Below are 144179 nucleotides of genomic sequence, written 5' to 3'. Positions count from 1 at the left end.
GTTGGCAGTTTATTTTCTCAAAATTTGAAATACCCATACCCTTTAACTTGGATAGTTCTTTTCTTTCTTTCTTTCTTTCTTTCTTTCTTTCTTTCTTTCTTTCTTTCTTTTTTTAAAGAGAGAGAGGGAGGGACACACAGCATCCAAAGCAGGCTCTGTGCTGACAGCATAGAGCCCCATATGGGGCTCAAACTCACTAACCATGAGATCATGACCTGAGTCAAAGTCGGACACTTAACCAACTAAGCCACCCAGGAGTGGCTAAAGACAAATTAATACAAGGTGTGAGAAGTGAGATGATTCATTTTCAAAAATTCCAAATAAAAGCTGTGCTGTCTAGTTAACAATAGGTTTACAATCTATTGGAAATACGTACAACTCCCCATCCCCACCCCCTTCCACACACACACACACACACACACACACACACACACACACAAATGGAGTCCCAAACCCTTAGACATTTCACTTCATGGTTCTTCTTCCCCTCACCATTTCACAGGCTTATTTTTTCATGGGCTTGGCAATGAGTATGCACCAAAAAACTGAAGTATCTGAGTCACCTCAAGGAATGTACATTTGTTCCAATCAAAATACTTTTTACTTTACATGGGCATTGGCGGCTTCCAGGTAAGACTAACCTCAGTAGTCCTCAGCCAATGAGGAATTGGGGGAGGGACTTGCACACTAGGAGATAAATTGTCTGCCGTGACTGCCCTGAGTGTGCCTGTCCGTCAGTCACCCACTTTTTTTTTTTTTAATGTTTATTTATTTTTGAGAGACAGAGAGACAAAGCATGAGCGCCGAGGGACAGAGAGAGAGGGAGACACAGAATCTGAAGCAGGCTACAGACTGTGAGCTGTCAGCACAGAGCCTGACAAGGGACTTAAACTCATGAACCACAAGATCATGACCTGAGCTGAAGTCAGATGCTTAACCGACAGAGCCACCCAGGTGGCCCCAGACACCTACTCTTGCAGCAAGAACATTGATTAAAGCCTTGCTTCTCCGAGCTCCGTGTCTCCTCATCCCTCCTTTGATTGGGTCAATGGGCTTATTTCTCACACAAAGACACATAGAAACACATACATAGTTATTAATAGCAACATTGTTTATATTGGCCAAAAAACAGAAATAACTTCAATCAATGGGAAAGTAAGTTGCAACTCATTTATCTTTTTTAAAATTTTTATTTATTTGAGAGAGAGAGAGAGACAGAGAGAGACAGAGAGAGAGAGAGAGAGAGATAGCAGGGGAGGGACAGAGAGAGGGAGACAGAGGATCCGTCTCACGAACCACAAGATCATGACCTGAGCCAAAGTCTGACCTTAACAGACTGAGGCACCCAGGTGCTCCAAGCAACCCATTTATATGGGATTGAGCCATATTGTGTGAACCAAACTAAGGCCATCTTGGACAAATCCACCTTGATGACTGTGTTGTGACCAGAAACCTTCTTGTGCATCCCTGCCCTTCCCACATTCTTTCCTTTTGTTTAACCACTCTTAAGTACATCCCAGGGGCATAACATCCTTAATCTGCCCTGGAGCTATAACTGTGACACACAACTACCCTTAAACATTTCCCCTTGGGTGGTCCCCCAACAAGTACTCTCAACTTCTAGGGCTATAGGAGTAGGTTTTTTGTTTTTGTTTTTGTTTTAATGTTTATTCATTTTTGAGAGACAGAATGGGAGCAGGGGAGGGGCAGAGAGAGAGGGGGAGACACAGAATCTCAAATAGGCTCCAGGCTCTGAGCTGTCAGCACAGAGCCCGATGCAGGGCTTGAACCCAAGAACGGTGAGCTCATGACCTGAGCCAAAGTAGGATGCTCAACGACTGAGCCACCCAGTCACCTTAGATGAGGGTAGGTTTTAAGGGAGGTGGGGTCCAGGAGATCTACTGGTTTTGCGGAGCCCAAGACATGCTTCTGTCTGTAAGTCCCCTTAATGAGCCACTTCTTGTCAAGCTAGCTTTTTTCTTCCCTTTTATGGCTCCTTCAGCCTTTGGAAGTCATTTTGCATATTCTTCCCTTTCACAGAATACATGTGGACCTGTTACTTGACCATTCTGACCTACAGAAAAATGTCAATTTTATGTGGTTCAACTTAATACAATACAATGTGGCTATTTAAAAAATGAAAGATCTAACTGGGTGGCTCAGTGGGTTAAGCTTCTGACTCTTGATTTCAGCTCAGGTCATGATCTCATGGTTCATGGGATCGAGCCTGCATCAGGTTCTGCATCAGGGTCCTCACAGGTGTGGAGCCTGCTTGGTATTCTCCCTCTCTCCCTCCTCTGCCCCTCCCTCGCTCTCTCTCTGTCTCAAAATAAAATTTAAAGAAATATCTCGGGGCATTCACTTTTGAATGTCCCCTGTCTGTAAAGACAGCTTTCCTACTATTCTTCATTTCTAATCTTACCCTGGGGTAAGGTGGCGAGGGGAGGGGAGAGGATGTCAGAATACCACTTAATGATTATTAGTGAAAAAACTTCTTGGAAGAATTCAAGGAGACCATGTGACAAATACTTACTCCCAAGCTTGAAGTTCAGCCCTCATGGTCATTTTCTTCTTAGCAAGGCGGGATAGTTTTATTCTGAACATTTGGGTCCTCCATTTGGAACATATAGCTGCATATTACATTAAAACAATAAGTTGTTGGTCCTTACAACCTAAACACCTATGACTCCAAATGCTAAACAAAACAAAATCTATCTAAAAGAAATCAAAGTTGGGGCTCCTGGCTAAGATGGAAAAGCATGTGACTCTTGATCCTGGGATTGTGAGTTTGATCCACACGTTGGGTGTAGAGATTACTTAAAAAAAAAAAACCTTAAAAAATTAAAAAAAAAAAAAAAGAAATCAAAGTTAAATCCAAATTCTTCAAATAAGAGTATTGATTTTACTTTATTTTATTAACTCTATGAGTTATATACTGTGGCAGATGTATATGTGAGTATATAACTAATATAATTACTTATATTATCCTGCCTCCTAGTATTCACACCCCTGTGTAATCCCTTCTCCTTGAGTGTAGGCAGGACCAGGTAGCTTGCTTCTAACCTCAAAGGAATGCAACGAAGGAGATGAAATGTCACTTCATTAAAAAAAATTTTTTTTTTAATGTTCTTTGTTTGGGGGGGGGGGGGCTGCAGAGAGAGAGGCAGACACAGAATCTGAAGCAGCACAGAGCTCCACACGGGGCTTGAACACATGAACTTCGAGATCATGAGCTGAGCTGAAGTCAGACGCTTAACCGACTGAGCCCCTCAGGCCCTCCAGATAAAGTCTTATACATGGAGTTTGTGGCTTAAAGGGTATATGCACTTAGGACTTTAAAAGGTATTGATATACATCTTCATTAAAATTTCCTAAAACAAGTAAAATGTGAAAACCTCTATTCAGCTTCTTTCTCATCTCCTTCCTCTTCACAGAAGTAACCACTGACTGTTGGAATTTGGTGGGAACCATTAGGGTTTCGTTTTTCCCTCTGGATGTGATAGATACTTAGACCACTGAGAAGTGGCCTGAGGTTCTCAAATTTGGATATATGTAACGTTTCAGACTTTTTCAATACAAAGTGCACATGTGTATTTAATATATATGTTGTTTCTTTCATACATAAATGGAATCATGCTATACATATTAAGCTACAATTTACTTTTCACGTAATATATTTTCAAGATCCTTCTAAATTAGCATGTGAATATAAATATACCTGAGGCTTTTTCATCGATACATAGTACACAGTATGAATATAAAATAAGTAAAGTTTTGTTTAACTACTTCTCCCATTTTTCACTGAAGTATAGTTGACATACAATGTCACATTAATTTCAGATATACAACATAGTGAGTCAACAACTCTATAACGTTATGCTATGCTCACTACAAGTGTAACTACCATCTGTCACCATACAATGTTATTACAATACCACCGACTATATTCCCTATGCTGGACTTTTTATTCCTGTGACTTACTCATTCCATAACTGGAAACCTGTGTCTCCCATGCTCTTTTGCCCATTTTGCCCTTCCCACAACCCCTTCCCTCTGGCAACCACCAGTTTGTTCTCTATTTGTATGGTCTGGCTCTACTTTGTTTATTTTGCTTTTTTGATTCTACATATAAATGAAATCTTATGGTATTTGTCTTTGTCTGACTTACTCACCTAGCATCATACCCTCTAGGTCCATCCATGTTGTCACAAATGTCAAGATCTCATTCTTTTTTGGTGGCTTAGTCGGTCGAGTGTCCCACTCTTGATTTCAGCTCAGGTCATGATCCCAGAGTCGTGGGATGAAACCCCATGTTGGGCTCTGCACTGAGCGTGGAGCCTGCTTAAGATTCTCTCTCTCTTAGGTACCTGGGTGGCTCAGTCATTAAGCATCTGACTTTGGCTCAGATCATGATCTCAAAGTTTGTGAGCTCAAGCCCCGCTTCGGGTGGGCACGGGCCCTGTTTTGGGTAAAACACAAGCCCTGGGTAAGCCCCACTTCTCTCTCTGTCTCTCTTTCTCTCTCTCTCTCTGCTTCTTGTGGGATTCTTTCTCTCTGCCCTTCACTCACTTGTGTCCTCTTATAATCAGCATGTCTTTATCCACTCATCTATCGATAACTTAGGTTGCTTTCATATCTTGGCTCTTGTAAATAATGCTGCAACAAACAATGAGGTGCATTTATCTTTTTAAATTAGTGTTTTTGTCTTCTTTGGGTAAATATCTGGTGGTGGAATTACTGGACTGTATAGTATTTCTATTTTTAATTTTTGAGGCAACTCCACACCGTTTTCCACAGTAACCACTTCCCACTTGATGAACAAAAGCTAAATCTGTTGGGGCACCTCGCTGGCTCAGTCAGTGGAGTGTGCTACTCTTAATCTCGAGGATGTAGGGTCGAGCTCTACCTTGGGTGTAGAGATTACTTAAAAGAAAAATAAAATCTTTTTTTTTTATTGAGAAAGGGGGGGATGCAAGTGAGCAAAGAGCAGAAAGAGAGAGAATCCCATGAGGGACAAAGGGGGGGGGGGAAGAGAGAGAGAGACAGACAGACAAAGAAGTGGGGCTCACCTGAAGTAGGGCTCCAGGTCACCCATGCAGGACTCGAACTCATCTGACCATGAGATCATGACCTAAGCCAAAGTCAGATGCTTAACCAACTGAGCCACCCACGTGCCCAAGGAAAAATAAAATCTTAAAAAATTATTATTTAAACAAACAAACACTAAATCTCTTTAGTTGCATAGGAAATGATTACAAAGTTGATATCACCTGAGTATTTCCATAAAGTTTTATTCTCTGCTTAGATCTTTAAATAACTGTGCTAGTTTGCTAAGGCTGCTGTAACAGAATACCACAAACTGGGTGGCTTAAACAATAGAAATTTATTGTCTCATAATTCTGGAGTCTAGAAGTCCAGACTAAGGTATCAGCAAGGTTGGTTCCTTCTGAAGGCTATGAGACATGATCTGTTCCATCTCTCTGTCCAGACTTCTGGTAGTTTGTTGGCATAATATTTGACACTCCTTGGTTTTTAGAGTTCTGCCTTCTTCATATGGCATTTCCCTTGTGTGTGTCTGACTCCAAACATCCCATTCTGATAAAGATACCAGACATTACAAAAGGGCACCAGATAAGAGGCCCACCCTCCTCTAGGAGGACCTCATTTGAATGGCATCTGCTATGACTCTATTTCCAAATAAGGTCACATTCTGAGGCACTGGGGATTAGGACTTTAACTGAATTTTACGGGGGATACAATTCAACGCATTATAGTAATAAACCTCTCTGACCCCCTCAACTGCCACACACACACAAAAAAACAGTCCTTTGTTGTTATACACAAACATATTCCCTTTTCCTATGGATATTGTTTTCATTTATTTTCTCTCTCTCTCAATTTTATTTAACTACAAAGAGATATCTAAGAGACTAGTTCAATTTGACTATAAATTTGCTTGGCACTCATGGGAACTGGCTAGTCACAATATGCTTGGCATGCTGTCAGTCTGCCCTGCATTTTCAATCCAGAAAGCAAATATGTACAAGAATATTAGTAGGCTCATAAATGCCAACTTTCTACCATATCTCATTGCCTGGGCAGATTGTCACTGAAAAACGTGTCTTAATTTTCTGCATTCTGATGACTCAAAGACAATTCTAGGGGTAAACCTCAACAGGACAACGTTCAAGGCCAAAACAAGATTCCTTAAAAAGGTCAAACTAGAAGCAACGGGCAGTCAGGCCCACCTGAGAGAAAATCCACAATGGAGAATCCATTTCCTGCCCTTTCCAGTTTCTGGAGGCTGCCCACATTCCTCGGGTCATGGACGCCTTCCATCTTCAAAGACAGCAATCACCTCACTCTGACCTCTGCTTTCATTACGGCAACGCCTCTCTCCCTCTCTAGCCTCTGTCTTTTACATAAAAGGAGTCTTGTGACTATGTTGGACCCACCCAAATAATCCCGGATAGTCTCTTCATCTCAAGGTCAGTTGATTAGCAACCTCAACTCCATCTGCAGCCTTAGTTCCCAAAAGCTATCCAACATAATTTATGCGCAAATTCTGGGGATTAAGACATGGGCATCTTTGGGGGACCATTATTCTGCCTACCACAAGGGACTATGCTAATATCCAACAAAGTAAATTCCAACACAATGAAAAATGATAAAGAGTGACATTACAGGGGCGCCTGGCTGGCGCAGTTGGTAGCACGTGCTACTCTTGATCTCGGGGTTGTAAGTTTGAGCCCCATGTTGGGGAGCACCTCTGAGTCCTATGCAGGGAGAGCGGTAGGAAAGAGGATTGGATAGGAAAAGGCTTAGGTCTTGCAGCTCTGAGGAGCCCTCAGCCAGGCCGGTGGGGAGCCCCAACACTGAGGTTGGAGGAGTCCCACAGAGGACAGGAATGGCCTGGTTCTAGCACTCCGGTAGGCACAGTCATTGGCTGGGAGTGGCCTGGGAAGAACATGTTCTGGGTGTGGACGCTGTGATGGATTCTGAAGGTGTTGCAGCTGGACACGTCCCCTAACTACATTGCTCACAACAGGCTCTCGCTAGGGCAGATCCAAGCAGCGCACTGCCACTGTTATAAAATGATATTTCAGTTTGGTTGAGGCATAATTTAGGTCTCTTTTTCTTCCACTACCACAAAAAGATATTACCGCTTAAAGCTACCAACACTTTAGGTGACAGAGACCAATACTCCTGGGTTCAAACTTTGCGGTTGCTACTAACCAGCTGTGTGACCTTGGAACAACGTATTCATCTCTCTGAGCCTCAGTCTTCTCCTATGTAAAATAGGAAGGAAAAGGATGGTAATTTCCCATAGGGCTCTTGGTGGGATTCAATGAGATGCTTATGGTAAAGCACAGTTCCTGGCACATCTCAAACAAGCATTAAGTATATCCTCAGTGCTCACACATTCCTTCAGTGTGGCCACAAAAGCATCCAAAGGGAACCTACCATCTTAAAGGGCACTTACACAAAATGGTGATCAGCAATGCTGCATCTTAGCTAAGAACAGTGTGAAAAAAAAAAAAATATGCAAGAAATGTGTGGTTGTGGAAGAGAGAATGATCTGATAATGTGTACGATACACAGTGATGGCGCCCGTAATGTGGAAGCAGGGGGTACATGACACCTCCTTGGACGGGGGTGACTTGAACAGAGACAAGGATGTTTGTGGTCTCAGAAGGCTTGGGGACCACAACTGACCTCCCAGCTTCCCGGCTTTGTCACAACTTCAAAGGGCAGCTCTCCTTACTTTTCGACCAGTGCTTACAGCCGCAGGGCTTTGATGAACTTACCCTAAGTTTGTCCCTCCTGTGACCTCTAGCTCACCACATTCAAACTCTTCCCTGTTTCAGTGTTTAAAAGCAGGCCAAAGCCCTTCTCTCCCTTTTAAAGTAAGAAGGCCATTTCGGCAATATTCTTCGGTGGTCATCATATCCAGACAACAGCAGTTAGAAAAGACGATGGAAAGTGCCGTTAGTAACAGCAACACAAGGTAAAGTGTCTAAGAATACACTCAAGAAGTTTGCAAGAGCTATGTGAGGAACACAGAAATACTTCTGAGGCCAGAAAAGGAAGGCCTGAATAAATGAAAACATATATGCGCTTAATGCCATAATTAAACAAAGGTCCTAACGTTTAAAACAATGTCCGTCTGTAAATAATCTACTCATTTAAGACAATATTTACATTTACGTCACACAAAATATTTAATCATGTAGCAATGGCTACAATAAAAAACTACCAACAGGATTTTAGAGTGTGAGGCAACTGCTTCTCGAGCACTCAGGGAAAACCAAAATGAATTTGGGGGCTGGAGGGATGCAGGACTGTATGTTTCAGAAGGACAAAAAAAAAAAAAAAAAGAGAGAGAGAGAGAGAGAAAGGATGCTTTCATTAAGCAGACAACTTGAAATGGCTAAATACAGAATCTCCAAAGGATTATTAGCAGCACAGTGCAAAACAATGTCAATGACGTGAGGGGACTGTTTCTAGGTAACCATAGGGACTTTCCATGAAAGGCCAGAAGCTTCCGACCAGCACTTCAGTTGACAGTTGCCTCCTTTGAGCTGGGTGGTCATGTGATCGTGGTGGGGCTGAAGACCCTAAACCTTTGATCCATATGTTCTTTTGTTCCCACGCACAATGGTTACAATGAGAACAATTCTTCTCCAAATCGAGACAGGGATAGGGCCCTTGTGCATTGATTTGAAGACGTGGGGAGAGGGGTGAAGGGAAGATGGCTAGTGTGGGATCCCCCAGGAGGGTGAGATGTCACAGCTGATGTTTAACTGTGAACAAGTATTCCTTCACAGTGCCCCAGGGTGAAATATTTACCGGCATTCAGAGGAGTTATTTACCTTTCTCTCTTCTTATCCCTTCCAATGACTGCCCAAGTCTCTCTGGAATGCTCTCAATTAAAAAAAAAAAAAAAAAAAAAAAAAAAAAAAAGGCAAGGCAAAACAACACACAACAGCACACATACACAAGCACACACAGGATTGGAGTATTTTGAAAACGTACCAGCAGCAAGCGCCTAGCGGAAAGACATTTAGGACAGCCCTATCTTGAATTCCTTAGTTCACACCAACAGCCTCAACCTGTGGCTATGCAACCAGTTCTTAAAATGTGTTAATGTTTATTTACTTTTGAGAGAGAGAGACAGTGTGCAAGCAGGGGAGTGGCAGAGAGAGAGGGAGACACAGCATCTGAAGCTGTCTTCAGGCTCTGAGCTGTCAGCACAAACTCAGGAACCCAGGAACGGCGAGATCGTGACCCGAGCTGAAGCTGGCCGCTTAACCACCTGAGCCACCCTGGCATCCATGCACCAGTCAGTTCCTTAGATGTGTTTAGATGTTCTGCAAATCCATGTTAAACTTTGCAACATAAACCCTCCGGAAAATCTGGAGGGTGAAACCACTTTGAGTAACTGTGAATGGCTGGAGCCTACAAGTGTTCTCCAAACTCTGAGTGAGTCGCCCAGAAGGAAGGAGGACCTCACTGCAAGCATGTGTGCCTGAAAGCAAGTAGGTGCCTTAAAAAGGCTGGGGGCAGATTGAAGGCTGAGCGCTGAAGTTATTTGCCAGCAGGATAATCAGCCTTGTGGAACCAGCTGGTGGGATGTAAGAGGGGAGGGGCAAGAAGTGGCTAGTGGGGGCATTTGGCTGCAGCCTTAAGTTACCAGCAGCCTCAAATTTGACAACTGCTTAGCGGTTAATTTGTTTAAAATAGCAGAAGAGGTCGTGTCTTGTAATAGCCACCCAGTTCCATTTGCCATTAAAAAAGTAACAACTACTGTTTAATATCTAAAGTATCTTCTTTGGATTTTGAAAAGCATTTGGAAGACAATTTAGGCATGACTGGTATGTCATTTTGGTAGTGCAGTTTTACAAAATTCAATACTGATAACATGAAAGTTCCTTTGTTTGTCATTTTACTGTTTATCTCAAAGTTTGCCATGAGATCCGAATTGAAATTCATAGACTTCCCAGCACTTGCTAAATATTGAAAGAGAGCGCTCAGATCTAAGCGTGGGAGGGTACTTAATGAGCTCTGTGAGTTTGTGGATGGGCCCCGGTGGCCTGTTCTCCAGGCCTGAACCCTGCCTGTGGTTGGGGAACAATCGCTGCCTATTAACCTCCCAGGTGTAAGAGCTGGTGGGGATCAAAGGCACCCTATGCTGTGTGGTATTACTCAGATGACTGGGGTCCAACCCCCAGTAAATTGTGCCAGGTCCCCAGGGAGGGACGGGCCACACTAAACTGACAGGCACATGTCAAAGAAGCTCTGTCCCATTAGTGTTATCTTTGGAAACCCAAGAGGGAGAGGGCAAGACACCAGGAGAGTTCTTGGAAGTGAGGGTCTGAGAGCTGTGGAAATAGGGGTGGGCAATACTGAGATTATTTAGGCAGAAACCTCACACCAAATAGCAGTTGCCTCTCTAGGTCTCCCTCCGACATTTGCAGGACCTTTGGCACAAGTTCCAATGGAGGGAAATTCACTCATATGTCTAAATATTAATCTAAATATCACATAATCATAACAAGATCTTATATATTCCATCCTATCTTGACTATACCTTCAAACAACAAAATTTTAAATATTTACATACGAAAATTATGATTTTACATGGATGAAAGTTGGCAAAATGTCCAAGACAACGAAATTTAATGATTATGGTGCATGTCTGGTGTTCTGTTGATAGGGCAGTGAACATAAGATGAATAATAGCAACATATAATTCACAAATTATTATGTATTTATTTTTAATCCTCATTTCAGCAAAATGGCTAATTATGTTGTCGGGATTATAACAGCATAACCCGTGGTCTATTGCCAGAAACGCCAAATTGGAGAATAATTTTTGAGTCATTATGGTTCTTAGATGGTTTTTATTCAATTCAATTTTGAGATACTTTATTCTGCTGAGGCAGTAGCAATTTATCTGTCAATAGATTTCTTCAATTCAGAAATGAACCCGCAGTTTTACAAATTACATTCATTGTATTGGAATTGTGCATGATAAACTGACATCCCGGAAAATGTTATTAAATAATTTAATTTCATCATGTAAATTGCTGTCACTTATATTGCAATGTTTCCTTTCTTGGAATAATATCTAGAGCCATACAATATTTCTTCCTTTAAAAGTTTTTTTAAATTGAAAACTATTTCTTTTAGTAATCTCTATACCAACGTGGGGCTCAAACTCACAACTTGGGGATTAAGAGTCACATGCTCTTCCGACAGAGCCAGCCAGGTGCCTCCATACAATAGTTCTTAAGTTCTTCTTTCAAAGTTTCCTGTTTCTTCAAATGTCTTTTCAGTTGAGATTATACCATTCTATAATGACCAGAAAATAGGCTGTATGAAATTAGTGTAGGGGTGCCTGGGTGGCTCAGTCAGTTGAGCGTCCGACTTTGGCTCAGGTCATGATCTCACGGTTTGTGAGTTCGGGCCTGGCGTCGGGCTCTGTGCTGACCGCTCAGAGCCTGGAGCCTGTTTCAGATTCTGTCTCTGCCTCTCTCTGCCCATCCCATGCTCATGCTCTGTCTGTCTCTGTCTCTCAATAATAAATAAATGTTAAAAAAAAAAAAAAAGAAATTAGTATAGGGTGTTTATCAATAAATCTTTCTTTAGAGTCATGCAAACATTTTCTCCTCCTTGTTTTGAATTCCTTGTTTTATCGGAATGTTACTTTTATTTACATATCACATTGCAATTTCATGTAATTAAAAAAAACGATTTTCAGGGTCCCTGGGTGTTTTGCTCAGCCAGTTAAACTTCGACTTTGGCTCAGGTCACAAGTCCTGCATCAGGCTCTCTGCTGTCAGCACAGACCCCACTTCAGATCCTCTGTCCCCTCTTTCTCTGCCCCTCTCCCACTCCTGCTTGCTCTCTCTCTCTCTCAAAAATAAGCATTTAAATAAATAAATAACCGATTTTCTGAAAAATTAAAAAAGCATTTTTATTCCTTTTAAAAATGAAATATGCTTAGCATAATACTTTCTAGTTCCATCCACGTTGTTGCAAACGGCAAGATTTCAATCTTTTTGATTGCTGAGTAATACTCCATTGTGTGTGTGTGTGTGTGTGTGTGTATACATACATACACACACACACACACCACATCTTCTTTATCCATTCATCTGTCAATGGACATTTGGGCTCTTTCCATACTTTGGCTGTTGTCGATAGCGCTGCTATAAACATTGGGGTGCATGTGCCCCTATGATCAGCACTCCCGTATCCCTTGGATAAATTCCTAGTAGTGCTATTTTTGGGTCATAGGGTAGTCCTATTTTTAATTTTTTGAGGAACCTCCACACTGTTTTCCAGAGTGGCTGCACCAGCTTGCATTCCCACCAAAAATGCAAAAGAGATCCTCTTTCTCTGCATCCTCACCAACATCTATTGTTGCCTGAGTTGTTAATGTTAGCCATTCTGACTGGTGTGAGATGGTATCTCAATGTGGTTTTGCTTTGTATTTCCCTGATGATGAGTGATGTTGAGCGTTTTTTCATGTGTAGGTTGGCCATCTGGATGTCTTCTTTGGAGAAGTGTCTATTCATGTCTGTTACCCATTTCTTCATTGGATTATTAATTTTTGAGGTGTTGAGTTTGATAAGTTCTTTAAAGATTTTGGATACTAACCCTTTATCTGATATGTCATTTGCAAATATCTTCTCTCATTCCATCGGTTGCCTTTTAGTTTTGCTGATTGTTTCCTTTACTGTGCAGAAGTTTTTATTTTGATGAGGTCCCACTAGTTCATTTTTGCTTTGGTTTCCCTTGCCTCCAGAGACATGTTGAGTAAGAAGTTGCTGCGGTCGAGATCAAAGAGGTTTTTGCCTGCTTTCTCCTCGAGGAGTCTGATGGCTTCCTGTCTTGTGTTTAGGTCTTTTATCTATTTTGAGTTTCTTTTTGTGTCTGGTGTAAGAAAGTGGTCCAGGTTCATTTTTCTGCATGTCACAGTCCAGTTTTCCCAGCACCATTTGCTGAAGAGACTATCTTTATTCCATTGGTTATTCTTTCCTGCTTTGTCAAAGATTAGTTGGCCATATGTTTGTGGGTCCATTTCTGGGTTCCCTATTCTGTTTCATTGATCTGAGTGTCTGTTTTTGTGCCAGTACCATACTATCTTGATGATTACAGCTTTGTAATACAGCTTGAAGTCCAGGATCGTGATGCCTCTAGCTTTGGTTTTCTTTTTCAGGATTGCTTTGGCTATTCGTCGTCTTTTCTGGTTCCATACAAATTTTAGGATTGTTTGTTCTAGCTCTGTGAAGAATGCTGGTGTTATTTTGATAGGTATTGCATTGAATATGTAGATTGCTTTGAGTAGTATCAACATTTTAACAATATTTGTTCTTCCAATCCATGAGCATGGAATATTTTTCCTTTTTTTATGTGTCTTCAATTTTTTTCATAAGCTTTCTATAGTTTCCAGTGTATAGATTTTTCACCTCTTTGGTTAGGTTTATTCCTAGGTATTTTTTTTTTTTTTTATTTATTTTTTTTTTTTCAACGTTTATTTATTTTTGGGACAGAGAGAGACAGAGCATGAATGGGGGAGGGGCAGAGAGAGAGGGAGACACAGAATCGGAAACAGGCTCCAGGCTCTGAGCCATCAGCCCAGAGCCTGACGCGGGGCTCGAACTCACGGACCGCGAGATCGTGACCTGGCTGAAGTCGGACGCTTAACCGACTGCGCCACCCAGGCGCCCCTATTCCTAGGTATTTTGACAGTCATGTTCTTTTCACAGAGAATCTAAATATGTCCTTCATTGGCCAAAGCTAATCATGAAGATGGCTGTGAAAAATGTGAGGGGAGCAACAGAATACTTTGTCTTTGTTGCCTGGAATATAAAAGTTAGTTTCATAGGTTCTCCATTGGCAGCAATTTTTATGTAAAATGAAATACTAAACTTTCTGCCAATACAATGGAAAATTGGATAATCATTTATTTGAAAAAAATTTTTTTTTTTTGCTAGAAACATTCTCATGCTGGCACAAGAATGTGATGGCCATTTTTCCAGTATTCTTACCCCCAAAAGATGGTTAAGTTCTAGAGGTCCTCTCCTTGTTACCTAGCTTGCTGATTTTGTGGATGTAATTTTCTTCATCTCCTAATAGTCCAGAGTAGTATTTGAGCTTTTGAATTGTGATTTAAAAGTAATAATTCTCTTTTATACTTTATGCTTTTTTTTAAAAGATTTTATTATTTTTTTAAGTAATCTCTACACCCAATATGGGGCTTAAACTTACAACCCTGAGATCAAGAGTTGCGTGCTCTACTGACTGAGCTAGCCAGACACCCCAGAATAATTCTCTTTTAAAATTCTCATTGCTTTGATCAGTCATTATTTCTCCCTTTAGTGAAGAATTTGGAGATGCAGAGATTTTCATCTACTTATTTAAGCTGTAGATTTGATGAGAGTAATTTTCTAACTAGATATAATTTTTTTTCAAGATCTTATTTATAAGTAATCTGTACATCCAACATGGGATTCAAACTTACAGCCCTGCAATCAAAAGTGACACGTGCCAGGGCACCCTGGTGGTTCAGTCAGTTGAGCATCTGACTCTTAGTTTCGGCTCAGGTCATGATCTCACAGTTTGTGAGATCAAGCCTCAAGTCAGGCTCTGTGCTGTCAGCACAGGGATTCTCTCTCTCCCTTTCTCTCTCTCTCTGCCCCTCCCCTGTGCACATGGGCATGTTCTTTCTCTCTCAAAATAAATAAACATTAAAAAAAAAAAGCTAACTTAAAAACAAAGTCACACATGCCACCAACTAAGCCAGTCAGGCACCCCCAGATTTCATTGTTTTGATAAGTTCTATACAGATAGATTGGATATGTCCTCTTTGCACATTTTATGTGGTTATGTCCTAAGTTAGGGTTTAATTTATAAATAAATTTTTATCTTTATTTTCTTTACAAATTTATTTGTTTGTTTGTTTATTTATTTATTATTTTTTAATGTTTTATTTGATTTTGAGACACAGAGAGAGAGAGAGAGAGAGAGCATGAACGGGGGAGGGGCAGAGAAAGAGGGAGACACAGAATCTGAAACAGGCTCCAGGCTCTGAGCTGTCAGCACAGAGCCTGACACGGGGCTCGAACCCACAGACCGCGAGTTCATGACCTGAGCCGAAGTCGGACGCTGAACCGACTGAGCCACCCAGGCACCCCTAAATTTATTTATTTTGACAGAGCACGCGAGCGAGTGGGGGAGGGGCAGAAAGAGAGAAAGGAATCCCAAGCAGGCTCCAAGCTGTCAACGCAGAGCCTTACTTGGGGCTCTATCCCATGAAACATGAGATCATAACCTGAGCTGAGATCAAGAGTTCGATGCTTAACCAACTAAATCACCCAGGCACCCCAGAGTTTAAAATTTTAAACAGATCACTCTGAAAAAAAATTTTTTTCTTTTCAGTTTTTCTTTTTCTTTCTTTCTTTCTTTCTTTCTTTCTTTCTTTCTTTCTTTCTTTTTTTTTTGCCTGCTCTGATTGCATTTCATGTTTTCTATCACAATCTTGGCTACTATTCAGTCTCAATGATCTAAGGGATTAAAATATAAAATGTAGAGGTGCCTGGCTGGCTCAGATGGTGGAGAATGAAACTTTTGATCTCCTGTTTGTGAGTTCAAGACCCATGTTGGGTGTAGAGATTACTTAAAAATAAAATCTTAAAGGAGCGCCTGGGTGACTCAGTTGGTTAAGCGTCTGACATCTGACATCTGCTCAGGTCATGATCTCACGGTTAGTGGGTTCGGCCCCGCATCAGGCTCTGTGTTGACAGCTCAGGGCTTGAAGCCTGCTTCAGATTCTGTGTCTCCCTCTCTCTCTGTCCCTCTCCTGCTCACACTCTGTCTCTGTTTCTCTCAAAAATAAATAAACATTAAAAAACAATAACTATTGTTTAAAAAATAAAATAAAATCTTAAAAATAAATAAATAAGTGTAATAATATTATTCAGTGGCTACAAAATGATATATACTTGTTTAAAACATGTACATTTTAGGAGCACTTGGGTGGCTCAGTCCTTTAAGCATCAGACTCTTGATCTTGGCTCAGATCATGGATCTCACAGTTCTTGAGTTCACATCCCTAGTGGGGCTCTGCCCTGACAGGACATCCCTCTCTCTCTGCTCCTCCACCATGCTCTGTCTCTCCCAAAACAAACAAACTTTAAAAAATATTTCTTTTGAACTGCGAAAATGGAAGTGTGGTCTAAATTTTAAGAGAAATTATTTAATTAGGGTTAATTTTCTTAAGTGTGATAGTTGTGGTTATGAAGGAAAACATCCTTATTCCTAGTTGCTTCATGTAAAAAAGACGTCCTGAGATCAGCAATTTACTTTCAAGTAATGCAGGAGACAGAAACCTCTCTACACAGATAGACGATAAAGCTAAGAAGGCAAAATACTGCCAACAGGTGAATCTAGATGAAAGAGGAATGTTCACTTCTTTTATGGCACCACAGTGGCAACTTTTCTGTAAGTTGACCATTTCCTAAATAAAAAGTCTGAAGAAAAACTAACTGGGGAAAAAAAAAACCCCAAACCCAAAACTAACTGGAAACTGACCATGCCTCTGTTTAGTAAGATAATTTACAGAGAAGGGGAGAAAAGTAAGAGACAGGGCTTCTGCCTCAGGGCTCCCACGTGTAAAGTGTGGAGGAGGCGCGGTTTTAAGAGCCTGCATGGTTGCTGGCTCCCCTCAGACGGGCGCTTGTGCCGGGACTTCCAGTAAGACAAGCCACCAACGTTGCATTGGCTTCCTGGGGCCCACAATGACCTTAAAATGTTTTCTAAACCATCTGAGCTGTAGTGAGACTCTAGGGTTCCGGGAGACGCGATCACAGCGATTACATGACGAGATTAAAACAAAACCAAAAAGACAACAGTGACAGAGCCACGCGTCCCCGCGGAGACAACGAAACTCGGCGGGCGCGGGCTCGGCGGGCGGGGCTCCGCCTGGGGCGCGCACAGGGTTAACGGCAGGCCGAGGGGCCCGCGCCCCCCGCCCGCCCACATTCTGCCTTTGAATGGAGGCGATGGCCTGATGCCGGTGGGGTGATGTCGCTGCTCCGCGTCCGACCTTCCCACTGGCCAGGCCCGCGCCCCTCCCGGGGCGACCCCGCGCGGCGCGGTCACGTTACCTTCGCCGCCTTTCACGCGGCCCGGCGGGGTTACAAAGCGGGACATTAGCGAGTCTGCCGGCGTCGCCGAAGCTGGAGATGCGGGGCCGAGAACGTGGAGACAATTACGGCGGTTCTGAAGGCCCCCGTCGCCCGGCTGTGTAATCTGACCCCTTCGGTGATGTTACAGGGGGCCTGTGTTTGTAGATCTGTTTCTTTGTCTGATTTTGGAAATAAAGCGTGGTTCAACTTCAGAAATGTGCGCGCGTGCGCGCGCGTGTGTACGCGCGTGCGCGCGCCCTTTCATTAAATCCGTGTGGCCTGGGCGAAATGTACGTTTTTACTGATTTGCCTTTAATTTTGTAAAGCATAGCCTGTAAACTTTTTTTTTTTTAATAAAAGGGAAAAACCAGGTTTCGAGTCTACAGAAACCCAAGTGAAGATAAAGATGTTTCACTCATAACGCTCCTGAACCAAGTCTAATCATTTAACCCCCTCTTGTGAAAAAAACAAAAACAAAAACCAAAAACCACATTTTGGGATCTTTTGATAGCTTCAGCTGGCAGTAGTTCCTAAAATATTTAATGAGATACAGAAAAGATAAAATACTGCAAATGCTTTTTATTACATGATCCAATGACCACGAACAGTGGAAGAAGGTGTGATTAAGTGGGCAATTCACAAATTTATTGTCACCAGAGAAAGTAAATCGGCATGGTCAGGATGAGTGAAATGAACTGTTCGAATAGAAAATTAATTCACTTCCTTCAACTAGAACTTAGCTCAGGATGGGCCTTGCTGTGGGGATTTGCTCAGTCCTGCGCTCAGGAAATCTCTCAGTGGGGCACTCGCTGCATATTTCAGCTCAGGTCAGGATCTCACCTTTCGTGAGCCAGTCTGGTTGCTGGCATCACAGAACCTGCTTGGGATCCTCTCCCTCTCTCTCTGCCCCTCCCCTGCTCTCACAAGCTCTCTCTCCTCTCTCTCAAAATAAATAAACTTAAAAAAAAAAAAAAAAAGAATTTCCCAGTATTCCTGAGGAAGAGTGTTGGGTAAAGTGACCAGTATTAGGAAAGGCTAAGTACCAGGTGCCGCAGGAGCCCATGGGAGGGCCACCCCACAGGGTCAGGGTCAGGTGTATGGAGATGATAAGAGAGGCAGGGAAATCAGGGAAGTCTTCCTGAAGGAAGAAATAGAAGTTAGAGTGGTGGTTCCCATTAGAATCACCTGGGGGGCTTTTAAAAATCCTGGTGGTTTATGTCACATCCCAATTAAATCAAAATGGGGGTGAGAATGTGGTGTCAGTATATATATATTTTTTTAAGTAGTGTCTAGGTATGGGGCACCTGTGTGACAGTCGGTAAAGCATCCTACTTCGTGAGTTCGAGCCCTGCATGGGGCTCTCTGCTGTCAGCACAGAGCCTGCTTCAGATCCTGTCTCCTTCTTTTTTATTTAAAAAAAATTTTTTTCAACGTTTATTTATTTTTGGGACAGAGAGAGACACGGAGCATGAACGGGGGAGGGGCAGAGAGAGAGGGAGACACAGAATCAGAAACAGGCTCCAGGCTCTGAGCCATCAGCCCAGAGCCCGACGCGGGGCTCGAACTCCCGGACCGCGAGATCGTGACCTGGCTGAAGTCGGACGCTTAACCGACTGCGCCACCCAGGCGCCCCATGTCTCCTTCTTACTCTCTGCCCCCTTCTCCGCTCTTGCATGCACTCTCTCTCTCAAAAATAAACATTAACAATTTGATTTAAAAATAAACATAAATAAAAAATAAAATAAAAATGAATAAACGAGCACCCAGGTAATTAATTCCAACATACAGCAAAATTTGGACAATTACTAAGGCAAAGGGAGGGAAGATGATGGTTTGTAATTTTCTGTAGGAAAACATTCACTGGCAGGAGCTTAATAGGTGCTACTAATTGTTCTTTGCTTCCTCCTCCTCCTCCTCCTCCTCAGCCTCCTTTACACCGTCAGGTCTCTAAAAAGCTTTCACGGGGCGCCTGGGTGGCGCAGTCGGTTAAGCGTCCGACTTCAGCCAGGTCACGATCTCGCGGTCCGGGAGTTCGAGCCCCGCGTCAGGCTCTGGGCTGATGGCTCAGAGCCTGGAGCCTGTTTCCGATTCTGTGTCTCCCTCTCTCTCTGCCCCTCCCCCGTTCATGCTCTGTCTCTCTCTGTCCCAAAAATAAATAAACGTTGAAAAACAAAAAAAAAAATTAAAAAAAAATAAAAATAAAAAGCATTCAGGAAATGTTTCCTGAAGTTGGAACAAAAGTAAATCAAAATCTAGATGTATAAGAAAACCAGGTCTTCTTGAGCTGCCTGGGTGGCTCAGTCAGTTAAGCTTCTGACTCTTGATTTGGGCTCCAGTCATGATCCCAGAGCCGTGGGATCCAGCCCTGAGTCGGGCTGGGCTCCGAGTTGAGCATGAAGCCTGCTTAAAATTCTCTCTCTCCCTTCCCCTCTCTCCTTCTCTCTCTCTCAGGAAGGAAACTGGGTCTTCTTAAAGAATGCCCTTCTTTTCACACTCACCGTGCACTAATTAGGGCAACAGAGACAACTGGGGAAAATGTACTCTTCTCTTGATGTTCCTGCTTCACCTTCAGCTGTGTGCTATAATTGTTGCTTCATAGGCAACAGTTGACTACTGTTCCTATCTTCAAATGGCTTCCCCCCCCCTTTTTAAGGTTTATTTTTGAGAGAGAGAGAGAGAGAGAGAGAGAGACAGAGCTCGAGTGGGGTAGAGGCAGAGAGAGAGGGAGGCACAGAATCCGAAGCAGGCTCCAGGCTCCGAGCTGTCATCACAGAGCCCAATGCAGTGCTCGAGCCCATGAACTGTGAAATCCTGAACTGAGCCGAAGTAGGATGCCCAGCTGACTGAGCCACCCAGGCGCCTCTGGCTTCCCCTTCTTTATTAAAAGATCGCCAGGCCTGCCAAAATGATGAATACATTAGTCAAGAAAGGTCAAGAACAGCCAGCCTGAGAAGGAGGCCACACGAAGGAAGAGTCCTTCGTGTCAGTTAAGGGAAGCTACGTAGGCTGGAATCTAGTGCTCTCCCTGCCCAGGGCCACTCTCCTTGCCCATCCCTCTCTCGTCGCTAACTAACATTCTTTGAGATTCGATACCACCTTGGCATGAAATGCCCTCTTGCAATGGATCTCTGGTTTTAATGGTAGTTCCAAGTCTCCAGGCACTTTAAAAGGGAGCGAGAAAAGAAAATCTTTTAATCCAAGCTGAGGCAGGCTGCATTTTCATTCGATGGGAGACCACAGAGTCCAAACTTCTTTCCTGGGAGGAGGGTGTGCTATTACCTGACATCCTAAGAGACCCACTGAAGGCCTGACTAAACTACCTCTGACTCAACATCACACCCCTGAGACAGAGCCCCAGGGAGCAAACCTCACTCTGACTCCATTTCATTAACCTTTAGGTACTTGTGCGGCTCTCTGTAGGAAAGGGGGAGAAGCAAATGTAAGGCGTTTATTCCGTTTCATTGGTCCTCCTCTGAAGCTCTGGGCACAACTGTGACCCCATGGGATTAACAAAGGCAATTGTGTGACCTAGATTCAAGCCAGAAAGGCACCCCTAAGTCCAGGAGGTATGGAAGGGCAGGGCCACCTACAGTCTGCAGGGAGAGGACCCTTCATTGTCCCATACCTGATGCCAGAAGAAGTCTGAGCCTCTGACATCGACCAATTAGCACAAAGTCCTGAAAACGGGAAGCTGACCCAAAACGAAGTCACAGGCAAAGCCCACCGACAAAGGAAGGAGAGGAATGTTTAGTAGGAAGATAGTGTGGATTCTGAAGCAGACTTCCCAAGGGTAGCTGGGAGCTGTTGCTGAGCTCTGAAAATAAATCAGGCTCTTCCAGATATCTTCCTCTTGGGCACAGTGAGGTAACGCCTCCTCACATTTATATGCAGCTTACACTCTGTCAAATATTTTCACAGACGTTACCTCATCTGAACCTCAGAGCTCCCCTGTGAGGCATGATCTTTCTCCACACTTACCATTGTGAGAAACGGAGGCTCAGAGCAGGTGTCTTGAGGGAAAGAGCTGTCTCGGAACCTGTATCTGACTCTAGAATGCTCCTCCCATTCACTGGTATTTTCTTCAAATCTGGGCTGAGCATTAGCTCTATTTGAACCACTCAGGAAGCTTGTGAACACAGTTTTCTGCACCCCCACTCTGATCTTCCCAAAGTGACCCTGTGGGGCAGCACCTGGGAAACTACTTTTAACCTGCAAATTGCCCGGATGCTTCTGATAAGAAAACCGTGATCGGGGGCACCTGGGTGGCTCACTCGGTTAAGTGACCTTGGTTTTGGCTTAGGTCATGCTTCCCGGTTCCCGGGATTGAGCCCCATAGGGATTCTCTCTCCCACTTTCTCTCTGCCCCTCCCTTATGCACGCTCATCTCTCTCAAAATAAATAAGCGAACATAAAAAAATTTTTTTAAAAGGATACCATGATCAGTAACTACCGGTGCAATTCATCTGGACGAGACCCAGAAGTGTTTCATTTTGATTCATGGATCTGGTATGATTAGACTCGTAAGCTACAGGGGAGACCGGAAGTCTACCTACGGTCTTCTTCTCCTAATGTTCTCCCAGAGGTTCTGCTAGGATGCCCCGAATGTCCACTGTTCAAGCAGGTCTTTGGGCTCAAGTGGTGTCGGCAATAACACGCACACATGCCATCTGGAGGATACTGATTAATCTTTTTTTTTAATGTTTATTTTTTGAGCGAGGGGAGGGGCAGAGAGAGGGAGACACAGAATCTGAAGCAGGCTCTGAGCTGTCAGCACAGAGCCCCATACGGGCCTCAAACTCATGGATCAGGAGACCATGACCTGAGCCGGAGTCGGACGACCCAGGTGCCCCTGGAGGGAACTGGTTAAATGCTCTGCTGCCATCTTAGGACACAAGCTGTCCTGAGAAGGTAAAGATGGTGGCATGAGGAGAGAAGAAAGATGTAGGCATTACTTGGGAGACCCGGGTTCTGGTCCTTCTTATACCAGTGGGGTGGCCTTGAATAAGGTCTCTTGTCTTCACTCCCCTCTTCTGAAATCCAAGGGGGTATGTCAGACACAAATCCTTATTTCTAACAAGATCTTATGCTAAACACCAATGCATAAAGTAGGTGAAGGCTGAATGCAGCTTGAAGTGATGGGTTCCAGGAGTCCCCAGCTCCTGGCAAGTCAGAGAGTACAGAACATTTGTGAGGCTTCATTTCAGGTTTTACCTCCTGAGTCCTTCTTCCTCTCACATTATGGTTCAGAGATGGACATGCAAACAGGACATTTAAATAATAAGACAAATCCCCCAAATCCCACACATCTTAAAAACCTGTAAGAGTTTTTTCTAACTCTATGAGAATCTCGGGCTTGAGCTAAATTGCTTTCTGGCCGGATGAGAAAAGAAATTAAAAAGAATGATTACAACTGTACCACACTGAGTATGGCTAGAAAATTCCCCTTTAGACTGAGGCAACATTATACTGACACGGAAATATCTTGGAGATTTATTGTAGACAGAGAGAGAGAGAGAGAGAGAGAGAGAGAGAGAGAGAGAAAGCAAGGTGTCTTGTGTACTACTATTTGGGATGAAAAATAAGAATAAAAGAAAGAAGATATATATATATATATGTATATATATATGTATATGTATATGTATATGTATATGTATATGTGTATGTATATATTTGATTATGCACATAATCTCTGGGGAAATACACAGGAAACAAATAATGCTGGCTGTTTCTATGAAGGAAGCTGAGTGGCAGGGATGGTGTGGAAGGGAGGCTTGCTTTTCACTCTATACCCTTTTATACCTTTTGCATTTTGCACTAAATCCATTTGGTTCCCCCCAGCACTCCCTCTGACCCTTTGGCCAGCAATTCCACTTCTGGAAATTGATCCTAAAGATGTACTCACACAGGTAAAATGTGACCATATAGTTGTTCTGAAGCGTACTGTTGTTGTTTGTTTTTTGTTTTTTTGTTTTTTTTTTTGTAATGGCAAATATTTGAAACATTGTCCATGCCTATCAGTACGAGTCTGCTAACGTGGATTGTAGCACATCCACAAAATGGAATCCCATGCATTTGTCAAGAAGCTGGGGAAGCTGTCTGTATACTAATATGGAAAGATCCACAAGATAGTCATTGAGAGAAAACAGGAAAAATCAGACTAGCGTGTACAGGGGCACCTGGGGGGCTCAGTTGGTTAAGCGTCCGACTCTTGATTTCGTCTCAGGTCATGATCTCAGGGTTTGTGCTTGAACTCTGTGCTGACAGAGTGGAGCCTGCTTGAAATTCTCTCTCTCCCTCTCAAAATAAATAAACATTAAAAAAAAGAATAGTGTGTATAATACAAATTTTAAAAGGGGGTTAAAGTATATTTGTACATATACATTCATATTTGCTTGCGTAGGTAAAAAAATCTCCAGTAGGGTTACACTAGAACCATGATAGCATTAATCAACTGTGGGAGAGCTGGGTGACTGAGGAATGAGGGAGGATAGGAGAGAGGCTTTATTGAGTATCTTTCTGTACTTTAATGATTTTGAATCATGGTAAATATAATACCTATCCAAAATTAAACAATGAATATTTCAAAACAAGCCAATATATATAAAAATCACGCCTTGGTGTCCCCCTCCCTTACACCAAGCACCGCCATTATGATTTTGCTTCAGGGCCGGAAACAAAACAAAATAGCTCTTAAAGAAGCCAAGCCTTGGGCCTCCCTTCATCCTTTCAAACAGGGACTTGCAGAGAAAATCCAAAGCAGCATCTCTTCTAGTCTTTGGAACTGTTCTATGCCAGCGTTTTATCCTTCTTCCCCCACCCATCCCCCTTACTCGAGTCTCATCAATCTTCCCTGGGTGTCTACTCTGACACTGCCATAGGCTCTACAGCTCTGATTTACAGCACAACTTCGTGCTTGGAATTACAGGAAAGCAGAAGCAGACCTCTGCACACGGGCGTCTCCACAGCTCCCTAGGTTTGGCCAACTCCTGTCTCTACTGCAGGCTCTTAGCTGGCCCCACATTTCACTTTTCTCATGCAGTTGATATCCCAGGGTCCTTCAAGGAGCAAGTAAATTCAGCCTTTCACACCGAGTCAGTTTTCCCGCACTCAAGGCCGGCTGAGCCTGCCCCCAACCCTTGCTAAAACCCCCACATACCCTGGTCAGCCATGATGTACTCATCTTCACTTGCTTCCTCCAGGTACCTCCACACTTTGCTCAAACTGGTTCTTATAGCCTACGGTCCCTCCACCTCCTCCCGCCCCTCCCCCAAAGCCAGCGCTGGATCTAAACACGCTGCCAATCAGGCTTTAAAAAAATCAGTGAACTCCAAAGGGCATCATTATATTCATTTAATACCAATGTCCCTGCCATTGGGCTGGGTGCTGGGAAGATAGTCATGAACAAGACTGATGTGGCCCCTGTCTACAGGGAGCCGCAGCCCAGTTGGAAAGGCAATTTGAACAAGGAATGAAATACTGCAGCTTTCAACTCTGGCTACACATTAGAACTGTTTGGGATTTAAAAACATACACCAATAGTCTAAGTCCATCCTTTTTTTTTTTTTTTTAGATTAAAAAACATTTTTTTAACGTTCATTTATTTTTGAGAGACTGAGAGAGACAGAGTGTGAGCAGGGAAGGGGTAGAGAGAGAGAGGGAGACACAAATCTGAAGCTGGCTCCAGGCTTTGAGCTGTCAGCACTGAGCCTGATGCGGGGGTTCCAACCCACAACCGTGAGATCATGATGTGAGCCGAAGTCAGATGCTTAACTGACTGAGCCACCCAGACACCCCTAGATTTTTTTTTAAAGTGTATTTCTTAATTTTGAAAGAGAGAGAACTGAAGGGGCAGAGAGAGGCAGAGAGAGTGAATACCAAGCAGGCTCCACATCATCAGGAATTGACCTCGCAAACCGTGAGATCATGACATGAGCCAAAATCAAGAGTCAGATGCTCAACTGACTGAGACACCCAGGGGTGCTTCGTGTCCATTCTTGACCAACTGAATCAGAATCTCTGGAGGTGAGGCCCAGGCCCAAACAGCATTCTTTTCAAACTTTCCAGGCGATTCGAATGGCAGTTAGCATTGGGAACCCCTCTCTAGCACAATGGATTTACACAACCTCCCATTTAATCATACAGTCTACATGACTCCTAGATGATAGTCCTTATTTGACTAATAAAATTCGGGTTTATTTTCCATGGACACAAAGCTAGGAACTAGGGTAGTATTCTGAAAACCCATTTCATACCACAGACAGCAATTTAATCCTGAAAATAAAAGACAAGAAGCCCAAACACGTGCTTTAAAAAATATCCAATGGCAGACATACAATCTTCTAACATGCCATAGAGTGATCGGGGCTTATGCATGAGACAGGATGGACTACCTTGGTGGTAATAATGGGAGAAAAAGAAACAAAGGCCAGACTTGGCTGCAGTTCACAGTCTCCAGGGAGATTTCCTGAGGCTTACAGATTGTAACCCTCCCACAGCTCTCTCAAGGACTTCCCTGATTGCTTTACCGCTACGGCTTTGCTCTTGTTAGTGTCCCTTTCTCTGATAGCCATAAACACTCCCCAAGATATATGTTAGCGATCATCTCAAACACATGGCCCACAGAAGGATCTCAAGGCTGATGTTTTTCTAGGCAAGAGTAAATAACATTATCTTAGCAGCAGCTAGCCCCTCATGGTCCTGAAAACTTTATTTCCAAATTCCTTCAAGACTTATGCTGTCCTTAGCCCCCATTAACTAAAACATATTTAATCAGTCACTTGTCACAAGACAAGTGAAGCTCTTTCTGAGCACGGGTCCTGCCCCCAGGCTATAGTAAAGGCACCTTTTGCACAAACACGGCTCAATAATTCTTTCTTGATCGTTTGCTCCCAGCCCGTGTTACATCATTTTGGCACACGAACGAATGTGGGCTCTGAACCTTCTTAACTGGACCCAGAGCCTCGTTGCAAAGTCGGTGAGTACATTCTCTTCTTTTCCTTTCCTTTCATTTCAGGACCTTTTCAAGGAGTACGGTCCTAGTGGGAACACGTTCACGTCTGGTTGCTCAGGCTGCAATCCTCTAACTCTAAGGGGAGGAATAAAAGCTTGCCTTTGGGCTGGAAGTTAGGACCCTGGCCTGAATGGTAATGAGACCGGGAAACTTGATGCCCTCTCTTTATTCCTATTCTTACGCAAATTGTCTTTCTGGGCTCGGGACAGCCACCTGTCACTAGGATGGCTGCCAATCTTAAGACTCCCGCGTAAGTTTTCCTCCTCGTTGGTCTAATGTGATCTTCCTATCCACATCTACGGAGGCCAAGAGACCTCCCCTGGGAGCCGGCCGAAACAGTACCCGATTAAATTAAAACCCAACCAGGGACTGTTCTCTAGGAAAGTTGGCTGAAAAGGCTACATGACTTGGAATGTCGCTTACAGCATGATGGATTTCCATCTTTCCTGTTTTTCATCGATGTCCCCTACTGACTAACTTGCAATATTGGGTCATTTCCCCTTCTAAAGTTTTTCTTGTGTTTTCCATGGATTAAAACAGCAGGTTCTTCTTCAGTCCATTCACTGGCACCCATTTGGAGCCTAGGATGCAATGGGGAAGCCAGGGGTGGTGGGGCGGGGGGCATCCCTCCTACAGGACAAGGCGGTATTCATAGTGATTTTCTTTTTTTTTTTTTTTAATTTTTTTTTTTAACGTTTATTTATTTTTGAGACAGAGAGAAACAGAGCATGAACAGGGGAGGAGCAGAGAGAGAAGGAGACACAGAATCTGAAACAGGCTCCAGACTCTGAGCAGTCAGCACAGAGCCCAACGCGGGGCTCAAACTCACGGACCGCGAGATCATGACCTGAGCCGAAGTCAGACGCTTAACCGACCGAGCCACCCAGGCGCCCCCATCGTGATTTTCACTTGAGGGACGCCTCTGGTCTCTTTGACACCAGGAACCTCTGACGTATCCTGCATGGGACACCTCCCCGGAGTTGGGAGGGACTATCTTGGTAATGGACCTTCTCTGCTTTTCTAGGATCACGGATCGTCTTCCTCAGTTCTCAAGGACCCTCCCTTGGGGTGCCTTTTAGCCCACTGGAAACAATTTGGATTGCAAGATTTAAGAAAGAAAAAAATTGGGGACGCCTGGGTGGCTTAGTCAGTTGAGCAACCAACTTGGGCTCAGGTCATCATCTCATGGTTCGTGAGTTTGCATGAACCCCTGTGTTGGGCTCTGTGCTGACAGCTCAGAGCCTGGAGCCTGATTCAAATTCTGTCTCCCTCTCTCTCTGCCTCTCCCTCACTCACGTACTCTCTGTCTCTCAAGAATGAATAAGTGTTAAAAAAAATTTTTAATAAAAAAAAAAAAAAGAAAAACTGATCTTCTGTAACAGTGCATGGCCTCCCTACTCCTTAGGAGAGAAGAAAAAATGGCCCCGCTAATGGGACATTAAACTTCAATACTATTTGTCAGTTAGATCTCTTCTGCAGGAGACAAGGCATATGGACTGAGGCACCCTATGTCCAGGCCTTCATGGACCTAAATCAGGACCCCGATATAATGGCCTCTTGCAGAATGTTAGCTGATAGCTAGGCTAACAAGCTCTCTCCTGATATATTGGATGATGATTGTCTCAACAGGCCTCTTCCTTCTCCTGACAAGCCCAGATTGCCGGAGGAATCACAGGCCATCCCTAATGAAGGGGATGCTGACTCTCTCACTGTTCCTCCTCCTAATGAACTCAGGTTACCAGAGGAATCTCAGGACCCTCCAAATAAAGGGGACGTTGATTCTGTCACTTCTCCTCCTCCTTACGAGCCCCCCCCCCCCACTCCTCTGCACCTGGCCCTACTGGACACACTAGGAGTGGGACTCCTTATTTCCCTGGAATTCCCCCTAAATCAGGATTTTATCCTTGCAGGGAGGTTGCTAATGGAGAAATGGGCGGTATCAGAGTCCGTGTCCTGTTCTCCAGAGCAGACTTCGTTCAAATAAAACAATTAGGATAATATTCCAAAAATCCTTCTCAATTTATTTTTATTTTATTTTATGTTATTTTTTATTTTTTAAAATTTACATCCAAATTAGTTAGCCTATGGTGCAACAATGATTTCAGGAGTAGATTCCTTAGTGCCCCTTACCCATTTAGCCCATCCCCCCTCCTACAACCCCTCCAGTAACCTTCCGTTTGTTCTCCATATTTATGAGTCTTCTCTGTTTGGTCCCCCTCCCTGTTTTTATATGATTTTTGTTTCCCTTCCCTTATGTTCATCTGTTTCGTCTCTTAAAGTCCATATGAGTGAAGTCATATGATATTTGTCTTTCTCCGACTAATTTCACTTAGCATAATACCCTCCAGTTCCATCCACGTAGTTGCAATCTTTCTCAATTTATTGAGGTTTATCAACAAAGTATCCATTATGTTTGATTTGACCTAGCAAGATATCATATATATATATATCATATATATATGATATATATATATATATCTTACTAACTCATTTCTGCATCCCTGAGGAAAGAGCGGGGTCTGGCAGGGGCTCAAGAATTTGCTGATGGCCTGGCAATGGCGATAGGGGACGCTTTCCAGTAGGGGGCACTGCTGTCCCAATTACCCAACCACACTGGACCTAGCAGGAGGATAGTCAGGGAAGAAATCAGATGATCACCTGCCTGATGGAAGGAATGAAAAAAGGACTTACTAAACTTGTAAACTTTGACAAAATTTGAGAAGTTATGCCAAGAGCTGATGAAAATCCCGCTCTATTTCATGGTCGCCTAATAGAGGCTATCTGTAAATACATAAACCTGGACCCAACTACATCTGAAAGAATAACTATCTAATTATTAATTATTATTTTTTTTTAAGAGGGAGAGGGAATCTTAAGCAGGCTCCATGCCCACCGTGAAGCCCTATGTGGGGCTCGATCTCACAACCCTGAGATCACGACCTGAGCTAAAACCAAGAGTGTCGGACGTTTAACTGGCTGAGCTGCCCAGGTGCCCCTATTGTATTTACTTTTATTTTTAAGAGTTATTTATTTTAAGTAATTGCTACACCCAACGTGGGGCTTGACCTCACAACTCTGAGATCAAGAATTTCACGTTCCTCCAACTGAGCCCGCTAGGCACCCCAGGAGTAACTATTTTAAACATGCATTTTATGACTCAGTCGGCACCTGACATCTGCTGAAAGTTAACTAAAATGGCTTTAGGCCCTCAAATCCCCCACTCAACGCCTCCTAGAGGTAGCTACAGTTTTTAATAATAGAGACGTGGTATTAAGACAGGAAAAGGACCAGCGTGTGAAGTTACAGGGCAAGATACAGGCTTGAGCATTGACTGACACCCTTGCAGACTCCCTTCCCACCACATCAGAATCACCAGGGGCAAGGGCCAACTCCAGACCAGAAGTCAGGTAAGACCCCATGTTTCAGATGCGGCCAGATTGGACATTGGAGCAGAAAATGTCCTAACAGAGGCTTTGTTCCTGGGCCATGTCCTGCTTGTAAAAAAAAAGAAGGGCATCAGAAGAGAGACTGTCCTTGTCTTCAGGGAGAGGAAATTAGGCACTCACTTCCCCGTCTGGGTCAAAACCGGAGGGTCTGGCATGATGGGACCCTAAGGCTGGTCCAGCTCCTTTTACATCAAAGTGACTGAGCCCTGGGTTACCCTGGATGTGGGAGGTAAGCTCATTGATTTTCTTATTGCTACAGGAGCCACTTACTCTGTCCTTATTCAGAACTCTGGCCCTACTTGTCCTTCTAATCATAAAATTGTTGACACAGAATGGAAAACTAAAATGTGCCCACCAGACAACGCCTGTAACTTGTACATCCAAAACACCATCGGTTACTCATGTTTTTCTGGTCCTTCCGTCTTGTTCCACTCCATCACTTGGATGAGACTTGATGTAAAAACTAGGGAGCGAGTCTGCTCTTATTAAAGAAGAGGATGGCTTGTTCTCTTTAACACTTGCAGAACCAAGACCTTGTACTGATCTCCCTTCTAATATCTGGAAGGAAGTAAACCCACAGGATGGGATTGTGACGTCCCAGGCTGGGCTCTTAACGCTCAACCAGTTAAAGGGACTTTAAAGAACCCAACCATTATACCTCACAAAAGACAATACCTTTAAAACCCTGAGGAGAAGCCTGAGTTACAATCACTTATTGATAGCCTTCTTAAACATGGTATTTTAAGGCTTTGTCAATCTCCTATTAACACTCCGATTTTACTGGTAAACTGGAGCCAAATGGAGAATATTGGGTGGTACAAGATTTGAGAGCTGTGAATGAGACAGTGGTGCCTGTCCCATAGATCCAAATCCGTATACTCTTCTCACCCAGGTCCCTGGTGATGCGAATTGGTTTACGGCACTGGATTTAAAAGACCCCTTCTCTTGCATCCCTCTAAGTGAAGAGATGCGGCCACTATCTGCCTTTGAATGGGCCTCACATTCAAGTCCACAGGCTGCTCAATTAACCTGGACGGTCTCTCCGCAGGGATTTGGAGACAGTACTCATTTACTGGGGGCTGTACTTAGTAAAGACCTTCGTGATATATCCCTGCCTCCGGGGACTGTAATTCAATATGTGGATGTTTTCATCTGCAGTCCCACAAAGGAAATGTCTGACAGTGATTCTGTAACCTCACTTCATTTCCTGGCAGACAGAGGGTGTTGCGTCTCCCCTAAAAAGGCACAAATATCTAAATGGAAAGAACAGCATTTAGGATATGAGCTAATAACACCAGGTCACCATACTCTAGTTACTGGCAGAAAAAAGGCTATATTAGACCTTGAGCCCCCAACTACAAAGAAACAACCCTGCACCGTCCTAGGCATGGCAGGCTTTTTGCCCTCTGTGGGTTCCTGGATTCAGGCTCTAGGCCAAACCACTATATGATTCAGTTAAAGGCCCTGATGAAGAGCCTTTACTCTGGACTAAAGGCCAGCACACGGCCTTCAAGACATTAAAAGCTAAGTTTTGATCAGCCCCAGCCTTGGCTCTACCAAATTAAGAAAAAAAACCTTTCACTTTACATGTAGCAGAGAAACAGGGTCAGGCTTTGGGAGTTCTTACCCAGAAATTAGGAAATGAAACAAGAGCATTGGGTTATTTGTCAAAGCCACTTGACAATGTAGCACAAGGGTGGCTGGCTTGTCTCTGAGTGGTGGCTGCCACAGCCCTCCCGGTAGAGGAAGCCTGAAAACTTACTATGGGACAGTCCCTGACTGATGGCTTCACATCAGGTCCCAAGTATTTCAGCAACTAAAGGCCATTCATCAATAGATGATGGAGTCTATTCATCAATAGACTTAATACCAGTCTATACTTGTAGATACACCTGAAGTCGTCTTTAAGACCTGTCAGACTTTGAACCCAGCTGCCCTTACACCTGGATCTGACCATTGTACTTCTGCAGAACATAACTGGGTAGAAGTTATTGATCTTGTTTATTCTAGCAGATCAGACTTAAAAGATTCTCCTCTTGGTAATGCAGATGACCACTGGTTGACCGATGGCAGGAGTTTCATAGAAAAGGGGATACGAAAAGCTGGGCATGCTTTAGTCAGTCTAACCCCAGACTATTGAGGCCAAAGCCCTTCCAGCAAATACGTCCGCCCAGAAACTGGAGGTAATGGCACTCACTCGTGCTTTACAATTGGCAGAAGGGCCCAAGATTAACATCTATATTGCCTCTCACTATGCCGTCCTAGTCCCACACGAGCATGCGGCAATTTGGAAAGAGAGTCCTTAACAAGTCATAACTCTCCCATCAAACGTGGACCTAAAATAATAGCCCTTTTAGACTCTGTACACAACCCCAGCCCTAAAGAGGTGGCTGTAAGTCACCTCAGGGGACATCAAAAGGACATGTCTATGGAATCTAAAGGATATAACATGGCAGAGCACACAGCCACCCAAATTGCACAAAGCCTGAGTCTCATACCAGTCCTAACACCAGTAAAAGATATATCCCCTGTCTGTTCAGATCATGAAATCCGAGTATCCCAGGAACAGGGATTTTCAAAAAATGCACAAGGCTGGGTTTATAAATAAATGATAGAGGAAAAGTCTTCAGACCCAAAAGCAGTTAGCGGAAACTAATGCAGGGTATACATCAGGCTACTCACCTGGGTAAAAAGGCCCTGGGACAAATGGTTAAGAACACCTTTAATGGAATTAATGTAACCACTACCAGGGCACCTGGGTGGCTCTGTTGGTTGAGCATCTGACTCTTGACTTCAGCTCAGGTCATGATCTCGTGGTTCGTGAGTTCAAGCCCCACACCCAGCTCTGCACTGATAGCACAGAGCCTGCTTAAGAGTCTCTCTCTCTTCCCTTCTTTCTGTAGCTCCCCTGCTCTCTCTCTCAAAATAAATAAATAAACTTAAAAAAAAAAAACCACTAATCACTACCATAAAACAGGTCTGTCAATCATGATCAATTCTTACCACCCCCCTTTCCAAAGGCAGGGGACATATCCTGGGGAGCAATTAGATTTTACACAAATGCCATCTTGTAAAGAATATAAATACTTACTGTATATTTATATACGGTATATACTTACTGTATATTTATATAATGTAGACACCTTTATAGGATGGATAGAGGCCTTCCCTTGCAAAACAGAAAAGGCCACTGAAGTGACAAAAACTCTATTAAGGGAGATAGTCCTTAGGTTTGGACCTAGTTCTTACAAAGTGACAAAGAACTGTCTTTTATTGCAGAAATAACTCAGCAAATAGCTCAGGCCCTAAAAATCAACACCTATTGGCGTTTGGCCTGGCATCCACGATCTTCCGGAAAGGTGGAAAAGGCTAACCACGCCTTAAAAAGACACCTTACTAAACTAAGCATTGAGACTCAAGAAAATTGGATCGCTCTGTTACTCATAGGGCTTCTCAGAATGAGAATTGCCCCCAAACAATCAATAGGGCTAAGCCACTTTGAATTATTATACGGAAAGCCTTTTCTCACTCTAGACCTATCAATAGATGCAGACTATAATGCTCCGTTAAATTATTCGAGGCTGGGTTAATTCATACTAAACAAATACTAGACCATACCCTCCCCAACCCTGATTTAACTGTTACTAACAACCCACTTCATGTAAATCCAGGAGACATGGTTTATTGAAAGGATTGGCAGTCTAGAGGCACCTGGGTGTCTCGGTCAGTTGAGCATCTGACTTGTGATTTTGGCTCAGGTCATGAACCTAGGGTCGTGGGATAGAGCCCTGAGTTGGGCTCCGTGCGGACCATGGAACTTGCTTAAGATTCCCTCTGCCCCTCTCCCCTACTCGCACTCTCTCTCTGAAGTGAATGAATGAATGAATGAATGAATAAATAAAAAATAAATGATTGGAAGTCTAATACAGTAGGGGATTTAACTCCAAAATGGAAGGGCCCCTACGAGGTCATTTTATGTACTCTCCCGGCCATAAAATGAGAAGGACATTCCTCATGGACTCCTATATCAAGAACTAAATCTGTTATCTTTCTCACAGGGATCCAGTGTGCCAGCTAATGTGTCTTCTTACTCCTGTGAACCTGTGGAAGCTCTCATACTTCTCTTCAAAGGACAATGAAGGTTGTACCTGTCTTTCTCATTCTCTTTGCCCCGGTTTATACTGGTAATTCCTTCTTGCAATGGGCTATGCATTATGCTTCAAAATCAAACAGCTTGCTGGATAGGTGGAATTCCGCTGGTATCGAGTACGTCCAGTCTGCCTTGTTGGGTCTCCCCATTTCATGGCGCAGATTGGCATTCCTTTTGTAACTGTGTCTTAGATGTCATCTATGACTCAGACACTTTGTGATAGCTCTATAACAAAGGGCAATGTCACTCTCTGGCCTATAGTCAGTACCGCCTGGAATCTCCCAGGCCACAAATCGGACCTTTTCATACTCTCGAACCATTAAGGTTCTGACTGGGTTCACTCACGCACAAATGCACAGAGCAATATTACGAAATAGGATGGCATCAGACGTTTTAACTCCTTTACACGGTAGAATGCGTGTTATCATAAAAATGGAATGCCGTGTATACATCCTGGCTTACCACAAAAATATTTCTGGGTTTCTAACTGTCACGAACACTCGAGTGGGTGCTCTAAAAGACCCCTCCCTTTCTCTTACTGACTGGTGAAGCTCCTGGACAGGAGGGGGATTTTGGTCAACTATCAAAGGACTCTTGTTTGGGCTTCTTTTTCTTCTTGTTACTCTAATCATGTTTTGCTGTTTCTCGGATGCCTCTTCACCTGGTGCCGAGACTCCTCCACTGACATAATTTCAAGCTGACAGATGATCCTCTCTGTTTAAGGAGACTCCTATATGTTATCAACTCTAGTTACAGGTGCGTCAGCCTTCCATAACTCCTATTATTTTTTTTAAATGTTTATTTATTGAGACAGAGAGAGAGAGAGAGAGAGAGAGTGGGGGTGGGGGGCATAGAGAGAGGGAGAGAGAGAGAACCCCAAGCAGGCTCCCTGCAGTCAGCACAGAGCCTGATGTGGGGCTTAAACTCACGAATGGTGAGATCATGACTTGAGCTGAAATCGAGAGTCAGACGCTAAACTGACTGAGCCACCCAGGTGCCTCTCCATAACTCCTATTAAATTCCCAACTGACCAATGTTGACCATTAGGTAGGGACATTTCTATGCCCCTATTCAGTAGGAGGAAGTCACAGAAGACAGGACCTTCCATTGTCAACAACCTTAAGGGTCAAAGTTGTTCAGGGGGGAAAAAGGATGGGAGAAAAGGAAACAAAGGCCAGACTTGGCTGCAGTTCACAGTCTCCAGGGAGATTTCCTGAGGCTTACAGATTGTAACCCTCCCACAGCTCTCTCAAGGACTTCCCTGATTGCTTTACCGCTACGGCTTTGCTCTTGTTAGTGTCCCTTTCTCTGATAGCCATAAACTATATATTAGCAATCATCTTTCAAACATGCGGCCCATTAAGGGGCACCTGGCTGGCTTAGTTGGAGGAACATGCAACTCTTGACTTCGGGGTTGTGAGTTCGAGCCCCATGTTGGATGTAGAGTTTACTTAAAAAAAAAAAAAAATTAAAAATCTTAAACAACAACAACAACAAGAAACACCATCTGGCCCACTGATATACATCTGAAGGGTCTCAAGTCTGATGTTTTTCTAGGCAGTAGTAAATATAGCCTTATCTCAGTAGCAGCTAGGCCCTCATGGGCCTGAAAGCTTTAGAGACTTATGCTATCCTTAGCCCACACTAAAAGGTATTTAATCAGTCACTTCTCACAGGCACAAGTGCAGCTCTTTCTGCCCATGGGTCCTGTCCCTGTGATATAATAATAATAACAAAAATAAAATAGTAATTTAAAAAACCCCACCTTTTTTTGCACTGAAAACGTTTCAAGAATTCTTTCTTGACCGTTCATTCCTGGCCCACTATATCACTAAGAGTCCTGGGGAATCAGGAAGGTATTTTCCAATCCTCTTTACTCAAAGTTTTGGATTTCTTGGCTCCCCTCCATTCCTTAGAGGGTTCCAATGGAATTTAAACTACATAAATAACCTACCACCCAAATCATCCCTTGCCTCTATGATGGGGACCCACATATATAGTGATGTCATGATGTAACTCTTCAGTTGGGGGGGCCTCACAGTATAGAAAGTGGGTACTCTTATATGTAGGTGCGAGTATAAATTGGTGTAACCTCTCTGGAGGTTAATCTGTAAATCATAAAACAGCATTTCCCAGACTTCCTTTTTAGATATTAAAAGAAGTAATAACAATTATCATCTACTGTGTGGTGTTATATATCAGACTCTTTACCTAAATGACAACCATTATTATTATTATTTTTTTTTTAATTTGAGAGAGAAAGAGAGGGGCAGAGGGAGAAAGAGAATTGTAAGCGGGCCTCGCGGTCAGTGTGGAGCCTGATGAGGGGCTCAATCCCATGACCCTGGGATCATGACCTGAGCTGAAATTAAGAGTCAGGTACACAACCAACTGAGCCACCCAGATGCTCCGATTTTGTTAATTCTAAAGTTGAACTTTTTGGTCATATTTCTGGTCTATTTTGAATTTCTTTTTTTGTATTTATGTATTTTTTTTACATATCAAATTCAATTTAAAAATGTAACCATATTGCTCAATCTTTTGATTTTTAACTTATTTTTTTTAAGCTTATTTATTTTGAGAGAGAGTGTAAGCAGGGGAGGGGCAGAGAGAGAAGAGAGAAAAATCCCAAGCTCTCATCTCAGAGCCTACCGCGGGGCTTGAACCCGTGAACCATGAGATCATGACCTGAGCCGAAACCAGGAGTCGGTGCTTAACTGGCTGAGCCACGCAGGGGCCCCTTGATTTATAACCTCTTAAAGAATGCTTTTATGCTTCCTCATCTTGAGATCATATATTCACCCTTATTATTTAGTTCTATTTGAAACATTTTTTATTTTAGAAAGAGAGAAAGAGAGCACGAGCAGGGGATGGGGGCAGAGGGAGAGAGAGAGAGAGAGAGAGAGAGAGAGAGAAAGAATCCCAAGCAGGCTCTTCACTGTCAGTGCAGAGCCCGAATTGGGGCTCCGTCTCACGAATGGTACGATTATGACCCGAGCAGAAATCAAGAATATAGGTTGCTTAACCAACTGAGCCATCCAGGTGCCCCAAAGTTACCCATTTCTAAGAAACAGGATAATGGGTGATTTTCACTTTGCTGTAATTTTCAGCCTTTCCCAAAGTTTTACAATGAATGTGCTTTACAGTCAGAACAATCGGTAATTAGTATTATGTAAATGCATGTTTTTAAGGCTCAAACTCTCACACCCTCCGGGCTTGTTTGGGCAATTGGGAGGAGTCAATCCCACCCCAGAGAGGAGAGATCTCTCTCTCTCTCTCTCTCTCTCTCCCTGGGGAGTCATGCACAGTAGCTAGCCCTGAAAGGGGATGCATTTACCACTTCAGCTCAGTCCTTTTGATTGGGAGATGCTGCCATTAAAAGATGTTAAATACCAAATAACATCATCTGGAATCTCACTGTGACCCTTTGTGTTGCCAGCTTGGAGAGGGGACTGTGGTGTCACCTCCTACTCGCCCTCTCCACACCCCACCCAGAAGGGCTGGGAAGGCACAAAGACTTGCGCGCTGTATCTGGGTGGTATGCAAATGCAGGCTTGTCTCCGACTGCCTAATCCTATCAGGAATGCTTAGGGTGTTAATTTGACCATCTTTCACAGCTCATAAATCTACTTGGGGGCAAAACCAAGCTGCCAGACGCCATCAAGCAAAACTCCTCCTGAGGCTGGCAGTTTCGGTAAAGCAGTCGGGATCATGCCTCAGTAAAGTCCAATAAAGAGCTTTGTATGTGGGGGACTGGAAAGCAGCTTCTCACATTTGGATACAATAGAACAAAACAGTGGGAAATGTGAATGTCTGATTATCCGGACTGGTGGCCTCCTCTATGCTCTGCCTGCCCACTGAGCCACGGATCCTCATTCATTCGCAATTCTTTGCACGCAGATGGATCTGTCTTGCTCCCGAACAACTGCCTGCAAAGAGTCCTGTCGGATTAGTTTATTTAATCCCTGTCTATAAATACAAATTGACTATATTTGCTTCCACTGCAATCTGCTAGCCTTTTTATATTAAAATCTATTAAACTTCAGCCAGCTCATTTCTGCCTAGATTCATTCTCCCTTTATTTAGTGGTCAGAACAGAAGAAATCTTTTCTTTCTGAGACAGAACACTCCCCAGGAGAGTTCCCACTCGCTCCTGACAGATAGGGTTGAAAGTGCCAACAGAAATCAGTTTCAACCTCTGGATTACAGCTTCATCCAGAATCCATCTGTTCTGACGATTGGTCAGTTTAAAATTCAGCTGATTAGAGATCCTCAGTAAAAATATCCTTTCCAGGGGCACCTGGGTGGCTCAGTCGGTTAAGTGTCCGACTTCAGCTCAGATCATGATCTCGTGGTTCGTGAGTTCAAGCCCTGCATCAGGTTCCGTGCTGACAGCTCAGAGCCTGGAGCCTGCTTCGGATTCTGTGTCTCCCTCTCTCTCTGCCCCCCCCCCCCCCCCCCCCCGCTTGTGCTCTGTCTCTCTCAAAAATAAATAAACAAAACAAAACCCCCAAAACATCCTTTCCAGCCTCTGTGAGGGAGGCACTGAGGGCACACTGGGCTGGTGTTCTGCCTGTAGGGACATGAAGCTCCTCTGGCTGAACCTGCACAGAGATGGGAGGAAGTGTTGGCTCCGGGAGAGGAACACAGCAATAACTCCGCATGACCGCAGATTGGAAGTACCAGAAAAGTCAGAGATTTATCCATCCGGCATCTCCGCACGGTTCAGGCAACAAATAGCATTCCCCCAGAGTCTCGAGGAAAGACTCCATACAGCTTGCCAAGGGCGCTCACAAGGTCGAGGAACACGGAGGGAAGGGAATCTGAAAAGATTTATCAGCTTTGGCTCTGGGCTCTAGTTCCCTTATCTGAAAGATAATCTATGTGGGATTATCTGGCTCCTAGTGTAAGGACTTAATACATGGTAACTGGGATTACTGATATTACGTTCCTGGTGGTGAACTTTAAAAATAATTATTGATATTATATTATTGCTACAGTGAGTTGGATACATAATTATGACAATTGATATTATCATTATTGCTGGAAGTGGATTTGATAAATAACCATGTTGTTACAATTGTTACTACTGGCAATGCCACTATTAGCTATATGATGGTAAGTAGACTTTAAAAGAATCGAGTGAAGAACACACAAGACCACTCATTAACCACATGTTTATTATCTCTGTCAGTCACTGTTCTAGGCATTGGGCTACATCATTGCAATCCATCCTTGTGAAGCTTCTCTTTCAGTGGGGGAGATGGGCAATAAATATAATAAATACACTATGTTGAATTTATAAACTGTTTAATTGGAAAAACAGAGCAGGGTAAGGAGGATTGGAGCGAGTTGGGGAAGAGGGAGGTTGCAATACATTTAAAATAAGGTGGTTGCGGAAGGCTTCCCTGAGAAGGTGACATTTGAACAATAAGGAAGGAAGGAGGGGAGTAAGTCACGGGGAATGCTGGGCATTTTGGGCAGCAGAAATAGCACCTGCAAAGGCCAGGGCTGGGGGAAGCATGTTCAGAGAGAGAAGCATGTCAGCCTGTTCAGAGGCTGACATGGCCAGGGGGTAGAGTGGGACATGGTGACACAGGGGTGGCAGAGGCAGGTCATATACGTCAAGCTGTGCATTTAAAGGACTTCACCCCCCCCCCCCTTTTTTTTAAGATTTATTTTTAAGTAATCTCTACACCCAATGTGTGGCTTGAACTCACAGCCTCAAGAGTCACATGCTCCACTGACTGAGCCAGACAGGTGCCCCAGGACATCATCTTTTTAAGTGACGTGGGGCGTCACTGCAGAATTTAGAACAAGAGGCATGACATGGTTTGACTTATGCTTCAACAGGATTACTCTGGTTCCTGAGTTGAAAATAGACTAGAGTTTAATAAAAAGAAAGAAAGGAAGAAGGAAAGAAGAAAGAGAAAGAAAGAGAAAAAAAGAAAGAATAAAGAAAAAGAAAGAGAGAAAGAAAGAAAGGAAGAAAGAAAGAAAAAGAGAAAGAAAGAAAGAAAAAGAAAGAGAAAGAAAGGAAAAGAAAGAAAGAAAATAGACTATGGGATGTGCAACGGGGGTGGTGGACAAGGGTGAAAGCAGGGAGTCTAAGTGGGATGACGCGGGCTGTGAGGGAAACATGAAGGCCCAGGGTTCCTGTTTTGAACAACGGGAAGAATGGAGGCTATGAACCAGGAAGAGGCAGATGGCAAATGAAGCAGGTTTGGGCGAATTCTCAGTTCAGTTTTGGTCACACTTTAGCAGACTTGGGGCTTAAAAGAACCCTTTGATATTACCTAACTTAAGCCTCATCTTTAAACAAATACTACCTAGATCTTTATTTTTATGATATTATTAAGTAATCTCTACATCCAACGTGGGGCTTGAGCTTAGAACGCCGAGATCAAGAGTCTCATGCTCCACCGACTGAGCCTGTCAGGCGGCCCTAAACAAATTGTTTAAATGAGCCCCTGTAGTACAAAATTCTAAGTCCAACGAATACAGCATGGAAAATTAGCTTTCATTTCCATCTGTAGGTATCTTGCCACCCAGATCTCTCAGATTACTGTTACCATGTATTTGCCATTTATTCCCCCCAACTCCTGAGAGACAGCCTGTGGACAAAGAAGTCTGCATGTTGATATTTGCCCTCTATTTTTTTACAATGGTAAGTTACCATGCACACTGCTCTGAACCTTGCTTCCCTCCCCACTCCCTTCCTCAATAATTTGCCTTCATCAGTACACATAGGACTGACCCATTCTTTTCATGACTGCAGACTTTCTGGTGTATGCATGCACTGTAATTTACTTAACCAGTTCCCTACTGATACATGTGTTACTTATGACTCTGTCATTTCAAATAAGGCTGCGATGTATTTCCTTACCATGGGTCATCTCACGAAAGGGTATGTCCATTTACAATTTGGGCAAACACTGTTTTCCGAGGTTGTTTCTCAACAATGCAAGAGAGGTACTCTCCACCAGGTCTGATAGGTAGCTGTGCTGCACCAGTGGGGTTGTACTGGTTAGGTACCATCATACTTCCATACCCACTGGCAACAAGCTCTGTCCCAAGCCCCCTAAACGATTCGTTCTCTCAGGTAGCTCAGCAGCTCCGTTCCCCCCCGCTCCCTCCCACAATCCACCATCTAAAGGACTGGCGCCAGGCAGAAGAGGGAGTCTTGAATCTGTCCTGATTGACAAGTGTTCAGGGTGTTTATTACTTTGAGTGTCACTCCTTGATCTTTGCTAATAGAGGTGCTGTTGTAGTGTATGAGTAAGCTGAATTTCTCTCCCTTAAATGGCATTATCCTTGCCTTTTCTGTATATTCATTTTCTGTTGGGTTATCGTTTTGCTTCTTGATTTTCAGGAGCTTTTTATGTAAAAGAGAACCGATCCTTGTCTACTGTGCACACTGCAAATATTTGTCAGTTTGGCATTTATCTTTTTGTTTGCAGACGTAACATTTTTCTGAAGTTGGATTTATCAATCCTCTTGTTCATAGCTTCTGGGTTTTGTGTTACATCAGAAAGATCTTCCCTACACCTAGATTAACAATATTGTGTTTCTCTTGTAACTTTGCAGTTTCATTTCTACCATGCCACATTTGACTTACCTGAAATATTCTGACGTAAGGAGTAAGGCTTGGGTCCAACTTTGTTTTTTCCAGATGGCTCCTCAGTTGTTGCAAGACCATTACCTTTCCCACAATTTCATAATATACTACCTTTATCGCATACAGTGGATTTGAGCCTTCTGGGCTCTCTTCCATTCCACTGTGATTATCCTATGTGTCAGGATTACTGTTTTAATAATAGTTTAAGAATATTCTTAAGATGTGATACGGCCAGTAGCCCTTCACTCTTTCCTTAAATATTTAATAAGAATCCTCGTACATTCATTTTTCCATGGGAGCTTTAGAATCAATTTGTATGGGTTTCTACTCCTTCCCTCAATAAGGTTGACCTGTAGACAGAGACAAAAACCATATGATTTCACTTATATGTGAAATCTAAAAAGCAAGCGAATAAACAAACCAGAAGCAGAAACAGACCATTAATAGAGGACAAATTGGTGGTTGCGGGAGGAGGTGGGGGATGGGCGAAATGGGTGAAGGAGCGTGGGAGACACAGGCTTCCAGTTACGGAATGAGTAAGTCAGCAGGATTAAAGGTCCACCATGCAGTTGTACCTCATGGTGACGCGGCGGCCACGGGGGTGGCGCACACGGCGAGGCAGACTTGTGGAATCGCTGTGTCCTACACCTGAAACTGTTAGTGGTTCATTTCATTAAAAAAGAAAAGGTTTGATATGTTATTAGGTCATGGGAAACTTACATGTTAATTAAGGGAGAAACGAAATCTTTGGAATAGTGAATCTTTCCGTCCGAGAACAGCATATGGTACTCTATTTGTGCCAACTTATTTTGTCTCTAAGTAGCATTAAATATGTTTTACGTATTATATATATATATATATATATATATATATATTCATTATAAATGGGATTGTCCTTCCATTTCATCTTAAAACTGCTTTTTGTGTATAAATAGGAAACCTTCTACTTATTAATTTTGTACCTACTCATCTTATTGAATTTTCTTATTCTAGCAGTTTTTCAGGTGATCTTGAGTTTTTCAGTGTATCAACTGTAAGTAAAAAGAGCTTGACTGTCCCCTTTATCATTTTCCAGAAGAGTGCTAAATAGCGACGATGGACAGCCCTCGTCTGATTCTTGACTTCTGTTTCTCTCATAAGCAGGAGGCTGGCTTTTGGCTTATATAGAAAATTGATTTATATATGCAGTTTTTAATACAGTCTGAGTTTCTCTGCCCTTTACATGTGCTGCACATATTTTCTCCCACTTTGTGACTTGCCTTTTTACTTTCTTCACAGAGGTTATTAAATGAACAGATGTTCTTAATTTTAATATGATTTTATCAATCTTTTCTTTTAGGGCTAGCATTCATTAAAGCTCAGTTAAAAGTTCTCTTTTGTCTCCAAATCAGAAAGTCTTCCAGAGTTTCTTCTCGACATTTAACATACTGTACTTTTCCTACAGAAGCCCTATAGAAAATACATTTAGAATTTTTGTTTATGCATCCAAATACATGTGTTTTTTCATATGGTTATCCATAACAATTTGTTGAAAAGGCCCTTCTTTCTGCATTATTACGCTGTCATGCTATCTCTGGTATGTATAAAAATCCTATATATACTCCATTCAATTGGTCAAATGAGCCTATCCCTGCACCAGTATCATGCTTAGTTGCTAGAGCAATAATTCTGTTCTCTACCTCTGGCCCTCTCCCCCAACCCCCTTCAGGCATGTCTAGCCTATTCTTAGCCCTTTATAGGTATTTCCTACCGATCCTGGATTCTTGTACACCTCTGGGGACAAAAAGGACATGCGTTGCCTGTTATTTCCATTTCTACTGGAGTATTCAATTTTTTCTACCCTTTTTTCACCTTTACAATTCTATTTCCACTCTGATTATCCTTAAAAATGTAATATGCACACTGAAGTTCATCAACATTTTAAGGTTTCTCTTATCTTCCTATATCATTGTCAAGTAGTACTTTAAATTCCACCTTGTTTTTGTTTTTTAGTGTTTATTTATTTTTGAGAGAGACAGAGACAGAGCGTGAGGGGGCGAGGGGCAGAGAGAGGGAGACACTGAATCTGGAACAGGCTCCAGGCTCTGAGCTGGCAGCACAGAGCCCGACGCGGGGATCATGGTGTGAGCTGGTTTGACGCCGAACCGACTGAGCCACCCAAGTGCCCCTAATTCCTTGTTTTTAAAACCTCAAATCTATTCTTTACTTCTGTAGTATTTTTATAGACAACACTTATTTTAAACAGATATATAGTGAAGTCTTTAACACCTTTGGTGTCCTCCCAAATTTATGTGTATCCTGGAGGCATTTTATGCATAAAGAATCAATGTATATTGTATTTTTTCCTTTTATAGAAATAGCAGTAAAAAACAGGAAATCATATATACTGGTCAACCTCTTTTGTTTTTCATTTGTTATTTCTTGAAGATTATTTTCTATCAGTTAATAAAACAGTCTGTTTTTACATGAGTATTTCAGTCTGTTTACCAATTTTCCCCCCAACGTTTATTTTTTAAATGTCTATTTTTGAGAGAGAGCAGTGGGGGGACACAGAGAGACACGGAATCCAAAGCAGGCTCCAGGCTCTGAGCTGTCAGCACAGAGTTGGGCGTGGGGCTCAAACCCAAACTGTGAGATCATGACCTGAGCTGAAGTTAGAGGCTCAACCAACTGAACCACCCAGGCGGCTCTACCAATTTCTTTGTTCACTCTGCGTCTTGCATTTAACTCCTTCCTTCTGGACTCAATTGCCTTTTTTCCTAAAAAACGAACCTATGAGTTCTTTCAGCAAAACCTGAAAATGTGTTTTTATCCTCCCTGCCCCCCCCCCCTTTAAATGTCTACTCTTCCTCCTGCAGCTCATTTTAATTTCTTTTTTAATGTTTATTTTTTAGAGAAAGAGAGTGTGTGTGTGTGTGTGTGGGGGGGGGGGGGGGGCGGGGCACAGAGACAGGGAGACACAGAATCTGAAACAGGCTCCAGGCTCTGAGCTGCCAGCACAGAGCCTGATGCAGGGCTTGAACCCATGAACTGTGAGATCATGACCTGAGCCAAAGTCGGATGCCCAACCAACTTGAGCCACCCAGGCGCCCCTGTTAGTTTTTTTTTAGAAGTTTTTATTTAATTTTGAGAGAAACAGATGGCACACATGGGGGAGGGGTCGGATCCCAAGCAGGCTCCATGCTGTCAGCACAGAGCCCTATGAGGGGCTTGATCTCACAAAACCATGAGATCATGATCTGAGCCAAAACCAAGAGTCTTAACTGACCGAGCCACCCAGGCACCCCATATCCTCCCTTTTAAATACTCCTTTACGTGTAGAATTCATAGCTAACACATTTTTTCCCCCTCAGCGCTTATTTTATTGTCCCCTGGCCTATATTGCTGTCACTGAAAAGCCTGCTGTTAATGTCATTATTCCTTTGCAGGTAATGTCTTTTCTCTTTGGTTGCTTTTATATATATATTTTTAAACATTAAAAAAAATTTTTTTATGTTTATTTTTGAGACAGAGAAGAGACAGAATCCAAAGCAGGCTCCAGGCTGAACTGTCAGCACAGAGCCCGATGTGGGGCTTGAACCCATGAACTGTGAGATCGTGACTTGAGCTGAAGTCGGACACCCAACCCACTGAGCCACCCAGGTGCCGCTGACTTTTCTCGCCTTTCATGATTCCATTACATGTCTAGAAGTAGATTTGTTTCCATGCGCTCTCCTGGTATGTCATGCTTCAACTTTATGTCTTTAATAAACTGCACAAAAATCTTCAAATCTCTTCCCTCCTATATTCTTTTAAGTTGGATCTTCTATACTCCATCTCTCTCAGCCCTCTTCTATTTCTCATCTCTTTCTTTTATGCGGGTATTTTCCTGATTTATCTTGTAGTTCTCTCCACTCCTCTGTGGCACTGCTCTACCGGCAGACCATGTGGGGGGCTCTATGCCTCTGTGTGACGGGGAGGGCAACTGTGGGTGGATGATGAACTAGGAAGACAGTTCTGACAGTGGTGGCTTGTGAGGAGCAAGAACCACCAAAAAGGGTGTAATTAAGTATTTTAGGTCACTGTCTGCCAAAGCTAGTAAGCATGAAAAGGAGGGGCGGGGAGGAGATTGAGCAGACAGTGAAAAGGCCACATTATAGTCTAACTTTATAAGAATATGACAGGTCTCCTGCCCTCCAAAGGAAGAAGGGGAGGCAGAGGATGGGTGGGGAGCTCGAGTACAAGCAACCTGGGTCTCTGAGACACCTCCACTCTGCACCCCAAGCCAGGATGCCTCCAGTGCACGGTTTTAGAAGTTTGATAATCCATAAAGCAAGTCAAATATTAAAAACTAAACCGAACTGGGGAAAAAAGAGTCTGACTGTTCCCCTGGTGAAGAATCAGTATTCCTACTTGCTTTCTTCGTCACTTTTGTTCTCCGAGAGAACAAAAGGTAAAGGGCCAGTCAGGAATACTAATTACAAAAGCTTATGGGAATTTATTTACATGTTTTCTTTCCTCACCACCATGAAAAGAACTGGATCGTATCATATAGTAGGATGTTTAGGAACTAGCAAGCAAACATATTGTCCTAACTAAAGGAGTAAGACTAAGCTGCTGAAAAATCTTCCAAAGCCAAATGACTCATAGGTTATTTGCACCATTATTCTATTATTATGGAAAGCAAAGAATTGATCACACACACACACACACACACACACACACACGTGAACACTTATACTGTAATCTAAAATACATACATTACTATAATTTTTTTTAAATGTTTTAATATTTTTGAGAGAGAGAGAAAGAGAGTGCGTGTGCAGGCAGGGAAAGGGCAGAGAGAGAGTGAGACAGAGGATCCCAAGCAGGCTCTATGCTGGCGGCAGAGAGCCTGATGTGGGGCTCGAACTCATGAACCATGAAATCATGACCTGAGCTGAGGTCAGACGCTTAATGGACTGAACCACCCAGATGTCCCTATAGTTTAAGAGTAATAAATACCACTAACTTTAAGATTTTAAAACTTATAAAAATTGTTTTTAGGGGCACCTGGCTGGCTCTGTGAGTACAGCATGCAACTCTTGATCTTAGGGTTGTGAGTACAAACCCCATGTTGGGCCTACAGTAGCTTACTTAAAAAAAAAAAAATGTAGATATATATTCCTCTTTAGAAGAAGATAGATTTCCTGGGAATGACCTTTAAGGTTTGTTGAAAGTTGTATTGGATGGAGTAAATGTCTAAAAGCATCACATATCAAAGCATCTGAGAGATTATGGTCACAAAACTCAATATTTAAATTTTAAACTGCATTCTATCACTGTTAGACTCAGAACTGCATTGTTTTCCTGCAATTGTGGTTTATTGCGATCTTAATCCATTTTCTCAAGACCATTCAAAACATTTATACTATTCCAGTAATTACCATGCTACCCAGAAAAACAAATGAACACTTTATTAAGAATTAAACGAAGGTATGGAATGTGATACAGTACAAGTAAGACACCCAAGATGGATATAATCGTACTACCCACACAAAAAGTTAATTCTCACTCCCCCCCCCCCCAAAAAAAATCACAAGACAAAAGAAAAAGCAATTCCATCATTATAAAGTAAGATATTTCATGCAAAAACTCCAAAAAAAAAATCCCCCCAACCACCCCCCAAAACCCCGCAAACTGTCAACAAACCAAAAGCTATTTGAAAATATTGCCATGCTAACATATTAACCACAATATAATCATTCATAGAAAAATAACACACTAATTAAGCAATGGATTAGATGAAACAATACAGGCTGCAATAAAATAAACTCATAGATCTCGATGATTTTCCATGAAAAGTAATTCCAGATTCACCTACAGGGTGAGTAACGGGCTCAATGCTGAGAGATAAGGTAGGTAAATATAAATTCCATTAACTCATCTCATTAGCTTCTAATTATAAAATCTGGAAGCTTCCAGAATCTGAAAAATTATATAAAATTTGGCATACTCCATTTGTGTTCCAAGAAATTACTTTAGGATCATAACTGCAATTTTTAGAGAACTGTATAAAAGCACTTCCAGGTCAGGAACTGACCTCTTAAATAATGATCACAATTTACATCATAGAAACAACTCCAGATATGCATTTACTCTGATTAACTCTCACTCAGGACAAGAAACATGATTTTCTAGCACTTTATGTACAAGTTAATGCAAAGGGCCAGATAATTTAGAGACGGAATAAAATGTAAAACAAAAGTGAACTGGCACAGAGACTGAAGGGGAACATTCCCACTTACAGAGACGTAAGTCGGTAAAAATCTTGCCTTGCTTTCTGAGGGAGCTAGAGTCAACGACCAGACTGACAAGCTATAATTCATGTCTCTGTACCAAGATGCTTTCGCCTATTTCATGGAAAAGACAGTTTTACATTAGAAAACAGGAATGGCATTTTATGGGATAGCATTCCCCTCCACAGCTGCCAAACAAGCCTGGTCACCATGTGGTGCACACACAACGTGTATTTCCAACTGACTGTTAGTGTCATGATGAGGCAACCGAGGACCAGGAAGCAATGGCTCAGAGCACCTGCCCATTCAGGCGGCCTGGAGAGAACTGGGACACCTATATTTCATGGTTCTGGGTTCAGTTTACCTATGGTGTAAAGATCGGCTCTAACAGTAAGGCCAAGGAGAAAAAACAAGAAAAAGTTACTTAGGATAAAAAACGACCCACTCTCATTCGCTTCTCCTTCCATCCCCCCACTTTAGATTTCGGGTAATTAGAATACATTGGAAAATTAGTCAGAATTACCGTTCCTACCTCTGAAATGTAACTTCCTATTTACACTCCATGAAAAGAACACCATAATTGTTCACTGGCAGGATTTAGCCTCTAAAACACAGAAGCACTTGCTCTAATTTTTACAAAATGAAATGACAGAATTTTCCAATGTGAAACCCGGGAGTTTGAAGCCAGTAAAGAAGTGTCTTTAATTATCAGGACGTTCATAATTAGAGCTCTTTGGAATGTGTCTTATACATACAAAGGTACCAGAAATTAAATCCCCAGAGTATTTATGAAGTAAGTTCTAAAATGGGAAAGATTTCTAATGAGAGATAAATGCTTCCATCAGCAAATTAAATCTGATATATCAATCTTTCCTAACTGACAAAGTCTTTGCTAATAATAGCTCAACATAGCCTCTGGAATCAAATGTAAAGATCACTCAATCATGATGATGCACGATGAAGTACAGATGGGCAGTACATATGAAAAACGATTTGTAAACCGCTGCAGTTCTAAAACAGATTTATATTACAAAGCAATGTAAATAAATATTGGGCTAGTACAAAAGCTCTTATTTACAGTTTTACAAATGAAATTGTATTCAGTGTAAATGCTGTGTTTTAAAGAACACAGTACTGTATTAGTAAAATGAGTTCTGTTGAGGGGATTACACTTTCTGTTAGAATCAATGCATAACATATAAAAGATTCAAGTTAACTTTGTTTATAATTTAGTACAGACAAACCCAGTTTAACCTGGAATGGCATCTGTTAAAGTGCTGAAAAACAGGAAATACTTAGAAAACACTGTACATTATTAAAGCTTTATCAAGTCAGAATGTTAAACTTCTTTCACATTTTTTTATCCTTTGGCCACAGGCTTGTGGACAAGATGATACTTCTCAGCAAAGGAGTAAAACTTAATAGGCCACCAGCTGCTTAGATGACTTTAGGTTCAGCGGATTTAGTTTCCTAAAACAACTATTTATCCATCAACCATACCTTCGGGCCTCACAATCTGGTAAGTAATTAAATATTCAGGATAAGCCTGAAAGAGAAAGATCAATTTAAACACTGGTAAACAAACTGTTTTAAACATTTTACTATAAGGATTTCCAAACTTTAGAAAAGAGGTTCTAAATTAGTGCTGTGGATCGGAATCATCTAAGGACATTTTCTCAAAACATCCTTACCTTGATTCCAATCACTTAGGTTCTGAATCAGAAGGTCTAGGATGAATACTAAGTATGTGTTTGTTTTTAATAACTGAGGTGATTCTGCTACATTTCCTCAGTTAAGAACACTGCTCTAGAACACAAGCATCTAGAGATGCTTTTGACTGGATCTGTGTCACTAAGAGCAAGAGGGAATTGTTTGCTTCTTTGCTACAGATAGGTTAACTACTAAATACAGGATTCTGATTAAATATATTTTACAGAAGGCAAGAAACAGAAAAAAGATCCACTGTAGTTGGCAAAATCTGAATAAAGTCTGTAAGTTAGATAGAATATTGTAACAATGGTATTTTCCCGATTTTGATAATTTTAAGACAATGTCCTTGTTTTGGGGAAATACACACTAAAGTATGTAAGGGTAAAGCAACAAGCCTACAACTTCCCCTCAAGCAGTTCAGGAAAAACAAAACTGTATTCACACACACGCGGGAGAGAACGATAAAATGTTGACAATGGGAAAATAAGGGACTTCTCGATTATTTTTGCAACTTTTCTGTAAATGAGAAATTATTTCCAAATAAAAGTTAAAAAAAAAAAACAACAACCCAGTTCTCAGGGCAATATGCCGTGTCAGTTTAAGAGATTAGTAAGAAAAGGTTAAAGTATGGCTCTAAATAATTTCTGAAGATGAGCAAATAAAACTGAATTACCTGTTCTCCTCTGTAAATAACATATTCAGCTAAAGCTAGTCCATTTACACTGGGTCGACCAGTGACTGAGTGATGTCCTGGAGGAGAATGTGCCATTTTCATTGCACTGAACTGCAGGAAAGACTTTCCCAGGGTTACCCGGCAAAAGAGCAGCTGCCTATAACATGGAAGGGAAAAGATCTCTCTGAAGACAAGGCAGTAGAAGACATTGTCTGTGTAGACTGCATAAGCTTTTTAATATATTTATACATAAACACAAGTTGTTTTGTCATTTCACCCTTAAAAGAACTTTGTGAGAATGTCTTCTACTCTCATTAATGAATCTGCCACTTTAATTAATCCTTATTTTAACTATAACAACTGAGAATGGAATGACCTTATAGAGACGGAGACTCCACTTGTTTGTATCCTAGCAAAAGCACAAACCACAGCCCAAGTGAGAAGGAGAAGCAAACTTAAGGAACCCCCATGAAGTAGCTTGCAAAGTTGGACATTGATTCAACTAAGTCTAGTTGATTCCACCTTCAAATTATATCTGAAACTCATTCTCTTAATTCTATGGCTACCATTAAATTCAAATCACCAAAATTTTCAGTTGGATTGGGAACAATGGCCTCTGAACTACTCTATTTCTACTCTAATTCCTAAACTATTTTCCATCCAAGCAACAAGTTATTTAGGAAAAAAAAAAAAAATCCAACACATAAAACATTAATCAAATCACATCACTTTTCTGCTTAAAACCCTGTAGAGGTTACTCAGTATGCTTGGAAGAAAATCCAAATTCCTTACAATGGCTCCAAATTCTCTAATCTTACCTTGTGTTGTGTACCAGGAGCATTAATTTTGTTTCTTCACACAAACCAACTCTCTTACCTAGTGACCATCATACACAGTTTCCTTTACTATAGAGAATGGCATCTATTCTACCACTCTTCAAACTGGCTAACACTTGGTTTTTTTAGGTTTCGGCTGCAATGTTAGTTCCTCAAATAGGTCTTCCCTTACCAGAAGTTTAAGTGGATTACTCTCCCAATCCCCAGGCATATATATGATTGACTTGCCTTATTTCCAATAAGCTTTTTTTTTTTTATTACTTCATGGCTTTTCTTCTTTTCCAAGGACAGAAAGAGATTTTGGTGAATGAGTTAATTCTATTCTCCAAAGAGAGGCTATCTATACTTTTTATTCTAAATAAGCCTGTTGGAAACCTTAGCATTGCTAATCAATTTGTATTATAGTCCCAATCAGCCCTGTGATAATCCAAAGACAAAAGTCTTTTTAATGTTTATCTATTTTTGAGAGAGAGTGAGCATGAGCAGGAGAGGGGCAGAGAGAGGGAGACACAGAATCTGAAACGGGCTCCAGGCTCTGAGCTGTCAGCACAGAGCCCGACACGGGGCTCGAACGCATGAACCATGAGATCATGACCTGAGCCAAAGTCGGACACCCAACCAACTGAGCCACCCAGGCGCCCCCCAAATTTTTTCTTTAATGTTTATTTATTTTTGAGAGAGAGAGAGAGAGAGAGAGAAAGAGGGAGGGAGGGAGGGAGGGAGACACACAGAATCTGAAGCAGGCTCCAGGCTCTGAGCTGTCAGCAGAGCCTGATGTGGGGCTCAAACCCACGAACTGTGAGATAATGACCTGAGCTGAAGTCGGATGCTTAACTGACTGAGCCACCCAGGTGCCCCTAAAAATTTTAATAAACTTATTTCCAGACAGCCAATCACTCTGTTCTAAAAAGTAATGAGAGGTGGTACTAGAACATTATTATAATCTGAACTATTTTACCTCCAGATAATATGACAGCAGAGTTGAATTTACAGAATCTCAAGAGATTACAAGCTTTCTAAACTGTCCAATTTATGATCTAAAACAGAAGTGGATGGGAGTTCATATCCAAAAGGGCTGACTTCAGGCACCTACATAAGTCTAAACTTAGGGGGAAAACAAGAGTAATACAAAAACAAATCTTGTTTCTCTCCAGGACCAGAGTTCTTTACCTCGGCAACCTTTCAAAATCAGCTGGAAAGCCTTTACAAATCCTAATGCCAGACCAATTATATGAGAACCTCTGAGGGTGGGACACATGCATCAGTAGTTTTTAAAGCTGCCCAGGTGATTCCAATGTGTCACCAAGGCTGAGAACTACTGCTCTAGGGTTTTCTTCAAGATCAGTGATCAGAAACATTAGCATCACCTGACAACTTGGTAGAAATTCATATTCTAGGGCCTCCTCTCAGGCCTACTAAGTCAGCAACTCAGTAGGTAGGGCTCAGGAATCTGTGTTTTAGCGAGCTCTTTAGGTGATTCTCCTGCTTGCTAGTATCTGATGAAGATTGCTTCAGATCTGTATAAGCAGTACCCTAACTGTTGAGTGAATTTCAGTAATTAACCTTACTCAATTTTTCAAATGACAAAAGATAATTTATATTTACCTATGAGGATTAATTAGGGGCAAGTTATTTGAATGATTTTAACAACTGAGTTAGGCCAGAGTAAAACCGGGGGGAAAAAGTGCAAAGTAGTTATTTGATAATAATGTGCTTTTTAAAAGGAATGTGTTTCATGATAAGTTTTTCAAGTAGTAATATCACAAATTCAGGATTAGGATCATATCACAGTGGAAGAGAGACTCCTACAGGCATTCCTATGAAATACTAGACTTGGCAAAGGAATGCCATTTTCGCATTTGAATACACATTTTTAAAGAATCCACAGTCCTATAATATTTAAGGGCCACAATAAAATCTCTCATGCCCAATGATATTTTCTGCTTCATACTGTTCAAAGCACTAGGTGTTCTAATGATTAAATGAGTTAAATAGGTCAAGTGGTTTGAACTGTGCTTGGCTCACACAGATCATTTAATAAACACTGGCTCCTGTTACAACTGGTGAGAAAGCCAAAAGCAACCGGAAAAATACCTATCTTGGAGTCCTAAAGTTGTCCAAGATGATGCCTTGCTCCCCTAATTTCTCAAATATGAAACTAGTTCTTATTAAATTCTTATCAAACTAAATGAGAACAAGTGATCTCTTACCTGTGGCAAATGTAACAAGATCTGTCTTTGTGAACTGGACACCCAGTACCTCCTCCAATTCCATATACATACTGATTGCTTTTGGAAGAGTTTTCAGCAAAATAAATCCCAGCTCCAAACATGCCACCTATGTAGGCATGCCTTTCATCAAAGCCTTTATGGATAATCGCATTCACAAAGGGAGATCCTAAAACAGATGTAGATGGATAAGAATTTAAAATTATCTTAGAAGAATAAAATGAAATCTTCATTGAAGTTAAATTCCTAAACATACATACTGACCACCGATATAAAGAATATTAAAAAAACAAGGATAACAAGTTACCTGTCACCTAGTTTATTCCTTTAGAATAACTACATTATTTTATTTTATTAAAAAAATTTTTTTAACGTTTATTCATTTTTGAGAGAGAGAGAGACAGAGTGTGAGTGGGGAAGGAGCCGAGAGAGAGGGAGACAAAGAATCTGAAGCAGGCTGCAGGCTCCGAGCTGTCAGCACAGAGCCCAACATGGGGCTTGAACTCACAAATTGTGAGATCATGTCCTGAACCGAAGTCGGACACTTAACCCACTGAGCCACCCAGGCGCCCCAATAATTAACTACTTTAAAAGAAATGCTAACGTTGATTGACGTTTCTAATAAGGGGGTGGATCAAATGCCAAAAAATAGGACACACAAAGATTCAATTAGAAAAAAAGATCACTTAAAATATCAATGCTAAAGTTACCAAATTCCACACCTCAAATCCAGAACCAAGAGTCTCATAATTCATCTCCTATAGCAAGGCTGTATGCAGTTAAGCCTTACAGTGACATCCCATGTCTGTGTGCTTTTTCTAGATATCAAGTGGCCAAAGCGGTCTTTTCATGTTTATTCTCTTCTTTATACTTCCTTCTCATCTCTCCACTTCGCTGCCTTTCATCCTGTCACACCAGATTCTATCTGCAAATGTGTGTTCCTTCACTCTCTGCATACTGACTACTCTCACCCTCTTCCGTGCATGGGTGCCAAGAAGGAGAGCTTAGTCAAAGGAAAGGAGGTAGTCATGGGATCAAGGCCAGAGAGTAGGGTGAGGGGTGGGTGTTAGGAAAAGCCAATGTAACAGTTAACTGATTAAGATTAGTGTCCCTGTTCATAAAGGAATAGGAAAATATACTGAATTCCACTACAGAACTACAGAAGACCAGAATCACTTATTTCAATTAATTTGGAAAAACCAAAATCATTTATTATAAAACAGAAAAATCATTCATTATAACCATCAAGTCAGTACCTAAATGAATATTACACTCTTTGACAAGAGAGCATCATGATGATTTTTAGGGTTTTAGAATGAGAAATACCATTTAGATATTATCTACCAATTCAGTCTGCTATAGCCATTCTTCCAGGGGACTGTAAAATTTAAATGTGTTTCATAGAACTTTACAGGTCTCTAAAAATTTTCTGCAATCAAGGCCAAATGAAGAAACATACTGGAGTTACTATGTGCTTGAAGACTTGATAAACACTACGTTAACATTTACATTTATCTTTGCTATAAATCTCAAAGACCAATCAACACCTGTCAATTTGCAGCATAAAAGAAAACAGGAAATTTCAAGACAAATAGTGCTTTCAATCCAACAGAAGTTCTTAGAAAATTCCCTAAGTTCAATGACAACAGCTCTTTATTTTAAAGATTTCATTTAAAAAAAATTTTTAAGTAATCTCCACCCTAAATTGGGGCTTGAATTCATGACGCTGAGATCAAGAGTCACATGCTCTACCTACTGAGCCTGCCAGCGCTGCCCCCTGCCCTGAGGAATCTTACCATGAAATAACATTCTTTCATTTGCATGGTTGTGGTTTTCTTCAGAAACTTCTTTTCTTCTGTGGGTGTATCTTTCCCATAGTTTCTTGTTACAAACTTTCTGAATCTATAAAAAAAAAACCAGAGGAATCAAAATCTTTACGTCATAATTACTTACCTACTTTACTTGTTCATCTTAACCTAAATAGGCCACATAGTCAGAAGAGAGGCAAAACTTCTCTGAAATATAAACTATGTTTTATTTTAGTCAGCTAAAAACACTTGGTCTCAAACATAAAGATAGAAATATAGCTACATTTTGGAAATGAAAAACTTCAAAGGGAAAAAAGCTATATATGGACTTATGGGAAGGTCAAGAATACCATAAACTAAAATACTTCCATTCTCATTAATTTAGAATTATTACTAAAACAGCTCCAAATCAGGTATACTGAATTCTGTATGTAAGTATTAAAAAGAGAACGGCTATCTTTCACCTCATCCTATTTTATTTGGCTCAAAGTATCATCTGTATCTGCTTTTAATGAAAAATATTTGAAATAACCCCCAGCAAAAAACATTCTTAAAACACACACACACAGACACGCCTCTACTACTCTCTCTACCTTTCCCTATCCCTCCAATTCCTAAAATTTTTGTCTTGAGAAGAGTTAAAGATGGATGCTGGTCTCACTGGGAGTATTTCTAGGATCAAAATTCACAACCCTAGAGCTGTTTCTTGGCTGTGCTTAAAGGTGTTACAGCCCCCTGCTGGTCCTAGAGCACATCTGGGAGCTGGTGGATTTAGTCTTGGCTTAAAAAAACTCAAATATGGCTACAGATGTAATCAAGGAACACAACTGACACAGCGATCTCACTTATATTAAGAAAATAAAAGGCATGATTATTTGCCTTATTAAAAATATTACATATGTTCATGAATGGAAATATCAAGATGTCACTCTTGTCACACTATGATATAAACTAATAAAGAGGAGCTCCCAGGATTTCTTTACCTTAAATCATCTAATAGGATGAACAAAGTAATCTCCTATAGTTTTAGTATTCACTAACTCTAAAATACAACATCTAATATAACACTTATAATAGTATATATATGACAATAATATAAAACAGCTGAAATATTTGATACTGTTCACTTTTGAGTTTAAAATTTAGGTATTAAAAAGATACTTGCCACATTTTATTTGTCTTATTTCATAATTATTAAGAATATATCAATGTAGTTAATAAAAAGATTTATTCATCTCAAGTAGAGCGTGCATTTTTGTTTGCTGTAGTTCAAGAAAAACACAGCAAAGTTGGAAAAGGCCCTGAGAAGAGTACCTGGTATCAAGCAAAGACAGGACTCTCCTTTGAATGACTTAAAACCTCAGACTATTTTTGGAAAAGATGAAGGTACAGAGGGAGTACTATTAGAATTATAAAAAAGTTGTATAGATGGGGGACTCATGGACACACGGAGTAGTCACAGGACAAATAAGTATAAAGATGGAGTCCTTTCTTGAGCCACAAAGAAAATTCAGCTTTGCTACAAAGGAGTACTTGAATAATTTATACATTTAAGGTCCTAAACCTAATGGATTTATCATGATCTCAAGATAATTCAACAAATGCTGAATTATTTGTTACGAAAACAGCACAAAAAAAGGAATAAAGAAAGAAAGAAAAAATGAAAAACAGTACAGGGATTTTGAGAATCTTAACCTTTAAGGATCTACCCTTTCCCCAAATATCCCTTGATGCTATGTCAAAGACTTACTAGGCTAGACAGATTATATTCTTATGAAAGTTAATTACTGTTTCAGGCTTTGAAAACTACGGTCACAGAAAACTTTATTTTCACTAACTTATTACCTTGAGAATATTGTATCTGTTGAAGATTCCACCTGCATGACCTCCATCTCTGTGCTCTCGGACTGTACTTTGCATCTGATGGAAAAATATGTCAAATATATGTGTATTAACTTTTGTTTTTCCTTCAAAAATTTGTTTTAATGTTTATTTTTGAGAGAGAGCAAACAGGGGAGTGGCAGAGAAAGACACACAGAATCTGACGCAGGCTCCAGGCTCTGAGCTGTCCGCACAGAGCCCCATATGGGGCTCAAACTCAGGAACCCAAGAACTGTGAGATCATGACCTGAACCGAAGTCGGATGCTCAACTGACTGAGCCACCCAGGCACCCCCTACTTTTGCTTTTTTTGATTTGGGGAAAATGGTTCTTGACGCCTATGATTCTGTTTTTGAGAATACAAAATGAGATTTTAATATTTTTCTTGTTTATATAAGAATTCTTCTATAACTTCACAAGTACTACTTTCTAGAGATAGCTGTTAGCTAGTCAATCTGGAAACAATACTTTTAGGCGAAAATTATATAATGCAAACTAAAGGAAGAAAAAGGAGCAGATGCATGGGTGAGTTAAACATACAAAGCTAACCACCTCACATGCTAAAAAATAAAACAATCTGGGAGTGCAAGCTGGTGCAGCCATTCTGGAAAACAGTATGGAGGTTCCTCAAAAAACTAAAAATAGAACTATCCTACAACCCAGCAATTGCACTACTAGGTATTTATCCAAGGGATACAGGTGTGCTGTTTCAAAGGGACACATGAACCCCAATGTTTATAGCAGCACTATCAATAATAGCCAAAGTATGGAAGGAGCCCAAATGTCCATTGATTGGATGAAGGGATAAAGATGTGGTATATATACACAATGGAGTATTACTTGGCAATCAAAAAGAATGAATTCTTGCCATTTGCAACTACATGGATGGAACTAGAGGGTATTATGTTAAGTGAAATGAGTCAGTCAGAGAAAGACAAATATCATATGACTTCATTCATATGAGGACTTTAAGAGACAAAACAGATGAACATAAGGGAAGGGAAACAAAAATAATATAAAAACAGGGAAGGGGACAAAACAGAGAAGACTCATAAATATGGAGAACAAACGGAAGGTTACTGGAGGGGCTGTAGGAGGGGGGGATGGGCTAAATGGGTAAGAGGCACTAAGGAATCTACTCCTGAAATCATTGTTGCACTACATGCTAACTAATTTGGATGTAAATTAAAAAAAAAAAAAAAAAAAATTAAAAGAAAATAAAAAAATAAAACAATCATTTATTTGCTCCCATTCATTTTGCCCTAGTAAAGCACAATATGTACTCCATTGAGAGCTGGAGTTTCTGGAGTATTAGAACTCAGTTTCACTCAAGTTTCTATCCCTGTGTTCCTCACACATACAGGATACGTGTTCTTCAAACTGTAAAGCACTATTCAAAGATTTCAGTGGATCCAAGAGTTCCGTGAAAAGAAAGCTGGAAGAAAAACTTCCTGGAAAAGTAGCATCCACATATTCTGGGTCTTGTATGAGATACTGGGGTTTGCAATTGCCTTCATGAAGGGAGGGAATATTTGCATCTCCCCCGCACCCCCCCCCCCCCCCAAATGACAGTAAACTCTTCTCCAACAGAATTCTGTGTCAGTATTAATTGTAGTATTGAACCAAGTTACTGGATTCAAGGTTTATTGAGGGAGTGTACCTTGAACGCCGATTTTGAACATTCATCCAGGTGGTAAAGAGTTAGGGACAATTAAAATCCTATTACATTTTCAAGATCTGGAAACCTCTAGGAAGTTCAGCTATTGAACCAACATTTATTTAAGGTATAATGAACATACCTCTTCCTCCACAGACTGAAACTCTTTATCATCAGGAGATAGATCTATGAGAATTGTTCCACTTCCAGAGGTGTTCAGAGTTAAGTACGGGTTAAGACCTAGTAAATAAAATTTGAAGGTAAAAAAAAAATTACGCCAAGTCCCCATCCCCTCCAATTAACATCAACCCAAAATGGCCACCTGATTTATCTGATGCTTACTACTTTTTTTTTCTTGCTTACTACCTATTTTTAAAAACTTTTAATTTTGGACTAATTTACATTTTCAGAAAGACTGACATCACGTAGAGAGTCACTGTGTACCTTTTACTCAACTTCCTAATGTCACCATTAGGAATATTAATGCTCCTCCAATGTTACCATTCTATATAGCCACAGTACAACACTGGTCACACTTGTTAAGTAAATTACAGAATTTATTTGGATTTCATTAGATTTTCCCATTAATGTTCTTTTTCTGTTTTAGGATCCAAACCAGAACACCACACTGCATTTAGGTTGCTAATTTTGACACAACAAGTTGTAAGGGTTTTGTGGGAATAATGCAGAAAAACCTTTCTATTCTTTACCCCTTATCCTTAAGGAGGTTGTCACAAAATTTCTTCTTCAGATTATTTCCTTTACTAACTACTCAGCACTTTCAACATTTAGTCTCTTTAATTTCTGTAAATATGAGGAAGAATTATGACAGAAATTTATACAGCTCCAGGTAATTTTAAATCATCCTAGAATGACACTCCATAGTTTACCGACTACTGAATGCTTATTCTGTTTTTCATTTTTCATTTTTTCAATTTATTTATTTACTTAGAAGTTTGTGTGAGAGAGAATGTGTGCACGCTCAAGAGGGGGGAGGGAGGGGGAGAGAGAGAGAATCCTGAGCAGGCTCTGCACTGTCAGCACAGAACCCGATGCGAGGCCTGAACCCACAAACCAGGAGATCATGACCTGAGCCAAAACCAAGAGTTGGACGCTTAACCAACTGAACCACCCAGGCGTTCCCTGAATGCTTATTCTAACCCCTCACAGTCTCTAATTCAGCAATGAATGCTGTGTTTTCTGAATGTCAATGGTCAAGACAACTATGTATTTTGTACCTTTACTCTCACAAAAACTTTTCAAGAGGAATTTTAAACAGAATTTTCTAATTTCTTCCATGTATTTGTAACAAACCTTTCCTTCAGTCTCTACAAGATCTCTAAAGCTCTGCTGTTTTCCCAGGTAGGGCTCAAATCCATTACTGCTGGGTCAATGCATGACAGTGTGAGTGTAGAGACTAAGAGCACTGTTCTAGTTCTGGGTCTGGTCTGAATAACAAGACCACCACCAGCATGCTAAACTCTGATAAAGACTTATCAGGTATGTAATGTGAATTACATTGTCTGAAGTACATTATCTACAGGAAGTATGGAGACTTTACAAAGAAGAATATTTCAGAGACTAAAGACTTACCAGAATAAAGACCATGACACACGCTTGACCAAACCATCTCTGGACCACCCCAAGATGTCTTATAAACACTAAAAGATCAGGACAAGTAATGTATTGACTTGATGCACTGAATGAGAGCTAAGGCTAAGCCAGCAAAATGAGAGACTGTCAGAAGACTGCCACGGGTTCCACTTTGCAAATGAGGTAGAATGTAGGTATAGAATCCTGGCTTCAAATGAAGACAAGGAAGGTGATAACTTTATGTAGGCAAGAGACCCTGACGTGCTAGAGCAGACACAGTCATTCTGCGTCGTGACATTTCTCCTCCACGTGGGAGTGAATGATCCTTTGCGATTGCAGCTGTATGTATCAGAATGACCACAGACCAGAAGTGGCACAGAGTTACACACCTCTGCCACTTGGAGGCGGTGTGCCTGTTTCTGTCATTGTTTCCTGAGCCTTTCAATGCAGTCTTAATAACTGTGTCCCAGACACTATATGTTTAATGAACAAACACTGTCCGATTTCCTTTTTAACCTGCCTCTTTCATAAGTGACCCTTGTTATTCCAGTACTCCACCGTAATTTCTATCCTACCGGATTGGTATTATTCTAGTAGAGTCATGACGGCTGTCTACAACTGCAGGTTCTAGTTTCTCTTCATTTTTGATACTTTTTATATTGTATACTAACATTCCAGGGAGTCACGGGTTTTCTGTCTTCTTTATCTCATACAATTTTGTCATCTATACTAGACATATCCTAGACTACCTCATATTTTAAACATTTTGCCCTAGTCCCTACCAGGAAAGTAAAGTGCATCCACTTTCAATCGATTCTATTTCAGAATTCCAGTGTAAAGTATTGCTTAGCTTCAGTCACCTACTTTTTAGAGGTAGTTTTTCCTTTTCAAGAGATGGCCCCTACCCTGCCTACCATACATCCTTCCCTGAAAAGCTCTTCATTTTTGCTAGTCTGGGTTTTTCTTCAACTCCAGTTGTACAGCCAGGACTTCAATGACAGGATGTGTCTGACCGCAGACAGGGTAAATCACACCCTTAGTTTAACAAGTTAAAAATGCGGCCTTGATATTTAGAACAATTCACCTTTTCATACCTGGGACTTGGTACATGGGAAATGTTAACATCTGTTGAACAAATGCAATTTTCATTTTAAGTAATGTTCAGAAGAAATAAAGATATTATTCAATGCTGTTCTGTCAAGTGTTCTCAGTTACAACACTGTTTCCCAGTACTTTCACAGCAAGTGCTAAAGAATTTAGCCATTTACATAGAACAAAAAGAGATTTACAACATTATTTTATGGGCAGACCTCAATGCCTAGGCATTGCCTATTATATTATCATAAGACAGAAAGATATTCAAGCTTCTGATCTTTTAGACTCATAATTTTAGGGCTAGAATAACTTCAGAAGTAACTGAATACTTAAGAGAAATACTTCAGAGCTAAAGCAATTCCCAAACTTCTGAATAGCCCAGAAATTTTACTTAAGTTCACCTACTAACAGCAGAAGCTCAGTAAACTTAACAGTAGCAGCATTAAGACCTGATACCAGGTTTCACAAATTCTAATCACTGCTCTTCCTATTAAATGGACTCTCTCTCATAGATTTTAAATGATCATTTAGTAAGTTGAGGGCTGCCTTTATACCAACCATTAAATTGTTAGCACTGATTTAAAATAAATACCTTGTTGTCCAGAGAGAAGTCTTTCAACTCCTTTGATTAGTTTGTGTCTATGTCCATAAGCATTGATTCCAATCTCCTTCAGCTCCTTGTGCCCCATCTCAACTAACACATCCAAGGTGATCTTACAAAAGAGGATGAAACTGTTTAGAAGACTTCTATTTGGTAGACATTCACATACTGGTGTTCTCACAATGTATTAGATTCAAACATTTACTTTAGATTTTTTTGAACAGCTTAGAAATGAAAGCAAACCAGTTGTTAAATAGCGTTATTGTCATTTAACATAAGAACCTGAACCGAATTAAGCTGTGAAACAAAAATGTACTTTCAAGTTAATCACATTCAGGTATTCTATTTTGTCTTTTCCACCATCACTCCACAACCCACCCATTTATACATGGCCTTCACTGGTTCCTCCAGACTCCAGACTATGCTAACTGGTACTTGTGCCTCAGGGTTCAAACTATTTCTTTACCCTCAAATATTTTATTTCCACTTTGTGAAACTGAAGACATTCTAAAGATCCTGTATTATTTATACATCTCCCATGAAACTTTTCCTGAGTAGTCCAGCTTGCAATAACCTTTTTTTTCCCTTTGAATTTCTAAAATCTATGCCCAAAACTTATTTCTTCATATGTTGTTAGATCATAAGTAGATCAAAAATTCCTCAGGAGTACAAGTCTATACTAACTATATTTTCTGAACCAAAAAAAAGAAAAAAAGAAAAAGAAAAAACACCAGTATTCTGATGGCATAAATTGGGACTACTCTGGAAAAGCCCAGATACATACTTAGCATATCTATATACCTTCCCATAGTGGCTAGTGAAGTGTCAGACTCAGGGCAGGCAATGAGTGACACAACTGAACTAAACAAACCAAGCTCAAGGATAACTTATTTTAAGGGCTAAATAAGCTAAGCTTTCCATTTGGGAAAGCTATTTTACTATTACTACACCACAGTCCATTTTTCCATATATTTTTAAATTTCTTCTTTGATTTCCTGGTTGACCCATTCATTGTTTAATACATGTTGTCTAATCTCCATGTATTTATGGTCTTTCCAAAAATTTTCTTATGGTTGACCTGGTTTCAAAGCGCTGTGGTCAGAAAATACGCATGGTATGATTTCAATCTTTCTGCATTTGTTGAGGCCTGATGTTGTGACTTAATATGTGACCTATTCTGGCGCATGTCCCATGTGCACTTAAAAGAATGTGTATTTTCATTTGTTTCAATGTACTTCTTATTTCATGAGAGTCCATTTTTATGTGCTAATAAACTAAGCAGAAATTCCAAGATCAAGCCCAATTAGAAGAGTTAACTGATTTCCAGTCCCTTAAAAAAACATTCTCCTCTCCCCACAAACAGTTGAATGGTTTAAGGCACTTCAAGGATGTCCTAATTTTTTCTTGAGGTCTCACAGAACACCAAACCAAGCAAATCAATTCATTTACTCACCTGTTCTCTCTCAAATATATCCATCAGGTGCTCAAGCCCAAGATTCCTTACAAATTGAGTTATGCTAAAATCTACTGCTGGAACTGGAAAATAAAAAATCCAGAACAAACAAACAGAATAAGGTATATCAACATTTTAGCAACAAGGTTATGTGGTATTACTATACACATCAAGAATGCAAAGACGAAGCAAAACATTGCATCAAAAATTGCAAAAAGAGAAAGCTACAAAATCTCAACATCATAGAAGAAACAGCCAATGGGGCACTTTCAGGTTAAAAAAAACATTTCATTAAAAAAAATTTATTTTTAACTGTATCTTTAAAATAAGTGCCCATACTGAAACTAGTGTGTCAATTATATTTCCACTCAAAAAGATATAAGCTACTTCACAAAAAAGTTTATGAAAACAAGTTCCACAATGTTACATAAGGTGAGATGAATTTTGACAGGTAAAAGGTAAAGAGAACAGCTTTATAGAGACCGCAAGTATGCTGTCTTTTTCTTTCCTTTAAAAAAAAAAGATCTTCACAACTGGGTATTCTGATATGGAGTAAAGATATTTCCTAACTCTGTAATAATATACTGGACTAGGTAAAGGCATAACTACTCAAGCGCAAGCCATCTAAACCTTTTGAAAGCATAATGTAAAGAAAACAATGAAAGACTAAAATTTTAAGGCTATGCTAATGAATCTGATACTAACAGTTGTATTTAAAACATGACTTGTTTGCATTCTAAATGACAACTAGGCGGCTACAATACAAGTTAGAAAGTTATTCTCACCCTCCTTTTTCTCCAAGCTAGAGGCACCCTCTGTTCCACTTGAACTAACTACTGAAGACAGTTCAGAAAAACTCCCAGATAAGTTGTCAAGACTGCTGGCTGCAGAAAGACTTGATGGGCTGGATGGACCTGAAGACAGAGCATCTCCGGTAGCTCCTGGGCTTCTCACACCATTGAGCACTTGAGGTTTATAACATGAAGGCAGAGCAGAAGGGGGCATGGCTGCTGTCAGGAGAGCGCTAACATCATCTGCCTAGTGTGTGTGTCAGAGAGAGATTAAATCTGTGATAAGCAAGTTTTAAAATTCTCCTGTACCCAACAGAATACATTAAAAAATATGACAAAAACTCAGATTTGCACTAGAACTGCATATAACATAAAAATGATTATTTTAAAAAGTAAAGCAAATAAGTGACATCCAGCTAAGCTGTTATTAAATATAAAACATAATTCAGAACATCTCTTCCAAGACACAGAGAATAAGAACAAACCTGTTAAATGTGGCTAAGCATAAAAAACCCTAACTTTCATACTATGATTTTCTGCAAAGCACTGAAATGAATTATAGTAACAGCAATTTTAATTTTTTTAAATGTTTATTTATTTTTGAGACAGACAAAGTGTGAACAGGGAGGGGCAGAGAGAGAGAGGGAGACATAGAATCTGAGCTGTCAGCAGAGCCCGACGTGGGGCTAGAACCCATGAACCATGAGATCGTGACCTGAGCCGAAGTCACACACTTAACCGACTGAACCACCCAGGCGCCCCTATAGTAACAGCAATTTTAAAAGGTAAGAATTTTTTAACACTATCGCAATTACTCTGAAAGAAGCAGTAAAACCCTGGATTGCGAGTAACTTGTTCTGTGAGCGTTCCTCAAGATGAGCAGTACGTGACACTGAACATCACATGATCAAAACGGAGCCAACGGTTCTTGAAATCCGCTTTAATATACAAGTGCTCTGGATTATAAGCATGTTTCTGGAACGAATTATGCTCCCAAACCAAGGTTTTACTCTTATTCAATCTACATGGAACTTGAATCTACATGGTGTGTTTATATTTCCTGGAAAATATTCAGTGATACATCCTTAAAATTGAGTTATTTTTGGGGGGGAGAAAACAAAGATAATCATTTTAATCAAATCTACTAGTATGGGAAAAAAATCCTCAAATTTACTAGTTTTAATTTGCTTAATTGGTGATATATATTGTTTTTTTTCACAATGCTCAAGACACTAATAGCAAGAAGTAAATCAGTACTTGTTTTCATGGTTAGTCACATTTATATTGCCTATTTTAATCCTTATCTTTTTTCTTCCCAAGTCTGAGGACTTCCATGGCACCCGCATTTTAAAATAATATTAGCATCATCTATGGGGTGCTTTTTATGTATCTGCTATCATGCCTGGAACTTTAAGTACATTACCTTAATTCTCGTATTAACCAGACACACACACACACACACACACACACACACACACTCTCTCTCTCTCTCTCTTTTTAAAAATTTTATTTTTAAGTAATTGCTACACGCAATGTGGGGCTCGAACTCACAACCTTCAGATTAAGAGCTGCATGCTCTTCTGACTGAGCTGGCCAGGCACCCCTTAACCAGACATTTCACCCCCATTATAGATGACATGACTGAGGCTTAGAGATTAGGCAAGGTGAAAGACTGTACAACTACACGTGGTAGCCAGAATTCTAAGGCAAGTCTGTTAGGCTCTAAAGCCCACACCTGTTCTCTAGAGCACTTTGTTTCATGTCAATTATGTCTGGTGGACTAACAGATGGGTGGAATGAATTAGAAAAGTGCGTTCCCAAGGTAGTTTGGGATTGGAAAGACACTTCCCTGAAGAAATGTTGCAAATATGGTTGGGCTGTCAGCCTGCTGAGAAAAATCTACTTAACCCCCAATGAAGCTGAACTGAATCAGCTTCTCAGTGTAACTTGTGACAGTGGAATCTCTCTCAGTAGAAAGCAATCTGTAGAAGAGAATGCTTTCCCTTTGTATCTCAACAAGAATTTCTTCTCTCTTTCCCTCCACTGCCCTGGCCAATTTCCTCAGTGGTTGAGGTGAGAGAGGAGCCTGTGTCACACTGGCCAAAGAGGAAGTGGAGGCTACAACAGAGACTCCTACGTGAGTTCCCTTGGGGGGGGGGGGGACCTACAACCCAAAAAACTTAAGGAACAAGCTTGTTTTATGAACACTTTTGGGGAGGTAAGCACGGAACCGGAACTCTGGGAACAGGCAGTGTGGGAAGAAATGCAATCCTGACAAGAAGCAGGCTTTGTGGCTGCAGCACCCTGAGGGCAATGAGGGGAAATTCATCAAGACCAGTGTCCTATGTGACCTTGCACAGTATGACCCTTAACAGCCTTCACTGAGGGCCTGTATTTGGAAATTTTATTTCCAAATTAACGTAAGCAGCTATATCTCGTACTTCTTTTTCCTATTTCCAAAAGCACTCAGGATACAATAGCTCATTGATAGTCCTATTATTTACATATTACATTTTAACGCCAAAGAAATCCTATACTTAAACTGAGCTAAAAAAAAGATTTTGCCACATTCACCATAAAGATATTTTATATGTACCAAGCAAACATTAAAAAGTTAAGAAAAGCACTGAGATTTTTCAAAGAGTCCATCACTTACTGAAACTAAATCTAAAGGCGTTTGTCCTTCCTGATTTTTAAGAGTAGGGTCAGCTCCGTGGGCCAACAACAAAGCACAAAGCTGTGTTCGTCCCTTTTGGGCTGCTTCATGCAAAGGTGTGAAAGCCCACTTGTCCGTAGCATTGACACACGCATTATACTTTATTAGTAAAGCTGCTACATCTACATGCTGTAAAAGAAAATACTCCTGTTACAGTCTGAAATCTTATCACAGTTTAGTTCCTAAGAAGAAACTAGCTACATACTTATTTTTCCATATTTTCAAACCTACTCTGGAAATGAAAAAAAAAAATCGTGTTTCTCCCCAACATCATAATTTACGGGGAAGCTGATTAAAAATTACAGTAGACATTTTAATAATTTGAGAAATCAGAAAACATTTAAGAATTCTACACAGGATAGGAACTAAATAAATGAATGCGACTTAAACAACTTCTCATTTATCCAAGTGTTATAACTGCTGAACATCAGTTTAGAAACCAGCAACCTTCCCCAATTATTCAAACTACACCTACTGAAAATGTTCAATACTAATTGTAATATTTAGGGCTGTTATAAACTCAGGAACAATGCACCTGAATCTCTATGGACTCTTAGGAGTCCCAGTGGTTTTCCTGGTACCAACAAATAAACAAAATCATTAACATCTCACTGAAAATAAGAGGTGCTAAGGAAGATAATAAAATGACAAATGTGCTGCATGTCACACAGCAAGCTTACAACAGATTCAGAATTGAAACCTGGACATTATTTAATCTCTTTAGCCCTCATATTTATTCCTCTATAAAATGAAAAAGTCAAACTAAATGCCCTTTGAGAACTGCAATATTGATTTCCACTTTGAAAATTTTAGAGATTAAAAAAAAATTTTTTTTAACATTTATTTTTGAGAGACAGAGTGTGAGTGGGGGAGGGGCAGAGAGAGAGAGGGAAAGAGAGAGAGAATCCAAAGCAGGCTCCAGGCTCTGAGCTGTCAGCACAGAGCCCAACTTGGGCTTGAATCCATGAACTGTGAGATCATGATCTGAGCCGAAGTCAGTCGCCTAACTGACTGAGCCATTCACGCGCCCTGAAAATTTTAGAGATTTTTTAAAGGTAATATAAAAGAACTTACCCCATAAGATGCTGCATTATGTAAAGGAATAAGTCCACCTTTGTCTTGGGCATTCACATCGGCTCCATGTTGCAACAAATACTCTGCAACTTCTAAATTATTATAACCAGCTAATTTAGAAAAGAATTAAAATTACTTCCACTTGTTAATATAAAAAATTAAATCTATGTGTCTGTATATATCTATATAAAAAGCATAGACATGCTTTGAAAAATAAAGCAAGTTTACAGAAATCTAAAATTCTCCACTAGAATATATTAAAAATTTATCTTATGAAAAAAACTGCCCACTGGTCTCAAGTTGGAAGCTTTCAGTGATATGCATTCCACAGACTCTCAAAAGTTATACTGACTGATTTGCTAATATCTTTCCTTTTAAAACCTTCTACCTAAGTCCCTGCCTTTATGGTTGTTATATACAACTTCCTGTACTCAGGTACATGGTCTCAAGGGCTACAAATAAAAGGCATTTAAGCATATAAAAGCCAAGTTAGAAACACAAGTGGCCAGCAGAATAGGAGACAGCACACCAGCATGGGTCTCAAGACTCCATTTTCCTGGAAGGCTGCAAAGACATGCTTTTTGTAGAGTGAGATCTTAGGGATATACACCTGTGCGCGTCTCATAGTAGAACCTAATGTTGCTAAAGCCATGAAGTGAAACTTAGTATTTTATAAATATACCATAACTTCTTAGCTGTCATACTGGGAACTGTTAGTTATCTTAGTACATAGTCTTATGGTAAAGTATATTTTATTTGACACACAATCATAGATTGAAAGCAAATTGGGAACTCTGCCAACATAAAACCAGGTATCACTTGAAACTTTAAAATAGTTCAAAATATCTTATTCACATTTATTTTTTTGTAGCTTTTATTCTTTTGCTAAAGGATTTAAAGCCAAAACATTTAAGATCAAGAAGGGAGAAACAAAACCACAGAACTACCATAAACTAAGTATTACAATGAATCCAAAAGTTCTTTCAGGTCTCAAGTTATAAAACTGCACAAGGAGGCAGAAATGTTTTGCATATACAACTTATTTACCACTTACAAAGACAGCACAGATTTAAATAGTTATTGTTAAATGTTCTAGATAAGCTACCATAAAGATACAGAAGAGCTAATATAAATAAATATACACAGCATAATTCAAATCGGATGTCACATCACATCCTGTCTTGTATGCATGAAAAACTCCTGATTACCAGGGGAAGTATAAAAGCTTTCTGTCATCATGTTAGCACTTGTGGTTATCACTTCCAAAATTCTCTAAAGACATAGAGTAATTCTTTTCCTTGGACAGTGGGGTCCCAACTTACAGGTGGTGAAAGTTTAAAGGTAAAAATCACATATCACCAAAATTGTCTTAAAAAAATTTTTTTTAACGTTTATTTTTCGAGAGACAGAGAAAGACAGAACATGAGCGGGGGAGGGGCACAGAGAGAGGGAATCACAGAATCTGAAGCAAGCTCCAGGTTGTCAGCGCAGAGCCCAACGTGGGGCTCAAACTCATGAACCACGAGATCATGACCTGAGCCGTAAGCTGGATGCTTAACCCAGTCGGAGCCACCCAGGCATCCCCCAAATTGTCTTTTAAATACTAAGAGCACACTCAGTTATTCACACTATGAGACTAACATACACTGAGAGAGAGAGAGGAAAAAAAAATAAGAGTAGACATCCATCTCCCATTTTACACAAAGTGGCAGAAACAACTGCATTACTTTTTTCTCTGATTTATTTTTCTTTCTAAACTCTGTATATTTAGATAAACTTGTATGAGTCATATTATGCCTTTAATGTGACACCAATGAAGCAACAGCTGTAAGTTCAGGGATTTTAACGGCCCGTTCCCTAGCATCTTCCACGCAGCTAAAGAAACCAGGCTGTACACCTGCACTAAAAAGCAATTGCACTGTGCCAATTTCATGAGTGAAAACTTGTAAAAATGTTATGTGCTCAACTGTCTCCCAAATTCCTATGTTGGAGCTCTAACCATCAGTACCTTAGAATGGGACTGTATTTGGAGATGAGGTCTTGAAAGAGGTAGTTATGTTAAAATGAGGCTGGTAGGGAAGGTCCTAATCCAACCTGGCTGGTGTCCTTATAAGAAGAGATTAGGACACACTGTGAAAGACACCAGGCATGTGCACACAACAGAGAAAAGGCCATGTGACGACACAGTAAGAAGGTGGCCATCTGCAGCCCAAGGAGAGACTAATCCTGCCAACACCTTGATCTCCAGACTGTGAGAAAAAGTTTGTTGTTGAAGCCTCCAGTACCTTCCTATGGCAGGACTAACAAAATACAACAAATTACTTTGGCAATAGGCTTACGTAACTTTTTAGTCTTAAGATTTTTTTCTGCTTGTGCTTAGTAGCTACCCCAAGAGTGGAGAGCTTTAGCACGAGGAGGAAAGCTGGCTCAAGCAGGCTAATTTTTCAAGTTTATATGGCCAAAACTCAATCACCAAAGAGGATTTAAAAATTATAGTGACCAGCAGAGCCTCTTTCAATTGTTCTTACCGAATGAAACACACTAGCACTAAAGTGAACATGAAATACAGTTGCCCTGTACAAATATACTCAGGTATAACGGTGGTAAAAGACGACATCTGAGTTGCATCTTTTAAATTTACTTGCAGGAAATATTTTACTCCGATAAAATGAATCTTAGATGTCACCAGCTTAAAGGTATGCAACTTCATTCACTTACCTGCTAAATGTAAAGGTGTTGAATGTCGGCCTTGGGTATCACGGCAATTTACGTTATCAGGAGAAGACAACTTCTTTACTCTGGCTAAACAACCCTTCTTGGCAGCATCTAACAAAGCCGCGTCTCCCCGAAGCAGATCTTGGATGTCTGTATCTCCATCTTTAACAAGATCCAAAGGAGTATTTCCATCCCTGTTTTTCTTTGTAGGGTCCGCACCATGCTGGGCATGTGAAAAATAGACAAAGGGGTACTAGCTTAAGTTTGCCCTTAGTCAAGAAGAAAATAGTCAATGTAACTATACCAAAAAAACCTATCCTATTTTATATGGAGAGACTCTACCTTAAAGATGAACATGGTTGTTATATTTGATTTAGTACACAGAAAATTATAATAAAAAGAATACAGAGGCAGTTAAATATTATTGGGCTTTAATAATGCAATTAAATTATTACTATTATTATTTTATTTTTTTAAAGTAGGCTCCACATCTAACTTGGGGCTTGAACTCACAACCCTGGGATCAAGAGTCGCATGCTCTACCAACTGAGCCACCCAGGGACCCCTATAATGCAATTTAATAAAAATTTTACATTACGTTCAAAATAAGGTAGTATTTCATTAACAGCTGACTTCCATGTATGCTATTTTTAATTTTCACGAACACTGACATAAAGTATAGATTTAATTTAGTCATATGCTCTACTGACTGAGCCAGCCAAGTGCTCTTTTGTTTTTTGTGTAAAATATCTACACTGGTACCTGTATTAAACCAGTACTATCACTTTTATTAGTGCCAAATAAATCTGGCTTATAAATTACATAATCCATCAAATGTCTTGAGGCTAAAGTACTATATAGGAAAAATGAAGACAATCATCAGAGAACTGTTACATGAAGATAGCTGACTTTATATAAAAAATCTGTGTGTGGTAAACATCCTAGCAGATTAAGATATACAAGTGTTCATGACGTTTATTCTGAAACTGAGGTAGAGAATTAGCTCTGTTTCATACTCCTTTACAAGTTTAAGTTTATATTAAAAGTTATTAGAAATATAAACATATTCTATGTAATAAACCCAGTCCACAGTAAGTAAATATACCTGGAGTAGGAGTTTGCAAATTTCATACTTTCCTTTTGCTGCAGCTTCATGTAAAGGTGTAAATTTCCATAAATCAGCTACATTAACTACTGCTCCATGCTTAACAAGAAGTTCTGCAACTTCATAATGTCCATAAGAACATGCATTGTGCAAAGGTACAAGGCCTCTGAAATGAAAAATTACATAAGGAATGCAACACAAAGATATATATATATATATATTTAATTTTTATTAAAAAAATCTTTTAAAAAGCTTATTTATTTTAATATGAAGTTTATTGTCAAGTTGGTTTCCATACAACACCCAGTGCTCATCCAACAGGTGCCCTCCTCAATGCCCATCGCCCACTTTCCCCTCCCTTCCACCCCCCCATCAACCCTCAGTTTATTCTCAGTTTTTTTTTTTTTTTAAATTTTTTTTTTTTTTTTTTTTTTCCAACGTTTATTTATTTTTGGGACAGAGAGAGGCAGAGCATGAACGGGGGAGGGGCAGAGAGGGAGGGAGACACAGAATCGGAAACAGGCTCCAGGCTCTGAGCCATCAGCCCAGAGCCTGACGCGGGGCTCGAACTCACGGACCGCGAGATCGTGACCTGGCTGAAGTCGGACGCTTAACCGACTGCGCCACCCAGGCGCCCCTATTCTCAGTTTTGAAGAGTCTCTTATGGTTTACCTTAAATGCTTATTTTTGAGAGAGTGAGCGAGAGGGAAAGCGAGCGCATGCACAAGCAGGGGAGGAGCAGAGAGAGAGGGAGACACAGAATCCAAAGCAGGCTCCGGGCTCCGAGCTGTCAGCACAGAGCCTGACACAGGGTTCGAACTTGTGAACCACGAGATCATGACCTGAGCTAAAAGCAGACGCTCAACTGACTGAGCCACTCAGGCACTCCTACTTATTTATCTTTCGATATTTATTTATTTTGAGAGAGAGAGAGAGAGAGCGCGCAAGCAGGGGAGGGACAGAGAATCTGAAGCAGACTCCTTGCTGTTGGCACAAAGCCTATGCAGGGCTCAAGCCCACGAACGTTGAGATTGTGACCTGAGCCGAAGTCGGACACTCAACCAATGGCACCACCCAGGCGCCCCCACAAAGACAGATTTAACTTAGAATTACATATAAGTGATATATTTCTTTTTATTTTATTATTTTTAAAATTTTTTTAACTTTTGTTTTTGAGAGAGAGCGTGCGCATGCGCATGAGTGGGGGAGGAGCAGAGAAAGAGGAGACACAGAATCCAAAGCAGGCTCCAGGCTCTGAGCTGTCAGCACAGAGCCCAATGCGGGGCTCGAACTCAGACCGTGAGATCATGACCTGAGCCGAAGTCAGACGCTCAACCGATTGAGTCACCCAGGCACCCCTGACATATTTCTTGAACTGCATAAGAGGTTACACTGCTTATTATTATTTTATAGAACCTAAATATTTTGAAAACAGAAATGGAATTATTTTTGGAGGGTCTGGGAGGAAATTTAAAAAAATTTTTAAATTGCAGAGAATATAACAAACACCTGTAGACTATCTAGAATTGAGAACTGTATACTTCTGAAGAAAAATACACAGGAAGAATTCAAATATCCTCAATGCATACTGAAAAATTCACTATATTAAAAATCACACTCATCTCCTTAGTCATTATAAGATTACAAAGCATTATACAAATAAGGCTTTATATAAATGCTAACCATTATAAAATCTATTTACTTACTTATTTTTAGAGAGAGAGAGAAGAGTGTGCGAGCAGGGGAGGGGCAGAGGGAGAGAGAATCTGGACATGGGGCCTGATGCCAGAACCCTAGGACCATGACCTGAGCCCAAATCAAGAGACAGACGCTCAACCGACTGAACCACCCAGGTGCCCCAGATCCCTCATAAAATCTTAACTGAAATTAAGAAGCTACATTTAAGCCAGTGTTAGGTAACAGACTTCTCTGAAAATAAAAGCGCTACCAACCCAACTATCCGAAAAAGATTTTCAAAAAAAATTTTTTTCACACTTTCCTAGAAAGGTCAGATAAAGGAAAAGAGGCCACAGCAATTCTTGGTACTTGCCCTTTATCTTTAGCATGCACATCAGCTCCGTGTTGCAGCAGATACTCCACCACAGACACCCTATTGTAGCCAGCTGCAAAATGGAGTGGTGTAGACTGACGCCCTTCAATGTCTCTGCAGTTGACACTCTGAACAGTGCACAATTTCTGTAGGATGGAACACAGTACACACATGATGCTGACTATCCTGACTTCTTGTTTTCATTAGTTTAGTAGAAATTTCAAATGTCTGATTTATTTTCTTGCCTCATTAAATCAGTATTCTCAGAAACTAATTTTCTTTTTTTAAATTTACTTACTTATTTTGAGAGAGAGCTGGGGAGGGGCAGTTAGAAAGGCAGAGAGAGAATCCCAAGCTCTGCACTGTCAGCACAGAGCCCCACACAGGGCTCAATCTCACGACCCTGGGATCACAGCCTGAGACATTAAGAGTTGGACACCCAACTGACTGAGTCACCCATACACCCCATTATTTTACCTTGTCATTTACAGGGAATTATATTCTTATTTTACCTCGTCATTTATAGGGAATCCATCCCTCTGGTCCTCTCATCTATGCCTAAAGATGAGGCTAAAGCTAGTGGGTAAATTTTATCATTATCACTACTACTATTTACACAAAGGTAATCTAAAGTACCAATTATCAGCAATCGTTCATGGCAAATATACATAGAGGTAGACCGGGTCACAGAAGTATTGGCATCACCTGGGGTTTGTTACAAATGCAGAATCTCAGACCCTCATCTATGGAGCCAGAGCCTGCATTTTAACAAAATCCTGAGATGATCCGTAAGCACACTAAAGTCCGAAGTGCTACAAGTTCTAGAAGTACTGCTCTAGACAGGGGTTCTCAAATTTTCATGCGTACTGGATCCTATCTCCAGATTTTCTAATTCAGTGTGTCTGGGGTGAGGCCTGAGAACCTGCATTTCTAACAAGTTCCCAGGTGATGCTTGTAGTCAAGGAACTACACTTATAATCCTTGGGAAAATTAAGAAAAGAGTCAAATAATTTTTTTGTGTTCTTTGCTTTAGATGAGGAAGCCTAAATGAGAAAAGCTGTAAGAATAACATTTTTATTCATGCTTGTATGAAAAGTACAAATGTTTGGGGGAAAAAAGAAACATAATAAATTGTGGTGCTTAAAAAGTCAAAAGAATATCAATATTAGTAAAAACTCTTACTTTTTACTATCCTACCTTAAAAGCAGGGATAACTTAAGCCTAATAAACCAAAGTAGGTAGCTATCCATGGGTTTAACTTCAGGGGGTTTAATCCGAGGACTGATAAAGCTTTTTTACACTTTCAAACAAGAGGTTGACAGATCTACAGATTCAGTGTTGCGTTTGAGACAGTATTTCATGGCTTTGAAAAATGAGTATTTTTAATACATGTGCCATGTGCTGCTAGTTTGGGTAGTTATCACCAGCCACTTTACTCCCTACCTCTTGGTTTAGTTTTGTATACTCTGAGACAAGTTTTCTAACACCTAGGAAGAAATATCTACCCTGATGTATTTAAACAAACACAACTGAACACATAATTGAATGTTCATTGGGTAATATGCAGATGTCACTGTCCCAGTGATTCACACCAAGTCCCCTGTCTACGGACAGATAAGGACTAGGAAGGCTGTGGAAATAAATTACCATCAGGTGATTTTAATTTTTTTTTTTTCAACGTTTATTTATTTTTGGGACAGAGAGAGACAGAGCATGAACAGGGGAGGGGCAGAGAGAGAGGGAGACACAGAATCGGAAACAGGCTCCAGGCTCTGAGCCACCAGCCCAGAGCCTGACGCGGGGCTCGAACTCACGGACCGTGAGATCGTGACCTGGCTCAAGTCAGACGCTTAACTGACTGCGCCACCCAGGCGCCCCTCCATCAGGTGATTTTAAAAGCAGAGATTAAGTGAAGATGGCCTAATGCTTATTCCCAGAGAATGAGAAAGGAAGGGCTCTCCTCAATCCAATGGCATTATTTTGTTCTCTAAGTCCAATTCCTGCCCCCATCTCTTCTCTTTATCTCTTTCTTGCTCTGGACTCCTTTTATCTTTACAAAAACAAAATCTAGTCTCCACTATTATATACACTGGATATAGTTTTATGCTCTTGAATATATGTAAGTGAATGAATGATTAACAATTTTTTTAATGTTTATTTTTGAGAGAGAGAGAGAGAATGCGTGAGCGAGCACGAGTGGGCGAGGGGCAGAGAGAGGGATACACAGAATCCAAAGCAGGCTCCGGGCTCCAAGCTGTCAGCACAGAGCCCAACGTGGGGCTTGAACTCACAAACTGTGAGATCATGACCTGAGCTGAAGTTGGACATTTAACTGACTGAATCACCCAGGCGCCCCAAGTGTTTAAAATTAACCCAGCACCCTCATCCCCACTCAAATCAGCTGGTAGCCCTTTAACTAGTTGACTTTAAATTTTTTTTAAGTTTATTTATTTATTCTGAGAGAATGAGTGAGCAAGAGCACATGCACAGTGGAGGGGCAGAGAGAGAGAGGGAGACAGAGAATCCCAAACAGGCTCCATGCTGTCAGAGCAGAGCCTGACTCAGGGCTTGATCCCACAAACCTGTGAGATCATGACCTGAGCCAAAATCAAGAGTCAATGCCTAACTGACTGAGCCACGCAGGAGCCCCACCTTTAATTTTTTTTAAGTGTTTATTTATTTTGAGACAGAGAGAGAGAGAGAGAGCGCACGTGCGCGCGAGTGCCAGTGTGAGCAGAGAGGGGGAGAGAGAGAGAATCCCAAGTAGGCTCTGTGCCACCAGTGCAGAGCCTGGTGTGGGGCAGGGCTTATACTCACGAACTGTGAGATCGTGACCTGAACTGAAACCAAGAGCTGGATGCTTAACTGACTAATCACCCAGGCACCTTGCTTTTACTTTTTTAATCACTTTTCCAGAAAAAAAAAAGAACCAGCTCACTACTTTTAACTCAAGTGACTTGTTTTTCTATAAGTCAGCAGTATTCAGTAATAGAAACCAAATCCTCCTTTCAGTATCTTATTTAACCTCCTACTTAAATGAATGAGAATGTAAATATAAAACATATCAAACAATAAGACTGCATTATAGTGGTGTTTTTTTCTTTGAAAAATGAAATTATTTAAAAAATAAAATCTAAAGTTACTTGGAGATGATTATACTACTATCTACCCACATAAAGCCCCAGGAAGATTACATGCACATTTAAATCAACTTTCAGAGGTCTCTCATATTTAAAAGGACAGTGAATAAGTTTCCCTAGAGCTCAAGCTCAGATGACACCAACATATTTCATTCTCAGGAAATCTTTGTGTGGTGAGTCTGTTCAGGATTGAGGACACAAAAGAAATACAGTGAAATTGTTTTATCTGGCTACTTCTGTCACACATCAACAAATTTAGTTTATAAAACTTATTACCTATCACTGTTCCCTCAAATAGGACCAGCACTGTTTTTGAAAAAGTCTGAGGGCAACAGTGAAAAAATAACACCCATTGCGTTACTGAAGAATTATTTAATTCATAAAACATGTTAATTTTAACCTATATTAGGTGAATTGAAAAATAGTCTTGCTCTTTCAGAATGTTAGGCTCTGAGTTATTTACTGGGATATACAATTTCTGTAGGTAACAGAAATATCTGGTACAGGCATTCAACTACTACATATGACTCTATGGTAAAAAGTAAAGCAAAATGTGAAGAAGGGTAATTCAACAGAGGATAACCACAGGAGATGGGCCGTGTACGAACTGAAGTTGGCTAGATGAACTGAAGATTATTAGGAGACAGTGGATCCAAAAAGTGACAACACAGTGGTAGAAAAGGGCAAAGAAACGAAACCAGAAGAAATACGTAGACACAGTGACACACTGTTTAGTTCTTTTTCCCATTCCTGTTTTATGCGTCATATGTAAACAATGGACAATAATTTGGTATCTTATTCTTTTAAAGGGACAAATGAATAGGTGCTTTAAACAAAATGTATTTCCATAAACATGCAGTTTACTTAAGTTTGTGATTGTGAGGTATTTACTGAGATGCATGTGAAACAAAGTTTTTCATTGCACAATGATCCTTACTTGGAGAGAAGAACTAGATTATCATTATTTACCTTTTTTTTTTTAAAGGGTTTTGTCTTTTTTAATTTGAGAGAGACTGTGAGTGGGGGAGGAGCAGAGAGAGATGGAGAGTGGGAATCTCTGTGCTGTCAGCTCAATTTCGTGAACTGTGAGATCATGACCTGAGCTGGAATCAAGAGCTAGACGCTTAACCGACTGAGCCACCCAGGCGTCCCTCATTATTTATTTACCTTTTAAAACAAGGCATATATACATAACTAGGCTCTTCATTACAACAGTACAGATACATTAAACACCGTGAAAATAAAACCCAAAAGTTAACAAAAACACAAGATCATATCTTACTTTTACAGTTTCTACATCGCCAGCCTTTGCAGCTTCCAGCAATTGTCTGTCTGCCTCTGAATTGCCTAATGGGATGCCCTCTAAAAACAGAGAAGGAAAGAGTAATTAGCTCTTATTTAGAAGGTAGGACCAAGCTTTAAGGGAGGCATCTTATCTCAAAGTAAAGTTCTTCTTGCAGTTTGGTAGATTACATAATAAATCTCCAAGGTAGTAGGGGAAAACCATTAAGACACTGTTAAAAACTTTTTCGAGACAAAAAAAGAATTTTGGGAAACATTAAACATATAAACAGGCAAAATGTATGTAAATGTGAATAACAACTATAAACTGTGATTTAAACAATATAACGGAATGTAAAATACATGAAAGATGGCATATTCTACAACCAAGGCCACTGGATGGTGGAAAAGCTTTACATTAGGAGAGCAATGGCCAGAGATCTAACCACGGTTCTGCCCTTAACTAGCTATCTGAACTGGGGTGAAGGGCCTCAGATTTTTTCAGTTCTAAAAAGAGAAAAGATGGACTAGAAGATAACTAAAGTCATCTTCAGGTCTGAAATTTTGTTTTATAGCTCACTTAAAATCTCATAGAAAAGAAAGAAAACATGTACTTTGTATCTTAGAACAAAAATTCCAATGGACTGAAGACTGAAGGATAAAAAAATAAAACTTAAAAATACTCAAAGACAATCTGAGTATTTTTATACCTGGAGTAAAAAAGCATCTTAGAGTAGTACACCAAGGCAGGACCCAAATCAATTAGGAAAAATATGTCAGGCAATAACATAACATTAAAATTATGAAGGCAAATAAAAAAAAAAAAGGAAAAAATACCGCAACCTGTATCTTAGAAATGCAAATTAAAATACTGCGATACTAGATTTTTCTTTTCTTTTTTTTTTTTTTTTTCAACGTTTATTTATTTTTGGGACAGAGAGAGACAGAGCATGAACGGGGGAGGGGCAGAGAGAGAGGGAGACACAGAATCGGAAACAGGCTCCAGGCTCTGAGCCATCAGCCCAGAGCCCGATGCGGGGCTCGAACTCACAGACTGCGAGATCGTGACCTGGCCGAAGTCGGACGCTTAACCGACTGCGCCACCCAGGCGCCCCTAGATTTTTCTTTTTTATCCATTAGTGGGCAAGGTGGAAATGGGGGAGGCTACCCTGACAATATTTCTATATTTTGCATTTAAAAAAAAGCATCTATTACTTCTGAAATTCACACACATTCACCCAACGCAAAGATTAAGAGTCATACTAGCGCTGACAAACAGGTCTTGTCATACACTGTCAGTAGGAGTATAAAATGGTACTTAAAAACCTTTCTAGAAGATGATTCAACAATTACATGTTATCCTTTGACCTGGAAATTCTACTTTGATAATTTAAGAAACTCGCTGGAAAGGTATGAAATCGCTTAGCACAAAACTAGCAAGACTGTAAATGTCCATCACTATGCAAGTGAATAGGACCAGTGTTATAACCCCAAAACTGACACCAGAACAAACATATCGTATACGGGGAACTAAAGAGAATCTTCAAAGAGTCTTGTAGTTAGTTCAGCTTTGGCAGTTTCCAGGAGGTTTTACCAACCTGCCTTCATCTATTCAGTGTTTTTCTCAAAAGCTGGTTTCTAAGACCACAGACATAAGGATCATCAAAAGTGACTGTTAAAGATATAAGAGGCTTGATCTGTTAGATTTCTTCTCATTTGAGCCCTGAGATGTCAAAGTCACTTTCAAATTTATTGGACCAGATTTCAAGGCTGAAACGTATAACCTAGGCAAAATGTAGATATTTGATCTAAATATTTAAAAATGTAATGAATATGAAGGTATTCAATAAATGTTTTAGTAAGTCAAATAGTTGGTTACCTGGTACAAATTCTACATGACTCATATATGAAGGAGATAATAAAACAGCGAAGAGGTAGGGCCAGTCTTTAAAGTATTATTTATCATTATGGATCAACTAAGAGACACCTACCTTTTTATGTTTTCCTTTCTTTAAAGAAATAGCAACCATTATAGCTCACTCTTAAACATTTTCTAGATAAAAACTTAAGAGAAACTGGGCAGAAAACACTACTGGAAAATCAAAACTAAGACTTCATGACATCTGGAGCACTGAGTAGAAAAAGTTATGAAATAACAGCCAAATAGTCTACATTTTCTTTTTACTACCAACTCCCATGTAATATGTGAAAAAATTTAAAGGATCATTTTATTTTTATTATTATTTTTCAACATGTATTTATTTTTGAGACAGAGAGAGACAGAGCATGAACGGGGGACGGTCAGAGAGAAAGGGAGACACAGAATCCGAAGCAGGCTCCACGCTCTGAGCTGTCAAGCACAGAGCCTGACACAGGGCTCGAACTCACGGACCGTGAGATCATGACCTGAGCCGAAGTCGGACGCTCAACCGACCGAGCCACCCAGGCGCCCCTAAAGGATAATTTTAAAAAGTTGATTTCATGAAAGCATTTAATACCTTGAAGAAGTTGCTGCACGTTTTCATTTCCCATCTGTAAGGCAGTAAAGCCCTGAAGGGATATGATGTTAGGATCACACCCATAGCTCAGGAGTAGGCGGCAGGTTTGCAGATGACCACAATGTGCGGCTCTGTGCAGAGAAGTCTGACCAAGATTATCCAGAGCATTAACCTTAACAATGCAGAAAAAGCCAAAATTAGCCTGCAACACAAAACTTAAAACCATCCAATTATGAATTTAACACTTGCTACTGATTTAAAAATCCCAATTATTCTCTTATGAAGCCTCTTATCTGGTGCCAAAACAAGTGTTTTTGCTCAAATCTAGAGCATAAATTCACTAATTCATGAAGGCCGATACCAGAAAAGACCTTTTTTTGGGTTAAAAGCAGGAAATGTTGAATAACAGTTGTGCTTGACATTAAAGTATTAGTAAATGTACTGCATTTTGAGGTAGACACTACCTAAAGAAGTTTAATTTGTGTGTTTTTAAAGATCTCTGAGGTCCAGAAACGCGGAGACTAACCCTCAAGATACACGACAGTAACAAAGCCAGAGACTAAGTTAGCATTGAAAACATTTATTCCTATCGGCTTAATCTTCTACCTTTTTTAATCATCCAAATATAATCTGTATAGATACACAAACACATTACATACATTTACACAACAGAATACTTCTAAGCAATAAAAAGGAACAAGCTATTGGTACATGGATCAATCTCCAAAATATACTGAAGAGAAAGCCTTACACTGAGTATGTATTGTATGATTCCATAGACATGAAGGCCTAGAACAGGCAAATCTAATCTATATAGGAAATCATCAAAATGGTTGTTGCCTTATGGGTGGAGATTGCCTTGGATGGGGCCCTGCTTCTGCCATGAAATAACGTTTTATATCTTGGTAAGTTTTGGTTACACAGGTGTATGCGTTAGTCAAAACTCAGCAAACGTACATTTAAGATTTGTGCATTTCAGTGCACGTAAGTTTTAAATCCCACCAAAAACATGTAAACAAATACTGACCTCTAGATAATGCCTATATGGAAATATTTAGGGAGAAGTGTATAGCAATTTGCAAATTATTCTGAAATATGTAATATGTATATATACACTTATGGACAGAGGGAGAAACTGATGGGTATGTAATAAAACAACATAGTAAAATGTTAATTCCCCCATCTCATCTCTACCTGCACCCCTCCCTACCAGGGAAGTAATTCTTTAAACATAAGTGAGAAATTAAGTTCCTCAGTAATCAATCCTGTGGCCACTAGTGTGATTTGAGACACATCCAATTCATATTCATAGAATTGGAGAATATTTGAACAGGAATATATTAAGACTTTCTCAATGAATCTCAAACTAGATTATAGAGAGCTAGTCTCCATGCTTTTGGAAACTGAAAACTGATTTAAAATGCTCAGGACAATTAATCTATTTACTCCCAAAACAAAACTCACTGAAATGTGAAATACATCCCACTTGACAACTTTATTTGGGTACCACTTTGTGTGAAGATCAGGGTGACAAACTTGTCCTGGTTTGCCTGGGATTTCTCTGGTTTTAGCACCGAAAATCCTGTTTCTGGAAATCCCACAGTTCCTGAACAAACCTGGATAGTTTGTCACCCTCATCAAGATTGCTTCGTTGAGTTTCACAACACAAATTTAGTATATATCCAGATACTCTTCTAGTAATGCACCACATGTATGAAAAAAGCAATCTATGAAAAGTTATAGAACAGACGAGATATGCCAAGCAGTCAAGCAGAAATAAACTTTATTTTATTCAGTAATTTACAATAGGAAAGACTGAGATTATACATTATCAAGAATTCCCCCAAATCAAAGAGAAATTAGAACAGTGAAAGGAAACACAAACAAGAAATTGTAGAAAGAATTCTGAGTGATTCCTTGAGTGGGATCCCACAGAAGGACAGATCAGAAAACTATTCTGGCAAAGCACATTTAGGGAAGAGCCTTGGGGCCACCCAAGGGCTAAAGGGTCTCTACTCCTTTCTTTTCCTTTCATTCAGAGCAGCTCCATTCTTTGTTACATAATGAGTTTCTACTCAAGATTCTGTTTGGAAAAGGCAAGGTTCTGTGGCTAAAAACTGTGAGAGCTGTTGAATTAGATGACTGTCATCTCTTCCAATCTGGGATGCCATGTGTATCTTTTACTGAGTGGTATTTTTTAAAGTTCCTGGGTAACAAGTGATGATCTCTAGCCTGATGAAAACATAAGCATTCTAAGAATAAAATGCTTTGTATACAAATGTCAACTAAAGAATACTGACTTCCCAATATGGGGAGCTATGAATGGGGAGTCGAATTTTTTAAATAATTTACTTCCTTCTGTTCCAAGTCCTTTGGCTTAGTCACAGAAATAACAGAGAGTAAGAAAGACTGTGGCTGGGGATAACAAGAATATCATGGTAACCAAGGAACAGAAGACATGAGTGAGAGAAGACTGGAGATGATGGGTCAGAATCAGTGTGTCTCCAGCTGAGGATATTCTCAAGAGTATTGTTAAAAAAAAGACCTCAAAGGTAAACTTGACCAGTGGGGTGTGGGTAACGGGAATGGAGAAGGAAGCATGTACTTTTGAATAAATCCTTAGGTTTCCTAGCAAAAAATCAGATAAAGAAAAGTACCTGCTAGTCTATTTTTAAGTATAGATTAAGACGAAAGAAATAGCACTTGTGAGAGAGAATATAGTTTAGGAAGCCAGGTATCTCATCTGCTAAACAGGAAATAACTCACTGGATTACCAAAGATTACCAAAAAGGAAGTATACCTTTGCTTCATGTTTCACTACTACTTCGACAACGTCATTATGAGCTTTCTCAGATGCCACGTGTAGAGGAGTCAAGAATCTTAAAAAGAAAAAGTCAGCCAGACAGTGAATATATTATCCAAAAAATAAAAGGTCAATAATTTTTAATTACTAAATGTATACTTACTCTTTAGTCTTTTCATTGATGTTTGCTCCTTTTCTTAGCAAGAGTTCACATATTTGCTTTCTTTTGGGGTACGGAGATGCGGCAGCACAATGCTAGATAATTTAAATTGCAGCATTAATCAAGGACTATACATGACTGATTTTTATTTAAGAACATTTGTGTTTCCAATCAAGAACCAAGAAGTTATTTAATTTCTTTGTTTTATTTTTGACCTAACTTTGCTACTCAAAGACTTTCTATTGGATAAAATGTACAACAGTTACCAAATTCTGGCAGGGCCTGCAAATCCTATTTACCAGAGGGTATCTGTTACTAAATATTCTGGTTGAGTTTTACAGCTGTCCTACATCTTTGAAAAAGTCAATAGTGATGTGATGAAAATTCAAATTACTGTGACCAATGCTCCTTTTAAAACTATTCCCACATAACATGGTATTTATGTTATTTTTAAAGGTTAATTAATGAAATACCCCAAAGGTTGGAGTTTCTTTACATGAAGAAATAAAAGACACTCATCAGCTCTGGAGGCTGCTTGGTAACAGCACGGATCAAATAGCTGCCAAGATTAGTATTTACTTCTTTCTCAACTAGTTGCTTCAACAGAATAAGGAGCTTGGATTAGCTTGGATTTGTCAAAATCAATGGGAGAAGATGAAATGCTCTACAATGAAGGCCGTAGCATCTACATCTATGATACGTCAAAGAGGAAAGGAGTCAGGAAGTGGGGATTTGCCAGTTATAAACCTAGTATGTATCTCATGGTCATGTCCCAAAATCTTTGCATCTCTAATATCCAGGATAATACTCCTATACAATAGGTGTTCAACAAATGTCTGAATGTGTGAATGACGAGATCAATGTAAAGATACTAAGTTCAATTGAAGCCTGAGAATTCATGGGATAAAAGTTCTGGATAACTGTTAAGCTAAGTTGTTCTATATATCTAAATTCAAAGTACATATGAAATTTGTTCTCTTACTTTAACCTATTAATTATAAAACTTATCTGATCTTCATGACTGCTTCAGATTCATTCTGTGTTGTTGCTGTCACCAAAATCATTCCTTTGCCCTCAATAAAAACCATTTCTAACTGGTAAACACAGCTCCTTTGGTATGTCGGGAGTTACCATCCCAGGACATCTATGTATCAGGGTAGCACACAAAATAGAAATAGTTTATTTCCAAGAATTCTTGATCACATCCATCTCAAAACTGCACTCCTAGGGGCACCTGGGTGGCTCGGTCGGTTAAGTGTCCGACTTTGGCTCAGGTCATGATCTGACAGTCCGTGAGTTCGAGCCCCGCGTCGGGCTCTGTGCTGACAGCTCGGAGCCTGGAGCCTGCTTCAGATTCTGTGTCTTCCTCTCTCTGACCCTCCCCCGTTCATGCTCTGTCTCTCTCTGTCTCAAAAATAAATAAACATTAAAAAAAAAAAATTAAAAAAAAAAAAATGTTAAAAAACAAAACAAAAAAAAAAAAAAAACTGCACTCCTACTCCTCAGCCCCATCCTGGGGCAGCACCTGTAATTTCTGGAAGCCTGGAAAATACCGCCCCTCCCTGCACCACAACTATCCACCAATACTTAACTCCTAGTAGGTTTTAACGTTAGTAACAGAAATAAGTTGTTTAATAGCAGACTACTTACAGGGAAAATAATATATAGTATTAGCTTTTCAGACCAGAAAATTTTCCTGTCAGTCTTTTCAGATTTCTCTGCACCATCTTGATAATTTGCACTAGCATTTCTTATTAGTCTGCAGCTTTACTCTTTTTTTTGTTTAGCTATTTTTTACAACTAGAGTGGCAAAAAGGCCTAAAATGTGTTATAGATAGGTTCCTACATGACCTTCACATAGTTTACATCATGGCATAAGGAAGGAAATTAACCAATAACCAAGAAAATGAATTATCTACAAGATACTAGGTAAGTAGGACTATGAGTTAAATTTGCTCCTAACCATATTTGTTTACTTAGGGTCCTCTTCCCTCACTCAAAGCACATTCTGCAATTCATACAGCAGCACTGACTTTGTTCCTTTTAAACCGTTAGTTCTAAGACAGTCTGATTACACCATTCTCTTCCTATCTGCCATCACTTTATCCCTACTAGATCCCATTCTTTTCTGCTTTTCCACAGACTGCCCAATTCTCATCTACTTTGTTACAGCTCCACAGAAGTGTTACTACCTCTATCTGAGAAGCAGCCTCTACTCACATAGACACATTATTCACACAGTATAGAGGGGATATATACAGACCTTAGACTGATTCTGAAAAAAATTATAATACTGGAAGGAAAAGCAAGTGGTTTTTATATGGATGGCAGAATTATTTTTTTTTTCATTACCCTGAGTGGGTTCAAAATTCTCAATCACAAGCATTTACAATTTATATAACAAAAAAGGAAATGATAGGTACTATTATGATAGTAAAAAGGCTACCTATAATATATGTCAGTATATGAATAGTTTTTTTTTTCTGGAAGGATACTTAAATGAATAATACTATTGCCTTTTAGAGGGGTGAGGTTGTCTATTTTTCTGTACTGTTTGAAATTTTTTCTTTATACATGTTCAGGTACTAATTCAAAAAAACCAAATCTTTAAAACAATTCTATTAGTAAAAGTAGGACATTATGTTATTCTGTGTCATCAAAAGAAGTATGACGTTATGATTAGTTTAGCATGTTTTTGGTTACTGCATCTTAAAAACTTTAATCTGAAACATTACCAATGCTGTTTCATGTGTTTGAGGATGCTTGAAATTCACCATTTCCAGAGAGAGATGTTTTTTGATTCGTGTAACATCAGCTTCCCGTGCAGCCTGCAGCAACGAGTGGCCTTTAAATTCATCTAGACGAAGAAAAAGCATGTAAATTATTGAGGTTCTGAAGATATTCTCCAAATATAACCCCCCAAAAGGGAGACAGTGCTATACCAGCTTTTCTCAGTTATGACCCAATTCATCCCCAAATGTATACACAGATTTAGCCTATGGCTGACTCAGGGTCTATTTTGGTCTGTAGGGACCCAGAGTACTGCAATGTATTCCCAGACCTGAGAGTTCTAAGAATTTTCCAAAGCAGAGAATTTTTCTCAGTAAACAAATAAAACAAAAAGTGATCATGGTCCCTACACTAGCATGGCAGCAGCAGGTAATTTTGCTCACACATCAGAGAACTGGTGACCAGAAAATCAAATATTTTTAAGAGCCACCTACTGATGAACAAATGAAAGAGTATTTTCTCAACATTCCTTTCATGCATCAGATTTGTGACACCACCCCTTAGCCTTTATTGTTCCAGAAGAATACAAATGTTAACACCAGTTTCCTACTTCTATGTAGTAATACTGTATCTGAACCAGGTGGCTGTTTCTCACTATATCTGTATCAGTTATAGACCAAAAACCATCGAACTGCCTACATACTAAAGCATATTAGATGGTAAAATCTGGGGACTATGTTTACAAGACAGCAATCCTACAAATAACACTATAACTTCATGGCAGATTAATCAGAAACTCACACCAAAGATAGGAACAAAACCCAAATTCTTTTTTTTCAAACCCATACCAACTATCTAGACTAATACATATAAAAAGCATTGAACTTGACTTGAAAAAACAAATACAAATATATTTTCTTTTCACGGCATCTTAAGACTAGAAGTTCTCGAGTAGAAACCTCCAAGTGACTAAATATGCTAGCACGAACAACAATAGATACCCATGGCTAAGAGTATCATAGCTATTATTTAAAAATTTCTAAAAACAGTGAGAAAGAACAAATTTTTAGTTTACTGGTATCTTAATATTCGAGGTTGAACATTCATCATTTTATACTCACATGCTAATCTTTCTTTTAACTGTGGTGTGGGAGCCAAGTCTATAGCACTTTTATTATGACAATTCAGCAGTGTTGGATCTGCACCATAACTTAGGAGAAGAGAACACACTTCAACCCTGTTCTTTGAAGCTGCCTCATGAAGAGGAGTGAATTGCCACAAGTCCATTGCATTTACACAGGCACCATGCTGAGGGATTGGGAGGCGGGTAGAGCATATATTTAGTGTTCAATTTGTAAGAGAGTTTAGAATTATTAGTACTGTATAATTTAACATCATGCATGCTTAAACAAGTTACGTTCTCAAAGTTCACTTTTCAAACTATTTCAGAAATACATTTCTCCCCCCATGGAAAACCAGCAGCTTGTTGCTAGGCCTATGCACAAGGGCCTTATTTAACTCTTTTATTGTTAAAAACACAGTTAAGAACGAAGCTTTAACTTGCATCTTTTCCAATTTCTAATTTTTTTTCTTTTTTTGTGGTATAATTTACATATGGTAAAACACAGTTCTTCAGTGAATAATCTGACAAGTTTTGACAAATATATACAGCCATGATAACATCACCCAACTCAAGATATAGGATACTTTCATTACCCCAGAATGTTCCCTCACGCTCCTTTTATAGATAATTCCTGGCCCCATTCTGTTAGCACCATGTTAGATTTACCTGTTCTTGAACTTCATAAAAATAGAATAACACAGTATGTACTTTTGTGTCTAGCTTCTTTCACATACAGTGTTTCTGAGATTCATTCATGTTGTATCAACAGTTCATTTTTATTGCTGAATAGCATTCCATTGTACAGATATGCCATAATTTACTTATCCATTACTCTGTTGGACTATTTCTAGTTTTTGGCTATTATGAATAAACTGTTATGAACATTCATGTACGAGTCCCTTTATGGACACATGCTATGTCCCTAGGAATGGAATTGCTGGATGACACGGTAAGTATAGGTTTACTTTTATTAGAAACTGCCAAATAGTCTTCTAAAGTGGCTGTATTACTTTTGCATTGCCATCAGCAATGTTTGAGTTCTAGTGCTCCCCCATCCTTGTCAGTCTTTTTAATTTCAGCCATTTCAAGTAATGGAGTTGGACAGAGCACAGAAGTCATTCCAGTTCAATCTCATCTCTCACAATCCCTTCCATAGTATTCCTGCACAAGACAAATGAATTCCTTACCCTTTTTGGTATTCTCAATAATGGGAAACTAATTCTCAACTAACATGATTTTTCATAATTACCAGGTAAATCTTATTACAAGTTATCTTCTATCTTGAGTTAAACATGTATTTTAAACTTTGATCTACTGATATTCGGAGCAAATGAGATCAACATTCTTTGCAGTATTTGAAAGCAACTCTTATGTTTTTCTTTCTGAGTCTAAACACCTTCAGCTCCTTCACTCATCTTTCTTATCAGATGGTTTCTAGACTTCCTTTCACCCTAGCTGCCCTCAGCTAAATACACTTCAGTTTAAGAACTTCATTAAAAGGAGCTCCTGGGGGCACCTGGCTGGCTCAGTTGGAAGACAATGTGACTCTTCATCTTGGGGTTGTGAGTTTGAGGCCCATGTGGAATGGAGTGATTACTTAAATAGCATACATACATAGATATGTACATACAAATACTTCATTAAAAAAATTACTGAGAGCCGGGGTGCCTAGGTGGCTCAGTCGGTTAAGCCTCTGGCTCTTGACTTCAGCTTAGGTCATGATCTCACAGTTCGGGAGTTCGAGCCCTGTGTTGGGTTCTGTGCTGACAGCTGGGAGCCTGAAGCCAGCTTTGGATCCTGTGTCTCCCTCTCTCTCTGTCCCTCCCCTCCCTACACCCCTCCCCTGCTTGCGCTCTGTCTCTGTCTCAAATATAAACAAACATTAAAAAAATTTTTTGGAAAAAATAAAATAAAACCATATGGTACCTCATAAACCTCAAAGCGGTCAAATGCTGACCTATAAATCATCTATGTTAGGATTATACATATTCCTTCTATACCCACCAAGCACTGAAAACACATAGTGAACAGGTATATGGTGTATTTCAAATTGGTTTTATAATTCTAAGAAAAACAGAAGAGAACTAACCTTGACCAGAAGTTCAGTTACTTCATAATGACCATAAGAACAGGCATTGTGTAAGGGCACCAGATCACTACAGTATGGGGTGAGGGTGAAAAGAAGTCTGTGTTATTACAGATCCCCTAGGCGTAATTGTAATTAACTTAAATTTACACTTAGATTTAAATAGCAAATGGCTTTTGTGACCTTCAAACAGAAATGCACAGAATTTAACATCCATTTAAGCACTAAATTCTAACAATCCTAACTCCCAAGTCGCTTCCAAATCCATCTTTTTTTTCCTGCACGGCTAACACCACGGCCTTTATTATTTCTTCTTATACTACTGAAACAGCCTCCACTTCAATTTACCCTCCAAACTGTAGCCAGATTTTTCTAAAAGGTAAATCTGACGTAGTTACTCCTTGTTTTAATGCCCTTCACTGGTTCTTCCGTGCTTTTGAAAGCTGGTTCCAACTGCTTACCCTGCCATGCAACGGTCTGGCCTTCTGGAACCTTACCCTTCAATGATGGTACACTCAAGCACTTGCAGTTCCCTTGATGCCTCTGCACATACTAACCCCTTGGTGTAGAACAGACTTCCCTCCCTCCTGGCTTCTACAATCTTTTCCAGACTCAGAGCTCAAAAACTGGCTCTTCTTTGAGATTTTTTTTTTTCAGGTTCTGTAGGGTAAATTACTTAATAAACTAAAACCCAATTCCTTCATGATGGCAATGGAAAAAGAACTTTCTGTATAGGAAGGTACAGTGGAAGCTTAAAATCCTGACTTGTACCTTTAAGCTGCTCTTCCTTGGGGATCACTCATTCATTAATTACCACAGACACTATCGTGATGGCTTCTGGTGAGGAAGAGCCACTCACAGTTTAGCCTTTAATTTTACCTGTCCTCTCTTTAAAGGCTCGTGGCTTTCCTCACCATTTTTCATTGTAGGATTTCTTTCCCGAGCACCAATTTCATTCCCAACTATCTACTGGCTCTCTCTACTTGAGCCCTCATCATCATCTCATAAAACCGAGAGTTCTAAAAGTGAACTCAGGGGTGCCTGGGTGGCTCAGTCGATTAAGTGCCCAGACTCTTGACTTTGGCTCAGGTCATGATCTCACGGTTCTTGAGTTCGGGCCCCGCATTGGCCTCTGCCCTGACTACATGGAGCCTGCTTGGGATTCTCTACCTGTCTCTCTGCAACCCCTTCCATCGCCCGTTCGTGCATGCTCACTGTCTCTCTCTCAAAAATAAATAAACATAAAAAAAAAAAAAAAAAGGGAACTCAACGTTTTCTTCCAAGATTTCCCTCCTGGATTTTAGCATGTGTATCACTGGGTCTCAGTCATTCAGCTTCAGAATCTGAAATGTAGTTATCTTTTTTTTCCTTTCTCATTCATCATATTCAGTCAACAAGTCTTGGCCATACTTACCTTGTAATATATCTCCTGCACCTATGTCTTCATTTCCATTCCTCTGCAACATTATTATAGATTCTCATCGTGCTTGAACCCCTACAATGATTACTCTAACTGCTCTTTTCTTTCTGGTTCTCTGTCTCCAAACTACTCTACACATTCCTGCCAGAGTATGTCCCCTAAAACCCCTCTTTTAGAAAAAAATTTCCCCTTACTTAAGATCCTTCAATGGCTCACAGCTCACAGCTTGAATTCTTTAGGCTAGAATACCAAGTCTTCTAAAACTTGCTTCTTACCTACTTCTCCAACCCTAAACTTCATTTCTCCCTCCTGCATAAATCACCTGCTTCAGCCATACTGGTTTAGTCATTGTTTCTTAAAGATGTTGTAATACATGCTTCAGCACCTCCTCTCACACAGATTCTCTTGCACAAAGATGTTTCCTAAGCTCTCTGCTCTCTTGAACTGAGTCCAGGTCAAGTATCACCTCCTCCTGAAGGATTTTCCAGCCACTACAGCCATCACTGAGAGTTCCCTCCTGGGAACTCCTAAAGTACTATCTCTATTATACCTCACACTCGGTAGAGATCTTATATTGTTAGCTATCTTTCCATTCTCCCTAAATGCAGTGTAAGCCCTATGAGTGGGAGCTTTACGATTTTATAATTCTCAGATTCCTGAGAGCAATCTGCATATTGTAAAAACTCAATAATGTTTATGCTGTTTAACAAACAGTAAGATTTTTATAAGATTACAGAGATTATTGCAAGGACAGAAACATCTGAGAAATCCTCATCTGTTTCAAATGCTTACTTACCCTTTATCTTTAGCATGGACATCGGCTCCATGTTGCAGTAACAGCTGTACAATTTTTACTCTGTTGTATCCTGCTGCCAAATGCAATGGAGTTGACTGAAATATTAATCAAATTAATGAAATTAAAATAATAGCTACAAAAATGTGTGAAAAGGTAAAAATCCAAATACCAAAAATCCAGAAAAAAAGTTGATAAAGGTATTAATTTGGTTTTATAGAATCCAACATATGTACTGAAGGCATAAAAGTTTGTAAGTTCGTTATTAAATAAGAAGCAAACAACTATATATTTATTATCAATAAAGTATTACTAAATTTAAGAATCCAAACTATTACTTAAAAGAAATATTAGCATTTGCATCAAATGTTTTCTTTTTTTTAAGTTTATTTCTTTTGAAAGCGAGAGAGAGAAAGAGAGAGCGCAGGGTGGGGGGTGCAGATAGAGAGGGAGAGAGAATCCCAAGCAAGCTCTGCACTGTCAGAACAGAGCCTGATGTGGGGTTTGATCTCACAAACCAGGAGATCATGAGCTGGGCCACAATCAAGAGTCGAAAGCTTAACTGACTGAGCCCCCCAGGTGCCCCTTCAACAAATGTTTTAATTTTTAGTGACACAAATGCATTTTCATGTTACCAGGAGGATGAACACAAGTTTAGTTGCAAAACGAAGTACCTTTCTGCCATCACTTGCATGGCAGTTGACATTTAATGGTGTAAGAAGAGCCATCATTTTTTCTTCATTGCCACTCCTAGCACACAAAAAAATGTATTAGTAATTTGTATTCTTTATCAGAGCCTATATGGAGGCATATATGTGACTATTAAAAAAATCATTCTCTTTTAAAGTTTGCTTGTTGTTAAAAAAAAAAATTAATGATGAAGTTATTCATGGTACGTATTTATTACACCAGTACATACCTGGCACTTTCCAAAAGTTCATCTTTCTTATATTCACCTGTGAATTAGGGGAAAAAAGGAGATTAAAGAAAATTGAATCACAAAAGTAGTAACAGTTTTATGCATAAAGATCCTCATGAACTATTTTTAAAGTAGATAAACGAAATTTCCAACAAATGGAAAATGGTTATTTAACAGAATATTGTACAGTTTAAAAATAATTATATAAAGAACATGGAATAATTTTTATAAAAGTAAAAAAAAAAAATCCAATACTACATAATGAAGTTTTATGAAAACAATATTCACCAAAAAAGGAAAGCCAAGAAGAAAATAAACCAAACTTTCAAAAGTTTGTTCTAGGTGGTAGGTTATTGGTGAGCTTTTCCTTTTTTTTTGTGAAGGAAAGAATTTTCCAAATTTCCTAAAACCAATTATGTTATTTGTTCAACAGACAAAAACACCCACAACTTCATTCAAAGGTAAAACAAAACAAAATTCAATATACCAACATTATAGAGATAACAAAAGATAATCTACGGCATTATCAACTGAACATATTGTTAACATTTTTATGGATCCAGAAGATTTTTCAACACTAAAATTATATTTATTTTAATGCTACTTAAATATATGCAAATAAAAATTGGATCAAATATAAACTCTTTATGCCTATAGCTTTCATATTTACAAATGAATACAAACAAAATTTTAAAATGAATATAACTTAAATTAACCTAACGGATAGTGCTTACTGATTTGCTGAAATAAAATCCAAACTGCTGCCCACAGTGCAAATTATATATTGATTACTAGTGCAAGGCTTCTTTCAGCCTCAAGGTATTTAAAAAGAAAAAAAGCAGGGAATAGCATGGAATAGGGAAGGGGGAAATAAACACTGGATTTACAGTTACAGCAGTTCACTTTTCTAGAACCCCTTTGAGGGACTAGTCTAAATTTTCTCAGTAGTACCAGAAGAAATATCACAAATTCCAAGCACAAGAGCTCATAGCACAAGCCCTCAGGCTCTTGACTATTGGACTGGATATGATTCTAATGGTGATCACACAGTGAAGAAGAATCCAGAAAATAATATGGCAGAGAGCTGCTTAAAAGGAAACAGTCTGATGAAGGAGAAACATTTGAAGTGGATACTACCACTTGAAAAGGCTTGACAGTCTAAGTAAACCTAGAGACTAAGCCTTACACATCCTAAGAGGTTCCAAAGACATGAATATGTTATGTGAGAACAATAATTGACACTCTTCATAGTAATGAAATTGGTATGGCCAGAATCCTCTGTCTAGAAAAGGGAATGGTTAGAGCTCTTAGAGCTTTTTGAAAGGGTTTCATAAAAAAAGAGAGAAAAAAGAAAAAGATTAAAATACATTAAAAAAATAGTATATTAGGGGTGCCTAGGTGCCTAGTTGGTTAAGTGTCTGACTTTGGCTCAGGTCATGATCTCATGGTTTGTGGGTCTGAGCCTCATGTCAGGCTCAGAGCCTGGAGCCTGCTTGCATCCTATGTCTCTCTCTTTCTCTCTGCCCCTCCCCCACTCATGCTCCACCTGTCTGTCTTTCTCTCTCTAAATAAACATTAAAAGAAAAAAAGCTTAAAAAATAGTATATTAAAAGGGTAAACATATGTTATCTTGAAAAATCAGGACATTTCTTTTTTTAACTTCTTATAAACTGACAGCCTATACAAAACCTTGTAAAAGCATATATATCACAAAAAAATTTTAGCAGAACAACTGCAATGCCTGGAAAAGTAGCATTTTTAGGCAGCTTTAGCTTGGAAATAGAAATTCTCTGATTTCAAAATGAGATGTTTCCTTATTCACTGGCTAATAAAAATTTCTGAGATTTCACTTATTTTAAGCTACTCTTTTTTGTTGTTGTTGTTGAAGCTTTTAATTACCTGATACTCCTCACAACAAATGCACTCCTTAATCCTCATCACCTATTTAACCTGTCCCCCCACCAACCTCCCCTCTGGTAACCATCAGCTTGTTCTCTATAGTTAAGTGTCTATTTCTTGGTTTCTTGCTCTTTTTGTCCCTTTTGCCCCCCCCCCCCTTTTTGTTTAAGTTCCTCATATGAGTCAAATCATATGATATTTGTTTTTCTCTGACTTATTCTGCTTAGCATTATATCTCTCTAGCTCCATCTATGTTGTTGTCAATGGCAAGATTTCATTCTGTTTTAGGGCTCAGTAATATTGCATTGTGTGTGTTTATGTATCTATGTATGTATGTTATATGTGTATGTGCGCGCGCACACCACATTTTCTTTATCCGTTTATCTATTGATGGACATTTGGCCTGCTTCTGTATCTTGCCTATTGTAAATAATGCTGCTATAAACATCGAGGTGCACCTATCCCTTTGAATTAGTGTTTTTGTATTCTTTGGGTAAATACCCAGTAGTGTGATTACTGCATTGTAGGGTAGTTTTATTTTTAACTTTTTTTTTTTTTTTTCCAACGTTTATTTATTTTTGGGACAGAGAGAGACAGAGCATGAACGGGGGAGGGGCAGAGAGAGAGGGAGACACAGAATTGGAAACAGGCTCCAGGCTCCGAGCCATCAGCCCAGAGCCTGATGCGGGGCTCGAACTCACTGACTGCGAGATCGTGACCTGGCTGAAGTCGGATGCTTAACCGACTGCGCCACCCAGGCGCCCCTATTTTTAACTTTTTGAGTTAAATCTCCATACTGTTTTCCACAGTGGCAACACCAGTTTGCATTCCCACAAACGGTGCACGAGGGTTCCTTCTTCTCTACATCCTCACCAATACCTGCTGCTTCTTGTGTTGTTGATTTTAGCCATTCTGTAAGGTGTGAGGTGGTATCTCATTGTAGTTTTGATTTGCATTTCCCTGACAATCAGTAATGCTGAGCATCATTTTATGTGTCTATTGGTCATCAGGTATGTCTTCTTTGAAGAAATGTCTGTTCGTGTCTTCTGCTCATGTTTTAATTGGATTATTTGTTTTTTTGGGTGTTGGATTTTGTGAGTTCTTCATATATTTTGGATACTAACCCTTTATCAGATAGGTCATTTGCAAATATCTGCTCCTGTTCCCTAGGGTGCCTTTTAGTTTTATTGATTGTTTCCTTCTCTGTGCAGAAGCTTTTTATTTTGATGTTGTTCCAATTGTTTATTTTTGCTTGGAAAAATCAGGGACATTTAAAAATCCTGAATACGTGATAGTAACACACAACTATCTAACACCCCTGACCCAAAATAAGGCAGAAATCACATATTTAAAGACCAATTTAAAAAGAAAAAAAAAAAAAAGCTTTACTTTTCTTACACAAAAATCAATTATCAACTGTCCAGATGTAGAAAAGAGTTAACAATTGAACTGACAGCATTTTGAAAATCTAGTTGACATCATTAACCGCAGGAAGCAGACTGTCTACCTAGCAAGCTCAATTCTTTATATTCTTCCTGGAATACCCAAAGAGAGGACATCGGCTTACCAGTCAGCACTGCTTTGGCAGACGGGTCTGCTAAATCCAACGCTGTCCTTCCATCTGTATTTCGGATGGTTGGCTCAGCTCCATGCTGTAAGAGCACTGCAACACAGAAACACTACCTTTCAAAATGGAAACCATGACAATATTCTTTTAGTAAATCATTTTCTCAAAAATTCTGGTCCAGAAGTCTTAGAGTTATTTAAAGACCTTTCATATCCTGACAGTATGGTAAATGTTATATTTTAAAGATAAGAATATAGAAAATATTGCATTATTTAATGTATAAGACACCTTAAATAAATGTCCCCTAAGATTAATGTCAGGTTTCCTTTGCTCTGTGACTGAAGACAGATCAGAGTATATACAGAAATAAAAGACTAGTTTACTTAAAAGCTTGTTTTCTCATTCCAAAGGAACACTGCCTATGTTACAAAGAATGTCCTACCATAACAAAAATAGAAGTTCCAAAGCTATGAAAGCCCGGGAACAGGGATCTGTGGAATTAAAAAAGGAGGAAAAAAAAAAAAAAAAAAAAAATCACACAGGTAAATTCTTTGAAAAAGAAAAGAAAAATACTCTGTAGGGTTAACAAACCCCAAATCAAAACTGCTATGTTACATCCTAGAGCACATGAAAAGAACAGATTTGAGCTATATTCTCTACTGTTACTTGTTATATAAAGATATTCTAGGGGTGCCTGGGTGGCTCAGTTGGTTCAGCTGATGCTTGATTTCGTGAGATCCAGCCCTGCATTGGGCTCTGTGCTGTCTCTTGAAATAAATACATACATAAACATGGAAGAAAATTTTTTAAAACAATTCTAGCATACTCTTTAAGTAAGTGCTGGTGAAAGGCAAATACATGCAGAGCAGGAAGCCTATCTCTTGTTCTTTGACAGGGTTATTATATTCATTCCACTCCACCACTACCTGTAATAGTGCTGTCCGACAGAAATAAAACGTGAGCACATATGTAATTTAAAATTTACTAGTAGCCACATTAAAAACAGGATAAATTATTTTCAATATTTAATCCAATATACCCAAAATACCATCATTTCAACATTTATATTTATTTGTGATCAATATAAAATTGAGATTTTTGCATTCCTTTCTTTCACGGTTTTTGAAATATGGTATGTTAAAAGTATATCTCCATTCAGACTAGCTGCATCACACGTGCTCAGTTACCATACTGGACAGTGCAGATCTATAACCGTATTTGGAATATGCTGCATTATTAAAGCTAATGATTTATATGTCTATGACTCAGGAACTAGAAAAAGGCTGTGAGCAGAGGCAGCAGCAATTTCAGATAACACACAGGAAAGGAGAACAGGGCAGAGGCTATTAGGTAAAGTGTTTTGTATCTTGATTATAAATGACCTAACTTGAGCTAGGCTGGGACTGGTATAAATAGTTATAAATAGCGATATGGGGTTTTGGGGTGAGGAGAGAGCGACTTTTTTTTTTAATGTTTATTTATTTTTGAGATAGCGCAAGCGGGGGAGGGGCAGAGACAGCAGGAGACAGAATCCAAAGTAAGCTGCAGGCTCGGAGCTGTCTGCACACAGAGCCAGCCCAATGTGGGGCTGGAACTCACAAACAGTGAGATCATGACCTGAGCCAGAGTTGGATGCTTAACCGACTGAGACACCCAGATGCCCCAAGAGAGCAACTTTTAAATCCAGCATAGAGCACCTGGACTTTTCCTAGTGCACCGAACTGGTTTTCTAGCTGTCTCAAGGATTTCAGCTGTCCTTGTTTTGAATCAGGAAACAGAGCTAAGGTAAGCAGAGTCTGAAACCCTTGACTGTTAGGCTCAGAAAAGTCAATACCAGGTTAACGAAAACTCTCAAATAATCTTTTCAATTATAATTTTCTGTCAGTGACCAACCAACCTATCAGGCCAATCCTGTATCATTTGTTAACTGATCATTTGTCCTTGAAATGCTTCTTTACTTATCCTGCCATTTCTATTCTACAGCCCTCCTTGATGCCCTCATTTCTCATCGGGATTATTTTACAGCTTCCAAGCTAGTCTCTCTGATGCCATCCATTCAACCCAGCACTGTACCAGATCGTTCTTTCAAAAATATACTACTCTTACCAGACCGTCTCCTCCAAAGTCTTCAATGATTTCACACTACCTACATAACAGTATCAAGCTCCTTAATCTGCAATTCAAAGCTTTTTACAAAGAAGTCTACCTACCTTTTCAATCTTTCTCCCACAACTTCCTGGAAAGACTCCAGGAAGGAGAAACTTGACTCCAACACAGTCATGGTACTCAGTATCCTCTAACACTCTCTGTTCACTTCTATCATGACTTTACTTGCTTCTTCGTGTGTCTTATCTAAATTTCTACAGAATGGGAATTTTGTGCTCTCTTCTTTAAAGAACTTAAGCTCAAGAACATATAAAAACAGACACTCAGTAAATAACGGTTAGGTTAAATCACAAAGTATTCTCTAGTATTTAAATAAAGTCTGGCAGAATTTGATCATATTAACAAATGAATTTAACTTAGATTCAGAATAGTTACTTCAAGAATATTCTGGAAAGTAAACAGACTTACCAATGCAAACATCAATCTTTCCTTTAATTGCAGCTTCATGGAGGGGAGTATAATTCCAATTATCACGAGCATTTGGGTCCGCACCATGTCGCAAAAGGAGACCGACTACTTCAGCATGACCAAAAGAACATGCATTATGAAGAGGAATAAGCCCTCCATCATCACGTGCTTGGACATTTGCACCATTCTGAAGCAAATATTCAACCACATCTTTACGCCCAAAACCTAAAAGAAAACAAATTATCCACATTTAAGTTTGCCAAAGAAAATACATCAATTAGTATCAATAAATACTAGCCACGCTAAAATGTCTTTGGATGAAGAATAACAAAAGATACAACAATTAAAAAAAATAATTGATGAAAAGAGGGTCTGAAATATATCACTTACTAATCTTAATAAGAAAGCAGAGGGACTCTCCAATGCTTTAGGTAGTATAGCTGACTCTTGAACAACATTGGTTTGAATTGCATGGGTCCACTTATAAGCAGATTTTTTTACAGTACTATAAATGTATTTTATTTTCTCTCTGTTATTACTCTAAGAATACAGTATATAATACATATGACATATGAAATATTATTACTTGACTGTTTATGTTATCAGTAAGGTTGCTGTGGGCAACAGTAGGCTATTAGTAGTTAAGTTTTTGGGGAGTTAAAAGTTATATGTGGATTTCTGACTGCACAGAGATCAACACCCCAACCCCCACGTCGTTCACGGGTCAAGTGTACTACTAACTTCAGAGAAAGGTTATGAAGTAAGTGACTGAAAGCCCAGAGTTCAAATGTTTCCCACTCTCTAATGGCATTTCTAATTGCAAATATGGAGTTCTGCATATTTAGTGTGCATACATTTTCAGATATTCAAAGTATATAACTCTTGCTAGAATCTCATTCCCACATCTATCTCAAAAAATGGTTCCACTAAATAGGGACTATGAGATAGCAACACAAAAAATATCTGCTTACAGTTAGTCTATGCAATGAAAATAAAAGCGATCTTGGGCAACAGTGTGACATCAGGTGTCTTCAAAGGAGCCCCTACGTTGTCACGTGCACAACACAAGCAACCTCCTTCTAGGTAGGAGACCTCCTTCAGAAAACCATGTTCCACAGTTCTGCTGTAACTGGCCCCATATCAAACAAAAGAAAAAAGTCTGACAACTCATTTATACTGGTTTACAGAATCAGTACTAATGATTTTCAATCTCTTACCGTTCTCACATAACAACACTTAAAACCTTTTTTACAGCTAAAACAAAATGAAATGGGAAGAATTTCAGGCATATGTTAAAGCAGATGGGGAGGTTATACCTGAGTGCTAGGAGAGACAGAAGCCCCTTCTCACTCATCTAAAGTTTTACCCCAATATTCTTTTTTGCTAAAAAATTTTTTTGAAATTATTTTTGGGGAAGTGCAAGTAGGAGAGGGGCAGAGAGAGGGGGACAGAGGATCCAAAGCAGGCTCAACGCTGAAAGGCTGACAGCAATAAGCCCAACATGGGGCTTGAACTAATGAACCACGAAATCATGACCTGAGCTGAAGTAAGATGCTCAACTGACTGAGCCACCCAGATGACCCTTACCCGAATATTCTCAAAACCACCAACCCTGAATACAGTTTTTCTAAAACCAGAGTGGGAGCTGAATGAGAAAGCAGCAGTAGTGGGGTGCCTGGGTGTCTCAGTTGGTTAAGTGTCCAACTCCTGATTTCAGCTCAGGTCATGGTTTCAGGGTTTGAGGAGTTCGAGCCCTGTATGGGCTGAGGTGACAGTGTGGATTCTCCTTATTTCTCTGCCTCTCCCCTGCTTGCACTCTCTCTCAAAATAAATAAACTTAAAAAAAAAAAGCAGCAGAATCTTTTTAAGGTGTATGCCTGGGGCTGGCCTAGTTGCAGCTGATGTAAGAATTAGATGGTTGGAAAGATTAACTGGATTCTTTGTTTTAATATTGCTAGGCTCCATGTCACAAAGATAAGTATCTTCCTATCTCTGATTCTCCCTATTCTCAAAGAGCTCACAATTTAAGATGTGGAAAAACAAAAAAAGGCAATCATTTCAATACAACTGCCATAACAGAGGTATACCAAAACTGTTACTAAAGTCCAAAGAAAGGAATACCTAAATTGGGGAAAAAGCAGAGAATAGGAAGGACTACCCAAGGAGATTCCAGTGAAATCTGAATTGAAGACTTACAGAAAAATCAAGGGATCATGAAGAAAATGAGGAGAGGAGAGGTGGGTGGGAAGGATCTGAGCAAGGGTAGAACACTGCAGTCCAAGCAGAAGAGACAAAATGTACACAGACACGGAAGCATGAAAAAGCAAATCATTCACAATAAGACAGAGAATGCCAATTAGGCAGATAACCAGATGAGGAAAAATCTTTTATGTCATGCTAAGGTGGCATCTGGACTTTGTCTTATGGAATACTGTTTTTAAAACTGTTTTCAGGCAGGTTTTAGTGGAATCTTTTGCCTTTAAAAAAAAAATTGAGACACAACTCACAAATAATGTATTAGTTTCAAGTGTACAACATAGTAATCCAGCATTTTTATATACTGTCAAATGAACAGCACATTAAGTCTAGTTAGCATCCATCAGCACACATAATTACAAATTTCCTTTTCTTGTGATGAGAACTTTTAAGATCTACTCTCTTAGCAACTTTCAAATATACAGTGATTAAAATAGTCAGCATACTGTACATTACATCCCCAGGACTTATTTATTATGTAACTGGAAGCTTTTATCTTTGGACTACCTTCACTGATTCACCCACCCCTTCACCTCCCACTTCTGACAACTACCAATCTGTTCTAGGAGGGTTTTTTGGGGTGTGGGGGGTGTGGGGGGGTAAGCTTTCATACATAAGTGAGATCACACAGTATTTCTTTCTTTTACTTAGCATAATGCCCTCAAGGTCAATCCATGTTACAAATGGCAAGATTTCATTCTTATGGGTGAATAATATTCCATTAAATATACATATACCACATTTCCTTCATCCATCAATTGACACTTAGGTTGCTTCAGGTCTTGACTATTGTAAATAATGCCGCAATGAACAGGGAGGAGAGAAGGGTGTATGTATCTCTGTGAGCTTACAATTCCTAATGAAATCTTATAAAATTCATGATCACTGCAAAAATACCCAACACCTGGTACATAACTGGCACTCACAGAGTTGCAAATTAACTGAATTCAATTTAATAATACAATTCAGGTTGAATCCTCCTTGAAAAGCCCTCACAAAGACCCAAAGGAAATTATTCCTATATTACTAAGCCTCCTCTTAGAAACAGCATAAAAATACTGCTACAACATAAAAGTGGTTACTGAAGGACAAGCAAATACCTACTAGTATTTAAAAACAGCAAAAAGAGTTTCGTATCCTCCTTTAAAAACCCTAATAATATCCCAGAAATCAACTCCTATCATTACCTAATTTATCTGTTGGAAGTACCATAATTTAACTACAAATCTTCCTCAACTTATAATGGGGTTATATCCTGATAAACCCATTTAGTTGAAAATACTGTATGTCCAAAATGCACTAAATACACCTAACCCACTGAACATCAATCACAACTTAGCCTAGCCCACCTTAAACATGCTTAGAATACTTATGTATTAGCTTAAAGTTGGGCAAAATCTAACAGAAAGCCTATTTTATAATAAAGTGTTGGGTATCTCATATAATTTACTGAACACTATACTGAAAGTGAGTAACAGGATGGTTTTAAGCGCATTGGTTGTTTACCCTTGTCATTACAGGATCACAGGCTGACTGGGAGCTGCAGCTCAATGCCTCTGCCCAGCATCACCAACATGTATTGCACGGTGCCAGCCCAGCACGAGATCAAAATTCAAAGTATGGATTCTACTGAACACATACCGCTTTTGCACCATTGTAAAATAGTACAATCATAAGTCAAACCATCAACAGCTGGAGACCTGTAGGTCCTTTCTCAGGGATAAATTGGTTCTAATTTTTTCTACTGTACACAAGAGTAACTAAAGAGACAAGAAAGCACCTGGTAACTTCTTTACCCTGGGGAAAGAGGAGAAGGAAGGGGTGACCGTCAGATCTTTGAGAAACAAACAGGTTTCATGGGATAAGATCATTTGGATTTGGAAATGCTTAGTTTGAGGTGCCTGTGGAACAAATGCCAAGTAGAAAGCTCCGCAGATCTTGAACTCCGGAAACTGGTAAGAGCTGGAGCTGTGACCGTCAAAATTGCATCTGAAGCTAGTTTTCTGTTGTGTTGAAGTGTACTTTCTATCAAAGATCAATCCCTTTTCATCTTGTACTTTAGTCCCTTCTCAAAGTCTTTGTTCTCTCCCCACTCCCAACAATACCTCCCTCTCTCCTAGATCATTCCTGACAGTATGTAAACATGTTCTGTATCTTCCATTTTATACAAAATATTCTCCCTAAATTCAAATTTCTGTTTTTCTGCTCCACTTCATAATCAAATCTCTAGAGGCTGCCACCAATTCTTTCTCTTATTCACTCCTCTTCCAAATCCAATCTGGCTTCTGCTGCTTCTTTACAACTGCTTTCATCAAGGTTACTTAAAATCTCCATGTTACCAAATCCAAGGGATATATGTCTGTTTTCATTTGACTAGACCTCTCAACAACATTTGGCAACTGACTACTCCCTTCCTTCCTGAAATAGTGTCTCCAAAACTTCCCATTTCATCACACACTACTGGTTTTCCTCCTGTCTCATCCATTCATTCAACAAATGATTAGGGAATATCTACTACATGAGAGACACTTTTTTTGGTGTCTGGGACATGCTAGTGAATGAGAGACCAAATCCCTGCCTGTGAGGAACTTCTATTCTGTGGAGGTGGGAGAGATGAGCAATAAATGCAAAAAATAATTATGTTAGAAGGTAATTAGAAAAAGAGCAGAATAAGAAGTGATCAGGGTGTGTGTAAGGAGATGGGTTGTAAAGTTGAACAAGGAGGTCATCATAGGTAGTGTTGTTCTTGGTTTATTTCTTTAAAAATTTTTTCTTAACATTTATTTTTGAGAGAGTGAGTGAGTGCGCACGCATGAGTAAGCAAGCGGGGGAGGGGCACACAGAGGGGGACAGAGCACCTGAAGCAGACTCTAAGCTTGGAGCTGTCAGCACAGAGCTGAATGCAGGGTTTGAACTCGTGAACTGTGAGATCATAACCTGAACTGAAGTCAGACCCTTAACCAACTGAGCCACCCAGGCGCCCCTTTGCTGTTGTAATTAAAATCCAAGTTAGTTAACGTATAGTGCAATGATGATTTCAGGAATAAAATTTAGTGATGCATCACTTACATAGAACACCTAGTGCTCATTCCAACAAGTGCCCTCCTTTTACTTAAAAAAATTTTTAATGTTTATTTTTGAAAGAGAGAGAGCGAGCGAGCACATGAGCACACAGGGGAGGGGGCAGAGAGAGAGGGAGACACAGAATCTGAAGCAGGCTCCAACCTATCAGCATACAGCTGGACACGGGGCTCAAATTCACAAACAGTGAGATCATAACCTGAGCCAAAGTCAGACACTTAACCAAATGAGTGATCCAGGTGCCAACAAATGCCCTCCTTAATGCCCATCACCCATTTAGCCCATCCCTCCACCCAACACCCCTCCACCAACTCTCAGTTTGTTCTATGGTTTGTCTGCCTGTTTTTATCTTGTTTTGCTTTCCTTTCCCTATGTTCATCTGTTTTACTTCTTAAATTCCACATGAGTGAAATCATTTATTTGTCTCTGACTTATTTTGCTTAGCATAATACACTCTAGTTTCACCCACATTGTTACAAATGGCAAGATTTCATTCTTTTTGATGGCTGAGTAATATTTCACACACTACATCTTCTTTATCCATTCGTCAGTTGATGGACTTTTAGGCTCTTTTCATAATTGGGCTGTTATAACCATAGGTATTGCTGTGATGGTAACATTTGATCAAAGACTTGAAAGAACAGCCAACAGTAAGGCCAGAGTGACTGGAGCTGAGTGAGAAAGCAGTAGCAAAGTAGGAGATGAGGTCAGAATTACTGAGGGCCAGAAAGACAGGCTTGAGGACCACTCTAAGAATCTGGTGGCAATTGTGAGAGTAATTAGGGCATATTCTGGGTACTCTGAAGGCAGAAGCAGTATAGTTTCTTCATGGATTGGATGTGGGGTGAGGGTAGGGGTAAAAAGGTGAGAGAGAGAGGAGTCGTGGATGATGTTAAGGTTTTTGAACTGAGAAACAGAGGGGTGGAGCTGGCATCAACTCAGATGAGGAAGGCTACAGACAAAACAGGTCTCTGGCAGAAGAGGAGTTCAAGTCTTGGACAGTCCTACCTAGCTGAGGCCTTCTTGCTTCCTCCACCCAATTTCTAAATGTCAGCATTCCTCAAGATTCAGTTCTCTATCCTCTTTTCCCTTCCTAGGTGATCTCATCTACTCCTACAGCATTAAGTACCAACTACATACATAACCTCCAAATTTAAATCTCCAGTGTAGCTAGACTTTTCACTTGAGTTACAGACAATTTACTGGACATATCTCTACCTGGATATTTCAAAGGCATGTCAAACTCAACATGTTCCAGAACTTCTCTTCATTTCCAATCACCCTGCCCCAACCCAATCACTATTGTCTCCAGCCTGTATTATTACAACAGTCTCCTAATTGGGCCCCTCACTCTACTTCTGTCCCAAGGGACCTTTTGAAAACAATCATCATCGGAGCACCTGGGTGGTTCAGTTGGTTGACTTCAGCTCAGGTCATGATCCCATGGTTTGTGGTTTCGAGCCCTGCACCGGGCTCTGGACTGACAGCTCAGAGCCTAGAGCCTAGAGCCCGGTTCAGGTTCTGTCTTTCTCCCTCTCCCTCTGTGCCCCTTCCCCACTTGTGCTCTCTCTCTCTCCCAAAAATAAACTTAAAAAACAAAATAAAATCATAATTAGTAAGTTACTTAAATTTACCTAAATTATTTAAATATGTACCAACATTACATTATCATTATATCATCAGTGATATGATACTTTAAAATAGTTCACTGGCTAAATGTACTACATTTAAATTCTTGATTACTTCTGTTCCTGAAATGTAATAAAAGTTTGAGTAATTGGGGAAAAAAAAAGCTCACTGGCTTCCCACTGATGCTCACAGAATAAAATTTAATCACTGTGCTGTGTCCTGCAAGGCCTGTTGCATGACAACTGGCTCTTACCTACTTCTCTTAAGTACATTTCACACCACTCTATGCTTTCTGAGCTATGATCCAGCTTTTTTTCTGTTTCAAGTATGCCAACATTACTTCAGGGACTTGGTACATGCTGCCCTTCTGCTTGGACTGCTCCTCCCTTGTTCTCTGCATTTCTCACTATGCACGGTAGCCGTCACTCACTATTCATTCCTCCTGGTGTCTATTCTGTTCAAATATCACCACGTTAAGGAGGCCATCCCTGACCATCCTATCTAAAGCAGTCCATTCTACCCACCAGTGTTACTTTCTATCTTAACGTTCTTTATTTGGTCTCCCCCTTTTCTCTAGTAGAATGCAACCTGCGGAGAAATGAAGATTTTTTTTTTTTCTTGGTTGTTCATGGCAATAACCTCTGGCACTTACTAAAATCTGGATTTACCATTTACTCATCTTCTGGACTCTTAAGTTCCATAAAAGGCAGGAGCCATGTCTTTTAGTTTATTATTACTTTCCCAGTGTCCTTCACACTGTGTGGCACACAGCAATTTGTTGATATTTGCTGAATTACTATGGGAAAAGGAGCCTAAGAAGTAAAATTAAGAATAGATGGCACTGCAGAACCCAAGAGGGAAAATTTTAAGGAGGAAAAGGCCAAATATCTAGCCACTATGTTCTGACTTTAGTCTTCCTTATCTCTGCCTGAGCGTTGTCGATCTTACTGTCCTCTCCAGGTAAGCCATCCACAGTTGCCCCAATTAATAGTTCTGCTTTCCCAGCCATTCAGCACCCACCTGGAGGAAATGCTTTTATAAAAGAATTCTTAAACTGGAGAGTAAGAGAAAAGGAATCAGAACAAAGAAAAATTAGTCAAAGTATCTCTTCTTAGGGAAAGCTACTTGATGTGCCCAAGCACTTTTAGAAGGAGGATCACTATTTCAATGGTAATCAGCACATCTGAAGTAATCAAAATGGTAATTCACAGGCTAACTTCTCAAAAAAGAAACAGCTTTAGTTGAACATGTACTTATTACAAGATATTGTGTCAATTATGAAGATATCTATCCCAAAGGACTGGTGATCTAGCTGAAGATGGGTCAAGTAGTAGCCTTCTGTTAAAATATCATTTGGGAATTGAAGAAGGTTGCTTAAAACCAGTTAAAGAGACTCAATACTGACATGTATGACTAAATACTAAAACTGAAGTTTTAGCTGGGGAAGAAACAGGGGTGGAATGGGTCAAGTTATTATACCTACACAGTTACCAACAGTCCAAGACACAGATGACTGTTCAGCAACTTTGTATTAACATGATTCTCTAGCCATTAGGATGACTAAAACCTGTCAGGAGGCTGACAGCAGATATAGGCACTTTTTACAAGTCACATTGTAATGACTATACTATGTGAGTAGAGATCATGTTGCTATCCTAAAAGAGTAGATGAGGACTCTCAGCTTTTGAATGCCTGAAGCCACTTCCTCGGCATGGGGGGGGGGGCGGGAATTAGAGGGGGGTCAGTAGGTAGCTATTTCAAATTCTAAGTATTTTATTGTTGGGAGTTTAGCAAAATCTTTAGATATAAGATGCTTCCCGAACTCTGAGGGCTAATTCTTGATGAAATCTTCATTCATATGGTCTCAAGAACAGTTCAAAGTCTTCTGCTAAGTACTCAGTTCTTAAAAAAAAAGCATTTCAGGATATATAGGATATATTCCGATAATGCTCTCACTGGCCAGGTAAAACCTGAGAAGGTATATCCTTAGAGTTAGTGCCAATCTCTAAATCCCAAGGATCTCATTGGCAGTCATGGCTGCTCAGGATACACTGGATACAATGCAGTCTATTTTATAATTATGGGACAGCACTCATCTTCAAACACTGCTCTACATTTGAGAACACTGATGAAATCAGGGGCGCCTGGGTGGCTGAATTGGTTAAGCGTCTAATTCTTGATTTGGGCTCAGGTCATGATCTCACGGTTCATGAGTTCCAACCTTGTGTCAGGCTCTGTGCTGGATTGGGATTCTCTCCCTACCCCCTCCCTCTCAAAACAAATAAACATTAAAAAAAAAAAAAAGAAAAAAAAGAAAGAAAATACTGATGAAATCATACTTGAGCTTGAATTCACTAAAAAGCACTGACAGTGAAACAAAGCAGACTTATTTGTAAAGTGAATCTACTGATCAATAAACCGTGAATGGTAGGTATTGTATCCTGTTCATTTCTGTTCACTGGCCAAAGCCAGTATCTGGCATAAAACAGGACTTAATAAACATCTGTTTAGTGCAATGTTTAATACTTTGTTGGAACAGTAAGCAAATGACCTTCACAGAGAGTACGGAGTTGATGATTTGTGGCTATTAAGAAATCTATTCAGTTTCTTTCTTGTCAAATTTCATCACTATGTAGGTGCTATCAGTCTCGGAACTATTGCCAACTCTACTGTCAAAGCAGTATTCTCAATACTACTGTATTGTTAACAGTATCTTATTTTGCTCCCATACTAAAATATGCTTTCAGTGAATGGCTTCCAAAGTTTTTGGAATGGTTTTCCACAGTATTGTGGAAGTCACAATAGAAATCAATTCGGATGCTTAGGAATATTCACCAAAAGCCACCACCTCTCCTTCCTTTTACAGTCCGAAGGTGGGATGGGCCATTATATAACCAGTCCAATACAAAATGATAATGCTGTCCCTGTGTCCTGCTAGTCTAAAGGTAGGCTGGTCTCTTGTAGGACTTTGCCAGAAGGAAAAGCTCAGAAACAGAAAATGTCAACAAGGCCATGGAACTGAGAAGGCTCTTGTGGTCTGAGAGTTGGGAATGTATAATCAAGCGGCCTTCAGCTTTGACTTCTATAGCCAGGACTCTTACCAAATTTTTCTGAGGAATATCATTTTAAACCTCTCATTTACTATTAACTTTACTAACATCCGGAAACATATTTTCCACATATATTTTAGAATGAAGAATACAGGGAAAAAGGCTTTGCCTAGCTCAACTTAGGACAGATATACTACCTCTCTGGTCAGACTAGGAGAAACTTGGAAAAGAAAGCCACAGCCTTTGGGTTGATCAAATCCTGATAATCTGAATGGGGAAGTACTGAAACAAGTACTCCAAACTATTGTTATTGAAGTCAATCTCTAAGTCTAGCAAGATCTGAAGAAAGAAGTACAGCTCAAGTCTTGAGAATATACTGGGAGATCTGGTAAGTCAAGAAAGGATTCTAAGGTGGTTTTTTTTGTTTGTTTTATTTTGTGGGGGGGGGGGGGGGGGGGGGAGGGAGGGAGGGAGGGAGAGAGAGAGAGAGAGAATATCTTAAGCTGGACTTGATTCCACAACTCTGGGATCATGACCTGAGCCAAAAATCAAAGCTGGATGTTTAACCGACTGAGCCAACCAGGCGCCCCAAAGATTCTAAATTCTTTTTTAAAAATGTGTATTTATTAATTTCAAGAGAGAGAATCCCAAACAGGCTCCACACTGCCATCAAGGAACTTGATGTGGGGCTTGATTGCATGAACTGTGAGATCGTGACTTGAGCCAAAATCAAGAGTTGCACACAACCAACTGAGCCACCCAGGGGTTCCCTGAATTCTTATATAGACTGGTCTTTATTTCAGATTCGGGTTTTTTACTGATATAGGATTTAATCATCTCCCACAGCAAAAACCAATGCTGGAAACAATCTATAATTCTAGTCCTAGAGGCGCCTGGGTGGCTCAGTCGGTTGAGCATCCGACTTTAGCTCAGGTCATGATCTCACAGTTCATGAGTTTGAGCCCCACATTAGGCCCTGCGCTGACAACTCAGAGCCTGGAGCCTGCTTCAGATTCTGTGTCTCCCTCTCTCTCTGCCCCTCCCCTGCTCATACTCAGTCTCTCTCTGTCTCTCAAAAATAAAAAACTTAAAAAAAATTCTAGTCCTAGGTAAGGAATATGGGTATATCTTGTGTATCTCCCATAATTATGGCATTGGCCTACAGCCAAGAATAGGAAATGCTATTGAAATGTTTTTGGAGGTCTTCAACAGCACCGTTTTGGGAAAGGATATGAATGGCAATCACAAAAGCTATTATATCTTTGATAGCTGAGCTGTTAAAACCTTCAATTGGGGGTAAACATTCCACTTTCTTATACCAATCCAGATTCTGACCTGTTGGTCCAGTTGCCCACCTTTATGCAGGAATCCTTTCCACATTTCTGAAAGATGCCAATCCAACCACTGTTTGGACACTTGCAGCCAGTTCCACGGTTAAACAGATTGTTAAAGTCAGTCTGACTCCTTGTAACCTTTCACCTACTGGCCCCGGTTTTGATTGCCCAAGCCACTTAAGTCATATCCAATATCCATTTCACTCTTCTACTTGTCTTCTACATATGTGAAGACAGTAACATTCTGTCTAACACTGTCTAACCTTAGTCTTCTTTCATCCCTAAAGTAACTCTAGTTTTCGTATCTGTTGCTTTTATAGTAATTTCCAGATGCTCTAATTCCACTACCCTCCTCTGAATAAAAAACCAAACTGAACCAAAATAATAAAACAAACAACCCTTTGCAATTCACTCCATTGAATATAAGAACTGAAATTGAGTCTGACTAGTCCAATGTAGATGGCTGAGCAGCACACAACTGCAGAACAAGTGATACCTTGTTTAGCTAGAACTCCACAATGCAAGCTCTTTTCAACTTGTCATTCTCCAATAACATACAACTATGTACCTCATCTCTTCCCACCATTTCTATACCTGAATTCTTTAAACCTAATACATGATTTTACATATTTCTCTACTGAATGATACCTCTCCACACACCCCAAAGACCGAAGTCGTGGAATTCTATCCCCACCCCCACCCCCATCCTAAGATTCTACAGCACGCTATGTACTTCTTTGGCTGTGACAGACAACAACATGACTTTTTCCTAAAGTTTCTGTCCCTCTTCTTCATCTTTCAGAAATAAATTCAGAGAACCAATCTCCTTTACTGAAAACTGCTGTTTTCTAGGGGATTACACTGTCAAGAATTTCAGGTGTTATTGCTTTTAGCAAAATTAGAGCTGCAGTCTCCCTACCATCAACTTGCCGCTACAAGTTTTGTGATGCATTACAAAAAAATCATTCATATCCTTTGTGTGTGGTGGGGGATTGAAGAGGAAACAATTTTTCTCATAAGAAATGGCTTCTTAAAGAGTATTTATCTAGAGGAAATGCAATCTAGTTTAATAATAAAAAGCACCTAATAGGAAATAAGTTCCCATTTATGTTATTTTTCATTAACAGAAGAACTTAACTCCTTTGGGGTTAGCAATTTATTCTTTATAGCTAAATATTTTAGACCCTTAACCGACTGAGCCATACCAAATTTTTCTAAACTGTTCTTCTATCATGATTCATTTCCTTGGTCTGCAGAGATCTCTCATTCCTATTCCCTGGACATCAAAACAGAAAGACAAAAACATGTCCCCTTCCCCCTTTAATTGGCTTAAAAGTATATATATATTTTTTTCTGGGCTCCTGGATAGTTCAGTTGATTAAGCTACACATAATTCCAGCTCATGATCTCAGCTCAGGTCCTGATCTTAGGGTTGTGAGTTCAAGCCCCTCATTGGGCTCTGTGCTGGGCACGAAGCCTACTGAAAACAAAACAAAACATTTTTCCCCTTTGTACCTTACTCTATAATGTACAAACACAAGAAACTACTTGGTCAGGCAGTTACATAGTCCCCACACCTACAATGAGCTTCCAACGGCATATTTACATGCATATCAACATGACTGACAGCTATCTACAAGAGATTATTAAATGTATTTTCCATATGTAAGCGTAAATGCAGCTAAATGCATTTATTTAAAAATTAAAACAGGTTCTGGGGTGTCTGGGCAGCTCAGTTAAGTGTCCAACTCTTAATGTTCGGCACAGGTCACAGTCTCACGGTTGATGGGATCTAGCACGAAGCCTGCTTGAGATTCTCTCTGTCCCTACCCTGTTTATGCTCTTTCTCTCTCTCTCTCAAAATAAATATAAACTTAAAAACAAAAAACATATTTTCTCACTAATAACTCAGATTGAATTTACAAAACTAATTTTTAAATAAGTTTCTCATATGCCTGGGTTTAAATGCAGGGCTTTTAATGCTCTGATTTAATGTACACCATTCACAATTTTTATTTTATTATTCTCCCTTTGTACCTTAAATTCTTAGTCATATGACCTGTACCAGATAATTTGGGTAAATAGTGAGATAGATTGGTTCCTAAAACAAGTTTTTTTACTTCAGTCTGAGTCACATGAAATCTATGTAAAAAAGTACTTCGAAATGTTGGGACAGAACCAAGGGTGGGATTGTGGGGGAGGAACAAGGTCAATAAGAAAAGCTAATCCCATAATCTCTAAATACTACTATTTTCAGACATGAACTCATTAATACACCAGATTCTTGAAAGGTAGCAACTAAGATCTTGCTTGGTTATTTTTATCCCACAGGTCAAGTGAACAGAATCTAAGTAACACTACCCTTTGGATTACTTATCAGTTGGTTATGAGTTTGCCAAATCAGTTGCTTAAATGTTGACTACATGGCCAAATGAGACAACCCAAATTAGCTGAGAAAAGACTAAAATTTTAGGCAAAATGGCAAACAGGTGAGATCTGACTTCAGTGGCTTTCCCCCTTTCCTTTCTGCTGCCCACAGGCTGTTTCTAGTTCTCCCACCACTCCTTCCTCTTAAAAAGGCTCCCCAATAGGAACCCAACAAAGTTGTACCTGATATAGAAAGCATTACCTCCTAGTAGTATTTAGATTTTAAAACAGGGCAAGTTAAAGCAAACAAATCAAGTAAAAGCAATTATCTGTGAACAAGGAAATTTTTCTTACACTCTTTCTCGCTCATCATGCCTACTCTAAAAGAAGGGAATGCTTTAAAACTCATCCTTCTGCTTTTTTCAAAATTGTTTTAAACAACCATGTAATGCAAAATAAAAAAAAAAAAAACAACAAGATTATCCTAGGTATGAGAACCCACTCCCATTTTCAATCATGCATGGCTCACTTGAGGATATATAATCTTTCCTCGAAGCGAAAAGTTTAAATGCTTTATGGAAATAAACTGAGTGTCTCATTTCTAGTTCTTTTAAATTCTTCAATTAAACCTAGTACACTTCTAAAGCCAACCTAGTAATTAAGAAAAAGTAATTCAAACAATCTAAACTCAGAATGAGGCGAGGTTAGTCCCAACTTCAGTTCTAGATGCAAGCTCAAGTACCTGTACCATCTTTCCCCTCATCCTACCACTGTCCACCCCAACTTGAGAGTGTTAATGTAGCAGCCACTACCCACCCGCACCCAGCCCAAGTCAGATCTCAGGTTTCCCAAAGTTGACTATTTCCAGTTTTAGCCTCTCCAGAAACTTGCTAATGATTGACGACCCTGATAAACCCATTAACACTAACGTGTCAACGGCTAATTAAGCTACTCCTCCTGAATCACATCCTCACATTTTACAAAGGCCTTTAAGAAGACCTTTACGCAAATGATTGGTAAGAGCTGTAGTGGAACTTGCAAGAACGACAGATTTTGGAAGATCACTGGCCTTTCAAATCATAAAGTCTACTAGGTCCCCTACTCTTTCTTGTGTCTGGAAGCCTTTGAGAGTAACAAGACCGGAAGTTGGTACAGGTATTGTTGATACAAAACAAAGCAAAAAAAAAAAAAAAAAAAAAAAATTCCAGGGAGTGGGACACGCTCGCCCCCTAGCCCCAAGTCCTCGCCTCGGTCCCCAATCGGCGAGAGCGAGACGACCAGCACCGGAGTCCTACGAGGAAAAGCAGACGACCACCGTGTCTGCTTTCAGGCCTGAGAGCCCGGGTGCGCAGGTGGGGCGAGGCGAGGAGGCACTGGTCCCGGTTACCTGCGGCGAAGTGGAGCGGGGTGGATTTCCTGCCCGCCGTGTCGCGGCTGTTCACCTTCTCGGGGGTCACTAGCCTCTTGACTCGCTCCACGTCCCCGTTGCGGCACGCCTCGAACAGCTCGCGGGCAGCCGGCTCCACAGCCTCGGCCGCCGCGCCCGCGCAGGCCGCGCCCCCGCCGGCACAGCGGCGGCCCGACATGATCCTGGCCGCCGCCGCCGCCGCCAGCAGCAGCGCCAGCAACGGCAGCAGGAGCCCCGGCCCTGCGAGCAAGAGGGCGAGGCCCCCCGGAGGAGACGCGCTCAGGGCCCGGGCCGCTGGGCTCCCTACTGTCACCGGGGTCGGCGCAGTCCCATGGCCGCGCTGCCGCGCGCCCCTCGCTTGGCCCCGCGACCCCCGGGTGCCCCGCGGCGGCGGCAGAGGCAGCACGAACCCGCCGTTCCAGCCCCGAAGCGACGCGGCGGCGGAAGCTGGCAAGGCCCCTCCTGCCAGCTCCGCTGAGCCCTGGAAGGGCACGTGACGTGGTGCCGCGCTTGCGCAGTGGTCCGAGACCGGCCCGGCAGGTTTCTGCGAGCCGGGCGGCGCGGAGGGGTTTGTGGGAAATGCGAGGCGAGGACCTTTGGCGGCTAGAGGAGAAGGGGCTTCGTCCCACCGCCATCTTTGCAGTGGGTTTTGCTGAAGTCGAATGGTTGTGTTTCTTGCCTTTTTTTTTTTTTTTTTTTTAAGACATGGTTTTCCTGAGCTGAATTTCCTTATTGTTGTACACTGAAAAGAGCGCTTGAAAGGTTTTCCCCGATCTTGCATATTTTTTTTTGAATTCTTAGTCTCCACTTTTCAGTTTCCACAATCCCTTTCTCCTGGGGGTGGGGTGGGGGCGGGGGATTTCTTTTCTGTTTACTGTCTCTTCCCTTCCCCTACAACTGCTGTTTTGTTGCTTCGTGTAAGTCACTTCTCGAAAACGAATGAGTTGCTTTCCACTTCATGGAAAGTTTGGATGAGCTGCCCCAAGTTCATTTAAAGGAAATTAGGAGAGCGATGAAAGTTTGTTCCTATTCTAAATTATTGAGAGGGATGGCTCTGATTAATCACTCTTGCTATCGTTATTAGCTCAGAACTAACGGGCCCATACATATATCAATATTGTACTGATTTGAATGAGGTGTGGATACACTGGGTGTACGGATGGCTAACAAAGTTTAATGATTTGGGATGTATATGTAGACCACAGAAGCAAGAAAACCACAGAGATAATTGTCACGGTTGAGGTAGTGATCTAGCCAGGCGCCTGGGTGGCTTAGTCGGTTGAGCCTCTAAGTTTGGGGCATGATCCCAGGGTCGTGGGATGGAACCCTGCCTGGGGGGGAGGGGGGGCGGGTCTTTGCTCTTTGCTGATAGCACAGAGCCTGCTTGGGATTCTCTCTCCCTCTCTCTTTCAAAACTAAGAGGAAAAAAATGGTAGTGATCTAGCTATTTATCATTCCCTACTCCCTGCCCTGGCCTCTGGGAACTTTTGAAAGTTAAGATATGCTTACATGAAATGATACATGTTGACCTTTGGCATGCTGACAGGCATTTTCCCCCCTGTGGTCTTTAACTTCTTAACCTGTTTTTCAGGAAATTCAGTTTCTACTGGGTTGATTCACTACTGTGCAAGAAGACAGAGAATATGCACTTTTAGGAAGGAACCTTTTTATACATATGTAAGTTATATAATTACATATAAATAATATATTTAGTATAAATTTAAATTATGTTGCATATTAATAAAATGAATATCCATGAATACATAAGACCTATGACACCAATACTATTGCATCTTTTTTTCCCCGTTTCATCCACCTGCCAAATGTATTCCTAATTTTATTATTCCCTATTTACTGATTTGTTCTTATTAATCCCTTCCCATGTGTGTATCTCTGAGCAACATATTGTTCAGTTTTACTCGTTTGGAAGCTTTATAAAAACGTCAGTCTTGGGGCACCTGGGTGGCATATTCGGCTAGGCAGCCGACTCTTGATCTCGGCTCAGGTCATCATCTCACTGTTTGTGGCCTCACAACAGGCTCTGCACTGATGGCTCCGAGCCTGCTTGGGATTCGATCTCTCCTTCTCTCTGCCCCTCCCTTGCTTGTGCTCTCTTTCTCAAAATAAATAAACTTAAAAAAATTTAAAAAAACAAAAATAAAAAAATGACAGTCTTTGTGGTGTTTTTTTCACTTAAGGATAAGTCTCATGCATGCATTTTCATTGCTTTATAGAGTTGCCTTGTAGGAACACACCACAAATTTACAATTTTATGGGCCACTAGGTTTGCTTCCGATTTTTGTTACTGTGAACATTCTTATACATTCTCTTGGTATGCGTGTGCAAGAATTAATGAGAGGTTTTCAAACTTTTTCACCATTACTCATAGTGTAAGAAATGCAATTAGTGTCTTCCACCAGTAAACATACATATATAGAACAAAAGTTTCACAAAATAACAAAACAACATTTACTTCTCCAGGGCTAATTGTGACTCTTAGTAAATGGATTACAGAACTCACAAATGAGTGTGGACTCAAGGTTTAAAAACCACTGCAGGAACCAACTACCTAGGAATGGAATTACTGAATCTTAGGGAAAATGAATTCACTTTACAAGGTAATGCCAAATTGCCCTTCAAAAGAGATTGTTAATAATATACATGCCCCCCAGCAGCATGTTTTTTAAAAGTCTCTGTCTCATCAATTCTTAGTATTGTCAGATTAACTTTTCCAATAAATATAGTGGATGTAAATGGTATCTCAAAAAGGTCTTAGCATTTTTAAAAACCGAATGATCATTAGGAAAATGCAAATCAAAACCACAGTGGGATACTACTGCACATCCATCAGGATGACTACTATCAAAAAGCCAGAAAATAATAAGAGCTGGTGAGGATGTAGAGAAATTTTATAAGTCTTGTGCACTGTTGGTGGGACTATAAAATGGTGCACCTACTGGGGAAAACAGTATGGTGTTTCCTCAAAAAATTTAAAATCACGCTACCGTATGATCCAGTAATGCCTCTGGCATATATACAGAAGAATTGAAAGCAGGCTCTCTAAGAGATATTTGCACACCCATGTTCACAGCAGCATTATTCACAATAGCCAGGAGGTAGAAACAACTTACGTGTTCACAGCAGATGAATGGATAAACAAAATGTGGTATATATGTACCATAGAATATTATTCCATCTTTTAAAAAAGAAGGAATTCCTGTCATATGCTGTAACATGGATGAAGCTTGAGGACAAGTGAAATAAGCTGGTAACAAAAAGGATAAACACTGTATGATCCCATTTATATAAAGTGGACTAGTTTGTTAGGGTTGCTGTAAGGTATTTTTTCTATACCTTAGAAAAAATAAGTAGAAAATATAATTTTAAAGTCTATTGTGGACAATTTCAAACATGCACAAAAATAAGGAGAATAGTATAATGAACTCCCACATATCTATTACCCAGCTTCAACACTTGTCACTATTTTGCCATTCTTTTAGCTCTTCCTCATTTGTAAAATAAACTATTTAAAATGATTTTTATTAACTTTTAAACAAACGAAACATGTCACTTTACCAGTAAATATTCAAATATAAGTTTGTAATACATAAAGGTCTTACTTTTACCATAATGAATACCATTTAAACATATTAACCTAACCAAATGCACATCAATACCTTAATATCATCTAATATTCAGCCCGTATTAAAATGTCTCCAAGTGCTTTAAAAATTTTTTTTTAAATTTTTTTTTTCAACGTTTATTTATTTTTGGGACAGAGAGAGACAGAGCATGAACGGGGGAGGGGCAGAGAGAGAGGGAGACACAGAATCAGAAACAGGCTCCAGGCTCTGAGCCATCAGCCCAGAGCCTGACGTGAGGCTAGAACTCACGGACTGCGATATCGTGACCTGGCTGAAGTCGGACGCTTAACCGACTGCGCCACCCAGGCGCCCCTAAAAATTTTTTTTACAGTAGTTTGATAAGCCATATTTTTAAAAAAGTTGCTACTTATGATAGCAATAAAACTAGAATGTGCAAGACCTGTATGAAGGAAACTATAAAACTTTATTGAAATTCACTAAAGAAGACCTAACTAAATGGGGAGATATGCCATGTCCAAGGGTGGGAGGACTCAATATCATTAACATAGCAATCCTTCCCAGATTGATCCATAAATTCAATGCAAGTCTCATCAAAATCCCAATGGGGTTTTCAAGGAACTCAAGATAGATCCTAAAATGTATATGGGAGACCAAATCTAAAAAAAAAAAAAAAAAAAAAAAAAAGGCAAAGAAGAGTTAGGTGTGAGGTTTGCCCTACCTGATATCAAAATTTATTACCAAGTTGTACTAAGTATTGGAGGATGTGTTACGATGTAGTGGAGCAGGAATACCTAAATCAATCAATGGAATGAAATATAGTCCAGAAATAGACTCATGAATACATGGAGGCTTGATGTGGCCCTGCAGCTCTCATCTGAAAGGTGGAAGTTCTTAATGAATGGTGACAGGACAATGCAAATATACTTAACGCTTCTGTACTGTACACATAAAAATGATTAAGATGATGTACAAATGCAAATAAAGTTGTGTATCTCTTCATATGTTTACAGTCTATTTGTATTTACTCTTCATTAAATGCTTACTTATATCTTTAGCCCATTTTTCTGTTGGGTTGTTTGCCTTCTACTACTGAGCTCTGGGCATTCTTTATACATTCTGGATACTAATCCTTTGTCAGTGTTGAAATTACCTCCTCCCAGTTTGTGGCTTGCTTGTTTACTTTCCCAAAGAAAAGACGTCTCAATTTTAATATAGTTGAATTATGAATATTTTCATCTACTTTGTGTCCCAGTGTGTGTTTATTTAAGAAAATTTCCCTTATCCTAGGATGGAAAACACATCCTTTATTTTCTCCTACAAGTGAAAATTTTTGCCTTTTACATATAAGTGTCCTTAATCCTTCTGGACTTGATTTTGGAGTATGGTATGAGATAGGTATTCAATATCCTTTAATTTTTTTCATAGAGCAAATTGATTGTTGATATTTAGATTTAATGCTGCCATGCATTAAGGTTTGGGGGGGATTTGGAGATAGGGTAAAATGTATTTTGCACATGGGATGGATGTGAGTTTGGGAGAGCCCAAGGGCAGACTATACATACTGAGTTGAATAGTATCTCCTGTAAAATCATGTGCATTTTGAATCTCAGTCTGTGACCTTATTTGGAAATAGGGCCTTTGCTGATGTAATTAAGTTGAGGTCATACTGGATTAAGATGGGCCCCAACTACAACCGCTAGAGCCCTTACAAGAAAGATAAGGACACATAGACACAGACACATAGGGGAAAATTCATGTGAGGATTGCTGGCAATCGCCAGTAGCTAGAAGCAGCAAGGGAAGTTCTTCCATAGAGTGTTTCAGAGAAAGCATGGACCTGCTGAGACCTTGATTTCAAACTTCTAGCTTCCAGGATTATGAGACAATAAATTTCTGTTATTATGAGCCACTTCGTTTTGTGGTACTTCGTTACAACAGTCCTGGGAAATTAATACACAGAGCCACTGATGGTTGTAAGAAATGCTTGTCAGACATAGGTATGTATAGGATTGACAGCTCACAAGATAATGATAGACTGGGCAGGTAGGTTGGTCAAATGAACGAGTGGTGAGGGAACTCTTTAGGCTTACTAAGTGACCTTTGCTCAAGTGTGATGTTGTAGGAGCTTGGGAAGGAGACAGCCACTGCAAAATGATTTAGTGAGGAAGCTTTGGCTTGGTATTTAACTTGCTCCCTAATGGGAACTGATTATATGCGCATTTACTTTTCATCTGTGTATTCCTTTGAATTCCTCTGATTAAATAGGGATGGTATTTTGACTTTTCAATGTCTATGTATTTTCAGCTATTTTATGTTCGCCAGAGACAAAAAATCCGGCACATTTTGTTATTGCTGAAGCCGATAGAAATACATCCTCATCATACTTTGTAAAAACAAAACCAAAAACAAAGCACACACAAAAAACTTCAGTATTTTTTCTTTTCCCAAAATGTTTGTTGCCGAAAGTTTGAAAAATGGAGGTCAGCAAAAGAGAAAAATACATCAACAAAGGTTAACACACACGTACTTATGTTAATGTTTGTGTCACAACTTGAGTTCTTTGGGAAGTTGACTCAGACAGAGATTAGCGTGCAAGACATTTATTAGTCAGTGGTCTTTATTGGGGAGGTGAATGAAACAGGATTGGGTAGAGGGAGAAAGTTGAACTGAGATGCAGTCCCAATCAACCAACCTGATGACAAAGTCTGCATCTGGAATGGCCCTTCAAAACTATCCCAAGTTCCAAGGGGAACAGATACTTATACCTCCTGCACTGATCAGTTACTGGATATGAGCTACCTTTGGAAGGAGGTATGATCTTGGGCCATTTTTCTTCAGGCCAAACAATGCCCAAAGAAAGCTGAGAGCTGAGGGCTGCTTTCCTGCAGCACTTCCAGTGGCTGAGGGAAGAAGTCCTCCATTTCTGGAGAGGGGTCTCAGTGGCAAATGCAGCATTTACCACATACAGCTACAGACCATTGAGTTAATCATAGAACAGTTCACGGCTGCTATGGACTGAATGGGTCTCCACCAAAACTCCTATGTTGAAGCCCTGATCCCCAGTGTAAAGGTGTTTGGATGTGGAGCCTTTGGGAGGTAATTAGGCCATGAGTCCTCACAATGGGATTAGTGCCCTCAGAAGAAACATAAGAGAGATGATGTCTCCGCCATGTGAAGATCCAGCAAGAAGGCGGTCATCTGCAAACCAAAAGGAGGGCTTTCACTGGACGTGAATTTGCCCCAGCATCCAGAGCTGTGAGAAATACTTCTTATTTTGCATATTTATTTTTCTCATTCGTTTCTGGACAAAATAGTCCAATGATAAGTTCTATAATTTAAATGTATATTTTGTCATAGGACACACTAATTACAGTTGGAATTTAGAGACCATCATATACCTGATTTAAGAAAAACGATTGGGCGGCGCCTGGGTGGCACAGTTGGTTAAGCGTCCGACTTCAGCCAGGTCACGATCTCGCGGTCCGTGAGTTCGAGCCCCGCGTCGGGCTCTGGGCTGATGGCTCAGAGCCTGGAGCCTGTTTCTGATTCTGTGTCTCCCTCTCTCTCTGCCCCTCCCCCGTTCATGCTCTGTCTCTCTCTGTCCCAAAAATAAATAAACGTTGAAAAAAAAAATTAAATAAATAAAAAGACAGCATTCTGGGCTCTGACCTGAAGGCCCAACAGACTGATATCAAAATTTAAGGCCAAGTCTTATTTCCCTTATAAAAAAAAAAAAGAAAAAGAAAAAAAGAAAAACGATTGGGGTGCCTAGGTGGTTCAGTGGGTTAAGCATCTGACTTTTGATCTTACCTCAGGTCATGATCTCAGGGTTAGTGAGTTAGAGCTCTGTGCTGACAGCTCGGACCCTGCTTGGGATTCTCTTTCTCTCTCTGCCCCTACCCTGCTTCTGCTCATGCATGCACTCTCTCTCTCTCTCTCTCTTTCTCTCTCTCAATAATAATTAAAAAAAGATAAACTCTCTTATTCAGCGGTTTAGCTTCCCGAGTGATAATCAATAGCTTTAATGGAGGGGGAGCTCTAAAACTCTGTGGTTAGAACTTCTACTTTTATTTAGTATGATAGAGTAACTTATGGCAGAATAATGCATCCTTTAAGAATAACTAGAGAGGTTGAATTAAAAAAAATCTTGGGGGCGCCTGCGTGGCTCAGTCGGTTGAGCATCTGACTTCGGCTCAGGTCACGATCTTGCGGGTTGTGAGTTCAAGCCCCACGTCAGGCTCTGTGCTGCTGACAGCTCAGGGCCTGGAGCCCACTCTGGATTCTGTGTCTCCCTCTCTCTCTCTGCCCCTCCCCCGCTCATGCTCTGTCTCTCCCTGTCAAAAATAAATAAACATTTAAAAAAATTAAAAAAAAAAATCTTGAGTCTAGGGATGCTGCTAAGGCAACTTAGAACTTGAGAGGTCAAAATTCTGATCAGGGGAAAACCATGGAGAGCTGAGCTAATGTCCTGCAGTTGTGTTTTTTCCATGGGGAATTTCACAATTATGGATTCAAGGAATGTGGCGGAAAACCCATAAAATTCTCGGGGAAAGGGCCACTGCTGGAAGGCAGAGAAACCATCAGAGCTTTTGGTGATCCTGTGGATCTAAAGAGACTGAAGCCTGGCCAGGCAGAAAACTGATCCCCATTGGTTAGTTTTTTCCAAGCTATTTTGATGAATTCTGAACCTGCAAAGTATAGGAGGCAAGAAGCTGGGCAGAGGCTTTCTGAAAAGCAGAGTGGAGATTGTGGCCATCTCAGGCTACTAAAGTATCAAGGATTAGAGTTCAAGACAGGTCTGTAGAGTTCCAACCTACAGTCTGGGCAGTTCCCTGAGGTTCCGCCTCCATGACCTGTGGGAATGATGAAGGGGTAGAAAAAGCCTTTAGGAAAACTGCAGCCCGATATTGAGTCATTTCATTCCTGAGTAGATTAAGGTGATCAGCCCTAACTCTGCCTGCCTAGCAGAGTAAATGGAGAACATTCCTTGGAGATTCCCTCATTATCCAGAGCTTCTGTAAATTTTCAAACAATATCTGACTGTCAATCAAGAGGTATCAAGCATACCAAGGAACAGTACGAAATGACCAAAAACACAAGAGAAAGCTCAGACAGGTGATTCAGAATTATAGATATCAGCCAAATTTTAAGCATAACTTTGATGAATAGATATAAGAAAATAGAGAAAAAGAAGGAGAAAATAGATTAAGAAAAAGAGAATCTCAGCAGACACAAATGGGACATAGTGAACAGGTCTGACATATAGGTAAATTGAAGATCCAGCAGACTAAGAGAAAAAGGGAAAGCAGGGGCGCCTGGGTGGCTCAGTGGGTTAAGCGGCCGACTTCGGCTCAGGTCATGATTTCACAGCTCGTGAGTTTGAGCCCCACGTCGGGCTCTGTGCTGACAGTTTGGAGCCTGGAGCCTGCTTCAGATTCTGTGTCTCCCTCTCTCTCTGCCCCTCCCTTGCTTGTGCTCCGTCTCTCTCTGTCTCTCAAAAATGAATAAATGTAAAAAAAATTTTTTTTTAAATATGTAGAATTAATATACAATAACAATAACACAAAAGGCAGGAAATGGTAAATGGAGTTAAAGTGTTCTAAAGTCCTGGATGTGAGGGTGATCTGGCTGCGACATCTGTCACCCCATTGATCGCCAGGGTTGATTCGGCTGATCTGGCTGGCTAGGCGGGTGTCCCCTTCCTCCCTCACCGCTCCATGTGCATCCCTCCCGAAGCTGTGCGCTCGGTCCAAGAGGATGACCTTCCCCGATAGAGGAGGACATTCTTCAGTCAAGGGTATAGGAGTAGGGGCACTCCCCTGCTAGAACCTCCAAACAAGCTCTCAAGGTCCATTTGTAGGAGAACGTAGGGTAGTCAAGCTTCCAAGATTCCAGACACATCCAAATGAGGCACTGTACGTGGCAGTCTGCCTTTCTTTAAAAAAAAAAAAAAAAAAAAAAAAAAAAAAGTGTTCTAAAGTCCTAACATTGCCAGGGAAGTACTAAAAGTAATAATTAATTTAAGGCTGTGTAGTGGCTTAAATTGTGTAATTGTGTTCTTCCAAAAAGATACAGGGACATTTGTAGCTTTAAGTTATTTTGAAAGAGAGAATGAGAGAGTGCAAGCTGGGAGAGAGGCAGAAAGAGGGAGGGAGAGAGAGAGAGAGAGAGAGAGAGAGAGAGAGAGAGAGAATTCCAAGCAGGCTCCACACTGCCTGCAAGCAGCCGGATGTGGAATGTGGGGCTCGAACCCATGAACCATGAGATCATGACCCGAGCAGAGACCAAGAGTCGGACGCTGAACCAACTGAGCCACACAGGTGCCCCAGAAATCTGTAGTTGGAAATGAAAGACTGAAAATAAAGTATTTAAATATTCATCTTGAGAATTGAGGAAAACAACAGCAAGATACATCCATAAAAGTAGGAAGAAGTAATTGAAGATGTGAACAGAAATTAATTCAATAGAGAGCAAATGCACAGTAGAGAAAAATGACAGGCACAAAAGTTGGGTCTTTGAAAAGACTAGTAAATTTGAGAGACCTCTAGCAAAGTAAGTCAGGGAAAAAAGATAGAGGAAGCACAAAATTCCAATATCAGTAATAAAAAGAGGCCATTGCTATAGATTATATAGGCATTAAAATATAATAAGATGATACATACAGCACAGAGTGTATAGTCAGTCCCATATCAACTAAATACGTTGATTCTGAAATTAAAAACTTTCTCATGAAGAAGTCTTCAGTCCCACATGGCCTTATGGGTAAATCCTTGCAAATATTTCAGGAACAAATGACATCAATTTTATACAACTCCTCCAGAGAAAAGAAAAAGATGAAACACTTCCAATTCATTTTAAACATAACTTCTGGTACCAAGCTTGAAAAGGACATTAAGAAACGGAATGAGGGGCGCCTGGGTGGCGCAGTCGGTTAAGCGTCCGACTTCAGCCAGGTCACGATCTCGCGGTCCGTGAGTTCGAGCCCCGCGTCAGGCTCTGGGCTGATGGCTCAGAGCCTGGAGCCTGTTTCTGATTCTGTGTCTCCCTCTCTCTCTGCCCCTCCCCCGTTCATGCTCTGTCTCTCTCTGTCCCAAAAATAAATAAACGTTGAAAAAAAAAAAATTAAAAAAAAAAAAAAAAAAAAAAGAAACGAAATGAAAATTGGCCTATAAGGCCAATCTCTTCTAAGAAGAGATAGGCAGGGGCGTCTGGGTGGCTCGGTCAGTTAAGCGGGTGACCCTTGAATTTAGATCAGATCACGATATCATGGTGGTGGGACTGAGCTCCGAGTCGAACCCTGTACTGGGTGTGGAACCTGCTTAAGATTCTCTCTCTCCCTCTCCCTCTGCCCTTCCCCTGCTGGTGCACACATTTGCATGCTTTCTTCCTCTCTCTCTCAAAAAAAGAAGAGATATGCAGAAATTCTAAACAAAATATTAGTAAATTTAATCGATCAATGTGTACATAGGATGATGTATAATGACCAAACTGACTTTTGTTGAGGTTGGTTTGACATTTGAAAATTACCAGTGTAACTCACCATATTAACAGAAAAAAGAAGAAACTCATGATCATCTCAGTAGATGCAGAAAAAACATTTGATCACGCAAAAACCATTCATGATAATTTTTTTAATGTTTATTTATTTTTGAGAGAGAGAGAGAGACAGAGTATGAGCAGGGAAGGGGCAGAGAGAGAGAGAGAGGGAGAGGGAGAGAGAGACAGAATCCTAAGCAATCTCCAGGCTCTGAGCTGTCAGCACAGTTTGAGCTGGGCTCAAACTCACGAGTGTGAGATCATGACCTGAGCTGAAGTTGGACGCTTAATCGACTGAGCCACCCAGGTGCAATAAAACCATTCATGATAAAAACTCTTAGCAAATTTAGAGTAGAAGGAATTTCTTTTATCTGACAAGGAATATCTGCAAAAAACCTATGGAAAATATAATATTCAAGAGTGAGTTATTTACAAACCTTCCCTTGAGATGGGCAGTGAGACACGGTTACCTTTTTTTTTTTAAAGGTTTATTTTTGAGAGAGAGCGAACAAGCAAGCAGGGGAGGGGCAGAGAGAGGAGACACAGAATCCGAAGCAGGTTCCAGGCTCTGAACTGAGCTGTCAGCACAGAGCCCCACATGAGTGGGGTTTGAACCCTCGAATGGTGAGATCATGTCCTGAGCTGAAGTTGGACGCTTAACCAGCTGAGCCACCCAGGCGTCCCGACAAGGTTACCTTTTATTACCACTGCTACTCAGTACTATACTAGAGGTCCCAGGCAGTCCAAAAAAGGAAAAGGAAGAAGGGAACACATTAATCTCAGATGTCATGATTGTGTATGTAGAACACCCAAAAGTGTTCATGAATTATTAAAACTAAATTTAAGCAAGGCTGTAGGATACATGTAGGATACATGATCGAAATGTAAAAATCAACTTGTATTTTTATCTACCAGTCACAAACAGCAGCCAATGAAATTTAAGAAGATGAAATCTCCAATTGCATCAAAAACATCACATACCCGGCAATAGATATAATAAAAGTTGGGCAAGACCATCACACCAAAGAACTACAAATCATTATTGAGAGAAACTAAAGACGATCAAATTAACAGAAGTCAGAGGAGGTGAAAGAGGAGTCACAGGAAGTTGGAACAACTGCAGGCCCCACGCGGTTCCCAGGTCAACAAGGGGAGCCGGGAGGTAAGAGAGAGAAGGGACAACGTGTACCAGCTAGAACAGTGCCTGCTGCGGAGTTCTAAACATGAAAATCATGGCTGCTGCGTCGTTTCTGCCCTCCAAATCTCAGGTTGGGGGGGGGAGAAGAAAAGTAGGGGCACCTGGGTGGTGCAGTCGGTTGAGCGTCCAACTTCAGCTCAGGTCATGATCCCACAGCTCATGAGTTCGAGCCCCTCGTCAGGCTCTGTGCTGACAGCTCAGAGCCTGGAACCTACTTCGGATTCTGTCTCTCTCTCTCTCTCTCTCTCTCTGCCCTTCCCCTGCTCGTACTCTCTCTCTTTCTTTTTTTTTTTTTTAATTTTTTTTTCAACGTTTATTTATTTTTGGGACAGAGAGAGACAGAGCATGAACGGGGGAGGGGCAGAGAGAGAGGGAGACACAGAATCGGAAACAGGCTCCAGGCTCTGAGCCATCAGCCCAGAGCCTGACGCGGGGCTCGAACTCACGGACCGCAAGATCGTGACCTGGCTGAAGTCGGAAGCTTAACCGACTGCGCCACCCAGGCGCCCCTCTCTCTCTCTTTCTCAAATAAACATAAAAAAATTTTTAAAGAATTATTTCTACTAATCAAATAACAAGTCATTAAATACTAATACATAACAAAGCATTTAAAGGGAAGAAACAATCTCATTGATAACGAGAGGAGAAACTGTAGCACATGATAAATTCTACTCAGTAGATTATATTTTAACTTAAAAATACTATCACTTGGAGAAAAGATATAAAACAAATGCCAACTATAAATAGCAATAGCCAATTGCTTCTCCCAAATGTCGTGCACAATTTTTAGAACCAACAAGTACTTTAAAAATTAAAAAAATTATTTAATTTAATTTACTTATTCTTTTAATGTTTTTATTTATTTTCAAGAAAGAGAGAGACAGAGCATGAGCTGGGGCGGGGGGGGGGGGGCGGTACGGGGAGAGGCAGAGAGAGAGGGAGACACAGGATTTGAAGTAGGTTCCAGGCTCTGAGCTGTCAGCACAGAGCCTCATATGGGGCTCCAACTCACAAACCATGAGATCATGACCTGAGCTGAAGTCGTATGCCCAACCAACTGAGCCACCCAGAAGCCCCTAAAAAAAAAAATAATGTTTATTCATTTATTTTGAGAGAGAGAGAGAGAGAGAGAGAGAGAGAGAGAATCCCAAGCTTGCTCCGTGCTGTCAGCACAGAATCAGATGTGGGGCTCAATCCCACAAACTGTGAAATCATGTCCTGATCTGAAATCAAGAGTCAGATGCTTAACCGACTGAGCCACTCAGGTGCCCAACAGGTATTTTTTGTTCTGAGACTACGAACGACAATTACAAGAGATAATTTTTTATATATGTCTTTCAGTCTTTCTTCTGGGAGAAAGTCCTTATTTCTTCAAGAATATTTTCAGATGTTGTTTAAGGCAACAAACCAGAGAATGGTAAAGAAGTCCCAGAGGTCTAATGCACAGTACAGTGACCAGAAACAACAATATTGTTTTACCATCATCAAACTTGCTATGAGACTAGACCTTAACTATCCCAATTAAATGACAAACACGTAACATGATAGAGGTGCTAATTATCACTACAGTCATATTACAGCATATGAATGTAACAGATTAATGTGTTGACGCCTTAAATTGACAGTTATAGGTCAAATATGTTTCAACCCAAAAAAGAAAATAACAAAGAAAAATTTCAACTTGAAACATGATTTCTCTTCTGTTTTTAAAAAGCACATTATATTTGCATTTATTGGCTTTTTCCACAGTGGGGGCTAAAAAAATGGAATCACAGACAGAAGGTTTGTATAAGTATACTCACCTCTCTGAAAGCCAGGCTTTGTAACTTGTAAATTGCCACAAGCTGGCATAGCTCTTACAGTTCTTGGTAAAGACCGCCATCTAGTGGAAACAGTTCTGCTGAGTTTTAAAGACCCGTTAAATACGATGAATATGAACCTTCAGCCCAACTGCAATCCATAATGTTGGTTCAAGGTATAGAAAAAAAAAAAAGTATTCAGTTTTCAGCCGCTTCCTTGTTTTACGTGCAGGTCTGGAAGTGAAGTGCGAGGCAGGCTGTGGGGTAGGGAGAGAAACTGGTGCTTTGCACTAATACATACGAAAGAGAGAACAGGTGCTTTGCAGTTAGTTGTGATGTAGGAACTTCAGTTAGCTAGTGGCCATCAACTCAGAGATCTAGGATAATAAGCATTCCTTTAAGTTGAGGGTTTAAATAACCAGAGCAATGTGTCAACTATACTAAAAAAAAAAAACACAGAAAAAAAGAATACTGAATAAGAAAAAAAACAAAAACAAAAAACAAAGCCAGGGGTGCCTGGGTGGCTCAGTTGGTTAAGTGTCAGATTTCAGCTCAGATCATGATTTCACGGGTTGGTGAGTTTGAGACCCGCATGGGGCTCTGTGCTGACAGCTCAGAGCCTGGAGCCTGCTTTGGATTCTCTGTCTCCCTTTCTCTCTGCCCCTCCCCGGCTCGCGCTCTTTCTCTCTCTCTCAAAAAATGACTTAAAAGGAAAAATTTAAAAAACTTTAAAAATCAAACAAAACAAACCAAAAAGCATTGTACTATGCCAAATGTACCCAAAGTCTCCAATGCTGAGAAAGAATGGGGTAAATCAGACTCTGAATTAGGGGTGAGAAGATCTGTGTTAGGTCTGCTTCTCGTGTGTCTAATCTATATGACTCTGCTCATTTTACTTACACAAATTACAGTTTTCTTATTTATAAAAATAGTATGGCATAGTAATAATATCCACTTCCATGACTCGTAAGTAGGAAGAGAATGACTCTGCCTCTGGTTCCTGCCTGAAACCTTGGATGCTAGCTGTAGATCAGTGGTATGCAGGAACAGAGTAAAATACTCTCTCGTCATAACTTATTATAAGTCTGTGTTTCTCTTTTTGGGGGGAGAGGAAGGGAAGAGAGAGAATCTTTAGCAGGCTGGGAGCCTGATGTGGGGCTCGATCTCATGACCGTGAGATCCGTGACCTGAGCCATAATTGAGGGTCAAATGCTTAACTGACTGAGCCCCCCGGGCACCTCTCTCTAACTTTTAATGTCGATGGCCAACTTAATGGAGTTTTAGAGCATATACAATGAGTCAATTTTAAGTTTACAATCTATTAGCATTTTAAAAAGTAAAGCATATTAAAATTAGTAATCTCTGACAGGTTTGATCATGGCTGACCTGAACTGCAGTTCGGGTTTTATGTAGCTGTTTTCTTACTCTTTATTTTCTTCTAAGTTAGAACATGCTAATTCACAATTACAAGTCATCAGAAGTGGGAACAAATGTTTGCAGACTTTGTCAGATAGTTTTGGATTTTTGGACTGAATACAGATCCAAAACTGTGGGGAGATCCAAAAGTGTGGGGAGATTTTTCTCTGAACAGCACATTTGGTTCTCAGTCAGATGCTAATGTTTCAAGTGTTTCAAACATTTGAATATCTAATAACACTCTTTGGTTGTGTGTGGCTCTAAGAAATATTTCTTGATGGGGCACCTGGGTGGCTCAGTCGGTTGAGCGTCCGACTTGGGCTCAGGTCATGATCTCCCAGTTTGTGAGTTCGAGCCCCATGTCAGGCTCTGTGCTCACAGCTCAGAGCCTAGAGCCTGCTTCAGATTCTGTGTCTCCCTCTCTGTAGCCCCTGCTCTGCTAGTGCTCTGCCTCCCCACCCCCCACCCCCCAAAAAAAAACATTAAAAAAAGAGAGAAATATTTCTTGATGTTCTCTTGTAGCATCTGGTTGCAGTTTTAAGATCTGCCCAATAATATACCATAGATTTCTTTCTTTGAAGAATAAAGAGAATCAAGGGCTGGCAGAGTAGAATTCTTGACTATTGAATCATTTTCACTGCAATTCAGTTTTCTTATGAAATCTTAGCATGTTAACTTCAGCATTATGACCATCATGATATTTTTAACCTTAAAATAAGAAGTTCTGGCTATTCAAGATACTAGGTATATTTCTGAGATGCGCAGCTTAAGGAAGCCATTTGAAATCTTAAAAAGGGTCTTTACGAGCATGATGAGAATCTAGAACAATATTTTATTCTCAGCATTTTAAACACTGTGTGATCAAATGGCTACTTTGACATGAAAAAACAATTTTATTCTTAAAATTTCCTCTCATCACAAACATGAAATATTAGCCACACCTTGGGGCGCCTGGGTGGCTCAGTCGGTTAAGCATCCAACTCTCCGTTTTGGCTCAGGTCGTGATTTCACGGTTCGTGGTTTCAAGCCCCATGTTGGGCTCTGTGCTGACAGTGCAGGGCCTGCTTAGGATTCTCTTTCCCTCTCTCTCTGTCTCTCCCCTGCTCATGCTCTCTCTCTCTCTCTCAAAATAAAAAAACAAAAAAATATTAGCTGCACCTTGATGATTGTCACACTTGTCACCATTTCCTTTACACTGAGTAAAGACTGGGAGGCAGGAGTACATAGCTGGCTGGGCTCTGTGGCTGGCCGTGGCAGCCTGTGGATTGGCTCTGGGCTGCCGCGTCTTTGATTTGCACAGAAGCACATCCCCTGCTCTAACGTATAGCTTGCTACTCCGTCACTACCAGATCCGTTATCTATTTTCCGTTTCACACCATAGACTCACAAAATATTTGTTAACCACAGTCTCGTTCCGTGTAGCATGCATTTGCCATGATAAACACATGAAGCCATCAAGGGCCTCTCCATTATCTAATATATACCTAATATATAATATCTATTATCTATCTGTCTATCATCATAATGTATAGAATCATGTAATATGTGTACAATGTTAAAGGTGATTCATAATTTCAGTGATTTTGAGCAACTGTAATTTTTTTTTTTTTGAGAAAGGGCAAAAGTGAACGAGGGGCAGAGAGAGAGAGAGGGAGAGAGAGAGAATCCCACAAGAGGCAGAGAAAGAGAGACAGAGAGAGACAGAGAGAGAGAGAGAAGCGGGGCTTGTGCTCACCCGAAGTGGGGCTCAAGCTCACAAACCATGAGATCACGAACTACGCTGAAGTCAGACATTTAACTGAGCCACCCAGGCGTCCCGGTTTTGAGCAACTACAGAGTGAAATATCTTCTGGCATGGATATGTGATAGTAATGGCCTTCCACAACTGTGTTCCAGATATTCAGACTTCAGTAGTCTTATTTGATAAAGAAATTTTGCCAGTAGGTTGTTATGCTTTATTCTAAGAGAAAAACACCACTTTTACTGATCGTGGTTCTTGTCACAAAGTTCCTATCAACTGTATAACTTACACCTGTCTTTACTACAAGACATGCAACTTGGAGCAAGGCCTCTGTAATGTCAGCCTCTTTTTCGCCTTTAGCAACCAAAATTCCTCATTTTAGGACAATTTAAGCATTATCTTACGCACATTTGGCTTACTGAAAAGACCTGGGTGCTTTAGTCGAAAACAACCCTAATGTTTCAAAGGCGTGAACTATTTGACACATTGCTATAACAGATGCTGCTCTGGAAACTAAGCAAATGGATTGTCAGTTTTCAGAAATCTTATATTCAGATACCAACCATACTTAATTGTGATTTTCTTTTGCAGTTCTTGTATGGAATAATCATGCTCAGCGATGTCTCTGAACCAACTCTAGTTTTTTGTTTTTTTTTTTAACTTTATTTGTTTAATTTACATACAAGTTAGTTAGCATGTGGTGCAACCATGATTTCAGGAGTAGATTCTTTAATGCCCCTTTCCCAGTCCAACCATCCCACCTCCCGCTACCCCTCCGGCAACGCTCTGAACCAATTCTAGTTATGTATTCACGCCGTAGACTTGTGGTATAGGTTTTTAAAGTTTTTTTTTTTTAAGTTTTTATTTAAATTCTAGTTACCTAACAGTGTAATATTAGTTAAGGTGTATAATGCAATGATGCAACACTTCCATAGGTCACCTGATGCTCATCACAGCAAGTGCACTCCTTGATCCCCACCAGCTACTTAACCCATCAATGCCCCGCCCCCCCCATCCCCTCTGGTAACCATCAGTTTGTTTGCTATAATTATGAGTCTGTTTCTTGGTTTTCCTCTCTTTCTCTCTCTCTCTTCCCCTCTTTTTCCTTTACTTGTTTGTTTTGTTTCTAAGATTTCACCTATGAGTGAAATCATATGGCATTTGACTTTCTCTGACTTATTTCGCTAAGCATAATACTTGCTAGCTTCATCCATGTCATTGCAAATGGCCAGATATCATTCTTTTTTATGGCTGAGTAATATTCCGTTGTATATATATACCACATCTTCTTTATCCATTCACCAATTGATGGATACTTAGTCTGTTTACACAGTTTGGCTATTGTAAATAATGCTGCTTATAAACATTGAGGTTCATGTATCCCTTTTTTAAAAAAAAATTATTTATTCTGAGAGGGAGAGAGAGAGAGAGAGAAAATCCCAAGCAGGCTCTTCACTGTCAGAGCAGAGCCCGACTTGAGGCTCAAACCCATGAACCATGAGATCATGACCTGAGCTGAAATAACCAACTGAGCCACCCAGGTGCCCCTGCATGTATCCCTTTGAATTAGGATTTTTGGATTCTTTGGGCAAATAGCCAGTAGTGCATTTGCTCCATCATAGGATAGTTCTATTTTTAACTTTTTACTGTTTCCCATGATGGCTGCACCAGTTTGCAAGGAATAGTTATTTATCATAGCACATGATTTCTTTGATTTTATAAGAATATGGATTTTGATAGAACCTTCTTTATTTACTTAGAAATGAGTCTAAAATGTCATTTACTCCATCTTTATTTTCAGAATGAATTGCCTTTTCACTGTGGGCAAACTACATATGGCAAAAATATAAAATGTTAGTACGTTTTTGGGGGGGTAGCTTTTACTTTTCAAAAATTAATTTTTAAAAGCTTTTATCATAAATTACTAAATTTTGGTTTGTTAATTTTGCACTAAAGCTGGCTTTTGATGCTGTAGTTTTTGCTTAAAAAAACTAAGTAGCTTTGTTAAAATAGATGAGTGGAATTCTTTCTAAACACCACTTTCCTATGATGAAGACAAATGGTTTTTTTTTTAAGTTTTAAAATTTATTTTGAGATAGAGGAAGCACGCACGAATGAGGGATAGTCAGAGAGACAGGAAGAGAGAGAATCCCAAGCAGGCTCCATACTGTCAGTGCAGAGCCTGACGTTGACCTTGAACTCATGGAATCGTGAGATCATGACTTCAGCCAAAGTCGGATGCTTAACTGACTGAGCCACCCAGGCGCCCCCAAATATTTTTTTTAAAGTAACATTTAAAATTTTTACCATTTCTGTTCTTAAAACAAATAAAGAAACAAAATTATTATGATCCCTAGGTTCATTTCCCTAACTGGTTCAATTACCAGCTACTCTAGAATCCTTAGGTTTGCTCACGGCTGTGTCCATGGTCTCATGTCATGGCCCTGTGTTTATATATCTTTCCTCATAATTCTTCGCCTGTAAACTACATAAATAAACAAACAAAAAGCTCTTCTCTTTTGCAACTATAAAGGGACTTTTAATTTTTTTAAATCTTTTTTTAAACATTTATTCATTTTTGAGAGACAGAGTGAGACAGAGCATGAGTTGGGGAGGGGCAGAGAGAAGGAGACACATAATCCAAAGCAGGCTCCAAGCTGTCAGCAGAAAGCCTGATGCGGGGCTTGAACCCATGGACCAGGAGATCATGATCTGAGCCAAAATCAGATGCTTAAACGACTGAGCCACCCAGGCACCCCCATACAGGGACTTTTTAGATTGGTCTCATTCTCAAAGACCAGCTGTTAGCTTCCCTCTTGAGGTAGAAACTAAAAAGGAGCTGATAGTCCTATAAAACATTTCTACAGTGTTTTTTTTTTCTTTTAAAAATCAAGAAATGGTTCTTCAACTGTTAGTGAAAACTTGGATTAAAAAAAGACTTTACTTCTGTTCATTTTCTTTGACTACTTGCTTTCCATGGACATCTATAATCTTCTTTAGGTAACGTTGTCCTGGGTATGTTTCCTTGACTGGGTGCTTTAGTATTATAATGATGTCAATGATCCAAAACTTCATATGTAAATTCCGTGTAATCCCAATAAAAATTCCAGTTGGCTATTTTGAGGAATTTGATCAATGTTTGAAGTTGTATGGGAGAATAAAGATCCACAAGTAGCTAAGATAGGAATAAAAAAAAAAAAAGACTCTTCCTTTGAGATATAAAGACAAATCACAAACTATAATAATAAAAACAGTCAATATTGGCACAAGAATAAACAGACCAAAAGGACATAACAGAGAGATCATAGACAGACCCATGTATACCGAGTATTTAATATATAATGAAGGTGACACCATAAATCAGTGGTGAAAAAATGGATTTAATTAGCAGTGGTATTGGGAAAATTGGCTCAGTACATGACGAAAAATAAAACTGGATCCTTACCTAAGCTCATATACAAATTTGGATTCCAGATGGTTGAAAGACCTGAATGAGAAAGGTAAGTTACAAAGCTAATAGAAGAAACCTTAAGAGGATATTCTTTTGTAACCCAGGGAGAAGGAAAGGCTTAACAAAACTCCAAAAGCACAAATCATAAGACAAAGATATGACATCAAAATTAAGGATTCCCACAAAGGACATTGTGGAGAAAATTAATAGGTGACACAGTATATTTTCAAATTTTAAAATTGACAAGGAAAATTATATTTAATATATCCAAAGAACTACAAATCACCAAGACAAAGACAATAGGAATTGTGCAATTCCAACAGGAAAATGTGCAAAGGATATGAACAGAAATGGCCTTACTTATAGTACAGGAAATTCCAATGAGCAAATGAAGAAATGCATCAGGATCTGAGAAGTGCAGGTTAAAACAATGAGATATCAGTTTTCATTTATTAGAAAGCCATGTCATGCCTAGTGTGATGTTACAGGAACTCCCAGGTACTGTTAGACAGTTGTTACCCAGCAGTATTTGATAAAATTAGAGGCTTACAGCAAGTATATTATACATATATACTAGTACGTGGTATAGAGTCATATTGCTAGTATATGCAGTTCTGCTCTCGGGTATATATGTCAAAGAAATTTCACACAGGTAAATATGGGAACTCATCTAAAAAATTAAAAAAATTTCTTTTAATGTTTTTATTTATTTTTGAGACAGAGACAGAGCATGAGCAGGGAGGGGCAGAGAGAGAGGGAGACACAGAATCGGAAGCAGACTCCAGGCTCTGAGCTGTCAGCACAGAGCCCGATGCAGGGCTCGAACCCATGGACTGTGAGATCATGGACCTGAGCCGAAGTTGGACGCCCAACCAACTGAGCCACCCAGGCACCCCACACATAAAGACTTTCATTTCAGCATTATTTGTAGTGGTAGGTGGCTGGATGCTCTCTTGGGTGCCCATCGTTGGGAAAGTGGTTAGGTAAAAAAAACATGGTGGTTGTATACCATGGGAACAAAGCAAGAATTGGAAATAACTAAGTAGATTTACACCTGGCAATAGAGATGAATTTAAAAAGCATAGTGCAGGGGTGCCTGGGTGGCTCAGTAGGTTAAGCGTCTGACTTCGGCTCAGGCCATCATATCACGGTCCGTGAGTTCGAGCCCCGCATAGGGCTCTGCGCTAACAGCTCAGAGCCTGGAGCCTGCTTCAAATTCTGTGTCTCCCTCTCTCTCTGACCCTTCCCCGTTCATGCTCTGTCTCTCTCTGTCTCAAAAATAAATAAACATTAAAAAGAAAAGCATAGTGCAGAGTGACAAAATAAGAAATGAAAACATACAGAGTAATACTATGTAAATAAACTAAAATCATCTCTCACACAAAACAATATATTTCACAAGTACACTTAACAAACAAAAAGATACGCATCCAACTCATTGGTATGGCTGCCTCTCAGAGGATAGAGGAGAGAGGCATGAAGAATGGGGATTAAAGGGAATCAATAAATAAAATAAGGGCGAGGCCTTGCACAGACATCTGATGATAATGGACCATGAAGTGAAGAATATGATTAACTCAACCCTGGGGCATTTACCATATCCTCCCACCTCCGCAGATTAAAAAAAACTCCCTCGCCCTTTCATCATGTATTTGCTTTGCATGTATGTCTAATCTCTTCAGATAAAGTTGTTCCAAGCAAGTTTGGGCACACCTGATTTAGAAAGTCTCGCTTTTGAACAGGAGCTGTGAAGGACTACGTTGTAAGTTTTATATTTTCCCCAAACGACAACAATAAGAAACAAAGCAATCCTCCAACCCCAAACCAAAAAATAAATAGAATAAGAAAGAGTGAGATATACTATACAATGCTATTTACATAAATTAAAATTACATGCCCACAAAACAATATCTTATGCAAGAACACCAGTAAACAAAGATATTCGTTTAACTCATTGCTCTACAGGAGTGGAAAGAATGCTCACATATATCCCTTTTGGCTCATAATAGTAAGAATGGAAATTTGAAGGTGAAGAGGGGGTTTGAAGGAAATTCACGGAATTCTAGGCACTGAACTAGATGTTTCACATATATTCTCTCATTTCATCCTCACAACAGTCTTGTGAAGGGAGTTATTATCTCTATTTTACAAAGGAAGAAAACGGAAACCCAGAAAAGCTAATGTCACAGCAATGGAGTGGTAGAATTGGGACTCGAATCTTGATTAATTCTTAGGAAAAGGTCAATAAAAATTAGGGGCATGCTTGAATCTTTTTGGCCTGGTCTTCATACTAGACAGCTAAGCCGTAAATAATAGGATGTTGGTAGGAGTTATTTATTGTTTCTGCAGCTTGATATATCACATTATATCCTTCTAAGACCCTAAGGAAAAATGAAGCCCAGAAGGGGAGTAACTTAACCTGTAATTAGAAGCATTTATTTTTTCAGTTTCCCTAGCTTATGTGGTATTTTTCCATGGCCTTTGAAAAGATATTCGTTACTCTTTAACTGTATTAAAAATAGAAAGAAACAGTGGTCTGGTTTGTACATATCATGCTGCAATCGAAGAGATCTCACTCTCCAGCTAGTTACTCATTAAATGGAGCATATGATAATCGGATATTTGACACCGGAATTGATTAGAGTTGAAGTTGGCGCTCCGGATTGCCTATTAAAACTCATGTCATTGAATCCAGTAGAAAAGAGTTTAGGGGCGCCGGGGTGGCTCAGTTGGTTAAGCTTCTGACTTAGGCTCAGGCCATGATCTCACAGTTTGTGAGTTCAAGCCCCACATTGGACTCTCTGCAGTCAGCACAGAGCCCGCTTCAGATCCTGTCTCCCTCTCTCTGCCTCTCTCTCTCTCTCAAAAATTAATAAACATTAAAAAAAGAAGACTTTATAATAGTTCTATTGTATTACCCTATCATAATGTGATATAGGCATAATGTGAATATGCAACTTTCCAGAAGAAAAGTTGCCTGTGAAAATTTTTACATTTCTCTTTATATAATAATAAATATTAAATGCATCTGTATTCAGACTCATAAGGAAATAAATGATCTATTGAGTCGAGTCCTATTCACATCCAGTTTTTAATATACTGATCTTAAAAATCTCAATTTTATATTACTCAAAATTCAGTTTAGTTTTAAAAATTTCTGTTTGTCCAGGTAGAGGAAAGGAAAAAGTGAGGCCAGGGAACAGAAAAGGGCAACTGGAAAATGCAGTAGCTACTGGTGACAAAAAATATTTCTTTTCATTGAGAAGGGAAAGAAAATAGGCCAAAAAGAAACATAAAAATCAGAAACGTAAAAATTTGTCATCGGCACGGGGTGGGGGGTAGAGGGAACATGAATTTGGCTTTTGCTTTGGTAAAAAATTTGTTTTCAAATGAAGTGTCTCGGCGAGTGTGTGGGTGCAAGATGAGAAACAATCAGAAGTTTGGCTTTTTGTTTTGGGTGATGTATTTCCAAGGCTACCGGCCCACCCTGGAAAAGCTTACTCGATATATTCTCTGCCAAAGACAGCAGCTAATGACTGCAGTAAAGGGAAACAGGCAGTGTCCACATTTGCAGAAGAATATCGTCTTCCTTTTACATCACGGACTGGCACCCTTTTAAAACTAGGGTGCCAAGCTTCCTCCTCCCTTCCCTTTGGCGTGTTGGAGGCAGCTGATGGAGAAGAGTCTTTGGACATGATTTCCAAACAGGGAGGGAGCAAGATGGCCCGCTAACACTGAGGTGGGGGAAGAAGCGTGCCGGTTGCCAAGTTTGGTCAGCGAGGCAGGTAGCGGACGGTCACAGGCAGCAGGGAGGTGGGCACGTGTTGGCAAACAATTCTGATAAGGCATAGATGCTATTGGTTGCCAATCCATGTTCTGATTTAAAACAGACATAGTTTTGATGATGGGGGGAGTAGCAGCGCTGGGTTAGCGGGGAGAGGAGTGGGACTGGGTAGGGATGGTTAATGTCCGACCGAATGAGGTCTTGGGTGGCTCTTCCCTTGCCCGTTAGGAGACACTTTGCCAGGAGCGATTCGTTAAGATTGGTGGGCTCCTGCCGAACTTCATAAAGGAACATTTGGTTCTTCATTTATTGATGCTGATGATAGTATCGTACTTTACAACTTAATCCAAGATTTACCTCTAGCCTCACAGTTTGCTGAGAACTCTTGAAACATAAAATAATTTTCTTCACACATTCATTTGCACACTGCTCATGTAAACCGGCAGGTCAGGGGTTCAAAAGTTATTCGTTGCATTCTTACTGTTCTAGGTGCAATGTGGGAGATTAAAACAGAAGTACGATGCATTCTCGAAGATTTACTTGTGAGTGGGAAATTTTGAGTCTAATAAGAGAGAGAAGCTGTAACTCACAAAGAGCAGTTTACAATAAATATACATATTTAAATGAAAGTGTGAATCTAAAAACTAAAAACTCAATTAAAAACAGATCCTATTGTGGTTTTGGGTTATTTGGAGGAGATTGGATTTTGACTTGCACTCAAGGTAGGGAGCAGGCTTTAGATAGGAGGAGAAAAGATGTGTTTCATTTGGAAAACAGATGAACCTAAGGGAAGGGAAACAAAAATAATATAAAAACTAGGAGGGGGCGCCTGGGTGGCTCAGGCAGTTGGGCGTCTGACTTCGGTTCAGGTCATGATCTCACAGTCTGTGAGTTTGAGCCCCGCATCGGGCTCTGTGCTGACAGCTCAGAACCGGGAGCCTGTTTCGGGTTCTGTGTCTTCCTCTCTCTGTCCTTCCCCTGCTCATGATCTGTCTGTCTCAAAATAAATAAAAAAACATTAAAAAAAAAAACAGGAAGGGGGACAAAACATAAGAGACTCATAAATATGGAGAACAAACAGGGTTACTGGAAGGGTTGTGGGGGGGGGGATGGGCTAAATGGGTAAGGGGCACTAAGGAATCTACTCCTGAAATCATTGTTGCATTATATGCTAACTAATTTGGATGTAAATTAAAAAAAAATTAAAAATAAAATCAATGGTCAGGGCTTAATTTTAACCTTTAGAAGAAAATATATGATGTACATATACCAGATACAATTCAAAGTAAACAATTTTAGGGGCGTCTGGGTGGCTCAGCCAGTTAAGCGTCTGACTTCAGCTCAGGTCATGATCTCGCGGTCTGTGGGTTTGAGCCCTATGTCGGGCTCTCTGCTGCCAGTTTGAGCCTGAAGCTTGCTTCGGATTCTGGGTCTCCCTTTCTATCTACCCCTCACCTGCTCACACTCTTGTCTCTCAAAAATAAATAAACATTAAAAAAATAAAAAAAAGTAAACAATTCTAAAACTGTAAAACACAAAACTTGCATATATGATGAAATTAAAATGGTTTATTCCAGATATTCTGGTTGCAGAATTCTGGATAAGTCCATTATAGTTGAATCTCTCTGTCTCTGCCTCTCTCTCCTTTGCCTTCCTTGTGTTTTTAAATACCTACTTACTTTGTCTATCGGGTCATCCAGCAATTGGGAATGTCAAGATCAATTACTTAGCTATAATAAAGAATAAGAATAAAATAAGGAGAGTTTGTTCTTATTTATTTGAGTGGGAAACCTTAGATTAGGAGATAGTGGGAGATAAATTCAATGAATTGGTGCGGTTGGGTTTTAGAATCTTTAAATGCTCACTAGATGAAAATTATCTGATAAATTATGAGAAGCCATTAAAAGGTGGTGGTAGGTGTATAAAGACCGTGGCTTAGTTTATGATCCTTCAATATCAGTGGGAAGATTGGATAAAGACAGCAGAGGATGGGGTTCCTGGGTGGCTCAGTCAGCTAAGTGTCCGACTTCAGCTCAGGTCATGATCTCATGGTTTGTGGGGTCGAGCCCTGCGTCGGGCTCTATGCTGACAGTTCAGAGCCTGGAGCCTGCTTCAAATTCTGTGTCTTCCTCTCTCTGCCCCTCCCCCTCGCACTCTGTCTCTCTTTCTCTCAAAAATAAATGAACATTAAAACAAAAATAAAAAAAAAAAGAGCAGGGGAAGTTGAGACTAGGTGATGAGTGAGTGAGATATTGATACACACACACACACACACACACACACACACATCCTTCTTGTAATTTACTCCACTTCCAGGATTATGTCATCAACAAGTTTCTCCCTTTCCTCCTTCCCTTCTTACCTTTTCTTATCTAGAATGTTCCATGTAAGAAAAAATACATTTGTCCTCACAAACACATCTGTAAGTAAAAAGATTGAATCAGGATTTCATTTGGCAGTTAATCAGGGGAAACCTAATTACAATAGCTTAAGCCATAAGAATATTTATTGTTCATTTAATAAGAACTTTGGACACAGGCAGTTCCAGTTTATTCACTGGCTCAATGATGTCATCAAGGACCTACAGTCTTTCTACTTTTCCATTTTACTATCCTCACTGAGTGACTTTTAGCCTTCATGCACGTCACCTCATGGCTGCAGGAGAACTGCTACAACTCTGAATCTTATTTCTTCACACCCATGTCCCAAGGAGGAAGGAAGAAACAAGGCACAAAAGATTGGCTACTTCTAAGACTGTCTTTTTATTTGAGAAGCGACATCTTTGAGTTGCCTTTCCTTTGAAAAAATCAGATCACATGTCTAGTGCGTAACAATTGGTGGCAAAGTGGAACAGGATGACCATGTCTAGCCCAGGAAAACTAGGATTCATTAGTTGAGATTGGGCTAAATCGATGGCTCTATGCTTACCCAAACAGATCAGAGCTTTGTTAATGGAAGGAGGGTATGAGGCTTAAGTGATGGGTAGACAATGAACACTGTCTGCCATAACTATTAGCTTAGAAAAGTAAAAGAAATGATAAAACATGGTAATATAGTATAACTCAAAGCTGGGCAGAGGTCTATGGAAAGTTTACTAACTCAACAAATACAATTATTGAGCTCCTACTACATGTCAGGCACTTTTTTAGATGCTGGGGATAGAGGGGTAAATAAAATAGCCATGTGTGCCTCTGTGTGTGTGTGTGTGTGTGTGTGTGTGTGTGTGTGTGTGTTAGATAATAGAGAAATAAATAAAAAAAATAGTACATATCAAGCCAAGTAGCAAAGTGTGCAATGAAGTTAGGGAAGGTAAAAGGTAGAGAATGATGGGCAGCAGGCTATGATGACTGAGTAGAGGCCTGAATAAATGTGTCTGGAGGAAGAGTGTTCCAGGTAGAGGGAGCAGCAAACAGAAAGGCTCCGATAAGGCATGTGCTTGGCATGTTTGAGTAACAGCAAGGAGGCTGGCAGTGCTGAACAGAGGGAGCCAGCAGGAGGAGGGTGGCCATAGATGTTGACGAAGTAGCTGGAAGTCAGATCATGCAAGGCCTGGTAGATTATGCTAAGGAGTTTATATTTTATTGTATTTAAGGACACTGGAAGGTTTTGAGAAAAGGAGTAACATGATGAGGTTTGCATTTTTAAAAAGATATCTTCAGCTATTCTTTGGAAAACGGGTGGTAGGGGACAGGATAGAAGCAGAGAGACCAAACAGGAGACTATTGCCACAGCCCGGGCAATAGATGATGCTGACTTACAGCAAGATAGCAGTGGGGGAGGCGTGAGGAATATTTGGACTTGGAATATATCACACAAGTGGAGCCAACAGTTTGCAAACGGATCAGATGTGGGGTGTGGGAGAAAAGAGAGGAGTCAGGGAGGACTCCAAGGTTTTGATTTAAGTGAATGGGAGAATGGAGATGTCTTATTCAGCCAAAACTTTTTCTCTAGCCATTCTTAGTTTCCAGAAAGGTTGGGGGAAGTGATTATTTAGCTTTCCTATCTTCAATAGCAGAGGAAGCCAAGGCACAAAAGGTAGAGATGGATGCCGAGTGAGCTAATCTATGGTGCCTGCAACATATGTTCTTATAAAAATAGCGTATGCCATTATCATCGATGATTGACTTTGTATCAGTACCTGTCAGTATTTTTTCCCTCTCTGTTCTCAGAGCACATCTTTGCTTGGACAGTGCCTAGTAAGGCCTCCCTGACTTTCATCCTATGTCAACTTTGGGATTGCTGAGCATGCATTACCCAATCAATTGATTTCTGGATACTTTCAAGGCCGTTCTTTCAAAAAAAACCCAATCAACTATGTAGAAATTAGACACTCTCCTCTTATGTAACCATTGCTTTTTTTTTTTTTTTTTGCCTAAAATTTTGTTAACATAGATAGCACTGACATTGTCCTTGAGGCCAATTTAGAAAAACTGGTTTATTTATTTCCATTCCATTGGTGGCAGATGGAGTTAAGTCTGTGATATATTCCGCAGCAAAGTGTGATTCTGGGAACAGCTGCGGATCGCTTTAGAATTTCCTATTTCTAATGTGGTTTTCACACTGAAAAGTCTTGGTGGAAGAAGGTAGAAGTAGGCCTACTCTCACCTTCCTATGGAGGGAACTGTTCAAGCAGGCTCACAACTCATTCTTTAACATTAATTGACCCTGACCATGTGAGTTGGATTATTTGGCTAAACGAGGAAAGCAGTGTTGCAGGTAGAGGAAATGGCCTATGTGAAGACTCAGAAACAGCATGGAGTCCTGGCTCATCTAAGAGTCCAAAATAAGTTCAGTGAGACTATTTGTCACCTGTGAGTTCTATGTATAGTACCCAGTGGGGAATAAGGAAACATGTGCTGAAATCTACCGGTGTGGGGGAGCAGGGGGGTGATTGAGAAAGAAACTGTAGAAGAAGTGGGGCTTGAGATGAATCTTCATGTATTCATTAACCCAATTGTTGAAAAAAACCCAAACAAGCCAAGACCACATGCCAGATGCTGGCGGAGTACTGGCTATAAAAGTGATGAGACAGGGGTGCCTGGGTGGCTCAGTCGGTTCAGTGTCCGCTCTTGATTTTGGCTCAGGTTATGATCTCATGGTTGTGGGATTGAGCCCTGCATCTGGCTCCCTACTGGGCATGGAGCCTGCTTAAGACTCTCCTCCCCACCCTCTCCGTCTCTCTCCACCACTCATGCTCTTTCTCTTAAAAAAAAAAAAAAAAACAAAACAGTGATGAGCCGACCAAATATTTGCTGGCATCTGTTCTCATGCAGTATATGATCTAGCTCTAGTGGGAAAACACACTAGAAATAATCACATAAATAAGTATATAATACAAAGCAAAGTAAATTCTATGAAGGCAAAGTGCAAGACGGTACAACAGAGAGACCTAATTTAGATTGGGGGGTGGGTGGGTGGGTGGTGGTGGCTGGGGAAAGCCTCTTGGAGAGAATGACATTTAAGCTGAGGCCAGAAGGATACATAAGGCTCAGGTGGGCAAAGAGCCATGGGAAGTGGTTTGGTGGAGAGAAAAGCACATGTGAACTTTTCTCTCACTGAAGGGGGAGGAGTTTGAGAAGTTCGAGGACTTGCAAGGGGAGCAGTGTGGCTGCAGGAGAATGAGGAACCAGAAGGGATGTGAGGCAAAGCAGGGAGCGTACAGGGAGCCAGATATTGTAGAGTCATGGTGAGGATTCTGGACTTTGGTCCCAATTTTGATAGGAAGCCACTAACGAGTTTGGATCAGATTTAGACTTCAAGATATTTTTCTGGCCATTATGTGATGAATGGATCCGGGAAGGGGAAGAGTGGGAGTGAGATGTATCCTGAGTCGTCTAGAAAGTTAACGAAGGTGGCTTGGATCAGGCC

General features: G+C 40.1%; 1 protein-coding gene and 1 long non-coding RNA gene across 5 annotated transcripts; one reads left to right on the top strand and one right to left on the bottom strand.

The window, feature by feature from the left end:
• Positions 1 to 46842: 46842 nt before the first annotated feature.
• On the bottom strand, positions 46843 to 114296 carry TNKS2 (tankyrase 2). 3 transcript variants are annotated; one of them, XM_045438193.1, is made up of 27 exons: positions 113762 to 114296; positions 98658 to 98882; positions 96084 to 96179; positions 92618 to 92654; positions 92373 to 92448; positions 91702 to 91796; positions 89489 to 89555; positions 87398 to 87584; positions 86282 to 86403; positions 83550 to 83641; positions 83384 to 83462; positions 80584 to 80755; positions 78087 to 78166; positions 73665 to 73810; positions 71615 to 71780; positions 70513 to 70732; positions 67795 to 67904; positions 66661 to 66849; positions 63999 to 64251; positions 63214 to 63296; positions 61752 to 61872; positions 58614 to 58711; positions 56780 to 56854; positions 54923 to 55028; positions 53109 to 53295; positions 50063 to 50219; positions 46843 to 49225 (listed from the first exon to the last, which is right to left on the bottom strand). In XM_045438193.1, the coding sequence occupies exons 1-27, from the start codon at positions 113958 to 113960 to the stop codon at positions 49163 to 49165; spliced, it is 3501 nt and encodes a 1166-aa protein (XP_045294149.1). In that variant the 5' UTR covers positions 113961 to 114296; the 3' UTR covers positions 46843 to 49162. The 3 variants fall into 3 exon arrangements, with proteins under 3 accessions (XP_045294149.1, XP_045294150.1, XP_045294151.1); XM_045438194.1 differs by having other exon boundaries at positions 63999 to 64179; positions 113762 to 114280; XM_045438195.1 differs by lacking the exons at positions 83384 to 83462; positions 83550 to 83641 and having other exon boundaries at positions 113762 to 114268.
• Positions 114297 to 114405: 109 nt separating this feature from the next.
• Positions 114406 to 127659, top strand: LOC123576818. Of its 2 annotated transcripts, XR_006701599.1 has the most exons (4): positions 114406 to 114544; positions 115374 to 115459; positions 116264 to 116400; positions 127462 to 127659. It is a non-coding gene; the product is annotated as an uncharacterized LOC123576818 (long non-coding RNA). The 2 variants fall into 2 exon arrangements; XR_006701598.1 differs by lacking the exon at positions 127462 to 127659 and having other exon boundaries at positions 116264 to 116727.
• The last annotated feature ends 16520 nt before the right edge of the window (positions 127660 to 144179 follow it).

The sequence above is a fragment of the Leopardus geoffroyi genome, chromosome D2 (assembly GCF_018350155.1).
Source record: "Leopardus geoffroyi isolate Oge1 chromosome D2, O.geoffroyi_Oge1_pat1.0, whole genome shotgun sequence".
Classification (NCBI taxonomy): Eukaryota; Metazoa; Chordata; class Mammalia; order Carnivora; family Felidae; genus Leopardus; species Leopardus geoffroyi.
Note: the sequence above shows the minus strand (reverse complement) of the source record. Positions and strands in the feature narration are given on the sequence as shown.

Excerpts from the sequence above, each read along its gene's own strand:
- TNKS2 (XM_045438193.1), bottom strand. The coding sequence starts at position 113,960 with ATGTCGGGCCGCCGCTGTGCCGGCGGGGGCGCGGCCTGCGCGGGCGCG. Across the intron at positions 83,642-86,281 it reads AAACACATGAAACAGCATTG|CATTGTGCTGCCGCATCTCC; the intron begins GTAATGTTTCAG and ends TAAATTATCTAG. Across the intron at positions 70,733-71,614 it reads TTTGCAAACTCCTACTCCAG|CATGGTGCGGACCCTACAAA; the intron begins GTATATTTACTT and ends TCACATGCCCAG.